Source organism: Vulpes vulpes, chromosome 12 (genome assembly GCF_048418805.1).
Source record: "Vulpes vulpes isolate BD-2025 chromosome 12, VulVul3, whole genome shotgun sequence".
In the NCBI taxonomy this organism is placed as follows: Eukaryota; Metazoa; Chordata; class Mammalia; order Carnivora; family Canidae; genus Vulpes; species Vulpes vulpes.
In genome coordinates, this window is record NC_132791.1 from 142,559,979 (window position 1) to 142,673,181 (window position 113,203).

The 113,203-nt window shown below is 46.8% G+C and overlaps 3 protein-coding genes across 7 annotated transcripts; 2 read left to right on the forward strand and 1 right to left on the reverse strand.

The window, feature by feature from the left end:
* Positions 1–41,557: 41,557 nt before the first annotated feature.
* SHMT1 (serine hydroxymethyltransferase 1) lies at positions 41,558–68,798 on the forward strand. Of its 4 annotated transcripts, none has more exons than XM_026005612.2 (12): positions 41,558–41,869; positions 48,840–48,954; positions 50,952–51,097; positions 55,409–55,524; positions 55,870–56,030; positions 60,252–60,333; positions 61,253–61,465; positions 62,870–62,986; positions 64,330–64,452; positions 66,612–66,728; positions 67,301–67,411; positions 67,756–68,798. In XM_026005612.2, the coding sequence occupies exons 2-12, from the start codon at positions 48,859–48,861 to the stop codon at positions 67,926–67,928; spliced, it is 1,455 nt and encodes a 484-aa protein (XP_025861397.1). In that variant the 5' UTR covers positions 41,558–41,869; positions 48,840–48,858; the 3' UTR covers positions 67,929–68,798. The 4 variants fall into 4 exon arrangements, with proteins under 4 accessions (XP_025861397.1, XP_025861396.1, XP_025861398.1 ...); XM_026005611.2 differs by having other exon boundaries at positions 41,564–41,765; XM_026005613.2 differs by lacking the exon at positions 41,558–41,869 and adding an exon at positions 42,613–42,793.
* SMCR8 (SMCR8-C9orf72 complex subunit) lies at positions 68,614–82,022 on the reverse strand. Its single transcript, XM_026005610.2, has 2 exons — positions 79,022–82,022; positions 68,614–73,757 (listed from the first exon to the last, which is right to left on the reverse strand). The coding sequence occupies exons 1-2, from the start codon at positions 81,373–81,375 to the stop codon at positions 73,304–73,306; spliced, it is 2,808 nt and encodes a 935-aa protein (XP_025861395.1). The 5' UTR covers positions 81,376–82,022; the 3' UTR covers positions 68,614–73,303.
* On the forward strand, positions 81,284–109,295 carry TOP3A (DNA topoisomerase III alpha). 2 transcript variants are annotated; one of them, XM_026005608.2, is made up of 19 exons: positions 81,284–82,512; positions 86,979–87,038; positions 88,352–88,425; positions 89,238–89,313; positions 90,301–90,409; positions 91,577–91,720; positions 91,863–92,033; positions 92,319–92,419; positions 93,371–93,445; positions 94,992–95,074; positions 96,404–96,611; positions 98,303–98,488; positions 98,678–98,807; positions 101,449–101,562; positions 101,670–101,835; positions 103,623–103,766; positions 105,624–105,746; positions 106,626–107,266; positions 108,616–109,295. In XM_026005608.2, exons 1-19 carry the CDS (start codon positions 82,333–82,335, stop codon positions 108,792–108,794), a joined length of 2,964 nt encoding a protein of 987 aa, XP_025861393.1. In that variant the 5' UTR covers positions 81,284–82,332; the 3' UTR covers positions 108,795–109,295. The 2 variants fall into 2 exon arrangements, with proteins under 2 accessions (XP_025861393.1, XP_025861394.1); XM_026005609.2 differs by lacking the exon at positions 86,979–87,038 and having other exon boundaries at positions 81,404–82,512.
* Positions 109,296–113,203: the final 3,908 nt, after the last annotated feature.

Genomic DNA, 113,203 nt, shown 5'->3' on the forward strand with positions numbered 1-113,203 from the left:
TATGGGGCAGGAAATACAGCAGCCAGCTCCATAGAGAACTTGACTTACAGCTTTCCTTTTCCTTAAACTCTGCATATGGGGTATGTTCTAGCTGCAGGAGACTTCAACAAAGGAAGCCACTGGCTCTGGAATCCCCTGCTAGGTGAGTTGTACTGTAAAGGGAAGAGGCTACTTCCCATTCTTCAGCAAAGCCACAGACCATAAATTATAAGTTATACCAGGAATAACCCTAAAAGCCAAGCACAGCAATCGAGGGGGCATTCTTGGGACAATCTAACAGCACAGGGCAGGGTTGCTCAGTGGTTGAGCATCTGCCTTTGGCTCAGGTCATGATCCCTGGTTTCTGGGATCCAGTCCCACATGGAGCTCCCCATGGGGAGCCTGCCTGCTTCTCCCTCTGCCTGTGTCTCTGCCTCTCTCTGTGTGTCTCTCATGAATAAATAAATAAAATCTTAAAAAAAAAAAGTACAGGACAGGTCCTGCAGGAACTCCATCTAAATGTAGACCAAAAATCCATTCTTGAGGGAGTCACAGTTCAGCCCTGAAGGTTTTCCCTCTAGCTGTGATCTCTGCCATTTCTTTTGACTTGCTTTGATTTAAAAGAAACAAAAGAAGTAAATAGGACTAGATGCAAACAACTGTGAAAGTGTTTACCAAACTATATGCTTCTGTGATTGAACATGTTCTTTACAGGAAATCGAAAAAATAAAATCTAAAACGGAGGAGTTTACCCCTTGCTTTTATTTCCTGTGTGGTTTGCGAGTCAATTGTGCTTCTTTAAACCTTCCTGCTCTCATGTCACAGTGCAGAGCTCTATGATTTCACGTGGTCCCCCTGGAGCTCCCGACTACTGATTGTATCATAGTATCCCTCCCTCCCTCCAATGCACGTGCTAAGTCCCTCCAATGCAAGTGCTAATTCTTCTGGAAGCACAAGCCATCAGACTCTTTCTGTTGGCTTCCTTCAATTGCAGGGCACAAAAAAAAAGCACTCACAGGGATTGCCTTAAACAAAAACAACAAAAAAAGGAAGCTTTCCCACATAACCAAATAGTCCTAGATTCCACTTCAGTCAGGTTTTATGCCAGAGGCCAGAGGATGAGGCCAGGCCCCCATTTCTCTCTCTCCATCACTGGCCCTTCATCCTCTCAGTGTTGCTGCCTCTGGTATACAGGTGCTTAGACGGTGGTTTACAGCCTCGGGGAGCTGTCTCCTTCCAGAGGAGCATTCAAGCTAAGGGGGTGGAGTCAGCATCAGCGGAGGGCCCGGGAGGGGCGGGGCCCGGGAGGAGCTAGATTCTGGAAGGTGAGCAGCACCTAACCTACTCTCAGAGTTGAGAGCAGAGAGGGAGGGGACTTGGTTGGTGACCTGGTCCTACCCCAGTTCAGAGGACATTTGGAGCTCAGTTGGTTCTCAGTGCTTTTTCAGCCTATAGGTCCCCACAGTGACTCTTTTGCACACTCTGAGGTCTTGGCTGGTTGGGGGGCTTTTTTCTTCTCCCGGAAGCGTTAATTAACCTGCTTTCCTCTCGCGCAGCACGTGGGGTGTAGTAGTTCACAAAGTGACCACGAGATGGAGATGGAGAGGCGAGAAACCAGGCTCCAGTCTCTGGGTTTTGTTTGTTTACTTTTTAGTGAGCTATGCTATAAATACAGAAAAGTGCGCCTTAAGGGCTCGGTTCAATGAATTCTCACAAACTGAACGAACCTGTGTGACCAGCATTCATTCATCTCCAGAGACCGAATATGATCAACACCTCAGGAGGCCCTCTCGTGCCCTCTTCCACTCACCCTCCCCTCCCCCTGCCAATATTACCCCTACCCTGACTCACAGAACCCTAGATTTACCAGTCTTTCTTGTTTTGTCATGTGCTCCTTGGGGTCTGGCTTTTTCACTCAATACTCAGTCGTGAGCTTTATCCATACTGTCCTGTGTAGCTGCTTTTTTAAAATTAAGTAAACATCAACCCCAAGATGGGGCTCGAAGTCACAACCCCAAGATCAAAAGTCACATGTGCCACTGACTGAGTCAGTCAGATGTCCCTGTAGTTGTATTTTCGAATGAACACAGTTTATTATGATTCTATGTTCCATTCTATTGTGCATGGGCATTTGGATGATTTCCGGTTCCAGGCCATTATGAATAGTGCTTTTATGAGTCTCACTTATCTTTTGGTGGAGATTATATATATTTTTGTTGTGTGTTTGCCTACCAATGAGACTGTTGGGCCATAGGTTATATATATTTGTTTGGCATTAGCAGCTCCTGCTTCCAACGCAGTTGAGCTGAGTTATACCACCAGTGGTGGTGCAACCAGGTTCCAATCTCACTGGGTGTTTTCTGTCTTTTCCATTTTAGCCATTCACATAGATTAGGCTTCTTTTTTTAAGTTTTTATTTATTTATTTATTTATTTTTTAAAGTTTATTTATTTATTTTAGTAATCTTGACACCAAATGTGGAGCTTGAACTCATAACTTCAAGATCAAGAGTCACATGCTTCTGAGACTGAGCCAGCCAGGGGTCTAGAGGCTTTTTTTTTTTTTTTTTTTTTTTTTTAATGATAGTCACAGAGAGAGACAGAGGCAGAGACACAGGCAGAGGGAGAAGCAGGCTCCATGCACCGGGAGCCTGATGTGGGATTCGATCCCAGGTCTCCAGGATCGTGCCCTGGGCCAAAGGCAGGCGCCAAACCACTGTGCCACCCAGGGATCCCCCCCTTTTTTTTAACAGCTTTATTAGATATAGTTTACATACTGTAAAATTCACCTGTTTTTATGTGTCCAATTCAATGATTTTTGGTAAATTTATGGAGTTGTGCAACCACCAACCATGAACCAATTGTAGAAAATTTCCATCACTCTAGAAAGATTTTTCATGCCCATTTTAGCTTCAGTTTTAACCCTCATTGTTTTCAGCACCTTTAGGCACTTCCTTGGTGCCTGGCCCCGTGCTAAGCAATTTCAGTGATTTAAAAAATCAGTAAGGGGTGCCTGGGTGGCTCAATGGTTTACCGCTGCCTTCAGCTCAGGGCCTGATCCTAGAAACCCAGGATAGAGTCCCACATCAGACTCCCTGCATGGAGCCTGCTTATCCCTCTGCCTGTGTCTCTGCCTCTCTCTCTCTCTCTCTCTCACTGTATCTCTCATGAATAAATAAATAAAATCTTTTTAAAAAATCAGTAAGGGGCACCTGAGTGGCTCAGTCAGTTGGGCATCTGACTCTTGGTTTTGGCTCAGGTTATGATCTCTAGGGTGGTGAGATCAAGCTCCCTTTTGGGATCTGAACTCAGCATGGAATCTGCTTCAGATTCTCTCCCTCTCCCTCCTGCTCTCTCTCTCTCTCTCTCTCTCTCTATCTATCTATCTCTATCTCAGGGAAATAAAATCTTTTTTTAAAAAATCAGTAAAACCTGGTCCTTGCAGAGGCACTTGGTTGGCTCAGCAGTTGAGCATCTGCCTTCAGCTCAGGTCGTGATGCAGGGTCTTGGGATCAAGTCCCGCATCGGACTCCCCACAGGGAACCTGCTTCACCCTCTGCCTGTGTCTCTGCCTCTCTCTCTGTGTGTCTCTCATGAATAAATAAGTAAAATCTTAAAAAAAAAAAAAAAAAAAAGACCTGGTCCTTGCAGCCTAGAGACAGACATGTAATCCAATTGCTATGATTCAGGAGAGGCACATAGCAGCATGGCATCTGTGGTGACCCAGAAAGGGTTGAGGGTTTTGGAAGCTTTAATGGCATGTGGGGGGAATCACAGGGAAGGAGAATCAACTTTGGCCACCACCTGGAGAAAAATGTCCCTCCAAAGAAGAGCCCAGCTTTTAGGGCCTTGCTTGGAGAACTTTCCCAACCAGGGGCTTGATTAGGGAGTCTGTGTCCTTTATGTCCAGAACTTCCTGGACTCTAGTACAAGGTTGCCTCCCCCACTGGACAAGAGTTCTTAGCCGACTTTTTCACGTGTCTCCAAGGCTGATACAGTATCTAGCACATAGTAGGTGCTTACATTAGCTTTGTGGACTGCCATAACAAAACACCACAAACCGGAGGGCCGAAAACAACAGAAATTTATTCTTCCACAGTTCTGGGGCTCAAAGTCAGAAGTCAGTGTGTAAGCAGGTCCTTCTCCCTATGAAGGATCCCTCATAGGATCCTTCTTTGCCTCCTCTGGCCTCTGGTTATCGCTGGCAATCCATCATGATCCTTGGCTTATATATACCATACTCCTCCAATTTCTGCCTGTCCTCACAGGGTACATTCATGTTTGTGTCTTTGCGTCACTTCTCTTCTTTTAAGGACACCAATCATGATGAATTTAGGGCTTACACTAATCCAGTATGACTTTATCTCAACTAAGAATACCTGTAAAGATACATCGTTTCCTTTTTTTTTTTTTTTTAATGATTTTATATATTTATTCATGAGAGACAGAGAGGCAGTGGTACAGGCAGAGGGAGAAGCAGGCTCCCCACAAAGAAGCCCTATATGGGACTCGATTCCATGACTCCAGGATCACGCCCTGAGCCGAAGGCAGACACTCAACCGCTGAGCTGCCCAGCCATCCCGATACACCATTTCCAAATAGAGTCATATTCTGAGCTTCTCGGTGGACTTGAATTTGAATTTTGCGTGCACACCTGTGTGTGTGTGTGTGTGTGTGTGTGTGTGTAAGAGGAAACACTACTCAACCCAATACAGCATTCAATAGGAGTTTGCTGGAAAATGACTGCCATTCTGCATGCTCTGAGCTGGTGCTCACCCTGGACCCTGCTGCTGGCACTCGTGTGACAACCACTTTAATGGGGTTGGGAGGGGGCTGTTCCAGGACATATGCTGGACCATATCTCCTACTTACAATGGTTTCCTGGGTGGTGGGTCTGTCTTCTTCTAGAACCAGCCCCCATGGATGCTTCCAGACCAGCTGCCCACCAAGGGGGCCAGGCCCTGGACGCAGTAAGTTACTACATCCCAATTCCCTCTCTTTTTTATTTCATACACTTAAAAAATATACAAATAATGCATGGTGATTTTTATACACTAAAAATTTTTTTTTGTTATTTTCTTTATATATTTTAAGATTTTTAAATGTATTCATTTGAGAAAGAGAGAGCAATCAAGAGCATGGGCAGGGGGAAGGGTCGGAAGGAGAGGGTCAAGAGGGAGAAGGAGAAGCAGGCTCCTTGCTGAGCAGGAAGCCCAATGGATGCAGGTCTAGTCCAGGACCCCGGGCCAGGATCATGACCTGAGCCAAAGGCAGCTGCTTAACCGACTGAGCCACCCAGGCGCCCCTGCTGTTTTCCTTTTAATTTAAATGTTTCATTGTGTATTAACAAATAATGCATGATGATATTTTTTTTTTTTTTTAAGATTTATTTATTCATTCATTCAGAGAGAGAGAGACAGGCAGAGAGAGAAGCGGGCTCCATGCAGGGATCCCGACGTGGGACTCGATCCCCGGTCTCCAGGATCGCGCCCTGGGCTGCAGACAGCGCTAAACTGCTGCACCACCGGGGCTGCCCGCAAGATTATATATATATATATATATATTTTTTTTTTTTATGATAGTCATCAGAGAGAGAGAGGCAGAGACACAGGCAGAGGGAAAAGCAGGCTCCATGCACCAGGAGCCCGACGTGGGACTCGATCCCAGGTCTCCAGGATCGCGCCCTGGGCCAAAGGCAGGCGCTAAACCGCTGCGCCACCCGGGGATCCCTCATGATGATATTTTTAAACCGGTAAAACTTTTTCCTTTTCCCTTTTCATTTCAAATATTTTTAAAAATACACAAATTAGGCATGGTGATTTCTAAATTTTTTTTTAATTTATAAAATGAAGACAAGAGCAAGGAAGTAACACAAAGAGTTAGCTAGTTGCTCACCCCGGTATCTGTTCTTTCCTTCTTAAATCTAATTTTCAGCCTGTCAATGCGTCATCCGAAAGACACACTGTATTTCTCACCGTCCTGCTTCCCTGTGGTGAGTGTGGCCACGTGACTACATTCTGGCCAATGGGATGAAACCTCAGTGTTCTGACAGTTCCTGGGAGGTTTTCTCTAAAGACAGCTCAAGAGCATCCATCGTCCCTTTACTTAAAAATGGGCTGGTGTGCTGGAGTGCCTTCTTGGAGCATGAGAATAGGGACACACTCTTGCGATGGGAAGGCAGAAAACTAAATCAGCCTGAATTATCAATGTGGAGACACTATAGCAGTCCTGGACTGTCCATACTCAGATTTTTATGTGTAAGAGATCTTTCTTTCTTTCTTTCTCTCTCTCTCTCTCTCTCTCTCTCTCTCTCTCTCTCTCTCTCTCTCACTTTCCTTCTTTCTTTCTAGATTTTATTTCTAAGTAATCTCTCCACCCAACGTGGGGCTTGAACTCATAACCCCAAGATCAAGAGTCACATGTTCTACTGACTGAGCCAGCAGGGACCCCGGAATTGTCAACTTCTGTTGTGTTCAAGCCATTTGCATTTGTTTCCTGTGGCTGCTGCAACAAATTCACACACAGTGAGTGCTTAAAGCAAGGTATATTTATCATCTTGCAGGTCTGGAGGCTGGAAGTTTGAGATCAGTATGATTAGGCCAGAATCAAGGAGTCACCAGGACTTCAGTCCTTCCAGAAGCTTTTTTTTTTTTTTTTTTTTAAGATTTATTTATTGATTGATTTTAGAGAGAGTGAGCATAAGTGGCAGGGGCAGAGAGAGAAGAAGAGAGAATCTCAAGCAGATTCCGAGCTCAGTCCAGACCCCTACCTGGGCCTTGATCTCAAAACCCTGAGATCATGACCTGAGCAGAAGCTGAGAGTCAGAGGCTTAAGTAACTGAGCCACCCAATCATCCCCACCTCCAGAAGCTTTAGAGGAGAATCTGCTCCTCACCTCTTCCAGCCTCTGGTGGCTGCCAGTGTTCCTCAGATTGCAGCTTGATCACTCCAATCTCTGCTTCCACCTACACACTACCTTCTCTGAGTGTGCATCAACTCTCCCTCTGCCTCCTCCTTCAAGGATACATATAACTGCATTTAGGGTCCACCCAGGTAATCCAGAAAAATCTCATTTCAAGATCCTTACCTTCAGGGGCTCCTGGGTGGCTCAGTTGGTTAAGTGTCTGCCTTTGGCTTAGGTCTTGATCTCAGGGTCTGGGGATCAAACCCCACGTTGGGCTCCATATTCAGTGGGGAGTCTGCTTCTCCCTCTGCTCCTCCCCATCCCACTCATGCCTCTTGGTCTTTCTCTCAAATAAATAAATAAAATCTGAAAAAAAAAAAAAAGAAGATCCTTAGCTTCATCACATCTATGAGGACATTTTTTCCAAATAAGGTAATATTTATAGGTTCCAGGGATTAAGACTTGGTATTTCGGGGGCCACTGTCCAGCCTATTATGCCACTGTTATTCACATCTCTGTCACTCAGCAATGAAGCAAAGTCCTAGTAAAAAGATAAGTAGGCACATAAAGGAATGTTCTGGGCACCATTATTTATTATAGCAAAAAAGATGGAAATGACCTCAATGATCAATTGATAGAGGAGAATGGACAAAGAAACTATGGCATGATATCATGGGATCTTACACAGTAATGAAGATGAATGAGCTCCTGCTACATTTATCAACATGGATAAATCAATGGCAAGAGTAGGTACTGAGCTCTAGTGTAGTTGCTTGGGGTTGAAGGTCAAGAGAAAAATTGGACCCAGACCTTTGCCCTAAGAGTCATCAGTCCAGTGATAGACACAGATCAAGAATTAATCATGACAGTGAAGTGTATGCGCGATAGCAGCATGCCCTGGGAACTTGGGTTGTGCTAGAGATGAGTCAACCCCACCTGGGAGCTCAAGAAAAGATTCACGGAGAAGGATATTGAATGATAACTAGGTTTGCACCAGGTGGGCATGAGGGAAGGGTGTTCAAAGTGGAGAGAGGCCAAATTCAAAGGCTCAGAGGTATGAGAAGAGTTAAGGGGAAAGAGAAAGCTGCGGTCAGGGTACTGTCAGGCTCAGGCAACAGAAATCCTAACAAGAGAGGGAACTTACAGACTCCAGCAAAATGAGTTTCAGGAGTGGTTTGATCAAGCTCTGCTTTTCTCTCAACTCAGCCCTTCTCCATATGTCAGGTTCTTCCCTGGAAGGACTTCTTTCCTGACTGCCAGCAGTCACCAGGGCAACCACTTTCCCTATTCAGTCCAGGGTGGGAGGGTGTTTCTGCAACCATTCTGAGCTTAGCATCAAGTGGACTACCTCTGTTTGCCTCTCTCCCTGCCCCTGTCATTCCCCATCCTTCTCTCTGCATTGTTCTGAGTCCTGGTAAATACAGAAGCCAGAGTGATCAGTTTTGGTTTTGTAACTCTTCTTCTTTTCATATCTGATTTAAAAGACAACCACACTGGGCTCAGCCAGAAGAGCGTGCGACTCTTGATCTCAGGGTCATGAGTTTGAGCCCCACGCTGGGCCTAGAATAAGTAAAAAATAAATATATACACCTTAAAAAAAGACAACTACATACAGCAATACTTATAAATCTATGTGGATGAGCACACAATGTGTATTTACTTTGGGATGATCACAGGGTAAAGGAGGGGAAGACAGGAGCCATACAGCAGCGAAGGTATGGTGAGCTATGTATTGAAATGAACATTAACCTTGAAAATATTACGTTAGGTGAAAGAAAGCAGATACAAAGGGCAACATAATCCAGGATTTTGTTTATGTGACACAGCCAGAATAGGCGAATCCCTAGAGATAGCAAGTAGATCAGTGGTTGCCAGAGGCAGGGGGTGGGGAGAACAAGTGAGAGAGGTGTGGGATGTGACTACTGACTCCTTTTGGGAGTGAAGAAAATATTCTGAAATTGGATGGTGGTGAGGGTGCCAGAACCTTGCAAATATACAAAAAACCACTGAAGTGTACACATCAAAGTACTGCATTTTATGATATGTGAGGTATATCTCAATTTTTTTAAGGTTTTATCTATTCAGTCATGAGAGACACAGAGAGAGAGGCAGAGACACAGGCAGAGGGATTAGCAGGTGCCCTGCAGGGAGCCTGATGCAAAACTCAATCCCAGGACTCCGGGGTCACGGGATCACGCCCCGAGCCAAAGACAGACGCTCAACCAATGAGCTACCCACCCCCCCCCCCCAGGTATATCTCAATTAAAATAAACAAACCCACCCTCCTGTGTGTTGCAGTAGGAATGTATTCAGGGCAAGTAACAGAAACAACAAACATCCAGAATGGCTTCACACAGGTGTTCACTCTGAGTGGCTGGAAGCATAAACAGTGGCTGGAGGGGTCGAGCTGCAGCCAGGGTTTAGCCCAAAAAATCTGAATTTCTAAAGATCAACCAGATGCTCCTACTGCTGCTGGTGGTCCTGCTTCCTGTAGCCAGGTCATCTGTGCTTATGTAACAATCCTTCACAAAGAATAGAGGCATAAAACAACTTTTTTTTTTTTAATATGTCATGGTTCTGTGAGTTGATGGGGCTGAGCTGGATGGTTTTCCCATAGGATCTCTCACAGAGTTGCAGTCAGATGGTGGCTGGGCCTGGGATTCTCCAGAGGCTATTTACCCTGGCTCACCTGTGTGGTATCTGGAAAAGGCTGGCTATAAACCACCAGGGGCTGGCCAGGCTTCGACCTCTCTCCATGTAGCCTTTCCATGTGGCTAGCATGGGCTTCCTTGGAGTAGTCTGACTTCTACACTGGCAACTAGCTCTCCCCAGAATGGGTTGTTAGGAAGTGAAAGCTGCAAGGTTCTTAAGGCCTGAGCCCTGAAATTGGCACATTATCATTTCCTGGTATTTTAGTAATCAAAGCAGCCATAGACCCCATGCCCTGTGGAAGGGAAGATAATGAGAGGGATTTTTCAAAGATTTGGGGCTATTTTTAATCCTCCAAGAAGATTCTGACAGATTCCCCAGGAAGGGCTCATAAGCACACTGCACTTCATGATAGTTTGAGTCCTTGTCTGCTGGTTTTGTTGTGGATCTAGTCAGTGAGATTTTGATGTGCTATCCTGGTTCAGCAGTTTTTATGTAGGAATTTGGGGATTTTGAAATACTATACCACCATCACCTCCACCATCATCCAAGTCTCTTCCCTCTAGGTTTTAATTTGGATCTGCGTATTTTCTTCATTCCTGAGGTGATACAGGTCATGACCCAACATGGGACCTGCAGGACTCCTAGAAACTGTACGAATGTTCTGACCAGTCAGCCCTCATCTGTATAACCTCAAGTAACTTGAACTTTCCAAGTTTCTTTATTAGTAAATAAAACACTCACTTTGAAAATATGCACTAAATGGGGCGCCTGGGTGGCTTAGTCAGATAAGTGTCTGATTCCCGGTTTCAGCTCAAGTCATGATCTCAGGGTCGTGTGATAGAGCCCTGAGTCAGGCTCCATGCTTGGTGCTGAGTCGGCTTCACATTCGCTCTCCCTCTCCCTCTGCCCCAGCCCCTGATCACACTCTCTTTCTCTCTCTCTCTCTCTTTTTAAGATTTTATTGATTTAATTAAAATTTTAAAAAATATTTTATTTATTTACTTATGAGAGACACACACACACACAGAGAGGCAGAGACACAGGCAGAGGGAGAAGCAGGCTCCCTGTAGGGAGCCCCAGGAGGGTTTCCTTCCTGGATCTCCAGGATCACACCCTGGGCCAAAGGCGGCGCTAAACTGCTGGGCCACCGGGCTGCCCTCTTTCTCTCTCTCAATAAACAAACAAATAAATGAAATCTCTTAAAAAAACAGCTCATATCTTAAAAAAAAAAAAGATGCATTAAGAAATAGACAAAGCATTTGGCACATATTAGATACTCAGTAAAAGATAAAAATAACACAGTTGCTGACAGATTGAAGAGTAAAACAAAGATTGGAGGAGTGTGTGTGTCTTGTGTGTGTGTGTGTGTGCGTGTGACGGTGAATTAAGCCAATCGTTCTAGAGTGATTGGTAATATTTAACCAGAGCTGTACCACTGTTATTTTCTTTGGCCCAGAATTTCCTCATCTGGGAATAAATTCCAAGGAAATCCATTCACAAAAGGAAAACAGGTCATTTCTCTGCAGATGTGTTTAATAGCACCATCCATGGTAAGAAGTAACTGGAAACAAAACAACTGACTAATAAGAAAGAAAAGCTTGAGGGGTGCCTGGGTTAATCTGTTAAGCACGTGACTTTTGATTTTGGCTCAGATGATGATCTCAGGGTCATGAGGTTGAGCCCCATATTGGGTTCTGTGCTGGGCATGGAGGCTGCTTAAGATTCTCTCTTATCTTCTCTCTCTACTCCTCCCTCCAGCTCACACACTCTCTCTCTGAAAAAAAAAGAAAAGAAAAGAAAAAAAGAGAGAGAGAAAGAAAAAAAGAAAGAAGGAAAATTTTGAAAAAAGCGGAGGAAGAGAGCAAAATAGCAACAGAAAATAGAAGTATAGGAAGTCAAAGGGTCAGTCCCTCCACTGAAGCAACCATTAAGCAAAAACTGACAGATTCAACTTTTTCTGGAACTCTGGAATCTAATCAAGAGCTTACAGCAACCAGGGGCGCCTGGGTGGCTCAGTCAGTTAAGCATCTACCTTCTGTTTAGGTCATGATCTCAAGGTCCTGGGATCAACCCTGCACAGAGCTCTCTACTTAGCAGGGAGTCTGCTTCTCCCTCTCCTTCTGGCCCTCCTTCCTGCTCTCTTTTAAACAAACAAACTAAATAAATAAATAATTCTTTTTTTTTTTTTTAATTTATTTATGATAGTCACAGAGAGAAAGAGAGGCAGCGACACAGGCAGAGGGAGAAGCAGGCTCCATGCACCGGGAGCCCGATGTGGGATTCGATCCCGGGTCTCCAGGATCGCGCCCTGGGCCAAAGGCAGGCGCCAAACCGCTGCGCCACCCAGGGATCCCAAATAAATAATTCTTATGAAATAATTTTATTTATTTTTAAAAAAAATTTTTTTTAATTCTTATTTACTTATGATAGTCACAGAGAGAGAGAGAGAGGCAGAGACACAGGCAGAGGGAGAAGCAGGCTCCATGCACCGGGAGCCTGATGTGGGATTCGATCCCGGGTCTCCAGGATCGCGCCCTGGGCCAAAGGCAAGCGCCAAACCGCTGCGCCACCCAGAGATCCCCTTATGAAATAATTTAAAAAAAAAAAAAAGAGTTTACAGCAACCAGAAAGTGCTTAATGAAGGAAAAAAGTATTAAGTTTTAGTAAGAAAGGGTTGTGTCCATCAATAGATGAATGGATAAAGAAGACGTGGTATATATATACACAATAGAATATTATTCAGCCAAAAAAGAATGAAATATTGCCATTTGCAACAACATGGATGAACTAGACAAAATTATTCTAAGTGAAATAGGTCAATCAGAGACAGAGAAATACCATACCATCTCACTCATAGGCAGAATTTAAGAAACAAAACAAATGAGCAAAAGAAAAAAGCAGAGACAAACCAAGAAACAGATTCTTAGCTATAAAGAACAAACTGATGGTTACCAGAAGTCATGTGAGTAGGGGGATGGGTAAAATAAGAAAAGAAAAAGCAAAAAAAGATTGGATTTTTTCCTTCCTACCTACCATCACTCGTTTCTCTGGCTGTGGGGATGGCAGCCCATATTCTTGGTGTAACTTGCTAGACCAGGGACTTTGTTCTAAATACTGTGCTTGTATGTTTTGTCCAATTTGGCAGTTACTTAAGTAATGGTGCAAGGGTTTGCCTTGATCTTGCTCCCTCAGGCTGAATCAACTTTCCAGGTAGTGATTTTTCAAAACCATTAAAGGCATTGAATACCCATAGTCATCTGAGCCAGGGATAGTGGACAAGTACAGCAGCAGGTGGACTCAAAGGCCTGGGAAGTAAGGGAGATACTGGGAGGAATAAGAGCTTTGAGGGACTGTAGCATATACCAGGCTATTTGACTACAAAAGGAATGCCCAGGGCCAGATGCATACATAGAAAAGATCTGAGAGGATTCTAGGCTTGCATGTTTAGCTGATCCTTGGGCTCTGCACAAGAAGGAGATGAAGGCTAAGGCAGAGTTCTAGGTGGCCTGGTTAAGTATTGTAGGAGCACCCTAAGTCAGATCCAATTTGCTAAGACTAGGAAAAAGGTTTTGGGTTTTTTCTTTTTCCTTCTTCCTCCTCTTTTTGGCTCCAGGCAGTTATGGAAATCTTTGTCTCCTGAGATAACAGAACATGATGTTCAGTGATGATACATGATCAGGAATACAGTTTTGGCAAAATATTTTGGAAAAAATCTCTTTCCCCCTCTCTCTCTTCCATACACACACACACACACACACACACGCACACACACACACATAGAGAAAGAGAGAGAGAATATCAGCCCCCAACAATCAAAAACAACAGACCCTGGAGAAAGGGGAAAATCTGATTTTCAGAGTTACCATATTATAATATTCAAAATATTCAGTTTTCAACAAAAACAAACAAACAAACAAAAAGCAATGTAAAGAAACAAAAATAAGTGTCCCATTCACAGGGAAAAAATTAAGAGAAACTATCTTGAAAGAACACAGGTATTAAACTTAATAGAGAAATACTTTAAACCAATTGTCGTAAATATGCTCAAAAAGCTAATGAAATAGAGAACAATGTTTGAACAAATAGATATTTATAAAAATATAGAAATTATAAAAAGGAACCAAATCAAATACTGGAGCTGGAGAGTACAATAGCTGAAAGAAAATATTGACTAGGGGGGTTGAGAAACAGATTTGAGCAGGCCAAAGAAAGAATCCACACACAAAGAAAGAAAGAATGAATCCACAAACTTAAATATAGAACAACTGAAATTATCCAGTCTGAGGAGCATAGAGAAAAAATGATGAAAAATAGAGCTTAAGGGATATATGGAACATCATCAAATGTACCAATATATGCATAATGAGAATCACAAAAGAGAGAAAAAAAGAGGCACAATAATATCTGAAAAAAAGTGAAGGCAAAACACTTCCAAAATTTTATGAAATCATGAGTCTACATATCCAAGAACTCAAAGAACTACAAGTATTAAAAAATCCAGAAAGATCCATGAAAAGACATTACAATGAAATTTTCAAAAGTCAAATACAAAGGAGAGGATTTTGGAAAGATAGTGGAGTGGTAAGCATGAAACTCTGTCTCCCCACCTACACAAGAATTGTACCAGCAGAATCTGTCTTGTGTTACTATTTGGGAACTCTGGTGTCTATTAAAGGCTTGTAACTTCTAAGGAAAGCCTTAGACAGAAAAGAGTGATTAATCTCCGTCAATTTTAGGTTTTAGCAGAGCAGTAGTACCCAACCCCTCCCCCTCAGCACCATGCCAGGCAACTGTGCACATTTTCCAGAAGCAGCTTTTACACAGCTGGCAGGGGCTAGGGTGGGCAAAAAGGACCACGTCCTTCAAATGTTGGAGATAGTGCTCTAATCACTGATTGCTGCTTCTGATCACAGAAGTTCAGACAAAAAGACAATGGCTATTGTTGCTGCTCCTCCCCCTCTGGCTGAAATGACTTCCAGGAAATTTAAAGGATTGGGATTTTTTTTTTTTTCATCCTTTCTTCTCTCTCTCTTTTTAAAAAGATATTATTTATTTATTTATTCATGACACACACACACACACACACACAGACAGACACAGGCAGAGAGAGAAGCAATCTCCATGAAGGGAGCCCAGTGTGGGACTCAATCCCAGGACTCCAGGATCACTCCCTGGGCCAAAGGCAGGCAGGTGCTCAACCACTGAGCCACCCAGGCATCCCTAATCTTCTCTTTTCCCCATTTTTAGAGCCAGACATCGAAGAATAATACGTTCAGAAGCAAGCGCAATGCAAAGGAAATTAGAAAGTCATTGTGAATGTGAAGGATAGATGCAGACTCAAAAAACACCAGAAAAGGCTGTAAATATACACCTTAGGTAGATCCTCAGCAAAGAGATACCAACAACATTAAAAAATCAAAAATCAACGTCAAAAATCAAAACCAAATCCAGGAAGCTCTGGGAAAGGGAGAGAACCAGATTTCCAGAATTATTACAATATTAGATTCAAATGTCCAGTAGTGTTCAGAAAAAAAAATCCACAAGGCATAAAATCTTCTTTGTTGTTGTTATTTAAACTTTATTTCTTTATTCATGGGGGACACAGAGAAAGGCAGAGACACAGGCAAAAGGAGAAGCAGGCTCCCTGCAGGGAGCCCGATGAGGAACTGGATCCCAGAATCCTGGGACCTTGATCCCAGAATCCTGGGACCATGACATGAGCTGAAGGCAGACTCCCAACCACTGAGTCCCCCATGAGCTCCCTCACAAGGCATTAAAAAAAAAAGGGTATGAAAAAAAAAAAAAAGGAGAGGATGGTTCATCTAGAGAAAGACTATAAGCAAGGTAAAAAATTGCTGAAAAAGATTTGATGGCATATTTATGAGACAAAGACTTCAAAACTATCTTAACAATGCTCAAAAAGCAAAAGGAAGATGTGGACAAAGTCAAGAAAACAATGTATGAACAAAATGGAAATATCGATAAAGATGCAGGAAACCTAAAAAGAAAGGAAAAAATATTTTGATGTTGGAAAGTGTAATAACTAAAATGAAAAATTCAACAGAGTGGGGATCCCTGGGTGGCGCAGCGGTTTCGCGCCTGCCTTTGGCCCAGGGCGCAATCCTGGAGACCCGGGATCAAATCCCACGTTGGGCTCCCGGTGCATGGAGCCTGCTTATCCCTCTGCCTGTGTCTCTGCCTCTCTCTCTGTATGTGTGACTATCATAAATAAATAAAAAATTTAAAAAAATTCAACAGAGTGATTCAAAGGCAGATTTAAGCAAGCAGAAGAAAGAATCAGCAAATCTGAAGATAAGAAAAAGAAAAAGTATCATGTTTGAGCAACAGAAAGAAAAAAGATTGAAAGAAAGGGAATACAGCCTAAGAGACCAGTGGGACATCATTAAATGGACCATCATGCATATTGTGGGAGTCCAAGAGAAGAAGAGATAGATAAAGGGGTAGAGAGCATACTTAAGTAAATAATGGTAGGGGGAAAAAATACCAATTTGATGAGAAACATCATTACAAACATCCAAGAATCTCAAAGAACTCCAACCTAGATAAACTCAAAGAGACCTATTACTGAGACAAATTAAAGTCAAGTTGTTGAGGGACATCTGGGTGGCTGGTTGAGAGTCTTCCTTTGGCTCAGGGCATGATCCCAGAGTCCTGGGATCGAGTGCCACATCGGGGTCCAAACCTGCTTCTCCCTCTGCCTATGTCTCTGCCTCTATCTATGTGTCTCTCATGAATAAATAAAATCTTTAAAAGAAAATAAAAATATAAAGTCAAGTTGTTGAAAGCCAAAGCCAAAGAAGGAATTTTGAAAAAAGGCAAGAGAGAAACAAATTATCATCCACAAAAAAATATTCCATAAGATTATTATGTCATAATATGTATATATTTATGTATAATTATAATATTGCATTATATTCTTTTTTTAAAAAGAAGGAACTCTTCCCAACTCATTTTTTAAAAAGATTTATATATTTATTTATTAATGAGAGGCACAGAGAGAGAGAGAGAGCGCGGCACAGACACAGGCAGAGGGAGAAGCAGGCCCCATGCAAAGAGCCCAAGGTTGGACTCCATCCTGGGTCCAGGATCATGCCCTGGGGCCAAAGGCGGCGCTAACCCCCCCCCCCCACTCGGGCTGCCCAAGACTGCATTATATTCAATCAGAAGTTTTGCAGGCCAGAGGCAATGGAATGATGTATTTCAAATATTCAGAGCTAAAAGAAAAAAATCTGTCTTACTCTCGTATCCAGCAAAAATGTCCTTCAATAGTGAAGGAGAAATTGAGACATTCTCAGATACATACAGTACTCAGGAGTTACTTACCACTAGACCTGCCCTGCAACAAATGCTAAAGGATATCCTTGAGTTTAAAATGAAAGGCTACTAGACAACTCAAAGTATATGAAGAAGTAGAGATTTCAGTAAGTCTAAATATGTAGGCAATTGTAAAAGCTAGTATTGTTGTAACAATAGTGTGTAAGTCCACTTTTTGTTTTCTACATGATTTAAGAGACTAATACTTTTTAAAAAACACTTATTGGGACACCTGGTTGGCTCAGTGGTTGAGTGTCTGCCTTTGGCTCAGGGCATGATCCTGGAGTCCCCCACAGGGCTTCCTGCATGGAACCTGCTTCTCCCTCTGCCTATGTCTTTGCCTTTCTCTCTCTGCGTCTCTCGTGAATAAATAAATAAAATCTATAAAAACCCCACAAAACACTTATTACTCTAGAAGCTAGTATGGTTGTAATTTGGGTTTGTAATGTCACATTTTGTTTTCTACATGATTTAAGAGGCAAATGCATTTCAAAATTATTAGTTTATGTTTTGGACACACAATATATAAGGATGTAATTTAGTGATATCAACAACTGAAAGGGGTGAAGACAGTTGTTAAAGGTGTAGTTTTGTATGTTATTGAAATTAAGCTGGTAAAAATTCAAAGTAGAGTTTATTTCTTTAGGAATTTAAATGTATTTTTATGATAGCTAAAAAAGGAAATAGCTAAAGAATATACAATAAGAAAATGAGAAAAATTTAAATATTTAACCAAAGACAAAAGAAAAAAGTCATGTAGGAAATGAACAATAAAAGCTACAGGGTATGTAGAAAAAAATAGCAGAATGGCAGCAGTGAGTCCCCTTTTATCAGTAATTATTTTCAATGTAAATGGATTGAACTATTCAATCAAAAAACAGAGTTTGGTAGAGTGAATTTTTTTTTTAATTATTTATTTATGATAGTCAGAGAGAGAGAGAGAGAGGCAGAGACACAGGCAGAGGGAGAAGCAGGCTTCATGCACCGGGAGCCCGACGTGGGACTCGATCCTGGGTCTCCAGGATCGCGCCCTGGGCCAAAGGCAGGCGCCAAACCACTGCGCCACCCAGGGATCCCCAGTAGAGTGAATTTTTAAAATGATATAGCTATATGCTATCTTCAAGAGACTCACATTAGATCCAAAGACAAGTTAAAAATAAAAAGATGGAAAAGAGTATCCCATGAAAATAGTGACCACAAAAGAGCAGGGTTGACTATACCAATATCAGACAAAATAGACTTTAGATTTCAAAGTTGACAAGACAAAAGGCAGAACATTGTATATTTATAAAATGTTCAATACAGCAGGAAGATAAAATAATTATAAACAATTATGCACCTAATAACAGACTATAAAAATATAGAAAGAGGGATCCCTGGGTGGTGCAGCGGTTTGGCGCCTGCCTTTGGCCCAGGGCGCGATCCTGGAGACCCGGGATCGAATCCCACGTCGGGCTCCCGGTGCATGGAGCCTGCTTATCCCTCTGCCTGTGTCTCTGCCTCTCTCTCTCTCTCTCTCTCTCTCTCTTTCTCTCTGTGATCTGTGACTATCATAAAATTAAAAAAAAAACAACAACAAAAATATAGAAAGAAAAATTGAAACAATTGAAGGGAGAAAATAGACAATTCTACAAATATAGCTGGGGATTTCCATATCCAACTCTCAATAATGAATGAATGAACCAGAGAGAAGCTAAGCAAGGAATTAGAGAACTAGAAAAAAACACTTTGGCTCAGGTCATGGTCCCAGGATCCTGGGGTCGAGTTCTGCATCAGGCTCCCTGTGAGGAGCCTGCTTCTCCTTCTGCCTGTGTCTCTGTGTCTCTGCCCCTCTCTGTGTCTCTCATGAATAAATAAATAAAATCTTTTAAGAAAAAGAAAAGAGGGTAGCCCGGGTGGCTCAGAGGTTTGGCACCACCTTCAGGCCGGGATGTGATCCTGGAGACTTGATCGTGTCCCACGTCCGGCTCCCTGCAAGGAAGCCTGCTTCTTCTGTCTGTGTCTCTGCCTTTCTCTGTGTGTCTCTCATGAATAAATAAATAAAATCTTAAAAAAAAGAAAAGATGCTCAACATCACTAATCATTAAGGACTTGCAAGTCAAAACTACAATGAGATACTGCTTCACATTCATTAGGATGGCTACTATTAAAAAAAAGAAAAACCTCAAAAATAAAAAAAATAATATTGGTGAGAATGTGGGTGTGCACTGTTGGTGGGAATATAAAATGGTACAGCTGCTGTGGAAAACAGTATACTTCCATAAATAAAAACGTTTCCCCTAAGATCAGGAACAAGGCAAAGATGTCCACTTTCACCACTACTATTCAACCTCATACTGGATGTAAGTTCTAGCCAGAGTATTTAGGTAGAAAAAGAAACAAAGGTCATCTAAATTGTAAAAGAAGTAAACCTCTTTCAATTCACAGATACTATACATTGAACATCCTCCAAAGAACCCATTAAAAAATATTGTAGCTAATTTAGGGATCCCTGGGTGGCGCAGCGGTTTGGCGCCTGCCTTTGGCCCAGGGCCCGATCCTGGAGACCTGGGATCGAATCCCACGTCAGGCTCCCAGTACATGGAGCCTGCTTCTCCCTCTGCCTGTGTCTCTGCCTCTCTCTCTCTCTCTCTCTCTGTGACTATCATAAATAAATAAAAATTAAAAAAATAAAATAAAATAAAAAATAAAAAATATTGTAGCTAATTTAAAAATTCAGTTAAGGTAATGTCCACAATAGCTAAGTTATGGAATGAAGCCAGATGTCCATTTATAGATGAATGAATAAGGAAGATGTGATGTATATACACAGTGGAATATTATTCAACCATCATAAAAAAAGAAACCTTGCCATTTACAATGATGTGGATGGAACTAGAGGGCATTATGCTAACTGAAATAAGTCAATCAGAGAAAGAATTATTATATGATTTTACTCATATGTAGAATTTAAGAAACAAAACAGAGGAGCACAGGGGAAGGGAGGAAAAAATAAAACAAGATGAAATCAGAGAGGGAGATAAGCCATAAGAGACTCTTTTTTTTTTTTAATTTTTATTTATGATAGGCACACAGTGAGAGAGAGAGAGGCAGAGACACAGGCAGAGGGAGAAGCAGGCTCCATGCACCGGGAGCCTGACGTGGGATTCGATCCCAGATCTCCAGGATCGGGCCCTGGGCCAAAGGCAGGCGCCAAACCACTGCACAACCCAGGGATCCCGCCATAAGAGACTCTTAACCATAGGATACAAACTGAGGGTTGCTGGAGGGGAAGGGAGTTGAGGGAATGGGGTAACTGGGTGATGGGCATGAAAGAGGGCACGTGAATAATGAGCATTCAGTGTTATATGACTGATAAATCACTGAACTCTACCTCTGGACCTAATAATATACTACATGTTAATTGAATTTAAATAAAATAAAATAACATTTTAAAAAATATTTTTTTTTTTTATTCATGAGAGACACACAGAGAGAGGCAGAGACACAGGCAGAGGGAGAAGCAGGCTCCCAGGGAGCCAGATGCAGGACTCGGTCCCAGGACGCAGGGATCACGACCCAAGCCAAAGGCAAACGCTCAAACCATTGAGCCACCGAGGGGTCCCTAAAATAACATATAAATAAATAAGAATTCAGCAAAGTTACAAGACCAGCTCACAAAAATCAGTGTCCATATACCAGCAACAAACAATTCAAAGATAAAATTAAGTGGGTGCCTGGGAGGCTCAGTCGATTAAATGTATGTCTTTGGCTCAGGACATGATTCCAGGGTCCTAGGATAGAGCCCTGCATTGGGCTCCCTACCCAATGGGGTGTGTGCTTCTTTCTCTGCCTCTGCCCCTGCTCTTGCTCTCTCCTTCCCTTCCTCTCTCTGTCTCTCTTACAACTAAAAAAAAAATCTTGGGATCCCTGGGTGGCGCAGCGGTTTGGCGCCTGACTTTGGCCCAGGGCATGATCCTGGAGACCCGGAATCGAGTCCCGCGTCGGGCTCCCGGTGCATGGAGCCTGCTTCTCCCTCTGCCTGTGTCTCTGCCTCTCTCTCTTCTCTCTGTGTGACTATCATTAAAAAAAAAAAAAATTAAATTAAAAAAAAAATCTTTTGGGCAGCCCCGGTGGCTCAGCGGTTTTAGCGCCGCCTTCGGCCGGGGCCTGATCCTGGAGACTCGGGATTGAGTCCCGTGTTGGACTCCCTACATGGAGCCTGCTTCTCCCTCTGTCTCTCATGAATGAATAAATAAAATCTTAAAAAAATAAAAAATAAAAGAATCTTTTTTTAAAAAAAGAATTCCATTTACCACCATTACCTCCATCCAAAAGAATAAAATACATAGGAGTAAATTTACACAAAAAGGTGCAACTTGTATAGTGAAAACTCTAAAACATTATTGAAAAAAATTTAAAGAAGACCTAAATAAATGGAAAGATATATCATGCTTATTGATTGGAAGACTTAGTATTGTTAAAATGGAATGATACAGAAGGCAATCTACAGATTTAACACAATTCCTTCAAAACCCAAAGGCTTTTCTTGCAAAAACAGAAAACCCAAATTCATATGGAATATGAAAGGGGACTCAAATAGTCAAAACAACCTTGAAAAAGAGGGACAAGCTGTAGGAATCACACTTCCAGCTTAGTACAAGGCTGTAGTAATCCGAACAATGTGGTACTGGCATAAGAATAGACATTTAGACCAATTTATAAAATTGAGTGTCCAGAAATAAACCCAAACATCATTGATGAATTGATTCTGATGAGTGTCAAGACCATGCAGTAGGGAAACATAACCTTGTTTCAACAAAAATTGCTGAAACATCTAGATATCCACATGGAAAACAATAAAATTCTGTATATCCACACACTATATGAAAAAAAAAAAACCCTCAAAATTGATCAATGATTTAAGAAGAAAACATAGATGGGATCCCTGGGTGGCGCAGCGGTTTGGCGCCTGCCTTTGGCCCAGGGCGTGATCCTGGAGTCCCGGGTCGAGTCCCGGGTCGAGTCCCACGTCAGGCTCCCAGCATGGAGCCTGCTTCTCCCTCCTCCTGTGTCTCTGCCCCTCTCTCTCTCTCTCTCTATGTCTATCATAAATAAACAAATCTTTAAAAATAAATAAATAATTAATTAATTTAAAAAAGATTAAAGAAAAAAAAAGAAAACATAGAAGTAGATCTTTATGACCTTGGATCAATGATTGCCAATGACCAGTTGATTTGTAGATATGACATCAAAAACACAAGCACCAAAACCGAAGTTAACTAAAAGGGACTGTGGCAAGATTAAAAATTTAGTCCATAACAAAGGACAGCATCAAGAAAGTGAAAAAGACAGTTCAGAGAATGGGAGAGCATATTCATGAACCATCTATCTGTAAAGACCTAGTATCCAGAATATTTAAAGTACTCTTACAACTCCACAACAAAAAGACAAAAAACCCAATTAAAATATAAGCCAAGGGCTTGGACTGTAATTTCTCCAAAGAACGTACACGAATTGCCAAAGTGCACATGAAAAGATATTTGACATCATTAGTCATTAGGGAAATGCAAATCAAAACCACAGTGAGATACCACTTCACAGACCAGGATGGTGATGAAAAAAAGAAAAAGAAAAAATATCAAGTGTCAGGAAAGAGGTAGAGAAATTGCAACCCTTGTACTTTCTGGTGGGGATATAAACATGGTGCAACCACTGTGGAAAACAGATTGGCTGTTCCTTCAAAAGTTAATCATACAGTTAGCATCTGACCAGCAATTTCCCTTTTAGGCATGTATCCAAAAGAAGTAATTCCATTTTCAGTTATATATCCAAAAGAATTTAAAGCAGGGACTTGAATAGATATTTGTACATCAATATTCTTAGTATTAGGGCAGCCCCGGTGGCTCAGCGGTTTGCCATTGCCTTCAGCCTGGGGCGTGATCCTGGAGACCTGGGATTGAGTCCCGCGTTGGGCTCCCTCCATGGAGCCTACTTCTCTCTCTGCCTGTGTCTCTGCCTCTCTCTCTCTCTGTGTCCCTCATGAATGAATAAATAAATCATCTTTAAAAAATATATTCTTAGTATTATTCACAATAGCCGAAAGGTGAATATAACAAAAGTGTCAATGAATGAATAAAAAAAGAAGATATGGTATATACAAATAATGGAATGTTATTTGGCCAAAAAGACTGAGGGGTGCCTGGCTGGCTCAGTTGGTGGAGCATGTGACTCTTGATCCCAAGGTCATAAGTTTAAGCCCCACTTTAGGCATGAAACCTATTGGAGCCTACAACATGGATGAACCTTGAAAACATTACGATAAGTGAAATAAGCCAGACACAAAAGAACAAATATACCTTGAATCTACATATACAAAGTACCTGGAATAGTCAAATTCATAGACATAGATACACAGAAAGTAGAATGAGAATGGTTGTTACCAGAGCGTGGGCAGACATTCTACAGAATGTAAAGTGTATTTTATAATAAAAAATAAATTTTTGCACTTTGTCTTCAGTTTCTGACACAAAGTTCCTAAATCCCTTGGAATTTCCAGGTGATAGGAGCATCTTTTGTCCTAATGGAGCCACACTTAGTGGGCCCCTAGATAGCATCAGAGTGGGAGCCCGTTCCTTGAAAAACCAGGGCACTATTAAAGGGCTGGAGCTTTCAACCTTAACCCCCAATCTCCATGTAGGTGAGGAGGGCTAGAAACTGGGTTAATCACCAAGGCCAGTGATTTAATCAGCTATGCCTATGTAATGAAACCTCCAGAAAAAACCATAAACAATCTATACTGGAGAGTTTCTGAGTTGGTGCTGGAAGGGTGACATACCCAGATTGGGCAGGGGAAAGTCCATGAAACCTCCCACCCTCTTGCCATGCACCTCTTCTATTCGGCTGCTCCTGAGTTACATCCTTTATCACAAACTAGTGATAGTAGGTAAAGAGCCTTCCTAAGTTCTGTGAATCATTCTATCAAATCATTGAACCCGAGGCAAGGGTGGTGGGAACTCCTGGTTTAAAGCCAGTTGGTCAGAAGTATGTGTGACAAGCTTGATGTCACTAAACATACAGTTAAAAATGGTGGAAATGGGGTGGGGCACCTGGGTGGCTCAGTTGGTTCAGCGTCTGGCTTCAGCTCAGGTCATGATCCTCGGATCCTGGGATCGAGCCCTGCATAAGGCTCCCTGCTCGGCAAGGAGAGTCTGCTTCTCCCTCTGCCCCTCCCTCGCTTGGTGCTCCCTTTCCCTCTCTCTCAAATAAATAAATAAAATCTTTTTAAAAATGGTCAAAATGGCAAATTTTGTGTTCTGCATATTTTACCACAAGAAAAAAAGCGTTTAGAAAATCTGGGTATGATTGCTTATGAATAGAAAGAAAGAAGAGTAGCCCTGCAGTGGGGCAATCAGACAGCATATGTACTGAAGTCGTCAACATCAATGTCACTGACGAGCGACAGACAGGCATCCTGCATCTTCTAATGCGATGCCCCAGGAAGCACTCAGGATCACTCATGCAGGCATTCTGGCAGAGAAAGCCTAACCAGAATTTAGTAATGAAGAAGCAGACAAACACAAAAACACAAATCAAGGAACCTTCTATTTAAAAAAAGAAGCAAGGTCACACAAGTGAGGAAGTTGGGAAGGAGAGTGACTTCACAGTGGAGAAACCTCCCTCAACCAAGCCATCAAGGTCAATATCAACTGTAATAAGTCATCCCGAGGTCACAGACACTTTGTATGATGTGATGAGAATGGTCTCACTTGGTCTCACCATGAGAAGATCATCAGGCAAACCCAAGTTGAGGGAGTTTCTACAAAATAGCTGACCAGTATTCCTCAAAACTGTGAAGTCACTGATAGGTTGGTTGCCTGGGTGTCTCCGTGGGTTAAGTGGCTGACTCTTGGTTTTGGCTCAGGTCATGATCTCAAGGTCATGAGATCGAGCCCCAACACAGGAGCTTAACCAACTGAGCCACTCAGGTGCCCCATAAGAGAATTTCTTTTTTTTTAATTTTTATTTTATTTATTTATGATAGGCACACAGTGAGAGAGAGAGAGAGGCAGAGACATAGGCAGAGGGAGAAGCAGGCTCCATGCACCAGGAGCCTGACGTGGGATTCGATCCCGGGTCTCCAGGATCGCACCCTGGGCCTAAGGCAGGCACTAAACCGCTGCGCCACCCAGGGATCCCCCCCATAAGAGAATTTCTTAAGGAAATATACTAAATACTTAGGGATACAAGTCTTGATACATGGTGACCTTACACTCCAGTGATTCAGTAAAAATGTACAGTTGACCCTTGCACAACACAGGGGTTAAGGGTACCAACCTCCTGTGCAGTTGAAAAAATATGTGTCACTTTCAATTCCTCCCAAATTTAACCACTAATAGCCGACCATTGACAGGAAGCCTTACTGATAACATAAACAGTCGATTAACACATATTTTGTATATAGTATGTATTGTATTCTTATAATAAGGTAAGCTAGAGAAAAGGGAATGTTATTAAGAAAATCATAAGGGAGATAAAATACATTTATAGTACTGTACTGCATTTATTTAAATATTTTCTCCTTAAATAATTAATTTATTTATTTGACAGAGAGAGAGAGAGAGAGAGAGAGAGTGCACAAGCAGGTAGAACAGTAGGCAGAGGGAGAGGGAGAAGCAGACTCCCACTGAGCAGGGAGTCTGACTTGGGGTTCCCTCCCAGGACCCAGAGATCATGACCTGAGCCAAAGGCAGACACTTAACTGACTGAGCCACCCAGGTGCCCCTAAAAATTTTTTAGAACTATGTAAGTGGACCCATGCTGTTCAAAGTCATATTGTTGGGCAGCCTGGGTGGCTCAGCGGTTTAGCGCCGCCTTCAGCCCAGGGCCTGATCCTGGAGTCCCAGGATCGAGTCCCACGTTGGGCTCCCTGGATAGAGCCTGCTTCTCCCTCTGCCTCTGTCTCTGCCTCTCTGTGTCTCTCATGAATAAATAAATAAAATTTAAAAAAAACCAAAGTCATATTGTCAAGGTTTAACTATATATATAATTATCATATATTATAGCCATAAATTATACTATTAGAAGTAATATATTACATGTAATTACATATGTTTAGATTATAAAACTATATATAATTATAATACATGACATGATCATATATAATATGTGACTACATATAAGAATATATTATTATATTCATACATATACCTATATATTAAAGCTACAATATATACTAATATATAGTAGCTATATTATATACTAAAGCTATAATATATAATTATATATAACATATCCTATTATATATTATAAGATATAATATAGTGTAATAATGATTATTATATGTCTTTCTGTTAACATATATACTACTATTTATTATAGCTATATTATTATTTATTAAGCTAATGGGGCAAAATATTAGCAATATGAGACCTATGGGTAAAGGAAAGGGCACACAAATATTCTATCATTCTGATTCTCAGAAATTTTCTGTAAATTTCAAATTATTTTTTTTTAATTAATTTTTATTGGTGTTCAATTTACCAACATACAGAAAAACACCCAGTGCTCATCCCGTCAAGTGTCCACCTCAGTGCCCGTCACCCATTCCCCTCCAACACCCGCCCTCCTCCCCCCTTCCACCACCCCTAGTTCGTTTCCCCGAGTTAGGAGTCTTTATGTTCTGTCTCCCTTCCTGATATTTCCCAACATTTCTTCTCCCTTCCTTTATATTCCCTTTCACTATTATTTATATTCCCCAAATGAATGAGAACATACACTGCTTGTCCTTCTCCGATTGACTTATTTCACTCAGCATAATACCCTCCAGTTCCATCCACGTTGAAGCAAATGGTGGGTATTTGTCGTTTCTAATCGCTGAGTAATATTCCAGTGTATACATAAACCACATCTTCTTTATCCATTCATCTTTCGATGGACACCGAGGCTCCTTCCACAGTTTGGCTATTGTGGCCATTGCTGCTAGAAACATCAGGGTGCAGGTGTCCCGACGTTTCATTGCATCTGAATCTTTGGGGTAAATCCCCAACAGTGCAATTGCTGGGTCGTAGGGAATTTCAAATTATTTACAAACAAAATATTTTTATTATTTATTTGTTTTTGAGTAAACTCTACCCTCATCTTGGGGCTCAAACTCACTATCCTGGGATCAAGAGTTGCACACTATGCCACCTGAGCCAGCCAGGTGCCCCACAAATAAAATAGTTCTAAATTATCTGTGTACACGGATATAGTTGCAGGTGTTTGTCCATCCTCACTCATACAGTATGCGCTGAGTATGCCAGCCCCTGTGTCAGGTGCTAAGGATTCCACTGAACGGTCCCAGTTCCTGCCTTGGAGGACCATCACACCTCAGCAGATGTTAACACCACATGACATACCTAAGTGTCTTGGTGGCATTATGGTACATATGTGGCTGTTAGCTTGATTTTCTTCCTGCTACATTTCTCCCACCCCAGCCTTCCAAAGCAAGAAGTAGTCTTTATCTTCTGTGGCTCGTGGTTAGGGGCTGCTGAACTGAAAGGGCTTGAAAATAACATCTTTCAGCATCTATACAAATTCTAATATAAGCCATATGAGGCGGTGTCAGTGTCAAGGTGAGTATAGAGAGGAGGAGCCAAAGTCTGCCCTAGACAGATGGAGTCCACTACCTATAAGAGAAAAACGTACCATAGGAGAGTTTCTCTCTCACATTGGGGTAGCCACTCCAGGACAGGTTCTGGCTTTTGACCCTCCTCCTATCAAAAGGTAAAATCTGATTCCACAGCGTCTGAGTCTGGATTGGCCTAAGTGACACACTTCTAATGAACAGAAAGCAACAGAAGTGATGTTGTGTGAATTTCGAGGTAAGGTTGTAAAAGGTAGCTGGCCCTCTCCATGGGACACTCGCTGTTAGAACCCTGCCACCATGCTGTGAGGGAGGCCAGGCCACACACAGAGGCCACATGCTTATGTTCTGGCTGAAAGCCCACACTGAGGCCATGGCTCAGCCAGCATCGAGCATCAGACAGGTGAGTGAAGAAGCCTGCAGCCCCAGCAAGAAACCTGCTAACTGAGCCCAGTCAACCACCAGAACTGAGAGATATAATACAAAATCAGTTATAGCTGTTGCTTTGTGGCATTAAGTTTGGAGTGATTTTTTCTTCAGCAACAGGTGATCAGAACACACGTGTCTGCTAGAGTTCTTTGAAAGGATTAAGACCCAATTACCCACAGCAGTAATTTACTTGATCCATACTCTTTGTTGGCTATATTCTCTGCCCTACTGGTTACTGATGTTTCTCTCTCTCACTCTTTTTTTTTTAAATGCTTTTTTTTTTTTTTTTTTTTTTGAGTGAGAGACAGCTCAGTCAACCAGGAGGAGCAGAGGGGGAGGGAGAGAGAATCTCAGATTCCACATGCCCCCTTACTGATGTTCCTTAACATCATCTCCCAAATAAACTACTGTATCAAATCCCTAACTTGGGGTCGGCCTCTAGAGACCAGGGTATTACAGAGCAAGAACTCCATGACCACACGGACCAGGTTCAGGGTATGGCTGTAACATTTACCAGCTCTTGACCTTGGCTAAGTTACTATGACCTTCCTTTCTTTAAAATTTGTATTTTTGTATATTTTTTTATTGGAGGTCAATTTGCCAACATATAGTATAACATCCAGTGCTCATCCTGTCAAGTGCCCCCCTCGGTGCCTGTCACCCAGTCACCCCCCCGACCACCTCCCCTTCCACTACCCCTTGTACATTTCCTAGAGTTAGGAATCTCTCATGTTCTGACTATAACCTTTCTATTTCAGTTTCCTCATCTGTAAACAGTGAATAAAAAAAGGCTTACCTCCTAAGGTTGTTAAAAGTTTAAATGATTTAATATAGTACAGTGCTTAAAACAGTTTCAGACACAAAATCAGCAGTATAAGTATGTTCTTTAAAAAACAAAGGAGGGATGCCTGGGTGGCTCAGTGGTTGAGCGTCTGCCTTTGGCTCAGGTCATGATCCCAGGGTCCTAGGATTGAATCCTGTATCGGGTTCCCCACAGGGAGCCTGCTTCTCCCTCTGGCTGTGTCTCTGCCTCTCTCTGTGTCTCATGAATAAATAAATAAAATCTTTTTAAAAAGGCAAACTGTTTTAAATAATGAAGAAAGAGCTGCCTGAGTGGCTCAGTTGGTTAGGGGTATGACTCTTGGTCAAGATCTCAGAGTCATGTGATCCAGCCCCATGTTGGGCTTCACACTCAGTGTTGGGTCTGCTTGAGATTTTGTCTCTCCCTCTCTCTCCTCCTCCCCACTCTTGCACTCTCTCTCTAAAATAAATACAAAAAAATAAAATAAAATAAGTACAAGAATCTTTAATAATAATAATAATAATAAAGAAAATGTATTGGCTCAGGTAACTGGACAATTCCAGTGATCAAGAATGGACTGGTCAAGGCTTCCATTCTTTTGACATCATTCTTTCAACTCTATCCCCTCCATGGTTGGCTTCATCCTCAGACTGGGTTCTTTCCTGGTAAGAAAAAGGAGAAGCAGAAGTTCCAGAACTTACATCTACCTAGAGGTAATGAAAAGAGAGAGAGAGAGAGAATTTCTGGTACCCCAACAATCTCTCAAAACTCTTTGGTTTATTCTGATTGAATCAATTTATCTCACGTGCTGTCCATAAATGGACCACTTGGAGCCCATCCCACAAGCTGGGGGCAGGGTCAGTCTCCAAACAACTTCCTGCCTCACAGTGTGGGCCGGAAGGCAATGACCTCTGTGTCAGAACTAGGGGTCCACAGAGCTTTAAGCTTTAAGAGGTGAAACTCTGCTGCCTGGCATTTTGAAAACAAATCATTCTGCCACAGAGAACAGATGAGACAAGGACCAGAGTGACCAGGAAGGGCGCTTAGGAAATTGTTGTTATTAAGAGAAATTATCCACAACTTGGAGAATGACTCTGTGAACTTTCTGTGTTTTGCAGAGGTTTGTCTAACCAGCCTGGCTGAGGACAGAAGATTTTCTAGGGGAAAGGAAACTTGACTTGCCAAAGGATAGGAGCCAATGGATTTTGCAATCCTGTAAAACTAAGATGAGGTGCTTTTATTTTCTGTCCAGTGTAGAAGATGGCCCCGAGTGTTAGAGGATTGTTTCTCATTTTCGTCTTTTTTTAAAATTTTAATTTATTTATTGGACAGGGAGAGAGAGAGCACAAGTAGGCAGAGCAGCAGGCAGAGGGAGAGGGAGAAGCAGGCTCCCCACTGAGCAGGGAGCCCAATATGGGACTTGATTCCAGGACTCAGAGATCATGACCTGAGCTGAAGGCAGATGCCTAACTGACTGAGCCACCCAGGCGCCCCTTGTTTTTGTTTTTTGGTGGGTAAAACATTAACAAATTTTGTACTGAACACAGCACTCTCATCTTGCCCTTCCTTTTCTTCCCCCACTGATTATATGTTCCAGAGCACGAAGAATATAGTGTCCCCAAACTGAGAAGGCCCTTGGAGACTGAAAAAACAAAGCACCCAACTCCGTCTGGAATATGCAGTTTTATTTTGGAGTAACTCACTGACAGGGAGGATCTGGGGGATAAATATCCAAACAGCTGTGCAGCCAGTCTCAGCAAAAGTCCAGTTTTTAACTTACTGGTTTTACAGGAGAGGAGGATGTATAGGGGAGTGTTCTCATATACATGATTGACAACTAATGTTCAACAGATCTGTTGCCTCTGGAGGAGAGGCATGTTTGCCTCTGGAGGAGAAAACTGGATTGTGAGCCAACCGAAATCCAGAACAGACTCCCTAAACATTCTGGTCTTGGAATGTAAGCATGGAGTTTATACTAGGAGGCCTGTAACACGGAGGCCAAAGGGGTTATTAAGCAAACAACAATGAGATGGTAGGTCAAACGTGGAGTCAGTATAGCCAGCATTCCTACATTAGAAAAATCCTGGGTTTTCTTTTTTTTTCTTTAAGATTTTATTTACTTATTCATGAAAGACACAGAGAGAGAGAGGCAGAGACACAGGCAGAGGGAGAAGCAGGATCCCTGCGGGGAGCCTGATGCGGACCCAATCCTAGGATCTCAGAATCATGACCTGAGCTGAAGGTAGATGCTCAACCGCCAAGCCACCCAGGCATCCCAAAATCCCAGTTTTTCTTATGTTCCCTGTAACCATACCAAGTGTTGGTGATGATGTGGAGCAATTAGAACTTTCATAAATTTGTAGGGGAATTTGAAATGGTACAAAAACACTCAAAACCAGTGTTTGAAATCAGTTTGTCAATTTCTTATCCCTTTGTGGTTTGAATTTGCATTTCTCAAATGACGAATGGTGTTGAGCATTTTCTTATGTGTTTATTGGCCGTTGATATATCTTCTTTGGAGAAATGTCTATTCAGATCTTTTGGCCATTCTCTAATTGGGTTGTTTTTTGTTGTTGATTTGTGAAAGACTTTTATGTCTTCCAGGTACAAGTCTTTGGCAAATATAGGTATTGTAAATATTTTCTCACATTCTCCCATTTATCGTTTAATTTTCTCAAATGGATCTTTCAAAAAGTAGATATTTTAAATTTTGGTAAAGTCTAAGTTACACTTTTTTCTTTTGTAGTTCACACTGCTTGTGTACTAAGAAATCTTTGCCATTCCAGACTGAAAGTCTTCTTCTACGCATTTTTCCTAGGTACTGTTACAGTTTTAGCCTTTATGTCTAGGTCTCTTATCTATTTAAAGCAAATGTTTTTATATGGTGTGAGATAAAGGTCAAGGTTTATTTTTGCCCATGAGTATATTCAGCACCATTTCTTGAAAAGAATATCCTTTCCCCATTGGATTACACTGACCCTTATGTTGAAAATTAATTGATCATATCTGTGTGATTCTGTTTCTGGACTTCCTTCCTACTTATACATCTATTCTAATCAAAATACCACACTGACTTGGTTTCTTTACCTCCATTCTAGGTCTGGGCCCCTGGGTAGCACAGTTGGTTGTATGTCAGGCTCTTGGTTTCAGCTGAGGTTGTGATCTCAGGGTCATGAGACTGAGCCCTGTGTCAGGCTCTGTGCTCAGTGCAGAGTCTGCTTAAGGCTCTCTCTCCCTCTCATTCTGCCCCTTTACACTCTCTCAAGTAAACAAATAAATCTTTTTAAAAATTACAGAATTCTTTTAGGTTGATGAATATGAATATGTTCTGAAACTCTAGTTAGTGATGACTTTATAACAGTAAATGTACTAAATGCCATTGAATTTTACGTTTAAAAATGGTTAAAATGGTTGATGTGTTATGTTCTGTGTATTTCACTACAATAAAAAAATTAGTACAGTGTTTTTCTATACTATTCTCCCAGCTTCCATGGTGATAACAAGTTGCAGTTCCCACAGTGCAATGATTAAAACTAGGAAATTAATATTGGTACATTACTATTAATTAAACTGCATGCTTTATTTGGACTTCACAAGTGTTTGCTCTAAGATTTATTTTTGTCTGTTTCAGTTTCCAATCCAGGATCTTGTGTTCCATTTAGATGTCATACCTCCCTTGTCTACTCCAGTCTATGACAGTTCCTCATTTCTTTCCTTGTCTTTCACAATCTTGACAATTTAAAGGAGTTCTAGCTTGATATTTTGTAGAATGCTCCTTAGTTTGTATTTATCTAGTGTTTTCTCCTGATACAATCAAGGCTATACATTTCAAGGAAGAAAAGCTGAGAGGTAATATGCCTTTCACAGTGTCTGATATGAAATCAACATATATTATTATTGGTGATAGTAACCTTGATCACATCGTTAACGTCATGTCTGCCAAGTGTCTCCACTGGAAAGGTATTGTTTTTCCCAGATAACTAATAAATTACATAGTCTGAGACTGCAAATACCCTGTTTCTCTTTAAAGTGCCAACCTTTTGTGTTAGCATTCACTGGTGGATCTGACCTGAAGCAAAATTTTCTAGTGATGATTTTCTATTTCCTTTATTCCTCCTAAATGTATTCATTGGAATTCTTCTGAAAGGAAAAGTCTCTTCTTCATTTATGATCTATTGAATTATTTAGTTACATCAGATGGACTCACACTTGTATTTGTTTTATTCTTTAGGTTATAATCTAATACTATTCTAATATATTTTGTTCCTCAAATTGTTCCAATTTTGGTAATTGGAAACTATTTCAGTATGCCTCCTGTTCTTTTGACTGCCCCCCTCCATCATTTTGTAAGAAAAAAAAAAACTTTTTTTTTTTTTTTAGCACTTCCTTCCTTTTGGCACCACGATACTCCAAGAGCCTTCTGTATTTTGCTTGTCTCAGCTCTGGAACCAACCACTTCTCCAAGATCCAAGAATCTAAGATCAGCACACTATATGTGCTCACTGCTACTGCTTCTCCATAGAAGGAGCTAAGAAATATATCTAGGTATACTACTCTCTGTGTATACATGTATTTATTTATTTATTTATTTATTTATTTATTTATTTATTTATTTCTATGTGCATTTATTTCTTGAGCACCATAGGGTTCATTCTAACTTTCTCCCCTTTGCCTTGTTATAATTTCTCCTCCTCTCCAACAGTAAGGAATCTGGCTCTCACTACCTACAATAAGTTTTTTCCACCCTAGAGTACATATAATGCAGTTTCAGAAGTGCTGACCCATAACCCTGCCAGAAACAAATTTATCCTTAGAGTTTAATATTTGTCTGTAGTTCTTTTTGCCTTTAACTTGACAGTATCAAAATATTGTTTCCACATTTACTGAGGTCAGCTCCTTTTTTGCCCATTCCCTTCAGTGTGGGTATATAATTCGTTTGTGACAGTTGCATTTGTCTATCACAGTCCCCAATCAGCTGGCACTTAGTGCAGCTAAATCTCTGGAAGTGGTCACGGAAAGAGATAAAGAGAGCTCTTCCAAAACCAGTGTCCTCCCAAGGTGCCTCCCTTCCGTAGGAGCAACATCAGGGACTTCACATTGGAGGTGGGAGGGCACTGAATATAGACTTCATTAATCCTGCAAGTCACTAAAATAATTAAACAAGCAAGCAAATGACAACAGGCCCAGGAAAAGGGTGGTAGGGCCATAACTCAGGGTTGTTACAATATATTTTGTAAAATTTCCCATTTCCAGGATGCCTGGGTGGCTCAGCGGTTAAAGCGTCTGCCTTTGGTTCAGGATGTGATCCTGGGGTCCTGGGATCGAGTCCCACATTGGGCTCCCGGCATGGAGCCTACTTGTCCCTCTGCCTGTGTCTCTGACTCTCTCTCTCTCTCTCTCTCTGTGTCTCTCATGAATAAATAAATAAAATCTTGTTTAAAAAATAAAATAAAATTTCCCATTTCCAACAAAAAATTATAAGACAGGTAAAAAACAAAACAAAACAAAACAGAAAACAACAACCAAAAAACAAACCCCAACAGGGATGCCTGGGTGGCTCAGTGGTTGAGCATCTGTCTTTGGCTTAGGTCATGATCCCAGGGTCCTGGGATGGAGACCTGCATCAGACTCCCTGCATGGAGCCTGCTCTCCTTCTGCCTGTCTCTGCCTCTCTTTCTGTGTGTGTATCTCATGAATAAATAAATAAAATACTTAACCCCCCCCCCGCAAAAAAAAAAAAAAAAAAAAAAAAAAAACAGGAAAGAATAACCTGAACACAACAATTTCTGTTGCTTAAAAAAATAAGGCAACAGAAAATGACTCAGAGGGACTAAATGTTAAACTTTTAAAAATTTCAAAGTAGGTGTTACAAATATGATCAAAGAACTAAAGAAAGTCATAATTAAAGAAGCAAATGAAGGTGTGATGGCACTGTCACACCAAATAAATATTGTTTATAAAAAGATGGAAATTATTAAAAAAGACCCAAATGGAGGTTCTGGACTTGAAAAGTACAATAACTGAGATGAAAAATTCACTATTGATTCTCAACAGTAGATAGAAATGGCAGAAGGAAAAATAAGTGAACTTGAAGATAGATTGATAGAGATTATGCAATCCAAAGAATGGGAAGAAGAAGGAAAATGAATAATAGAGTCTCAGAGAAATTTGCAATACTATTAAATGCACCAACATATGTATAATGGAAGTACAAGAAGGAAAGGAGAGAGAGAAGGAAAAAATGTAAAAAAAATAACGACTGAAACAAGTGTATGCCAATAAATTGGATAACTAGATAAAATGGACAAATACCTAGAAACACAAACTACTGAAACTGATGGAAGAAAAAAAAATAGAGGATCCAAATAAACCAATAATAAGTAAGAGATTGAATTTTGTCATCAAAATTTCACCCACAAAGAAAAACCTAGGCCCAATGGCTTTACTGGGGAATTCGGCCAAATACTTAAAGAAGAATGAATAATTTCTCATAAACTTTTCCCAAAAATAGATGAGGAAGGAACCTTTCCAGCCCATTCTGTGAGCACACACATGCTCTCTCTCTCTCTCTCAAAAAAAAAAAAAAAAAAAAAATCCAAAACACTGACAAAACCAAATCCAGTAGATCCCTCCTCATCCACCATTTTGCTTTCCATGGTTTCAGTTACCCAGGATCAACTGAGGTCCAGAAGCAGATGATTCTCCTTCTTATGCATCCTATCCTTCTTCTGATGTATAGTAGCCCTGACACTACATCACAATGCCTGTGTCATCCACCTCACTTCATCTCATCACACAGATGTGTTATCATCTCACATTGTCACAGGAAGAAGAGTGAATACAATGAGACATTTTGAGAGAGAGACTACTTTCACATTCACATAATTTTTATTACCATCCATTATTATAATTGTTCTACTTTATTATTAGTTGTTGTGGTTAATCTCTTACTGTGCCTGGTTTATAAATTAAACTTTATCATAGGTATATATGTTTAGGAAAAAATATAGTATATTTAGGGTTTGTACTATCCATGGTGAAGGCATCCACTGGGTCTTGGAACATATTCCATGGAGAGAAGGAGGAGACTACCGTATGGATGAGAATGCGATACAACTATAACTCTCATACCTTATTTATGAGAGTGCAAATTTATATAACTACTTTGGAAACAGTGTTGGCAGTTAACTATAAAGTTACGCTTGCCATAGTAGCCATCCATCCATCCTAGATATTTACATAAGTGAAATGAAAAACTATGGCTACACAACAACCTGCACATGGATGTTTATAACAGCTTTACTCATAATAGTAAAGTACTTGGTACTACATCTGAGCAAATGCTATTTCTGCATTTATTGTGATGATCATATTTTTTCACCTTTATTCTATTAAATATGTGAATTGCATTGATTGATATTCAAAGTTGAAATAAACTTTGCATCTCTGGGATAAACTCCCTTGATCAAATATATGATCATGTTTATTTTTTTCTGGATTTGGTTTGTTATTATTTTATTAAGGACTTTCATATCTCTGTTCATAAGGGATATTGGTCTGTAGTTTTCTTCTAATGATTTTTGTCTAGTTTTTGTAATAGTGATGCTGGGCTAATGAAATGTGTTGGAAGGTGTTTACTACTCTATTTTTCTGAAAGATTTTGTGTAGAATTGGCATTATTTCTTTCTTAAATATTTGATAGGTAAGAAAACTATATGGTTGTGGGAACCTTTTAAAAATATTAATTCAAGTTCTTTACTTGATATAAGATTATTTATAATTTCCTCCTAAGTGAGTTTTGGTAGTGTGTCTTTGTGGAAATTTGTCTATTCATTTAATGCTTTTACTCTTTCAGTGGTTTTATGGTATGTAGTTATGTCTACTTTTTCCATCCTAATATTAATAACTTATGTCTTCTCTTATCCTCTTGATTATTCTAGCTACAGTCTTATCAATTTTGTTGATCTTATTTGTTTATTAATTTGGGGGAGATAGAGGGAGGGTAGGGGCAGAGGGAGAAGCAGACTCCCCACTAAGCAGGGAGCCTGATGCAGAGCTTGATCCCAGGACCCTGGGATCACAACCCAAGCCGAAGGCAGCCACTCAGCTGCCCCTGATTTTTTAGATTTTTAAAAAATTTATTTATGTGAGACACAAAGAGAGAGAGGCAGAGACACAGGCAGAGGGAAAAGTAGGCTCCATGCAGGGAGCCTGACGTGGGACTCGATCCCAGGTCTCCAGGATCACAGCCTGGGCCCAAGGCTGCAGTAAACCACCGAGCCACCCGGGCTGCCCTGCCCCTAATTTTTAAAGAGATTTATTCATTTATTTGAAAGAGAAAGGGAAAGGCAGAGGAAGAGAAAGAGAATCCTGAGGCAGACTCCCCACCTAGCACAGAGCCTGATGTGGGGCTTGATCAAATGACCCTGACATCATGACCTGAGCCAAAATTAAGAGTGGGATGCTCAACAACTGAGCCACCCAGGTGCCACAATTTTGTTGATTTTTCTAAAGCTTTTGATTTCACTGATTTCCCTTCTCACTATATTCATATATATATCTGTAAATGGTTTAGCATGATTACAAAAGCTGTTTTGATGTTCTTATGTGCATGTTTCAACACCTCTATCATTTCTGTATCTGTTTCTATTCATTGATGTTTTCTCCTAGTTATGGGTCACATTTTTCTGCTTCTTGGCATGTCTACCAACTTTTGATTGGGTACAGGTCACTGTGGATGTTATTTGTTGAGTAACTAGACTTTGTTGTCTTTTTTAAAGGTGCTGGACTTCATTCTGGATGACAGTTAAATTACCTGTGGATATTTTTGATCTCTAAGACTTTTCCTAAAATGTCTTTTTATTTCAAAATAATTGTAATTCACAGGAAATTTCAAAGATAGTATAAAGAGGGCCTATGTACTTTTCACTCAGTTTCTTACATGGCCACACCTTCCATAACTGTGGTACAATATAAAAATCAGGAAATTTACATTGATAAAATATGTGTGTATAGTTCAATACCGTGTATAGATTTATGTAATTACCATCACAATCAAAACAATATGAAACTTTCCCACGAAGCTCTCTCTCATATTACCCCTTTCTAGTTCATGCCCCAATCCTACCCTGTCAATGAGCAATTTGTTCTCCATCTCTATAATTATGTCATTTCAAGAATGTCATATAGCTTACTTTTTTTTTTTTAAGACAGAGAGTGAGAGACAGCACAAGCAGCAGGTAACGGACAGAGGGAGAGGAAGAGAGAATCTCAAGTAGTCTCCAAACCCAGCATGGAGCTCGAAATGGGGTTCCATCTCATGACCCTGAGCCCAGGACCTGAGTTGAAATCAAGAGTCCAATGATTAATCAATTGAGCCACCCAGGAGCCCCAAGAATGTCATACAAATGGAATCATACAGTATATACCCTTTGAGAGTGCCTTTTTTCATGCAGCATGATGCCCTTGAGATCCATCCAAATCGTTATGTGTATCAACAACTCAGTACTCTTTATTGCTGGCTGGTATTCCATGGTATAGATGTTTGTTTAACCATTTAAGCAAACCATAACCATATTTTTATTTAAAATTTTAAATTTTAAAATATTGGTGACAGGGGCACCTGAGCCTCTGCCTTTGGCTCAGGTCGTGATCCTAAGGTCCTGGAATTGAATCCCACATCGGGTTCCCCACAGGGAGCCTGCTTCTCCTTCTGCCTTTATCTCTGCCTCTCTTTGTGTCTTTTAAATAAAATCTTAAAAAAAAATTTGGTGACAGTACAGATTTTTTCTTACAAGTCTACCATTTAATCCCTCAGGATTAAAAAGAAGACAAGTATTAGGATTCTAAAGAATTACACAACAAAGGAATGTCAAGGGAAAGGCACAATTGCCCTGGGGGCGGGCACATTAGCTATTCCAGCTGAACACCTAGCTTCAAAACAAAATGAATTTTAATTTTTTCTAAGTGAAATAATGTACAATCTCTATCTTCCTCTGAATTTATAACTTTCAAACACATAGCTTCATCTTAAACTTGGTTAAAAAAAAACTTTTAATAGGATAATGGCCTGCCTCAGTACGTAGTGTGTACCCTACCGGAAATTTTTACAATAATTATAACACAGGAATAATCCTATATTTTTAAAGATTTTATTTATTTATTCATGAGAGACACAGAAGTGGGGGGGGGGGCAGAGACATAGACAGAGGGAGAAGCAGGCTCCATGCAAGGAGCCTGATGTGGGACTCGATCCTGGATCCCAGGGTCACACCCTGAATCAAAGGCAGCTGCTCAACCACGGAGCCACCCAGGTGACCCAGGAATAATACTATTAACAACAAAGTCCTCAATTTAGAATCTGGAACATCAGTCCTGTGAATCTCTCTCAAGATCTCCATCTCTTCTTTGCTCTTTTGTATTCTCTTTCTGGCAGTGAATTAGTACTTTGAGCCCAAAGTATTTTCATTACAGTAGATTACATGTTGTTTAGTGTTCAGAGTTTTTTTGTTTTTTTAAAGATTTTATGTATTTATTCATGAGAAACACAGAGAGAGAGAGAGAGAGACAGACAGACAGACAGACAGAGACAGAGAGAGAGAGAGAGAGAGAGAGAGAGAGAGGCAGAGACACGGGCAGAGGTAGAAGCAGGCTCCATGCAGGGCCTGATGTGGGACTGGATCCTGGGACTCCAGGATCATGCCCCAGGCCAAAGGCAGGCGCTAAACCGCCGAGCAACCCAGGGATCCCAGTTTTTTTGTTTTTTTAAGTAGGTTCCATGCTCAGCATGGAGCTCAACTCGGGACTTAATATCACCACCCATGAGATGATGACCTGAGGCGAAACCAAGAGTCAGACACGCAACCGACTGAGCCACCCAGGCACCCCTCTTCTTTTTACCTTCTTGATCATCTCCTTCTTCTTTAAAATCAGGGGCTGATAGGACCCCTGTGTTAGCTGAAATGTTCCCTTTTGACTCAACTTTTGTGTTTCCCTTTTGTTTGTCTGGCTCTTCTCTTGGTTATCTCCTTCCTTCTGACCCCCTTCATCTTTTTAAAGAGCTGCTTTTTAGGTTATCATATCACTCTCTGAAGGACAAGGCTGTTTTACCATTTTGGATCTGCCTCTTGGTTTTAGAATCTTGACTTCTGTGAACAGAGAATGGAAAAATAAAAAGCTCACGTAACAGTTGGTTTAACCATTCACCTAATGAAGGACATTTGAGTTGCTTCCAGTTTGAGGGTATTGCAAATAAATATGCTCTGAATGCTCATGTGGACTAAAATTTTCATTTCTCTGGGTAAATGCCTGGGAGTATGATTGCTAGGTAATATGGAAAGTGTATGTTTAGTTTGTTAAGACACTGACAAACTGGGCAGCCTGAGTGGCTCAGCAGTTTACTGCCCCCTTCAGCCTAGGGTGTGATCCTGGGGATCCCGGATCGAGTCCCACGTCAAGTTCCCTGCATGGAGCCTGCTTCTCCCTCTGCCTGTGTTTCTGCCTCTCTCTGTGTGTCTCTCTCATGAATAAATAAATAAAATCTTAAAAAAAAAAAAAAAAGACACTGACAAACTGTTTTCTAGAGTGGTTGTACCATTTTACATCTCTACCAGTGATATATGGGGGATCCAGTTTCTTAGCTTCTCCAGAATTTGTCATTAGCACTATTTTTAATTTTTAGCCATTCTGATTGCTATGGAATGAATTGTGTCATCCCCCTCATTCTTATGTTGGAGGCCAACCCCCTCAATTTGACTGTATTTGGAGATAGGGTCTTTAGGAGGTAATTAAGGTTAAGTGAAGGCACAAAGGTGGGGACTTGATCTGGTAGGATTAGTGTCCCTATAAGAAGAGACACCAGAGATCTTGCTATCTCTCCCCTTGTGCACACACACACCAAGGAAAGGCCATGTGAGTGCATAGTGAGAGGCACCCATATAGAAGCCAGAGTGAGAGGCATCCATATAGAAGCCAGGAAGAGAGCCCTCACCAGAAACCAAATTTGCTGGATGGACGCTTGCAGAGTAGGGAGAGAGATGTAGCTGAACTCTGAATATAGGAAGGGCGATTGGGAATCTACAGCCAAGGAGCCAGGGTCAGTGGGTGGAAAATTAGTAAGAGCAAACACCAGGAGTAAGGGGATTCTGGCTAAACTGACCAGGCCAGGGGGATCTGACATCACCAAGGATGGTGGAGGACAAGGAATCCAATCAGATATGGGGGATTTGAAGGGGGATGTGTGTGTGTGTTCTGGTTAAAATGACTTAGCTGAATTCTTCCTAAAATTGGGCAAGCGTGAGTAGAGTTTGGTCCCTGAGAGAATCTTTGTCAGCTCTTTTTGTACACTGGGCAGACCCCCGGTTTTTAGGATTCTTAGCAAAGGCTAATATATGTTGAGTCCTTATAACATGTCAGTCAGACGTGATGTGAAGTGTCTCAGATATGTCTATTAGTCCTCCGGAGAGTCCTGTCAGGCAGATAAAAGTATCCCCAATTCAAAGTTGAGAAATATGAAACTCATATAGATAGGCCTCTACACAGTAATAGTGTCCGAATTCGAACCCAGGTTTATCCTATGATCATGTGCTAAACTGTAAAAAGGACAATGCAAATGTCAAATATAAGCAACAAGATTCACCCCTAATTCCAAACGCGCTGGGACAGGCCCTCTGCGGACACCCCGTAACCCCCGCCCCTAGCCCGCGGGCGCCGCAGCGAAGGTCTAGCTCCGCAGCTGCACTGTGCAGCCTTACCCCGCGCCGCGCAGGGAGGGGGCAGCTCCGCCCACCGCTCCGCTGCAGCCAATAGCGTCCGCGCTTCGGGGGGCGGGGCGCCCTCTGATTGGGTATCTCCGGGGGCGGGGCCCGGCTGCCCGCAGAGGGCACGGAGTGGAGCGCAAGAGCCGCTGCGCGCCAAGCTCTGGGTTCCCGACTCGCGCGGCAGGTGTCACGTGGCGGGCACAGGGCCGGACGCGGGTCGGCGGGTCTCGGACTCTGCTCGCGGCGGCAGCAGCGTGGTCGGCGGGTCTCGGGGTCGCTGGGCTGTGCGGGACCCTGTGCCGGTAGGTGGGCTGCTTCGGGTGCCAGGACCTCGGTGCTCTCGGGGCGCTTTGTGGTGTGCGCCTGGCAGCCGCGCTTCCCCCGCGGCTCTGAGAGGCCGGAAAAGGTGAGCGGAGGGAGGGCGGCGAGCCCGGATGCTCCGGCTTGGTCACGGGCCGGCCGGTGCGCAAGGGGATGAGGGTGGTCTTTGACTCAGACGCGAAGGCTGATTGCTGCTGGTAAGGTAGCTCTCCACTGAGCGCTTGTTTCGTAGAGCTTTTTTTTTTTTTTTTTTTTTTTTTTAAGATTTTATTGATTTATTCACGAGAGACACAGATCGAGAGCCAGAGAAAGAAGCAGGCCCCCTGCAAAGAGCTCGATGCGGGACTCGATCCTGTGACTCCAGGAGGATTCTGTGACTCCAGAAGGCAGAGCCACCCAGGCGTCCCTTGTAGAGCATTTTAAATTTAAGTACACCCCTTCACCCGAGAATCCCCTGAGCAAAGCTACAGGCGGAGCGCTGTCGCGTAGCCGATTTTACAGATGGGGAAGGTGAGGCTCGGAGAGAAGAGCCGACTTGGGCGCGACCCTGCAGATGGCAAAATGGCAGAGCCCGGAATCAAACGGAAGCTCCCCAAGCCTGCACTGTCAACCACTGCTTACAGGGTCGCGCTACTTTTGGAGTGTGAACAGAGCCCTGCGGGGGCGGAGCTGCGCCTGTTGTCTGCAGTCTGTCCTCTGTCGCCGCCCCCCCCCCCCCCCCCCGCCCTCCCGCCCTCCGCCCTCACTGTGCTGGGAGACAAACATTGCACTGTAGGGTTCTTGGCTCTACGCCCTGGCCTTCGAGGTCCTAGAAGTTAAGTGACCCTTGATCAGCTGGGGCCAGCACCAACATGTGTCTTTAATCAGGCAGTTGCTGGACTGGAAACACCAGTTCAGGTTCTTATGGAATCATTTTTTGAATTTCTTACCTGAGGGAACATGCACTGGAGGTGGGCAACCTGTGCTTTTATTTAGTGCAGTGTCGTGAGGATGTGGTTTGGAACTAAAGGTAAACTGGACTTCAGATTCTGACTCTTTGTTGTGGGACCTTAGATCACTTAGCTCCGTGAGCCTCGGGTTCCTCCTCTGTAAGCTAGATAATGAAAAATCTGTGTATGGGACAGACAGATGACATTCAATAGGGTGGTTCCCTCCGGAGACTTCTGGCTGGTTACGCTTGTGTGACAAAGTCCTGGGGAAGATTGGGGCCATGGGGAGGTTGATGACCTTGGCAAGTAAATTCAGGTCTGTTTCCCTGGGGGGTTGAGGTGAGGATCATGCCACACGTGAGTGACATGCCCCCCCCCCCACAGAAATATCCAGCATTAGAGGCACCTGGGTGGCTCAGTGGTTGAACTTCTTGTCTTTGGCTCAGGTCATTCCGGGGTCCTGGGATCGAGTCCTACATCAGGCTCCCCACAGGGAGCCTGCTTCTCCTGCCTATGTCTCTGCCTCTCTGTCTCTTATGAATAAATAAATACATTTTAAAAGAATATCCAGCATTATAATGATAATAATAGCTGCAGTGAACTGTATGCTCCCCCCGGGGTGCTCAGCCCAGGTTACTGAGTGGTAACAAAGATGGCCCAAAGGTCCCTCCATTTCTTTAATAACGGTACTAGATGATAGCTTTTGAGTACTTCCTCTGTGCCTGGCACTGTTCCAAGCACTCTGTGTATGTCCGGTAGCTCATTTGGCTCTCCCTGCCAGATCAGAACAGTCTTCGCTCCTGGGTTTTATATGAGGGGACTGAGAAACAGAGGTGTCAGTAGCTGAGCTGCACATTAGGAAGTAGAGAGGCTGGCTTTAGCACAGTTTCCTTGGGTGTGCTCTTCACTTTTGGGACATGAGAGAGTTGGAGGGGTCCAGCTTGGGAGATGTTCACCATCTGCTCTTTTACATACGGGACCCTGGTCTTCCCCTGTTGGGTTTCTCTAGTTGTTAGTTTCAGATTTCACAGGCAGACTGAGAGGTGACTCAAGACCAAGGTTTCTAGAACATAGTTTGAAACTTTGTAAAATACATCCTGTCAAGGTGAAGAATCTGTTCTCCATCCCTGCTCTCACCCTTGGTCCTTCAGTGTCATTTCTTGTGCCTCTGCTTTGTTCTCCAAGCTTCAGGCATGAAGCCTGATTTCTGACTCTTGACAAGTCAAATTTCTTCCTATTTTAGGGTCTTTGCACTAAGGGCAATAAGGTGAGGAGCACCTTAGGAGGATAAGGTTTCAGCCCAGGTACTTTCGATTGCCTGGTCTAAAGAAGCCCTCTACCCGTTTATTGTCCTCATAGCAATCACCACCACCTGACATTACCTTCTGGATTTCTTATTTACTTGTTTGCTCCTCGTAAAAGCAAGGCCTCTGTCTTTTTTGACGTATATATTCTAGTAAGTTCCTTGCTCAGTGCGTAGGACATAGGAGCTCCTCAATAAATACTTGTTGCAGGAGTGAATGAATTCACTGTAGGCTGATAATAGAAGTAGAGTATAGATCTCCTAAATATCAAAAGCTTGTTTTGAACTAAATGTAGAATTACTATATGATCCTGCAATTCCACTTGGGGTCTTCACCCAGAGGACTGAAAACAAGGTATTTGTTCATCTTTGTGGCAGCATCACTTACAGTAGCCAAAAGGTGGGAGCAACCCACGTGTCGGTAATGGGTGGATGGATAAACAAAATACTGCATGGTGTCTCCATACAGTGGAATACTACCCAGACTTGAAAGGGAGGGAGATTCTGACAAGTCCTGCAATGTGGATGAACTCTGAAAACCTTATAGTACATGAAAGAAGCCAGAAACAATAGGCAAGTGTGTGATTTTTATTTACAGGGGTACCTGAAATAGTCAAATTCATAGAAGGTAGAGTCTAGTTGTTAACTACCAGCCTGCCTGGAAGAAGGGAATGGAGGTGTTTAATGGGTACCCAGAATTGCAGTTTGGGGTGATGAGTAACTTCTGGAGATGGATGGTGGTAATGGTTGCACAATGGTATGTATGTATGTCATGCCCCGAATTGCACCTAAAGATGGTTAAAGTGGCAGAGAATGACAAAGACCATATTGGTTTCACTTATATGTGGAATTTAAGAAACAAATGAACAAGCAAAGAAAAAAAGAAAAAGTCCAGACTCCTAAATACAGAACAAACTGGTGGTTGCTAGAGGGAAGGAAGGGGAGGAATGGGTGAAATAGAAAAAAAAAATTTTTTTTAATAAAGATTATTTTTAATTTAAAAATGATTAAAATGAAAAAAAATGATTAAAATGGTAAATCTTATGTATATTTTATCACAGTTCAAAAAAAAATGAGGACAAAGTTCAAGGCATGTTATTTTTCAGCCAAATTCCAAACCTCAAGAAAAGATGTGAAGTAGGTCTTCCCTAAATATAATATTAGCTAAAAATGATCTTCCCTCTGCATCTTAAAAGGTACACAGTGTCAAGATCTCTTTCTTGTTTTATCAGCTACTTGGTTATCTGTAAATCTGTTCAAGTTGACACATAAATTAGCTGTTTACATTCAAGGTCTTTGTCTTTTTTTTTTTTTTAAGATTTACTTATGAGAGAGAGAGAGAGAGAGAGAGAGAGAGAGAAAGGCAGAGACACAGGAGGAGGGAGAAGCAGGCTAAATGCCGGGAGCCTGACGCGGGACTAGGATCACACCCCCAGGCCAAAGGCAGGCGCTTAAGGGCTGAGCCACCCAGGGATCCCCTGTCTTTGTCTTTCTAAGTGTAATTCAGATTGCCCTGGGATGTGAGAGATCTAATTGACTTAATAGAGACAATAGATCATATCTGTAGTAGGTCTAATTGACTTAATTCAAGCAAGACAAAGAATCTTGAACTCTGTTTAAAGAATTGAAACTTCTTCACAGTTAAAACAAAAAGCTTCATCTGGACTCAAGAAGGCTATGGGTTTGGGATGCCTGGGTGGCTCGTGGTTGAGCGTCTGCCTTCGGCTTAAGGTCATGATCCCGGGGTCCTGGGGTCGAGTCCCACATTGGGCTACCTGAATGGAGCCTGCTTCTCCCTCTGCCTGTGTCTCTGCCTCTCTCTCTGTGTCTCTCATGAATAAATAAATAGAATCTTTAAAAAAAAAAAAAAAAAGAAGGGTATGGGTTTAATAAGGGTGTGTGTGGATTTAGTACTCCATGTGGGGGGAGAAGACTTGACCCTGAGTGGTTATAGGACATAGGGTAGAAAACTCTTCTGCGTGGGTGGGTCGTGAGAGCAGCAGGCCCTAGCAGGGTCTCAGCCACCGTACAGCTCTCCCCTGGGGGGTCAGAGGTAACTGACTCAATTAGCATCTCGGGTAAGGAAAAAATTTGCAGCCAGGGTACAAAGTAGCAGGTGTTTTGCTGAAGGGAAGCCAGTGGGCGCAGAGAAGCAGGTGGGGACTTTGTTCCTTGTCCTGAGCAGGGTGCAACTGGGCACCTTTCCCAGAATGATTGTGGATCTGACCTGCCTTGGAGGAGGAGGGCTTGAAATGGACTGTAATTATGTGGCATTTGAGCACTATCTTCTCGATGTTGCTTGCCACCCTCAAATCCTTTTTGAGTAATCAGTATTTAAAAGAAGCTTTGCTCCTCGAGATTCTAGGACCTGAGCAACCTGTTTCAGCTCTTGTGTTTTTAGGGTTTTGTTTTTTGTTTTTTGTTTCTTTTGGTGGGTTTACCACCTGCCAGGGCATGCGTGTTGGCTGATGCAGAGAGCCTTGGGTTGTAACGGCCATTCTTGAGCACGGGGATCATTAACACAAAGAAGCCATGGGCACAGTGCCCAAACCATTTCCCGCCTCTCTCTCCCCCTGTAATGGCAACATGGTCTGGCCCGTCACCTCCGAGGCTGCCTGCCTGCCCTTGGCAAGGATAGTCCCACTGTTGCTGCAGAAGTCTACATTACACTGAAGTCAAACTGCTTGCAGACGTGGCTTATTACTAATCTTCTAGTGCTTGAGTTAAAATAATGGCTGCTTTGAAAGCCCCAGTTAGGAATTTCCTGGTTAAAGATTACCGACGGTTTCTTGCTAGCTCTACTGGAGGTTAAGGAGAATCACTGTGATATGGGATTACTGGGCTGTTTTACTTAGTGGGTACGTTGGTTTGGCAAACGAGAGTGCGTGTGAGCTTGCATAGGAAAAACGACCCATGTTGCTGTGTGTCCCCTTTCCTCGTATTGCTACCACACTCGTGATGCTTCTGACACCAGATAACGTGGGTTTTCTACATGTCAATTCTGTGACACTGGCTGGGGGTCCTATAGTTCAATTAGATTCTGGTACTACTTGAAGTTAGCGCAGACCCCCCCAGATTAAGGGCTCAGTCCCACAAGACTGCCTCCCATTTCGTACACCAACAGCAAGTAATAGGTCTCCAGGTTACCCACAACTTCTGTATGACTTGGGTGCAAATTGGAGGTTCCCATGACCCATCTCCTTGGACTCAATTGTTTGCTTATGAGCCCATAGAACTCAGAGAAACATTTGCTTATCTTTATCAGTTTGTTATATAGTGAAAGAGACCATAAAGGAAGGATACAGATAAACAGCCATAAAGAGATACTTAGGGTGAGGTGTGGGAGGGTCCTACGTGCAGCAGCTTCTGTCCCCCTAGAGTGGGGGTGCACCACCCTCTGGGTACGTGGATGTATTCACCAACATGGAAGCTCCCCAAGGCCCACTTGATCACTTACACTTGATCAATTATTAATTCGATTTCTAGCACCTCTCCCCTCTCTGGAGAATGGGGAGTCAGATGGAACATTCCAAGCTTCTGATCATGGCTTGGTCTTTGTGGTGACCAGCCAGGAGTCCACCCAGAGTGACCGAAGTAGAACAAAAGGCACTCTTCTCCCCTAGGAAGTCACAAGGGTTTTAGGAGCGGAGACCAATCTATATTTCTTATTATTTCACAGTACTCATTGGGAGATAGGCTCTCTCCTGTTTGGCTCTTTCTCCATCTAGCTGTCCTCTGGATTTATGTCGTCTACTAGGCCCCTGACCCAGCTGTCCACGGTGAGCCCTGACCATGCCAGCATCCCGTTCTTGTCCCACATGCCACTTTCCTCATTTTGTCTAGCTGCATTGAGTGTACCTGTTTGCTCGGGGCTGTGCTTCCCCATGAGGGGAGCCATCTGTGTGCACAGTCCCAGTGCTGTGGCTGCCCCGGGGAAGGCCCTCGATAAATAGCTGGCTAATGAGTGAACTGAAATGAAAGCTTAGTAAGTTAACGGAAAAGTACTAGAAAGCTGCCAACTATTGATTAGAGGTGGCTGGTTCCTGTCAATATTTAAACTTTCACACTATTGGATATGCCGCTGTCCAGACATTCTCGTTCTCTGCGGAAACCTGGGTTAAGAATCTTGCATTTTCCACTCAGCTGTATTTTAACAGGATGCTGTTTTCTGATTAAAAAAAGACAGACGTGCGAATCTGACCTGCAGTTTTTACAGGAGGGTTTCTATTTAAGCAAAAGCGTGTGCCTTAACTCGCAGCCATGAGGAAGTCTGCGGAGGCACTCAGAATGTGTGTTTGAGTTTCTTGAGGGCGGCTTCTGTGGCCAACATGCTGTGCAGCCCTGAGCTGAGATACTTTTTCTTTTCACTTTTGTTACGTGAAAAATGGGAAGAGTGACACGGAAGTTTGTTTGTTCAGCCATTTGGCAAATACGTATGGCTGTGTTGGGGTTCTGTGTGGGATTTGAAAAAAAAAAAAGTAACACTCAGTTCTTGCACTTAGTTTAGGTGGGGGCCTACCTGGAGCCAGGAAAGGTTTAGTTGGGAAGAGGGGTACCTGGCTCTCTCAGGACTGGGCCGCCCTCATGGGGAGGGCAGGTAGTTCTCTGTACTCATGGGATCACAAGCGGATGTCTACAGTTCTGAAAGGAACCAGAAGTTCCTTCCACACGGTGGTTTTACAATAGAAGGCCTTCGTGTTTACCCAGCAGCTCTAAGAAAAAGGCCATAAAACATGTCAGTCCTTCAGCAACCTGAGTGAACCAACAGGTTGCCATGAGCTTTAACTAACTAAATTTAATGCTGGGAGCATTTCCATTTTTAGGTAACTTTGAACTGGTGCAATGATGACTCAAGTCAACAGGACTCACAAGGACACTGACCTGTGGTCCTCGCATGATAAAATGTTGGCGCAGCCCCTGAAAGACAATGACACTGAGGTGAGACGCTGTGGGGAGGGTCTGCTCAGATATTGTAAAGCGGAGACTCTTGTTTAAATTTCCAAGTTTGGGGATGCTTGGGTGGCTCAGCGGTTTGGTGCCTGCCTTCGGCCTGGGGCGTGATCCTGGAGTCCTGGGATCCAGTCTCGCATCAGGCTCCCTGCATGGAGCCTGTTTCTCCCTCTGCCTATCTCTGCTTCTCTCTCTCTCTCTCTGTGTGTCTCTCATGAATAAATAAATAAAATATTTTTAAAAATAAATTAAAAAAGAAATAAATTGCCAGGTCTGGGGCAGCCCGGGTGGCTCAGCAGTTTAGCGCTGCCTTCAGCCCAGGGCCTGATCCTGGAGACCTGGGATCAAGTCCCATGTCAGGCTCCCTGCATAGAGCCTGCTTCTCCCTCTGTCTGTGTCTTTGCCTGTGTCTCTGCCTCTCGTGCCCCCTCCCCCGTGTCTCATGAATAAGTAAATAAAATCTTTTAAAAAATAAAAATAAAAATAAATAAAAATAAATTGCCAGGTCTGGGATGCCTGGGTGGCTCAGCGGTTGAGTGTCTGCCTTCGGCCCAGGGTGTGATCCTGGGGTCCCTGGATCGAGTCCCACGTCGGGCTCCCTGCATGGAGCCTGCTTCTCTCTCTGCCTGTGTCTCTGCCTCTCTCCCTCTCTTGTCTTTCATGAATAAATAAAATCTTTAAAAATAAATAAATAAATAGCCAGGTCTACTCCTAAATAAGTCTTACTCGGGACAGCCTTGTGCTTAGAGTGCCAGATTTAGGGGCGGTGCATGACGAAGAGGCCAAAAGCCCTCTGTGCAGGACGCCTGGGTGGCTCGGTTGGTTGAGTGTCCGACTCTTGGTTTCAGCTCAGGTCATGATCTCAGGGTTGTGAGATCGAGAACCATGTCAGGCTCCACACTGAGCACAAAGCCTGCTTTAGATTCTCTCTCCTTCTGTCCCTCTCCCTGCTTGCTCACACATTCTCTCTCTCTCTCTCTCTCAAATAAATAAAAATTTAAAAATCTTTAAAAGGCCTCTGTGGGAAAATATAGATATTCCTGAGTTTCTACAAGTGCAGAACACTGTCCTGGCTGCTCCAGAGGAAAGGGGTATAGGAGGGTCCACTGAGGTCTGACCCTTTCCTGCCAGTTCAGAGGAGTGTATCTAGATACCAAGAAGCATCTTTTATTTATAAGGTTTTATAATAACTTTATATACAAGAGATCATTCACTTACCATACAAATCACCACTGAAAGTGCGCATGTCGGTGGTTTTTAGCATGTTCACAATCATTTTATTTTTATTTTTTATTTTTTAGAGATTTTATTTATTCATATGAAAGAGAGAAAACATGAGTAGGGGGAGTGGCAGAGGGAAAGGGAGAAGCAGGCTCCTGGCTGAGCACAGAGCCTGATGTGGGACTCGATCCCAGGACCCTGAGATCACACCCTGAGCCAAAGGCAGACACTTCATCAACCGAGCGACCCAGGCACCCCACAATCAATTTTAGAACATTTTTATGCCCCCAAAGGGAAACCTCAAACCCATGAGCAGTCACCTCATGCTACCCCCAAACCTCAGCTGCTACCGGCCTACTTTCTAACTGTGTGGGTTTACCAAAGCAACTTTTATTTTAAGGACGAAGAGCAAGGAATAAAGTTCAGGGAGGGAGAAACTCAAAGAAACAGGGATGAAAATAACAAGGTGGCACAAAATTAAAAATTAGGTGGGATACTTATTTGAAAGGTCATTTTCTCTTTAATTATTTATTTTCCTTAATTCATTGTCTTCTAATTAATTCCTCCCTGAATGCTAAAATCTGAGGAAGATCTCTATTCTCTAAGTGCTACGGGAGTCTTCTCAGTTGGGTTATTTGGGCTATGGTCAGCTCTTACGGGCAAAATATGAATCTATCATAGTGTCTCTTCTCTTAGATAGGTTATGGCTTTGATCAGAGCAAAATGCTAAGCCAGACATTCACCATCCCTTTTCTTCTCATCAGGTTTACAACATCATCAAGAAGGAGAGTAACCGGCAGAGGGTCGGGTTGGAGCTGATCGCGTCAGAGAATTTCACCAGCCGGGCAGTTTTAGAGGCCCTCGGCTCTTGCTTAAATAACAAGTACTCTGAGGGGTACCCAGGCCAGAGGTATGTAAATGCCGTCAAAGGGCTGCTTCTGACATACTGATGGGAGCTACAGAGTCGGTATAGAGTCTATACCATGTGGGGATTTCTATTCTCTTCCCGTCCTGTCATAACTCATTTTCAATTCCCAGCGTGTGGCAGCACTGATGTCCTTGGAGCAGCTTTAGCAGTCCCTTTTGGGGCTTTCTAGAATAACAGGCTAGTCCCTAAGGAGTCTGGAGCTGCTGGGCCATTGTCGAACCTCTAGGAAAAGGTCAGTGCTCTGAATGATGCCATGGAAATTTGTTGCTCAGTGAGTAATCGAATTTGTATCAGTAGTGACCCAGAAGTGACAATTGAATCTGTCGTGGCTGCATTAGAAACATTGGATTTGGTCAGTTCCTTCACCCCGAGAACCACAAGAGGTTCTATTCATTTTTGTTTTTTATAGTCATTATCAAAGATGATGATTATAGAATTTGACATATGGTTTTTGCAGATTTGTATATTTGTGTCAAAAGGACACGGCAAAAAGAAGGGTCACCCTCGAGTAGAACTGCCTGCCATTCTGCACTGAAAAGCCCCTGAAGCTCTCCGGAGAAAGGTCGAGAATCAAGTTGAAGGCATAATCTTTGTCCTGCCTTAAATAACTACCTTCTCTCTGCGCCTTCAAGGCTTCATCTGGTGTTTTCACAACCAGTAGTTCATTTGATCCTCGAGGCCACCCTATGGGGCCAGGGGTGCTATTTCTACCTTTGACAGATGAGGAAGCCAAGACCCACTGAGATTCAGTGACGGCTCAGGTTTGCACACAGGTAGACATTTTCATACTGTGGTCTTGTGAAAAATTAACATCTGGTCTTTCTTGCTGGTTCCTGGCTCTGAGCTTCTAAAGCCTCTGAATTACCCGGTGGTAGCCGTGTCTTTCTTATTCTCAAGTGACCCTTTGTTGACCACACTTGAGTTTACACAAGGTGACTGTGGGTGGGGCCCCTAGATGCAGAAAGACCAGACAGGAGATTAGAGGGTCAGTGTTTTCAGCCCTCTCCCCGAGCCTCCAGGGCACACCAGGGCGCCAGAGGAGGCTAGACGCAGCAGGACTTGTACCAGTTGAGGTGCTGGGAGGGTGGTGTGCCCTCCCATATACCTTGCCGTATGCACCTCTTCCTTTGGCCGTTCTTGAGTTGAATCTTCTCTCACAGACCAGTAATCATACGTAAAGGACTTTCTTGAGTTTTGTGAATTGTTCTGGTGAAATGATGAGCGTGAGAGGAGGTTGTAGGGACCCCCAAATTCGTGGCCAAGCAGGACAGTGGCATGGGTAGCATGGGGGCCCAGGACTTGTGGCTGGTGTGCAAAGTGGGGGCAGCCTTGTGAAACTGAGTCCTTAACCTGTGGCGTCTGTGCTAACTCTGGGTAGTTTGTGTCAGAATCGAATGGAATTGTTGGGACATCCAGTTGGTATCCAAGAATTGGTGGTTGGTATTGGAAAAACTACCCACATACTCCAAATTCCAAGCTGTCTCAGGGGTTCCATCATTTCTAAGTTGATCTTGTAAAAGAAACTTTGATGGGTCCCAGGGTTTCGTCCCCACCCAGTGGACACAGGGACTGCTCTATCTGTAGAGAGGTGAAGCTGGTGGTGATATTTGCCCCTCCATGGTGGTAAGAGTTACACTGTATTTACTACTGTGGTTTGAGGGCATCAGTTAAGCACTGGTAGGCATTTCTCCTCTGAGAGTCTTGTCCTGATACACATGAAGAGGATCCACTTTCTTTTTTTTTTTTTTTTTTTTTTTTTTTTTTTTTTAAATTTTTATTTATTTATGATAGTCACAGAGAGAGAGAGAGAGAGAGGCAGAGACACAGGCGGAGGGAGAAGCAGGCTCCATGCACCGGGAGCCTGATGTGGGATTCGATCCCGGGTCTCCAGGATCACGCCCTGGGCCAAAGGCAGGCGCCAAACCGCTGCGCCACCCAGGGATCCCGAGGATCCACTTTCTTATAGGGGAAGTTCTTTTGAAGAACACGGCCTAGATCCTAGGTCCATATCGGGCTTCCAAATCCCTTGTCCCGAGATGAATCTCTAGTCACTGCTGGGGACAGCAGCAGGGGACCATGCTGAGTCCTCGCTGACTTTCATCAACCCAGAGCACTTACTTTTTGACATTTTAACATCTCTGAAAATGGAATGGATCTCACAGATGCCAAGCCACCATTTCATTGAAAACACTTTTGTCTTTCTTGGAGATCAGTGAGATGACAGTGGCCTTGTCACTGAGGGTAAAACGTAGTGCTGTGTTCTAGGCATCAGGCCGAGTGTGACTACAGTCACCTTCATGTATACTGCAGCCTGACTGCAAAGTCAGAACTCTCACCCCCTTTCCCGATGAGGAGTCAGACTTGAGCAGGTGAAGGAGGCTGCTCCAACTCCCATAGTAAAGAACAGAACCAGGTTTGCATGCTTCAGATCCACATCTGTGTGGCAAATGCTTGGCAGGTGGCTTGGCTCCTCTGTCTGAGGCAAGGCAGATAGGGGCACTGGGGCCCCATCATGACCCTGAATCACTGTCCTGTGTTTACTCCCCTGAAAAATGGCAAAATGGCAAATTGCTACGTCCCCTTGTAGCCCTGATGTTCCTGAAGCTCCATAATTGTTCCCCAGTCAGACTGCTCTCCTTCAAACCTGGGGAGACCACATACTTCTTTGGTGACAAAGCAGAGAATATGATGCTGGAAGGGACCTTCCAGATCACTCAGTGAAGCCCCTTTTGATTTCCAGACTTGTCCATTGCAGCATTATTCACAATAGCCAAGAGGTGAGAGCAACCCAAGCATCAGTGGGTGGATGAATGGATAAGAAGAATGTGCTCTATCCATATAATTGAACATCCTTCAGTCTTAAAAAAGAAAGAATTCCCATCACATGCTACATCGAAGATGAACCATGAGGACATTGTGACACCTGCAATAACCCAGTCTCAAAAATATGGGTGGTGTGTTGTGCTACAGTGAGCTGTCTAGAATTGTCAAGATCTTAGCGAAAAGGAGAATGATGGCTCCTAGCAGCTGTGGGGAGGGAGCGGGGAGCTGCTGCTCATAGGTGTAGAGTTTCAGTTCTGCAGGACAAGAAAGTTCTAGAGGTCTGTTGCACAAAATTGGGAATATACATTGCAGTGTGAAGTACTTAACACCACTAGACTATACTTGAAAAGATTAAGATGTCAATTCTATGTTACTTGGTCTTTACTAGGATGAAGAGTGTGTGTGTGTGTGTGTGTGTGTGTGTGTGTGTGTGTACTTTTTAAAGATTTATTTATTTTAAGAGAGAGAGCAAGTATGTGCACGTACAGGGGCTAGGGGTGGGGAGCAGAGGGAGAGAGAGAAGCAGACTCCCCATTGAGCAGGGAGCCTAATGTGGTGCTGGATCCCAGGACCCTGAGATCATGACCTGAGCCCAAATCAAGAGTCAGACACTTGACTGACTGAGCTACCCGGTGCCCCAAAAAGAATATATATACTTAAAAATTTTAAGATTTTCTCTGACCACAGGCACAGGTGTTAAAAACATCTACTGGGGATCCCTGGGTGGCTCAGTAGTCTGGCCCCTGCCTTCGGCCCAGGGCTTGATCCTGGAGACCCGGGATCAATTCCCACGCCAGGCTCCCTGCATGGAGCCTGCTTCTCCCTCTGCCTGTGTCTCTGCCTCTCTGCCTCTCTCCCTCTCTCTCTCTCTCTCTCTCTGTGTGTGTGTGTGTGTGTCTCTAATGAATAAATAAATAAAATCTTTAAAAAAATCTGAACTGAATTATTATGATTACTAATATACAGATATGACAAATATAAATTTTCACATGTAACTATTAAGTGAGTAAAAAAATTTTTTTAAAGATTTAAAGCCCTGAGCCACCAGGGCTGCCCAAATGAGTAAAATTTTATTAGAACTGTAAAAACAAAACGCAGAAGAACTTTCCACTTCTCCCTTCCCCTAGGAACCCCTTTGCACATTCTGTCTCTGGAACTCTGCCCTTGGAACCTCATATAAGGGAAATCACACAGCTGTAACTGGCTTACTTCGCTCAGCATAATGACTGTGTATCCTCAGAGTTCATGCACGCAGCCCACGTCAGACTTTTCCTTATAGATGAGGAGGTACTTCCTCGGACACACAGCCGACTTGGCACAAATGGAAGACGAGTGGCGTGAGGTTCAGGGTACTGGTTCTCACCGCTTCTCCGCTTTAATTCTTCCACCCCAGCCAGAAGCTTCTTTGGCCTCTGTAGGAAGCACAGAGGTTTGGAGCCAGAGGGGACCTAAGTCGGCTGTCTCCTGCAGGTATTATGGTGGGACCGAGTTCATCGATGAGCTGGAGATCCTTTGTCAGAAGCGAGCGCTGCAGGTCTATGGTCTGGATCCTGAGTGCTGGGGGGTCAACGTACAGCCCTACTCAGGTAGGTAACTGCCACATCCAGCCAGGTCTGGGCAGCCCCCTGCATTCTCTGAGAGGAGTCCCAAGAAGGACTTCCCATAAATGAGAGTGAAAAATAAGCTAAGCCTCTCCTGGGTCTGTGGGTCTCTTTCCATTGACCTTGGCTTGCCCCTGACTCACCCCTCCTTAACTCCTGTCCCTTGGTCTCGGGGTTTGCTGCAGGGGAACCTCCAGGGAAAGGGGCTGCACAGTGGTGCCAGGCTTGTTCTGTCCACTCTTGGTGGATGGCCTGGTGGCCAAGCTCTGGGGTCCTGCTTGGGGCCTCACAGGCAGAAGTCATCATACTTCCTCTGGTCTGGCGTTCCAGGCTCCCCTGCCAACTTTGCAGTGTACACTGCCCTGGTGGAGCCCCACGGGCGCATCATGGGCCTGGACCTGCCCGATGGGGGCCACCTGACACACGGGTTCATGACAGACAAGAAGAAAATCTCTGCTACGTCTATCTTCTTTGAATCTATGCCCTATAAGGTAAGAGTGGGTTTCTGTCCGTGGCTCTGCAGTCCTTTTCCTCAGAAAGTCTCCAGGTCTGCCCTTGTAGGAATAGGTGGTCCTGTTCCTAAGGTGCAAGAGGAAGTGTCCCTACCTTTTGCCATCTGTCACCTCCCTGGCCTGGGGACTCCTCAGGCATTCAGAGCACACCAGGGGCAGCTGAAGCCTAGGGAGACAGGTCAGGGAGGCAGCAGAGGAGGTGGTGGGGGCTGCTCCAGAGCCAAGGGGCAACACCAGCTGGGATGATGACTCTTGGCACCCAGGTCAGCTGCAGCCAGACCCCTGGGGATCAGGGACAGCCATGCTCGGAACTTCTGGGCCACCAGCTGCATCCCTAGCCCTGGCACCAGCAGCCCCACCATCAGCACACAGCCCACCAGGACAGCTGGCCCCTGCACCCCACCGCCCCTCACCGACCTATCAGCTAGCTGCAGCCTATATGAGCTGTGTGCCTGGCGTGGAGCCGGCACGTATTCCTGTGGGGCCCTTGTCATTATAAACAGTTTGGTGGAACAACGCACAGAAGACCCGTGGGCTCCCAGGGGGCATGGTAGCTGATGTGTAAAGGTGCTGCCGGTGCTGGGGACAAAGGCAGTAACCCTCACACTTGGCTATGGGGCAGTCCATGACCCTGGCAACCCTTTCTCACATCCAGAAACCATTTCTTCCTGGTGTTTTATATGCGGTGGGCCGTTCCAGGTTTGTTCACGTGTCCCACCACAAGCAGAGGTCACAGTGCATCATTGTGCTGGGCTGAGTGTCAGCCACGGGATTTTACTCTTTGGAGAAGGCCAAGCCAGTTTTCCCTCCTGGCATTCTGTGGTCTTTGCAGCCTCCCCTTGACTGTTCACCCGTTGTTAGCCTTCGGCTTGGTCCAGTGACCATGTGAGTGCTTCTGTGTGCCAGTTCACTTCTTGTTAGGGAAAGCCCAGGCATTTCTGGCCACTAGTATCTTCGTTGGCCAGTGCTGACCTCGGAGATGGATTTTGAAACGTGATCCTAGCGGGACAATGCTCTGTCTTTGCACATAGAACACAAAACCTGGTTTCTACAGTTTCTTTCACTATGGAAAGAACGGTGGTGGAGAGGAATCACAGACTTGTTTTCTGATCTTAGGTGAGGCCTCGGGCAGCCTTACTCTTTAACGCAATGTCCTCCATTACCCCAGAGTCATTTCTTTTTTTAAATTAATTAACTAATTAATTAAAGTAGGCTCCATGCCCAGCACAGAGCCCAATATGGGGCTTGAACTCAAAACCCTGAGATCAAGACCTGAGCTGAGATCAAGAGTCGGATGCTTAACCAACAGAGATACCCAGCCCCCTGCACCCTACTACAAGAATCTCTTCTGGGTGTTAGCAAGCTTGGGGCCGCATCCCAGTCTCCTTCAGCCGCCCTGCATCTCTGACACATATGCTGTGCAGGCTGCAGCCCCATGGGTGTAGGCTGGAGGCTCAGTGGTGGTAGGCCTGCAGGGATATGGAGTGGTGGGACCCTGGAGCTTGGCCAGCTTGGGCAGCAGGAAGCATAGCTCACCTGCCAGCAGGGTGCCTGTGAGCACCGGGCCTGGTGCAGAGAGGAGGACACAGACCTGACTGGCCTCCAGCAGCAGCTGCCTTGTTCCTCTTCTTTCCCAGCCTGCCTCCCTGCCCGGCCTCTCCCGGCCCCTGCCCTCTCCGTGGGGCTCTCTCACCCTCCAAGCAACTGCAGGCATGCAGAGCCAGGCATTTTATCCTCCTGGGAAACAGCAACTCGAACCTCCATCCCTCCCTCTCTCCCCTGTGTCCAACGAGTCCTCTCTCCAGAGGTCCCAAGTGACAGGGGAGGCCCCATTCCTGCCTCTCTACGCTCCTCTGGCCCCTCTGCGGTTTCTTACAAATACTCATGAATTTTCCCTGGAGCATCAGGCTTACTGTCGAATGTTTAGGTTTTTTTTTTTTAAAGAGAAAAAAACTTAAAAAAAAAAAAATCCTATAAGTTTAAAAGCCAAAATGTAGAAGAGTAGGAGGAGCAACACATTTGGGGGGGTGTATAATGTCTTTAAAAACTTTTTTGGAATTATGGCCATGTTTTTGCTGTGGTCCAGCTGTTGTTTTTTTTTTCTTTTTTTCTTTTTTTTTTTTAAGTTTTATTATTCATGAGAGACAGAGAGAGAGAGAGAGAGAGAGAGAGAGAGAGAGACAGGCAGAGGAAAGAGAAGCAGGCTCCATGCAGGGAGCCCGATGTGGGACTCGATCCTGGGACCCTGGGATCATGCCCTGGGCCAAAGGCTCAACCACTGAGCCACCCAGGTGTCCCTGTTGGTTTTTCTCAAGGTAACAGTTTCCCTGCCAAGTTCAGGTGACTGAGAAAGAACCAGTCCATTCCCTCTGAAACAGAACCACAGGTGGTCCTCTGCCTGCCTTTCCAGATGATGTTGGTTGCACATGAGCTTCTGTGACCATGTGGGATTGGAAGTGCTTCTTTTCATTCTGGAAGGGTAGCCACCACACCTGAGCGTTGCCCCAAGGAGGAAGGGGCTGTAGACCATGAGGCTCCTCCACTACTTCCTCCCCAGAGAGCTTCCATGCCTCACTCCACGAAAATCTTTTGCTTTGATTTTCACTTCCCCTTGGCACAGATGCTTTAACGCAGCTTTAATACGCTGAGTTTGCAAAGACATGCATTGCCCAAGAGGAAAACAAAATTGCTTTATGTTTCCCATGTAGATGGATCCACGGTCTACCTGGAATGATTTCTGTGGGGTGCAGTGGGGTGGGTGTCTATATAACACTGTTTTCCACTTGGACATCCAGCAGACCTGGTGCCACTTACTGGAAGACTATCCTTTCCCTGCAGCATTACCATTTAGCCATTGATCAGATGACCCTCTGTCACAAGGGGTCCTGTTTCTGGGTCTCTTCTGTTCTTTTCCTTCCACAAACATGTGCTGCTTAATCACTGTAACTTTTTGAATTTTTAAATTTCTCTCAGTAATGCTTTGTGTGTGGGCACCTGGGTGGCTCCTTGGTTAACCATCTGACTCTTGATTTCGGCTCAGGTCCTGATCTCAGGGACGTGAGATCGGGCCCCACAAGGGGCCCCACACTCAGCGAAGTTTTCTCTTCTCTTCTCTTCTCTTCTCTTCTCTTCTCTTCTCTTCTCTTCTCTTCTCTTCTCTTCTCTTCTCTTCTTTCTCTTCTCTTCTCTTCTCTTCTCTTCTCTTCTCTTCTCTTCTCTTCTCTTCTCTTCTCTTCTTTCTCTCCCCCCCACCCTACCCATCCCCCTACTTGCACACTGTCTCTAAAATAAGTAAGTCTTTTATTAGATATTTTATGGATTTTGAAACTAATGTAATATTAGTAGTATCGTTAAAATTTCATTTCCCTTGGGATGCCTGGGTGGCTTAGCGGTTGAGCGTCTGCCTTTGGCCCAGGGCGTGATCCTGGAGTCCCAGGATCGAGTCCTACATCGGGCTCCCTGCATGGTGCTTGCTTCTCCCTCTGCCTGTGTCTCTGCCTCTCTCTATCTATCAAGCATAAATAAATAAAATATTTTTTAAAAAATTTCATTTCCCATTTTTTGCTGCTTATATGCATGATGTAACTGGTTTTTGGCTTTTGACCCTGCATCCAGCGATCTTGCTAAACCTAGTTACTAATTCTAATAGTTTGCCCCTAGAGGCTTGTATTTTCCAGGGACACTGTCATAGTGTCTGTAATGTCAGCTTTTTACGTCTTCTGATCTTGTGTCTCTATTTCTTTTTCTTGCCTCTTTGTATTTGGACTAGAAGAGCTGAGGGCAGCATCTTGTCTCATTCCCAAAGGTAACAGCGTCTTAGCACCTGCATTGCAGGGGTGCATGTTTGTTGCTCCCATTTCATTCTGCAGTGGCTCTTGGGTTCCTTGTCCTCTGTGGTAGAGGCCCCAGGACAGGGGCTCACTTTTCCTCTGGGGACCCCTCAGGGCATCCTGCCTCCTTGAGCGATAACTTGGTTGTCCACACCACTTTTGTAGGCCAGATACACGGTACCCCATCTCACCCTCAAGTCGCACCCTTAGGACAGCTTTCCTGTGTTTGTGGTAGAGTGGAGCGAACAAGCTTTGGGCAGGTGGAGGAAGTCATCTTGGCCTTGGTAGCTGGCATGAGTTTGGGTGGGAAGGCAGGCACGGTGTGCTGGAAGATGCAGCCCGAACCTGCTGTCTCTGTGACATTCCACAGGTGAACCCAGAAACTGGCTACATCAACTACGATCAACTGGAGGAAAACGCACGCCTCTTCCACCCGAAGCTGATTATTGCAGGTGACGAGTCAGGGGTAAAGGAACTGTACCTGTCAGCAGCTCCCAGGCCTCTTACAAAATAATGATGTCTGGGGGACGCCTGGGTGGCTCAGCGGTTTGGTGCCTGCCTTTGGCCCAGGACGTGATCCAGGAGACCCGGGATTGAGACCCACATTGGGCTCCCTACGTGGAGCCTGTTTCTCCCTCTGCCTGTGTCTCTGCCTCTCTCTCTCTCTCTCATGCATAAATAAATAAAATCTTAAAAAAAAAAAGGTACCAATTAAAAAAAAAACAAACCCAAAATGATGATGTGGGGATGTTCTCTAGCTCACTGCTAGTCTCTGCCTCAAATAGCTGGGCCTCTTGGGTCTAAGTATATTATTTTCTTTCAGGACAAATATCTGTTTGCCCCCCACTTAGTACAAGGTGGAATAAGATCTGAGGCTGTTCTCAGAGAAGCATCTAGAAATGTTACCACTAACTGATTGATGGAGTTAATAATAGGGGCTGTCCCAACTGCCGTGAAGAGGCACCTGACGTGAAGAGGCAGTCTGAGTGGTTGCCTTTGGCACAAAGATGTTTTCTTTTTTTTTTTTTTTTTAAAGATTTATTTATTTATGATAGACACAGATAGAGGCAGAGTCACAGACAGAGGAAGAAGCAGGCTCCATGCCGGGAGCCCGACGCGGGACTCAATCCCGGGACTCCAGGATTGCGCCCTGGGCCAAAGGCAGGCGCCGAACTGCTGAGCCACCCAGGGATCCCCACAAAGATGTTTTCTAAGGGTCTTTTTCACTTCTGTTCTCAGAGATGCTGAGGGAGAAATTTCCAAGCTTTCAAAGCTGCCTATCCAGAGGCACCTTTGCAGGTTTGCACTTCCGGTGACTCTCAGCTGGCTGTGGGTATCTCTGACTCGACTGTGTCACCTTTGCCATCTCAGGAACAAGCTGCTACTCCCGAAACCTGGACTACGCCCGACTGAGGAAGATCGCGGATGACAACGGGGCATATCTCATGGCCGACATGGCGCACATCAGCGGGCTGGTGGCTGCGGGCGTGGTGCCCTCTCCCTTTGAGCACTGCCACGTGGTGTCCACCACCACCCACAAAACCCTGAGAGGCTGCCGAGCCGGCATAATCTTCTACAGGAGAGGTACACTCTGGGATGTGGGGTACTGGCCAGGTGCTGGCATTGGTCTCCTCTGGGGTTCATGTTCAGTTTGGGAAACTGGGAAAATTCCTTGAAGTGTCCCTGAAAGGGCTACTTAGGAGGGGGCAATGATAAGTCTGCAGAAGAGATCTGGAGGGAAGTCCGGAGCACAGCTCTAGCCTCATTCCTTGGTGTCCAGGTCCTGGGAGAGGAGGAAAGTATGGTGCTGTGGGCCAACCAGTCCTCCCCACAAGACACAGGTGTCAGAGCCAAAGGAAGGTGTGCGTGGCTGGCCAGGGGCCACCAGAGGCCTCACTGTGCAACCTTCCTCTGGTGAACTTACTGTGGTCCAGCATGCCTCTCGCAGAGAGGACGACTCACAGTGATCAAACCACAAGACATTGATGTATAAACCTTAGTTACCACTGTAGTCCTTTTAGTGAGGATTCTCTGTTGAACACCATATCTAAGCACTCCCTTTATTTTGGGATTCCCACACCTGAGGAAGCCAGATTTGTGATCAGATCATCCAGCCCATGGTGAGATTAGATGTCCACACACTTGCAGAGAAACCAGCCCTCGGTGGTGGGGTCTCTCTCCCCTGCAGTCTCCTTGCCTGGCCCCCTGGCCAGGGCTCGACACACCCACATGCCCACTAGCCTCCTCAGTGCACTGCTGTCTCTGAGGGTCTTCTTTAGTTGTATCGACGTTCTGAGACAGGCAGCCATTCCCAACTGCCTGGGAAATGTTGCTTCCCACCGAGTATGGCTAGCCCAGGCAGCTCCTGGTCTGCACTGTGTGATCCTGGGCTACTTGTACAGCCTCTCTGTGCCTCGTTTCCACACCTCCTGAGTGGGGATCGTAATAATAGCACCTGTCCCTTCAGACTAGTGTTGGGAGCAGTAATTAATGTATATAAAGTGCCTAGAGAAGTTCCTGGCTCACAAGAAGCTCTGTAGACACATTAGTAACTACAACTGATTATTAACTTTTTTTTTTTTTTGGAAAGGAATCCTAGTCCCCATTAGAGCCATTATTATATAATTAATATATTTCATTATACAAATGAGTCTTCTCTCCTTCAAAGTAATCATCTTGGAAGACTGCTCTCTTGGACACGTCTTTGAGGAAATACACCCAAGGCATACTCTTTGTTACAGTGTCGGTGGAGGGAAACTTTTATCCTTTGATTTCAACTACAAAAGAGTGGCCTGGCTCTTGCTCTGCCAGCAAGGGGCCCTGTGCTCTGCAGCATTATAGACCAGGTCTTGCCTCCAGGACTAGAGGCCAGGCTTGTGCTCAGCAGCCCATAGCCAGTCTGGATTTGAGTCTGGGTAGGGAGAAGACTGAGGGGACAGCCCATCTGGCCCATCTGCTGTTCCCATTTTATTATTTTCCTTTATCCAGGAGTGCGCAGCGTGGATCCCAAGACCGGCAAAGAGACCCTGTACAACCTGGAGTCGCTTATCAACTCTGCTGTGTTCCCAGGCCTGCAGGGAGGTCCCCACAACCACGCCATTGCTGGTAAAATGTCATCAGAGTCAGGCCAGAGCCCTCGGGTGGCACTTGGGGGTGCACCCTCACCCATGGCAGCCCCTGTGCCAGCTAGTGGTAGAAGTTCCTGCCTTTGCTCATCTGTGGCCCCTAATTCCCACCTCACCTGTCCACCAAATGTGTGCCAGGACTTGCATGTTGGGGAACAGCTAGAGCAAACTCTCTGTCTGGGAAGTGCTAACGAGGAAGAAAAGGGAATCTTGCAACTGCAGCCAGGCAGGAAGGAGGGGGATTGATGACCACTCTGCCCAAATGGCCGCCCCTGGCGCAAAACTGTCAGGCCATCTTCTGTAAAGTAGCTAGGGCCCTCTTTAAGAACCAGCGGGGAAGGAGTTTAACAATCGGAAGACGGCACGGCAAAGGGAGTGAGTGATGAGTGTCCAAGCCCTGCAAGGGCGAGTTGCTTGTGCCAACACCCTGACCCTCACACCGCTGACCGAGCTCACCCAGCAGTCTGTCAGTGGCATTCCTTCTGTATGCAAGTGGCTTGGGAAATCTGTGATCTCGGAGTTGCTCCAATGTCTTCTTTGGAACAAAGCAGTTTGGTAGAGGAGCCCAGGGTGAAGGTATCCAAGCTCCATCTGGAGAAGCACTGTGTTTTTGAGGAGGGAAGGGGGGCAGCAGGGAGTGGGTGAATCTTAGCCCCTGGGGGGAGTCAGGGGCAGGTCTCATTCCACCTTTACACCTCCAAACTCCATGTCTGGCTTCTTCAGCTCTTGGGGTGATGGGATCACCCGCTCTCCAGCCACTCTGGGCCTTTTCCAGTCATTTCCACCAACCCTGACGGGAGGCTTCTGTGCCCACATTTAGGCAGTGCTTATTTTGTCTTCTTCACTTTCTGTGCCCTGTTCAAGCAGCCCTTGGGATTGAACAAGGGGCTGAATGAGTCTAGATGTGCACGTAGAACAGGTCTACACCACTCTCCCGGCCTCAGGTTGGGAAGATGTGGATAATTTGGCACCAAAGCAGAAGCTTTCTATTGGGCAGTCGAGTTCTCATGTTCATATGCTGAGCTTAGAAAGGACGTAAAATCCATCCTGCAGAAGAGCAGCTTCCCTGTGTGATCTTACAGCACAGACTCCCATGCCCGGAGGAGACTACCTTAAAAGGTACCTTAAAAGCAGCTCCTTAAAAAGGAGAGGTCTGAGGTTTAGCCAGGTAATCTTAGGGTTAAAAATATATACCATCTGTGGGGAGGAGTATAATCTACCCGGGGGGGGGGGGGGGGGGGGGGGGACAAAGCAAGGAGCGGAAACCAGGGGCTTGGACTCCTGGTCCCCTCTGCCTTCCTGACCCCATCTCTCTCCCGCCAGGGGTCGCTGTGGCCCTGAAGCAAGCCATGACTCCGGAGTTCAGACTTTACCAGCACCAGGTGGTGGCCAACTGCCGAGTTCTGGCTGAGACCCTGATGGAGCTGGGCTACAAAGTGGTGACAGGTACCAGCAGAAACCCCAGGGAGGTGCCCCTGGCTCCTTGGGGTGGCAATGAAGCCTTGCCCTCGGACGCTGTGGCTACAGTGGCCCTGGGCGCTGTGGCAGCAGCCATGGACAGTTTGTCACTGGCACGGGAGACCAAAGGAGAGCTTTGTGGAAGGCGTACCTGAAGCTCACCTGAGGGAGGGCAGGTACCAGTGCTCACATGGCTCGTGGCCAGCAGAGCCATGATCTGGAATAGAGCAGGACCCCGGCACCTTCTCTACAGCAACGCCTCATGCCATCCCACAGGAGTGTCTCCAGGCACCCCTGAAGGTCAGGGGACAGCAGGCCCTCCCACCAGGAGTTCACAGGGAGTATGTTGTGCCCATGTTTGCTGTCATACAAAAGATAGTGGCGCTGAGTAACCTCCTGTGGGGTGGACTTTGCAGGTGAGGCCACTCAGGGTGCCGTCCACGTGCGTCACTGTAGGTTCACACAGCCAGGATGGCATTCTTTTGGCCGACTTTGTGATCTTGAGGGACAGCTTCGTTCTTCTGCTCCAAGGCTGCTGTGTATGCTGCAAGTAGGGTGGTCTAGGGAGGTGGGTCCTGGCATTCCGCAGACTCGGGTGCCCACGCCCGGCCTGCTGCCCTTCATGGGGATTTCAGGCCCCAGTCTGAGGAGTGGGCTGCCCGCCAAACTGTTGGTGAGCAGCAGAGCTGGGACACACATTGGGTCCTCAGCAGTCCCAGGGGCGCCTGTTCTCTGGTTCACTTCCTTTTTTTCCCTTCTCTCCTTTCTCCTTCATCCTCCGTATCTTTTGGTAAGAAAGGCCTAGAAACCTCGGCATGGACTGCGACCTTCAAGGTCCCTTGGGTCACTCTTTGTCAAACTTGGCGGTGCACAGCAACCCCCCAGGCACCCTGTTAAAATGCAGGTCTTATTTGGCAGGTCTGGCTTGGCATCTGCATTCCATCCAGCTCCCAGGTGATGCCGGGTGTGGGAACCACACTTGGTCTTGGGAAAGGTTAGGCCAGACTCCCTCTGGTTACAGACAGCACATGGCAGCCCCGCAGCCTGGCTCTGAGGCCTCCCATGAGTCTCAGGAGAGAGGTCTCCACCTTCCTGAGCTCCCAGGCCTGCCCGCACCCCTAGTTCACTCTGCTCCGAGGACACACTGCAACTGGCGGAATTAGATACTGGTGACGGAGAGCCAGCATTTGTGATAACCCACTTTGTGCCCAGTGTGGGCAAAATGCCACAGATGGCACCATGTTGAGACATCACGGCAGCCTTGTGAATTATTGCTCTTATTTTATAAATGGACATCTGGGGTTCCAAGACGTTGAGCTGCCTAAAGCCACAGGAAGTAAGGGGGCACAGCTTCACCTCTAGGCTGTGGGGTCCAGAGCTAGGTGCTGACTGAGTCCAACTGCTGTCTTTGAAGTCACTGCTGTTGGTCAAGTTAATGGCCTGGGATTCATGAGATTTTGAAGCAGAAAGATGCAGGTGCTTGAAAGACCACTGCATGGCCTTGGGCCAGTTGCAGAAACTTTTTGGAGCTTCGATAGGCTCATGTGGACCACTTTGATAACATCTTAACCAGTGTTAACCTGGCAGGATTAGGGTAAGACACATGGCAGACCAGCAAAGCCTGGCACCTACCGTGTGCTCAGTGAATGCTGCAGTCAGCCACCATGACCGTGAATGCAGCCGCTGCCTGCCACTCTGACGCTGCCTTCGAGGGAGCCTTCCAGATGGATCTCGGAGGCACATGGGGGAACTCCCAAGTGATCATTAAGAGCCAACAAGAGCTACCAGGGGCACTGAACAAGCTGTCACTCCCCAGACAAGCTGCCAGGCCCTTTGCCGGCACCTGGTGCCATGTCACCAGTGGGCAGTGTGGGCTGGGAAAGCTCCCCCAGCCTCACGGTCCTCTGCCCATCTCCAGATACCCATTGTAAGCTACTGTCTTTTCTCACAATCCTGTGGCCCTGGGGCATCCTTTGTTTAGCAGAGGATTGAAGTCTTACAGGACCCACGGTAGGGGTGCTCACCTTCTGACCTTGTCTGCCTGAGCCTCCTTCAGCCCTACCCTCACTTCCTAGGGAGGGAGAGATACCTTCACTTGGCACGGAGTCACTTTTCCACATTCCTACATGTCCAACTTGGTTTTCCAGGTGGTTCTGACAACCATTTGATCCTCGTGGATCTCCGCTCCAAAGGCACAGACGGTGGAAGGGCTGAGAAGGTTCTAGAAGCCTGTTCTATTGCCTGTAACAAGAATACCTGTCCAGGTAAGAATCCTTGCTGGTCTCTTCTTCTGTACCTCTCCTGACTTATTGCATTTCTTTTAGCCAAGGTTATAGCTGGTGGTAATTTGGCTCTGGGGACAGACACTACAGGATTTTGGAGGGGTGTGTACACCATTATGCAGCATGGGGCAAAATCATGGCTCTCTCCCATCCTGCTCCTTCCGACACAGCTGTAACTGTGCCAGGGACAGAGAAGGAGGAACTGCGGAGGATTGCTCACAGGTGCCACAGGTGTGTGGATAAGGGAAGTGGGGCCTCTGGAACAGGCCGGGTTTCTCAGGGAGTTATAGGAAGAGTGTGGGTGATGCATCTAACACAGATGGATGCTAGCCTCACTTTGGGGAGCAAGAACCATACCACTGAAAGCAACCTCCTGTTTCAGTACCGTGACCCTAATGTGCTGCTCTCTCCCTTTGGGCATTTAAATCAGCAGCATGCAGCTTCCTAGATACAGCTGACACCCAAAGGCCACTTTTTTGGCCAAGCGTCTTAAATGCACGGTGGTCAGTGGTGAGTTGGGTGTGGCCCAGGGACAAAGCCTGTTTATCTTGAAGGTGACAAAAGTGCACTGCGGCCCAGCGGACTGCGTCTCGGGACTCCAGCGCTGACATCTCGAGGACTTTTGGAGAAAGAGTTCCAGAAAGTAGCCCAGTTTGTTCACAGAGGTAAGGATAAAGGTTTGGAAGTCAGACATCCCGAACTGTGTATGGATTTCTGATTGCGACTGAGCAGTTGACACCCAGCCACTGAAGGATGTTCCTGTTCCGGGCTGAGGGCTTAGGGACGACAAGAGATAGCAAAAATCACGTTACCAAACCATCTAGGCTGAGAGGTTTGTAAAGTGGTCGGGCCCAAGGAAGGGGGCACACCAGAATCGTTTCTGAGGTCAGCCTTAACACCTCTGGCTGTCCCGCGCCGGCTGCTGGGAACATACTGGCAGCTGAGCCTCGGGTGTGTCTCAGGTCCACTGAGCCGCAGCACGGACCCATTTTGTCTCTTGCCGGCACAGGGATAGAACTGACTCTGCAGATTCAGAACGACATCGGTGCCAGGGCCACCCTAAAGGAGTTCAGAGAGAAACTGGCAGGGGACGAGAAGCACCAAAGGGCCATCAGGGCTCTCAGGGAGGAAGTGGAGAGCTTCGCCTCTCTCTTCCCTCTGCCTGGCCTGCCTGACTTTTAGAGGAGCCGCACCTGCCCTCAGGCACCTGCCCAGGAACCACCTGCTCAAGGACCCGGTGCCCTTCTGAGAAGAGACAGGAGAGCTGCCCTACACGGGACCGACTGCATCGACTGCTTTGTGCCCCGAGGGGGTTTCTTTCTCCGCTTTCCTCATTCCTTCACAAATCAAAATTTGTTTTTAAGACCCATTGTTAATAATTCTGGGACAAGTTACTAAGGCATTTAAATTTTCCTTTCTCTTAGCTGTATAAAAAGTTCTTCTGGAAAAAATGAAGTACTTAGACTGGATCCAGGGCTGACGGTTAGAAAGACCCCAGGAGGTGTACTTGCGCTTCTCTGAGTTACTGGCTTTTCCCCACACCCTGCAAGAGACAACCTCCCAAGTTCAGAGCTGCCATGAGCTGCCCCTTCACGTCTTGTTAGGTGGAGGATTGCTAAAGGAAGAATGAGGATTGTCATAACTGAGGGAAATTTTGAAGCTTCTGGTGATTTCTATACAGGGTGCTGCCCACTATGGTGGGAGGTTCTCCACAGCAGCTCAGGACATCTTGGAAACGGTCTCTTTCATCCCCCACCCCTGGGGGCTGCCAGGTGTCATCAGGTGTGAGAACCAATGGCGGGGGGGAGGGGGCCTTCCTGCCCTGTGCCAGGTAACCAACCCCCTCCTGTAATCAGGAAACCAAATGTCACCTTCCCAGAGAAACTTTATTTTTCACAAAGCCGAAGTGCAAAACATAGATGACCATTTTTAATAAGCACAATCAAATTTTTAACCACAGAATGTCTACAAGAATTATAGCTTTAAAAAATACAACCAATTTTTATATTTCAAAAATATCTGAACTCAAATAAATTAATTTCTTAAAAAGTACACTTCTCATACTATTTGTTTGGCATTTACTCTGGTTAGACTCTGATGCGGCCACACCCAAGAGCTGCTGTCACGCACGTGTTCGAGGTGTGCGTGCACTGCAATGCCTGCAGCTCCTGGGGTGGTTAGGACTCACATTCACACGCATGGACAGAAGGACATGCAGTAATAAAATAGCTTTCCAAAAATAACAGCTACGAATTCATCACAGACTATGCTTTTCACTGCAGCCTTAAAAGATGGCATGTTTTCAACCCAACCTGTATAGCCAGCCAGCAGTTGGGCAGTCAGTGGGCGAGGCACCCCGTGGTCCTGCCTGGAGGGTGCCCCTGGGGCCTGGGGTCCAGCATGTGATACTGGGGACTCCAGGGGGTGTGGGTGACATACCAGTCCCCAAATCTCTCTGCCTTAATTTTGGGAGCCATGATGTCACCAAGCTAGTCTTCCCTTCAGGGAGCCTGGCTCCTCCAACTGAACACAAAAGGAGAGCCTCAATACCCTTGCTGAACAATTACTCCCAGGAAGCTGGGGCTCCATGCCCCACAGCTGGATTCACTGCAAAGTGCTCGCTCTGCCCCCACCCCACCCCCACCCCGCTTCTTCCTTCCCCTGGCCGTCACCAAACCTTAACAGGTAGGATTAGATTAGGTCAATGCTCACAGCTTTCTCCTCTGAGGGCTCAGGAAAACTTGGTGTGCTCAGACCTTTTCAGCTGAGACTGGTTTTCTTTCCAGCCAGTAGAAATTTGATGCTTTTTCCTTCTTACAGTCTGTTAATACTGTTACCTCTTTTTAAAGATTCCAGTTTTGTCACTTTCTATCACAGTATTGGGGAAAAGCCAGAAAGCTGGCTGGTTGGCTTCAAAGCACAAACCAAGGCACTTTCTTCTGAGCTTTCTAGGGAGATGAGAAATTAAAACTGGACTGCTGGCTTGGGAGACCAGTTCCTCTGAAGGTTGTCCATGCTTCCCCCTGGGCTCCCCAGCAGCTGAGGGTTACCAGCTGTGCAGCAGCATGAGAAGCTGACCTGCTTGGCAACACCAGGTTCAGGGAGGTGGGGGCATGCGTCCAGCACTGCTAGAAGAGTGGGTGGTTGGTGTGCACGCGATCTCTTTAAGCCTCTGGAAACCTGTCACAGAGCTGTAGCAGCCTTGGCACTCAGGGTACCATCTGTTGGTCTTCCTAGGATTTGAACTGGGATGTTATTTGAGGTCGAAACCTACAAACAATACCTTGAATGTAGCAACAAAGAAGTTAAAAGCTTGATGGGAAATGACGAGGAAGCTATGACAATCCATTTCCAAATTCTGGTGCAATTCAGAGAATTTCAGCCATTGCGGTAAATTGTGGACAAGTCACAATTTTTAAACTCCAAGGATCCCACTAAAGGAGCAAGGTCCCCAAGGAAACAGGGAGGCGTGAGGCAACAGCTCAGGCTGGAGCGTCCCGAGGGCCAAGGTGCTACAAAGGCTTTGATTCCTCTCTTATACAGAGCTTCTGGAAAGCACGACTGCAGCACCACTAGCCTCATCAGGCTGCTCTCAATCTGGACCTGCTGAAAGAGGGGTGGTTGGGGATAGGGGAGCGGTACCAGATTGGAAGTAAAGCTGAAATAAACGTTAGACACACTTTTGGTGTCTGGGCCTTCAGAGGGAGTGGGGACTGACAAAGTAGTAAGAGGCACTGATGTCCTCTATTTTCTGCAAAGTGTTTTTTAAATGTTTGATTTGAGACAAACCTCAAAGGAGGCTGAGGCCCCACTGCAAAGAGATCAGCCCCACTGCATAGGACTCCCCACCCTTAAGATTTACAGGTGCGGGATTTCTAGTGGGTTCCAGTTCTCCAAAGTGGAGGGGGTCTGGGAAGGGCATCTCCACTGTCTCAAGTGCCTGCCCAAACTGGCTCAGTCCCAGGGCCACAATGAAATCCCTTTGGAAAGAAACATACTTGGCATCAAGCAATCCTTTGAAACGGCCACAGTGAAAAGTTAGACTTTAACCAAAATGTAAAACTTGGAGTCTACCCACTGGTCTGTGTAGCTAACTTCATTTCATGAATGAACGACTCCAGGGAGACACTCATTTGCTCTGAGGCTGGCCCTGGCACAAGGCACCCCTGTTCTGTTCACACCCGACTGGTCCCTTGCCTCTGAATCCTGGGCCCTCCAGAACCATCCCTGAGACAGAGCTTCCACACCAACCCCCTCCAGAGTGACTACTTTAGACCACAGCAGCCAATGGCTTTAGCTTCTGGAAGGCCAAGTATGACTGATCTCCTGCCTCGGTCAGTTTCCCAGGTGATGGCACTGTTAACTGCAGAGTCCATGATGGTGTGAAACGAGAAGGGAAGCCATGGTGGTGCCAAGGATCGCCTTCTCTGTCTTGTCCTCTGGACCCCAGAGGCCTTCCTGTGCCTTGGAGATAAAGCATCATAAGGTCATGTCCCTGGAGGCCTAAGCAGACAGCAGTAAGCCTCCCAGGTAGAAAACACAGCAGCGTCTTGAACTCGAGACACCGAGGCAGCAACGGAGGGGGAAGCCCATGAAGTGCAACAGGCTTCCTGTGCAGCCTTCCCCACATGCAAACACACGTCACGTTTCCAAGCTGCCAAGACGTTCCTGGCAACTCTTCTGTGTGTGAACATATGCAATGGGCACAGATACAAAGAAAACCCATGAGATGTAGACATACCATCTGCCACAGAAGGTTCTTTCTCAGGCATAGCCTCAGAAGTGAACTCACACACCTGCCAGGACAGTGGGCTCTGACCAGGAGCCCATGGGCTGTACCCTCCTGCACAGGACCCAGGCCAGGAGGGGACCATAGGAGTGATGTGACACAAATCCTTCTTGGGCTCCCCTATGTGGCCTCAGTGCTGTGCCACAAAAGCGGACAGGTAGACAGGTCTCAACAGCAAGACCCCAAACTATGCAGTACACGGTGCCAGGAGATGCGTACACACATGCTCAGGAGCAACCGCTTTGTCGCTGCTTCGGGTCTGTTTTATCACAAATGTCTTAGAACAAATTAAAAAGCAGTAATGCTAAGAGTTCTCCCTACCTGGAGAAAAAAAAGCCGTAAAAAAAAAGTATAAAAAATTCAAGGTTGCAAGAAACCCTCCATTTACAAACCAACAGCAACTGTGTAAGGAGTGTCAGGGAGGTCAAGGTGGGTGACCCGGGGATCTTCTTCCCTGAAGGGAGGACTCACATGGGGCTGGGAGCGAGCTGTGGTGAGGTGAGCATACCTGGGGGACCTGCACGGGGCAGGAGTGAACAGTGGTGAGGTGCATGTGTTTGAGGGGATGGCATGGGGGGCGAGAGTGAGCAGTGATGAGTGTGTATCCCAGGCCCATGTGGGGCAGATCCATGAAGACAGCCACACAAGGTGGCATTCCTCATTCCTGAAGGAGACCCTGGCCGTAGGTTCTCACCAGACAAGCTGCCTCCCCAGACGGACCAGCTGAGCAAAACCCCGCTGTCACTGTGCCCACGAGACCCTGTGAGAGGTAGTGAAGTGGTTGCAAAGATTTGCGGTGGGTGGAGGACTGGGGTGACCTCGGCCAAGTCCCAGCATGTCTGCAGACCTTCCCCAGGAGGACAGTTGGACTCAATACTGCCAGAAAGGCTGGTGGGCTGAGCCCCAGAGGCCTGCTGGTTCTTCATCACTTACACAGTGCTGATGACCTCGTGGCACCATGGCCCTGCCTGTCTCCTGGGCTCTCCAGCTGTGAGAGTGGTTCTCACGAACAAGGACTAGTGACTAACTCTAGCCACTCCTGCTGACCCAGGGGAACCAGCTGCAAAGCCCGCCACAGGCACTCTGTGCCTAGTGAGGACTCAAGGACCAGACAGGGTGCTCCTCGCTTCCCCTGCTGCCTGAGGGCCCAGAAAGTTCTGTGTTTGCCACCACCCAATGAGGCAGAGCTGCCTCCCCTCCATCTCACTCATTCAGGGGCCTCCTCCTGGGATGCTGGGCTGTAGGGTACTGAGTGAAGGACCCCAGCTGGGATCTGAATGAGGCAATGGATGTTCTATTGTCCTGCTTCCCACTAAACCATTCCAGTGAACGGGGTGCTTCACCCCTTGATTTGCTGCCCAAGTGTTTGGGAGCTAAACGTGCCGGCATATTCCTCCTGACTGGGCTTAACCTTTCTGCCCCTCATCCCACCACATCGAGAGAATGCTGACTCTCTCCTGGCCTGGTTACCAGTTCCCAGGAAGCCAAGTGGCTCCCTCCCAACCCCAGGGGCCACACCTCGCCAGGCCCAGCGACCTGTTACCATCCTTTCCAATGCCTTCAGAGAGCCAGGTGCTCGCCTCTGCCCAAGTCCAACTCCCAAACTGCCTGAAGCCACCCAGGAACCAGGGCTGCCATCTTGGTTTCCCTCCTACAGATGACAACGGAAGTCTAAACAGCTCAGAGGCCTGCTTGCTCATGCCCACCCCTCCCCTCCCCTCCCCATACCCTGAGTCCCAGGTCTCGGTCACAGTGGCTGGGGCTGACCTCAGATCTTGTACAAAAAGCTGGGGACGTAGTCGAACCTGAGTGTGGGGTGGCTGGTTCCAGGAGCCTCCTGTGTGTAGTGTAGCTTCAGCAGCTCAGCCAGGTACTGGACCACCTTAGCATCTTCGTTCACCAGGCCCAGGTTCAGCTTCAGGAAGCTCGCCTGGCGGCTGGCAACCAGTTCCTCTGTCTCCTTGTCATGGGCAGGCAGGTGCAGGTGGTGGCAAAAGGTATAGAGGAAGGCCTTGGAGCAGAGCTGGGTGAGCATGCTCTGGACGTGCAGGTAGTAGGTGCTGCCCCGCTTGATCTGAGTGCGGTGGTCTGCCAGCCGGGGCACAAGGGTACCTCTGTAGAGGGGGCAGCGCAGGGCCCTGTTGTCCAGGTCCAGGACGCTTGTGTAGCGGCTGTAGCGGCTCAGGGCATGGAGGGTGCCGGCACTGGCAGGGGATGCCACTCTGAAACACATAGGCCAACGTCAGGAGGAAAGGCTGGGGGCGGGGCTTCCTGTCTCCGGGTAGCTCCAGCACACTCACTGGGCTCTTTCTGGAAGGCAAATTTGATCATGATGCTCTTCAAAGGGCGCCTCGCCACCCTCATGACCAAGTTCAAGTGCCTTGGCATGTCCCACAGGCCCTGTGTGACCTGCTTCCTGCTGGCCTCTGAGGCCCCATGTTACCCCCATAATGACTTCCTTGCAGACATGCCAAGCTTTCAGTAGGGCCTCAAAATCACGGGCCTCTACACTCTGCCCAGAATACGCTTCCCTTCCATTTGGACTTGTTTCTATGCCAACTCAAACCTGACCTGGCTGTCCCCGATCCCCTCCCTCTGCTTCTCTGCTTTCTTGCTTGGTGACCTCAGCCAAGTTCCTTAATCCCTCTGAGCCCCAACTGTAAAACAGATACCAGGTCCTGCCTCATGTGGCTACTGCAGAGACAAAATTGGTCCTGTTTAGGACAGCATCTGGCCCTCACTATCATCAGCCTGGCACCAGTCAGTGTGCTGTCTCTGGTCTCCCGTCTCTCCCACAGTACAGAGCTTCTGCAGACTGGGGACTAGCAGATTTGGCCGCCTGACCCACCGCCCACTACCGTGCCCGTACAGCCAGGGCTGTACAGAGGCAGACAGGGCTTGCTCAATGAGGGAAGGGGTCAGGGTGATCAGCCCTAGAAAGCAACTCTTTAAAACCCTCTGGATCAGTTTTCCCAGAGCAGCCAGTCACCTTGCAGTCTGGCAAAGGTCTGGGCGACCAGAGATTTCACAGATGGACACACATCCGGAATTTAGGGCTTGTGTTAGGCCTAACGTATTGTGTACAGAGGATTGACAGGCACTTGGGACCACGATAATCTCATTATATTTTTTCCTTCCGGGCTGCTGTTATCTTCTCATACAGTTACCAGCATCTACTATATACCAGGCAGTGACCGGGGCGTGGAACAGGCAGTGAAGAACGAGCCTGGTGGGGCTGGGAAGAAAAGACATGCACACAGTACACCAAGAGAAGGGAGGCCCGGGGCCACAAAAGTCCTGCAGGAATGGCCTCAAAGCTGGGCCTTACAGCAAAGGTGGGCTGAGAACCTCGGACAGCATCCAGACCACACGAGAGCAGGGTCACAGAGACAAGAAAACAGAGAGCTACAACAGGCCAGGTGTCCTTAAAACCATGAAGAGAGCAGAGGGCCGTGGACCCCATCACATGGGCAATGAGGAGGCAGGGCTGGCAGGTGGCTCACTGGCTTCTTGGGGACACAGGCCTCCTCAGTCAGCTCCCGAGACACCCCTGCCTTCCCCAATCCCAATGCTGGGGTAAGCCTCTGGACAGGTGCCAATGCTGAGGCCCAAAGAGGGGCTGTGCCTCATCTAAGGTCCCCCAGCTAGAAAGTGGCCGACCAGGGACACACCCAGGGCCTCTGACCCCCCACTAGCACTTTCTCCCATCAGACAGTTCTGTCCAGGGCTTATTCCTGCAATGTGGTAAACAAATACAATTATCCTTCATTTTGATTGAAAATAATGGGAAACCAACATGAATATCTGCCCATCTCATACCCACAAGTGATGAATCCGACTCTTGAGCACCTCCAGGCAACAGAGGTTGCCTACCTTAGTGGAAAAAAAAATCAAGAGCCAATGAAAGTGGCAGTTGGAGGGGGGTGAGAGTCTTTAAATTAAAAACAGTTCATTGTCTGAGCTGGTTTTAGCCTGAGTCAAAGGACCTGAGACGGGACAGACCCTCCTGGGTCACAGTTCTGGGACTCCAGATTCACCCAGCACACGGCATCAACCCCCTCTAGAGCTGAGCTCCCCCAGGGGCAGGAAGTTCACGGCCACACAGAGGCCTTTCTCCTCCTCCTCCTACTCCTTATCCTCAGATGGGCCTCGGTTGCCTCCCAGTTGCAACACTGGTTCTGCCTGCTGGGGTGTCTCATCACCTATATCCACAGCTCTGAGCACTTCAAAGGGCAAGCATGGCGCGGGGATGTGACCCTTTCCTGCAGTGCCACACGGTGAGCATCCTAAGCCCTGCTCACAGGCGTGTTCAACAAGCTTTGTTGAATGAATGAGAGGAGAGGAGAGAACTGGTCCAAATCCACACGACAGATAGTGGGAACATCTGGACCAGAGCTTGCAGCACCCACTGTGCGCCTCCCCGACCGCCCCGGGGCCATGACTCCACAGCTTTTCATCTCAGGATACGTTCATGTCGTATTTGCTGCTTAGGTCCCAGGAATTCTTTGGGAGAGCTGTGGCAGATCCAGTCCCCACTCTGGGAGTGACACGCTCCCTTGGGAACAAGGCCTCCAACCTCTGCCCACGGTATTTCGCACCAGAACAGGACCCTTTGGAGGCAGACCTTGCCAGTAGCCAACATCTGTGCCCACCCAGGTTTGAGAAGGACAGCAATGAAAGACACTTCCCCAATCAGGGCCATCTGCAAAGCTCTCATCTGCCACTTTTTTTTTTTTAATTTTTTTTTAATTTTTATTTATTTATGATAGTCACAGAGAGATAGAGAGAGAGGCAGAGACACAGGCAGAGGGAGAAGCAGGCTCCATGCACTGGGAGCCCGACGTGGGATTCGATCCCGGGTCTCCAGGATCGCGCCCTGGGCCAAAGGCAGGCGCCAAACCGCTGCGCCACCCAGGGATCCCTCATCTGCCACTTCTGATGGGTCTCTCACCTTCACAGAGGACTCTTATAGGGTCTAAGGCCCCACTGAGCGCCTGCTGCCTCAGCCTGCCTCCCTTGAGTCTGTGTGCATCCCTGTTAGGTTATCAGAGACGCACTCACACTGATCAGACCCAACCCAAATGCAATGGGCCTTTCCCCATCCACTCTCACGGGGCAGGTCTTAGCAGCTGCACCTGCAGATAGAAACAGCCTTGGAATCAAGCTGGCGCGGGGCCCCTAGGTGGCTCCATCAGTTAAGTGTCTGCTTTCGTCTCAGGTCATGATCCCGGGATCCTGGGATTGAGCCCCATGTCAAGCTCCCTGCCCAGCAGGAAGTCTGCTTCTCCCCCTGTCCTGCTCCCCGTGCTCCTCTCCCTCCCTCCGTCTCTCCTCAAATAAATAAATAAGTTGTCTTAATAAAAAATGAAATGTAGTTTTAAAAAAAAGGAATCAAGCTGGCAGAGCTGGAACTGGCATCAAGGACCCCCATGAAGACCATTCTTGCCTGTCACGGGGATGAACACTGGTAGGGCTGGCCCCAGATTCAGACCACCTCCCACCTCCTCTTCTGCCTCAGGGACGCCAGCTACCCACTTTTGCAGCCCCACACTTCATGAGCTGATCACAGCAGGCTTCCCAAGGCAGCCCAGCCTGGGCCTCGGAATCCTCCACACAGCACTCCAGCCAGGTACCCCACGGAGTCGAGCTGGCCTGAGAGATGACCACCTTCTGCCATCCCGGCACATTCTAAGGAGGGAATTTCAGGGAAAGCTTCTGGAAAGGGCTATGCCGTCCTGAGTCTAGCCCTGGATAAGCCAGCTGACAACAGACAGATGTGCAATTTAGATTCTCCCTCTCTGGAGGAGAAAAAGGGAAAGGTCAAGGATTGGGGTGAGGGAGTTACCTGGAGGAGAGCTATGTGTGTGCCAGGGACACCGACCCCTTATTCCACCAACATCAGCACCAAAAGCTATCCCTGAAAAGCCCTTGCCTTCCTGGAACAGATGCGTTAAACCCAAGCAAAGAGCCGGCATCAGCAGAGGCTTGGGACCCTGGGAGGAAGGCCAAAGTCTGCAAGGACACCAGATGCTGTCTGTCACTTCCAAGCCTGCGTCTGCACCCAGAAGCAAGGACTCCACACGGTGGTTTCCTGTGTGGCCTGAGGAAGGGGCTTGTCTGGGTGACTTGGCCATGTCACACCAAATCCCCATGTCATCACTCTTCCCCTGGCAAGCTCACCCTCCTGGTGACTCAAGCCAAACACCCCAAGCCTTCCCCAGGCGCCCCACTCCCTCACTTCCCACACATCACTCAACCGCCCCCTTTGTTTTCTCAGCATGCACAATGCACCTGCTGTTGGAACCCTCCTACAGCAAGGCTCTGGTCCCCCATTTCCCCTCCTGAACTGTGGATTCTTCCAGGGTGGTGGGTTTGCTCATGTACCCCCAGATGGTACCCCAGCACCTGCCAACACCGCCAGTAAGCCAAGGCCTGATGTGGAAGTGACGCTTGCTTATGTGCCACCACCACGACCCTGAAGAAAGCCTAAGGCAGCAAGACTTAGAGCGGGAGCCCTGGGACAGACTCTGCAAAGGTGCAGACACAAGGTGACTTGGGACATGGGGACCTCACTATAGCAGATGCAAAAGGAAAGTCGGAAAATGGAAACAGTTGCTGATGGCAATGGGACAGAAATCCTTTTTCTCTCCCCCTGTAGCCCGGGAAGCTGTGTCAGCAAGTGCAAAGCGGGGTGCAGAGAAGGGGATGGGGAAACTGAACAGGGCTGTACCCTGAGGGAAAGAGGCCCTTGGGCTAGACCACCGGTCAAGCTGTATCTGAAAAAACAAAATGAGTCTCCGAAAACACAAGTAACACAAATGGGAAGATAAAGTAGAAAGCGTTCAAAGAGAGAAAGAATTGGCTCTTGCACTTCCTTATTAAAACAGACTTCTGGGGGGCGCGGGGGAAAGACAGCCTTCTAAAGAAAATAGGACAGTGGAGTAAAAGCCACGGGAGCCCTCAGATGTTCCCATCACCAAAGACAGCTGCCACCTTCTAGGACTACCAATAGTCCTTTCTCAGAAGCAGATCTCTCCTCGGTCATTTACACCATAGTATAAATTTGAGAATCAGAGAGAACCTGAGATCTAGAAGTTCCCCAAACTTTCCTGTATGCCAAACAGACTCCAGGTCTTACCCCAGACCAATTGAACCAGAATCTCTGGGGGATGGAACCCGGAAATCCATGATCTAAAAAATTCTCCTGAATAATTCTGACAGGGCAGATCACAGACCAGGGTTGGCAACCACTCTGGATAGGAACTGCAATCCTTCACTAGCAGGATGAGGAAACAGGCGGCCAGAGAAAGGAAATGATCTGCAAAAAGTTACAGAGTGGGCTGGTGTTGGGGGTCCTGTCTGGAAGCCAGGTCGCCCAATTCTGAGCCCACCACACAAACCTGGTTCACCACCCCCAGAGGAATTTACACATGAAGCCTCATCTCTAACTGGACAGGGCCCTTCCCCACCATAGGTGACCAGTTACCTCTGCAGGCCGATAAGCTTCCACTTCTGAAAATCTGTAATATGCAAAGGAGAGGAGATCCAGTGCTTCACAGGTTTGGCATGATGGCTGTGGTTAGGGACGAAGATTGACAGTGCCGTCACCAGCTTCCTCACTATGGCCTCGTCCTCTCCCAGGACCACAAGTGTCCTCCCACTGAGGAGAGAGTAGATGGCCGGGTGGGCAAAGGGGTATTGACGGATGAATTTTAAGGCGTTCTGGCCAGCCCTCTTTTTATGCCTCTCAGAAGAGGGGCCAGGGGGATAAGCAGAGGAGGGAGTCCTGTCTGAGCTGGTGGAGGCTATACTGCTCAGATTGCTGGTAGTGTCAGAGTTGTCCAGGCTGCTCTTGCTGACATCCCGGCTAGCCAGCAGGCGTTCTGGATCCAGCTCATAAGCAGGAAAGCCCTCAGAACTGTTGTCTTGGGAAGGGTTGGCATTTTCCACCGCAAAGTCTACGTGGAATCCCTGATCCTTCTGCCTGTAGCGCTGTGGGGGGATGCTCACAACTCCATCCTGATCCGAGGGGGTGTGCGCTGGGGTGGAAAGGGGCACCCGCAGACTCTCACTCTCCTTCCCAATGCAGCAGGACGAGTCTGCTTGTGACGAGGTGTTTTCTAAGCTGCCCTCCTCTGCCTCACCCAGCTCTGGTGGGCTGACACTTGCCTGGAAGTGGATGGCTCCCTCACTATCATCTGCATACGATTCTTCTTCGTTAATGGCACTTGGGTAGCTGGCCTTAAAATCGTCAGGGATGAGGGCTTCAGAGGGGCAAGTGCTGAGGACCTCAATACTGTCCTCGCTGATGGTCCTGTGGCTGACCACCTTGCTCCGGACCACCTGGGGGCTCAATGGCACGGTGAGGCTGGCCTGGCTGTCAGATTTAGCTAGCACAGAGGTGGACTTCTCCGTGCCCAGAACCTCGATGCTTTCGCCACTGCTGATGCTCCCTTTCATGTCCATATCTAGATAGTCCAAGCTTTCCTGGGGATCAAAACTGCTCATTTCTGTCACCTCCGCTTCCCTGTACTCATCTCCAAGTTCCTGCTCCATCTTTATCGGCACAGACTCCACACTGGACTTGTAAGAACCAACGCTAATTAACACTTGAGGGATCGGACATTCTTCCAGAGACCTGGAAGGCGGCCTGCCTGGACTGGGTTTAGGGGGTGTGCTCTCTTGTTTCTCTACCACCCTGTCGTCAACCTCCACAAAATCTTCGAAGAGGAAGTTGGTTATGTGCTGTTGTTTTAGAAGTGCTCTGTCAATCTGGCTGGTCAGGAGGTAGCACAGGTCTCCTCTGAACATGTGCTCTATGTGGCTGAGCTGGGCCAGGGTCTGGGTAAAATATTCAGTGTCACAGAGCTCTTCCAAGGTCTTCAACTTTTTGTCAAAACACTTGGTGGACTTTGCTTTGATGAGTTTAGGGGTATAAGCAGGTCTGCAGGTGTAAAGGTCTGTGGCAGCAGACTCATCAGTGTTAGAGGTAGTGGCTGGCTGGCTGGCCTGATCCTGGGTGTGCTCCATCTCCCCAGAACACAGAGCAGACCCCTTCAACTTCCGATGAGGGTACGAGCGGATCTGCTTCAGCAGGTCCTGATGTTCAATGATGGACTTCTCTACACTAGCCAGTTCGTTGGCTTTCTCAATTGCCTGAGATGAGTAAAAGCCTTTGTCGTTGGCCTTCTTCTGGATCTCCGTTTCTGTGTGCAGCACTGTCCTGGTGTAATCCAAGTCTTTCAGTTTTTTCTCAAGTTCTCCAGCAAATGCCTTCCTGTTGCCTGTCTTCAAGCACTCAGAAGCTTTGGAAAATTCAGCTGAGAGCTCCTGAAACTGCTGCATGATCTTGTGTTGGTCTGCTGAGATATAAGCCATGCAAAAGGGCCTCACAAAGCCCCGGGCCTCCAGATCATACAGGGTAAGGTGGTGCACATATGCAAATGCTCCCTCCTTGGAATCTCCCAGCACCACCTTGGAGTCCTCCACAAAGTTCAGCTTGGGATAGGCAGAACCAGGGGGGTGGCCCACAAAGGAGGCCTGGTAATCCACAGACATGATCCGCAGGGAGAAGTAATTGAGATCAAAAGTACCAAAAACTTTGGTGTCATTGGGGATGGTCAGCAAGGGCTGGGGTCCCACCTGCTCAGAGAACTCGGAAATAAGGATGAAGTCCCTAGAGAACTTGGCCCCGGACAGTTTGGACCACGGGTTGGCTCCCTGGCTGGCGAAAGGGAAGAGCGGCACCGAGTACTCCTCGGGCAAGGCGGGCTCATTGTAAGGCTCCTCCTCGTACTCCTCCTCTTTGGTGAAGGCCACCACGTCAGGGGCGCTGATCATATTTCCAGATATACGGAGACAACATTGAGAGGAAGTGAGAAAGAAGGCGGGGGTAATCAACGCAGGGAAGCCAAGCCTCTGGAAGAGGAAGCAAAGTCCCTGCCGTCTTCTTGGCGCCCCGGGGGGTACTAGGCTGCCTCTCACACACTGGTAGACTCGAACTCCCACAGTCCCCTCAGAGGCCCGTGGACTCCGCAGGTCCAGAAGACCGGATAGGCCGGCTGTCCTCCTCTTCCTCCTCCTCCTCCTCCGGCGAGAGCGTCCGGCGCAGGACACCTGCAGCGAGATCGCCGGCACTCCCCCTAACCCACCGCGACAGCAACAGCCCGGCCCGGGACCGGTGTCTGACGCGGGGCTACGGGCCGCCGCAGGGCCCAGTCAAGCGTTGCCGGCCCGAGGGCAGAAACCGTCGCGGCTCCTCGGACGCCACAACCCAGAACCAGCTAACGCGGCGCCGCCATCTTGGTATCACATGACTCGCGGTGTCAGCGTCGCTTGACCCGGAAGCGTCCGCGTAGACTTCTGAGCGGGACAGCTGGAGTGAGCGAGCGACAAGTGTGGGCAGAACCCTCCAGCGGCCTCTCCCAAGGACCAACCGACTTACCAACCCCTGTGTGGAAAGAAAGGAAGTGGGGCGGAGGAGCGGAAACGTGCGAGGGGGCCAGGGCCGCGGGGCCGTCTGGGAGTTGTAGTTCGCGGTCCTGTGGGGCTCGCGCCCGGCGGATGTAGCCCGAGAAGGCGGGCGGAAGCGTGACCGCGCCTTAGGCGCGGGATTCTCGGGGCGGCCGCGGGTCCGAAGCTCGGCGGGCTCATGGGAGGTGACCCGGCCGCGGAGGGTGGCGCTGGCGGCTCCGGAAGACCCCAGTTCCCTTAGGGCGAGCGCCGGCTGGACCTCCCCTCTGGCTTCTCCAGCATGCGTGGGCACCCGAGGGGCGGCTGCGGGCGCGGGGCCTAGGGATGATCTTCCCGGTCGCCCGCCGCGCGCTCCGCTGGCTGCCACGGCCGGGAGCCCGGACCTTGTCCCGTGCTGCCATGGAGGTGGCCTTCCGAGGTGTGCGCAAAATTCTCTGTGTGGCCGAGAAAAACGACGCGGCCAAGGGGATCGCCGACCTGCTGTCCAACGGCCGCATGAGGCGGGTAAGGAGGCGTATTTCCGATCAGCTGTGCGGTGAGGGAGCTGCGCCGATCACCCGGCGGGACTGGGGGACGGGCGCTGGGAACAGAGACGGAGGCCACTTCTCTCGCTTCTGGGTCCTCGCAGTGGCTTCCTGTCTTCTTTTCCGAGTGGTAGGCATGTAAAGACGTGGTTCGGACGCTTCACCCGTGTGCTCGAACACCTTGGCTCCTCTTTGTCCACGGCAGCGGTTCCCAGATTTGTCTGAGAATGGGGCGCCGAGTAACCCATATTTAACGCATATTTAAGTTTAACATTATTCCGTGTGATTCGAAAGCTAAGTTGTTTAAGGAAGCACTGACCAAAGTCCTTGGGCTTGGCGGTCAGGCCCTGAACGAGCACCCTCGGGTAACTAGCTGCCCTCATCTCTGCGCACCCCCTGCCTTATGCAGCCCCACTGATTTCCCAGTCTGTAAAGGCGTGTCGACAGGGCAGTACCGCCTGGGGTTTGCGATTAGAAGGAACATCAGCCAGTTACTTCTTCCTAGTACCAGCTCATTTCAAAGAATAGGCAAGTAAGAGATGAGAATGTGTCCTAGACACACTGGAGGTGCAAAGGAAGGGGAAGGTTGTGTAAAAGAGGTGGCAGAGAGGCAACAAGAACTGTTCAGGAAAATCTGTCATTAAAGCGGAATGTTTTCAGGAGGCCATTTGTAAGAGTAGGGGGCAGAAGTTCTCCTTTCAAGATCCCAAGGTCCCTAGGCCTCCGTTTCTAGCTCGTGGATAATGGGAGCAAGAGCAGAGGTTGTGTCTGTAGAGTTCAGGCCTTTGACCTCTCACAGAACTCCAGTAGCTTTCCCCCTGGCCTTTTCACTCTTCAAACTCTCCACTACCAAAGTGGCTTTATAAAATACCCATATGACCCCAGTAATCTCCCACTTAAAACCTACATTGCTGGGATCCCTGGGTGGCGCAGCGGTTTAGCGCCTGCCTTTGGCCCAGGGCGCGATCCTGGAGACCTGGGATTGAATCCCACGTCGGGCTCCTGGTGCATGGAGCCTGCTTCTCCCTCTGCCTGTGTCTCTGCCTCTCTCTCTCTCTCTCTCTCTCTATCATAAATAAATTAAAAAAACAAAAACCTACATTGCTTACCTCGATGCAGAAAACACATGTGATAAAAATTAAATCTCTTAATGATAAAAGGCATTTATGAAAATCCCATCACTAACGCTACACCGAGGGTAAAAGACTGAAAGCTTTTTCTCTAAGGTCAGGAACAAGACAAGATTGCCTGCTTTCGCCATTGCTATCCAAGATTACTAGAAGTTCTAGCTAAAGCAATTAGGGAAGAAAAAGAAATCTAAATTGGAAAGGAAGGATTTAAAGTATGTCTAGTTGTTTGGGATGCCTGGGGTGGCTCAGCAGTTGAGCGTCTGCCTTTGGCTCAGGGCATGATCCCAGGGTCAGTCCCATATCGGGCTCCCCCTGGGGAGCCTGCTTCTCCCTCTGCCTATGTCTCTGCCTCTGTCTTGTGTCTCTCATGAATAAATAAATAAATAAAATCTTTTAAAAAAATAAAATATGTCTATTTGTGGACAACATGGCTTTGTAGAATAGAAATCTTGAAGCCACAAAAAAGACGTTAGTGCTAATAAATTCAACAAAGTTGTAAGATACAAGATCAGTGCACACGAATGAGTAGCAATGAACAATCTGAAAAGAATATTAAGAAAACAATATCAGGGGCACCTGGGTGGCTCAGTTAAGTGTCCACCTTGGACTCAGGTCATGATCTCAGGGTCCTAGGATGGAGCCCCGTGCATGGGGCTCCCTGCTCAACAGGGAGTCTGCTTCCCTCTTTCCCTCTCCCCGTTGGTGCTTTCTCTTTCTCTCAAATAAATAAAATATTTTAAAACAATTGCATTTACAATAGCATTCAAAAACATGCTGAAAACTACAAGCTTCTACGTGTGTACAACTTTTTCATGGTTTTATTTATATATTCAGGGAGATAAATCTTTATTTTTTAAAAGACTTTATTTGAGAGAGAACACACTGCACGCAAGAGGGAGAGGGGCAGAGGGAGAAGCAGACTTCTTTTTTTTTTTTTAAGATTTTTATTTATTTATTCATGAGAGACACAGAGAGAGAGAGAGAGAGGCAGAGACACAGGCAGAGGGAGAAGCAGGCTCCATGCTGGGAGCTCTATGTGGGACTCAGTCCTGGGTCTCCAGGATCACGCCCTGGGCTGAAAGCGGCGCTAAACTGCTGAGCCACCTGGGCTGCCCTCCTGCTGAGCAGGGAGCCTGACTCAGGGCCTGATGCCAGGACCCTGAGACCACAACCCAAGCCAAAGGCAGGCCCCAGCTGAGCCACCCAGGTGCCCTTTAGAAAGATAAATCTTAATGAATCCTGCTGTACATTTAGTGGCAACAATGTGACAGTTCCTACAGAGTGCTTAGAGAAGGGACTTGTATAATTTTTTTTTTTAATAGAGTGGAGAACACTGCAAAAGAGATTACAAAAGCTACATTCTTGTTCAATCTGCCAGGTTTTTTTCTTTCTCTAGGCTCCAAAACTACTCTAATTTGGGAGCGTCCACTTTCCCTGAGCACCTCATCTGAATGTGGAATCACACATAATTGTGTGCCATCCTCAAATGGGAATTATAGGGGGACAAGTTTGAAATGTCAGGAAAAACATTTCACATTCTCAAGACTATCTCTGGGAGAGGACACTGCCTGCAAGAGCCCTGGTTGTGGGGTCATATACGTTACCAGACAAGTCATTTACTTGGAGAGGATTAGAACAGTGATTTTCAGACTGTGTTCCCAAGAGACCTGAGGGATGATGAGTATGCACCTCAGGAGTCACTTGGGACTGGGCTGGGGAGAGGGTGAGTAAACAGACTTCACCCCTGTTGTATATCAGGGTACATTTAAGTGGGAAGGCTTCAGAGCTTTTTTTTTTAAGATTTTATTTATTGGGCAGCCCGAGTGGCCCAGCACCGCCTTTGGCCCAGGGCGTGATCCTGGAGACCCGGGATGGAGTCCCACGTCAGGCTCCCTGCTTCTCCCTCTGCCTGTGTCTCTGCCTCTCTCTCTCTCTTTCTGTTTCTCATGAATGAATAAATAAAAAATAATCTTTAAAAATAAATAAAAGGGCTTAACTATCAATTGGCGTTTGTAAAGGGGAGTTTCTTGGCGATATTGGCTACCAGTGAATTCTTAAGTATGAGATACTAAAATAAATTCCTTCTTAAAATTTGTCACTATGCCTCAAAGAGAACCTCGTATCCCACTCAGAAAAGTTGTCTGTGAGACTGAGGAAGAATCTTCTGAACACTGAACACTGACCTTTCTTGGCCCTTGAACACATCTCCACTTACCAGCTGGCCATTTTCTTTTTCTTCTTTTTTTTTTTTTTTTTTTAAGATTTTATTTATTCATGAGAGAGACAGAGAGAGGCAGAGACATAGACAGAGGGAGAAGCAGGCTCCCCGGGGGGAGCCCGATATGGGACTGACCCTGGGATCATGCCCTGAGCCAAAGGCAGACGCTCAACCGCTCAGCCACCCAGGCATCCCCCCCAGCTGGCCATTTTCTTGTCTTCTGTGTAATGTTGGTGCAGAACTCACATGCAACTGCATTTAATGCCCCTGTAGAGGACGGTGGAATCTACTCAGAGAAGGTCTTATTCATCCATGATAGCAAGCTGAAGAATTGCTTTATAGACTGGATTCTAGTTCTGACTGGGGCTCATAGTGTTACTGAGTTTTAGAGCCAGAGGAGAACTTGGAGGTAACTTCATTCAAAAATAGATATTCACGGGATCCCTGGGTGGCTCAGCGGTTTAGCGCCTGCCTTAGGCTCAGGGCGTGATCCTGGCTGGGGTCCCGGGATCGAGTCCCACATCAGGCTCCCTGCATGGAGCCTGCTTCTCCCTCTGCCTGTGTCTCTGCCTCTCTCTCTGGGTCTCTCATGAATAAATAAATAAAATCTTAAAAAAAAAAAATTCCAGCCTCTGTACATCTCCTTCAAGGAACATCCAGATGAATAGTCAACTTTAAAAAAAAAAAATAGATGTTCGAAAAGTGAATGACTTGCCTGTGCCATTGACAGGTGCAATTGTACAGTCAGAAAGTAGTAGAAGTATAGGGCGAAGGAAGAAAATTATGTTGTAATCCTTTTTGTGCCTTTAATTTGTGATGTGACCTTGGACACATCACATCTCATCTATGGGAGTTTATTAATATTAGCTGACCTTGAGGTTACCTTCCAGCATAAAAACTCCGTGGACTCTACCAATCACGTGCTTATAAGTGTTTTGAGGAGCCACTCAGTAAATGGCCTCAGTAATGTAGCCTAGTTTTTGTCTTTAGAAAACACTATTACTTTTCAGTATTATCACTTACCACTGTTCTGTTTCATATTTAGACTGAGGAATTATTTGTTTTCAATGTAATTGATCTATTTTTGTTTTGTTATAGAGGGAAGGATTTTCAAAATTCAACAAGATCTATGAATTTGATTATCATCTATATGGCCAGGTAGGTGCTATAATATTTCTGTCATACAGCTGAAGTGTGCTTTTAGATCTGTGTGCCATTTTGGGGTATACTCCAGGAGTTTTTCGTTATGGCTGTGAAAAGAACAGCTGTTTACTACTACAGGTCATCCCTAAACTGCTTGTATCTTAAGAGGTATTTGATCAAGTGGAGTGAGCCTGGCCACTGTAGAATAAGTTACAATATTTTAAGAGTAACGATTGTTAAGACGTAAAGATCCTTGATTACAGGTGACTTTTTTATAATTTGTAAGGAGATCACTTTTTCTTTCTAAGATTTTATTTATGAGAGAGAGAGAGAACACAAGCAGGGAGAAGGGCAGAGGGAGAATCAGACTCTCCGTTGAGCAGGGAGCCTGATGTGGGGCTCGATCCCAGGACTCCAGGATCATGACCTGAGCCAAAGGCTCAACCAACTGAGCCACCCAGGCGCCCTAAAGTGGTCACTTTATTTTTAAGATTTTGTTTATTCATAAATGACACAGAGAGGGGGGCAGAGACATAGGCAGAGGAAAAAGCAGGCTCTTTTCGGTGAGCCTGATGCAGGACTCCATCTCAGGACCCCAGGATCACAACTTGAGCCAAAGGCAGACACTCAACCTCTGAGCCATCAGGTGCCCACGTGGTCACTTTTTAATTAAATGTGGTCCCATCTCTTTATAGCAAGAAAGACACTAATACCCAATAGTTTGAGAGAACTTTAAATCACATCACAGGCATCATGGTGCTAGAATTAGAACGGTGATTATATTACTTTCGCATTTGGCTTCAAAAAGATGTATTTATGTTCATTTCTTCCTAATTAACTAGGTTTTGTTTTGTTTTTTATAGACTTTATTTCTTTAGAGCCATTTTAGGTTTTTAGAGCCAAGTAAGATGGCGATAGAGAGATGCCCTGTAGAACCCCTGGCCCTCCCCCCACCACCATATCCTACAGATACCACCCCGCCCCATGATCAGCATCATTCACCAGAGTGATACATGTGTTATAGTCAAACCTAAACTGGCACATCATAAGCAATCAAAGTCCATAGTTTGCATTATGGTTTTCTCTTGGAGTTGTACATCTATGGATTTAGACAAAAAAAAAACATATATCCATCATTATAATACCATACAGAATATTTCCACTGTCCCTGAAGCCCTTTGTGTTCTATCTATTCATTCTTCTCCACCTCCCTCCAAACCCTTGACAACCTCCTTTTTTTTTCTTTAATAGACGTTCCTACCTTTTATTTGGATGATCTGACAAAATGTAATTGCTAAAAGACTAACTCGAATTTTGTTATCATTCAGAATGTTACCATGGTAATGACTTCAGTTTCTGGACATTTGCTGGCTCACGATTTCCAGATGCAGTTTCGCAAATGGTCAGTACAATTCCTAGGGGATATTACAGTAAGTTGTGAAATGCTAGAGGAATTTTGAGGCCTGTTGATCTTACCGTAGAGCTTACAATACTGTCTTAGTCCATTCGGGCTGCTCTAATAAAATGTCATCAAGTTGAGGGACTTATAAACAACAGAAATTTATTTTTCCCAGTTCTGGATGCTAAAAGTAGGAGAGCAGGGTGCCAGCACAGTCAAGTCAGGGGCCCTCTTCCCCATTGCACCCTGCTGACCTTTCACCACGTCCTCACCTGGTAGAAGGAGCTAGGGAGCTCTGTGGGGCTTCTTTAATAAGAGCTCAAATCCCATTCATGAGGTACCACTACCTTTATGACATAATCACCTCTGAGAGTCCCCACCTTCCAACAGCATCACATTGGTGTTAGAATCTCAACCTATGTGTTTTGAGGGAACAAAAACCATGGAACCCACAGCAGTGACCTAAGATCAACTGAACCATTGTGAATTTTTGCCATACATTTAGAATAAACCACCTTGAAGTATATTTCCCTTAAAATAGCCAGACCTATTTTACGTAGTCACTGGATTAACTGATCCTATTGCAGACATTAATGAAAGAGTTCCAGAATTACTTCTTAGCTCCTCCTGTTGTCATAGAAAGCACTTAGTACAGAGGATCATAGCCTTGCTTTTAATCCTCTGGCTTTTTAATGTGGGACCTTTTCTGTTTGGGTTCTATCCGTGAGCACACTGGAGCAATTTTTTCTCATTAAAATAGAGGACTTGTCATCTCTGCTGAGGTTGGATGTGTTGTGTTTTCATTTCTTTTCTAGGCAGAGCTGCAATCCCCTTGTCCTCTTTGAAGCAGAAATTGAAAAGTACTGCCCAGAGAATTTTGTAGACATCAAGGTAGGGTGTTTTGGAAGACGTGTGGCACTGGAGTTGAACAGTTCCTAAGTACAAAATAATTGAACTGTGATTTCTGCATTCTGAATGCATTAGAATTTAGAGATCCAGTTTCCCACCAAATTTAGTACCATGATTTTATTTTTTAACATACTTTTTAAAGATTTTATTTATTTGAGAGAGAGAGAGAAAGAGAATGTGAGTGGGGAAGGGGCAGAGGGACAGAGAGAATCCCTAGCAGACTCCCTGCTGAGTGTGGAGCCTGGCTTGGGCTCGATCCCACAACCCTGAGATCACAACCTGAGCTGAAACCAGGAGTCAGACACTTAACCGACTGAGTCACCCAGACACCCCAGTAACATTTTAAAAATTACTCCCACTCATATAAATGAGGCCACTTAAACTAAGTAGCCAAGGAACTAAAGTAAGCCTTTTTATATATACTACTTGTTTAAATCCTAGGAATAGTATTGTTAAATTATTAATTCTAGGCTCCAGCCCTAATTAGCACAGAGAGATGACAAAGTGTAAAAGGTCATTTGACAGCAAGTTATGAGTTCTCAAGCAGTCAGGGCACATATAATTAGTTCACTGCTAATTGGGAAACCTTCTTGGGGGTAAAACTCAATTTAGGGATTTCTTTTTCTTTCTTTCTTTCTTTTTTTTTTTTTTTTTTTTTTTTTTTGACCAGGATACTATCAGAGCCATGAGAGTTACGAGTATATGTTAGAACTGAATTTTAGGTTTTGTCACACTAGGGTAGTTGTATTAAAGCCTCAATCTAGAAGCTCATTTATGGGTCTTTGATTCTAAGTCGAAGGATTATACTAGTGGCCTTGGCATCCTTAGAGGCTTCCCCAGATCTCTCCCTTCTCTCCAATTTGCCATATTCCAAGAACGTCACTAAGGTTCAGTCAGATCTCTTTAGCGTAGAAGTGTCAAGTGATAGTGATTGTGTTCTCACTGCCCTTTCCCCACTGGGAATTTCAGAAAACTCTGCAGCGAGAGACTCAGCAATGCCAGGCCCTGGTGATCTGGACGGACTGTGATAGAGAAGGTGAAAATATCGGGTTTGAAATTATCCACGTATGCAGGGCTGGTAAGTGCTGTGACTTTTGAGTTTCTCCACTTTGGGACCACAGAAGTAGATGATTCCCCTGAGAGAGTGGGCTGTGGCTTAGTTTTTCCCTGGAGAGTCTCCCCTCTGGATCCATTTGTTCTTACCAGCTCTGTGTCTTTGGGAGCCCCAACTTTCAGGAAAGTCAGGCCAATCTGACAGTTGTTAGGGCTGCATCAGGACTAAATGAGTTAACCAGTGGCTCAGACCCTGTAGCCCATGGCTTGTTACATATTAGGTCCAAGTACATGGCCAGCTCCTTGAGAGCAAAGACTTTATGTATTATATTCCTTTATTTATTTATTTTTTAAAAGATTTTATTTATTTATTCATAGGGATGCAGAGAGAGAGAGAAAGTCAGAGACACAGGCAGAGGGAGAAGCAGGCTCCATGCAGGGAGCCTGACGTGGGACTTGATCCAGGGTCTCCAGGATCACGCCCTGGGCTGCAGGCGGCACTAAACCGCTGTGCCACCGGGGCTGCCCCTATTTAATTCCTTTAAAGTTGCATTTTGAACACGTGCAAGAGAACATATATGCTGAATATACAGAACAAAGAATCATTCTGGAATGAGGTATTAATTTGCTGTATTCTTTGTACAAAGCCTGTTATTGAAACCAATTTAAATGCCTCGAACAAGGCTAATGATTTCAGGTAACTTTAAGGAAGTGATGCACAGTCCATTCTCAGGCTTCAGAGAGTGGATGGTTTCTATTTTCCCTAAATGTGTTTGTGCTGAAACTGTAATGACTCCTGGGAATTTAAGTACGTTAACTTTCAAGAAAGCGTAGGTGTCCCATGTTATTTCCATGTCAGGACGTGAAATTCCTCCTTTGGACCTTTTCATTGACAATGTTTTAATTTTTTCTAAAAGTCTGGGAGAGCAAGTGAGATATTAGGATCTTTTTTTTTTTTTTCTTTTTCTTTTTTTGAGATATTAGGATCTTGAGAGGCTCACCAAGAGAATAGCTGAAATTCACTTGAATTACTATTACTAAAACTCACACTGCTGTTATTTCTGACAATACTAAGTTTAGCGGTAATAATGACGTTTTCCTGTTAGGTGGTTACCATGCTGTCAGTTTAACCTAATCAGAAAATTGGGTGCAGCAATGTGGTTTGACTTTAACCTTGGTGACTGTTCCACAGTGAAGCCAAACCTGCAGGTGCTGAGAGCCCGTTTCTCTGAGATCACCCCCCGAGCTGTCCGAGTGGCCTGTGAAAACCTGACTGAGCCTGATCAGAGAGTGAGCGATGCCGTGGACGTGAGGCAGGAGTTGGACCTGAGGATTGGTGAGCAGCTGGCCAACTCCTTGTGGGGGTCCACATAGCAGAGTGGATGTTGGGCTGTGGCACCAAGATTTTTGTGTAAGTATGTGCAGGTAACTTTGATCTTACGATCCACCATTTTCTCCTTTCCTTCCTCACATTCTAGGAGCTGCCTTCACTAGGTTCCAAACCCTGAGGCTTCAGAAGATTTTTCCTGAGGTGTTAGCAGAACAGCTGATCAGTTATGGCAGCTGCCAGTTCCCAACCCTGGGGTTCGTGGTGGAGAGGTTCAAAGCCATTCAGGCTTTTGTGCCAGAAATCTTCCACAAAATTAAAGGTAAAGCTGGGGGAATTGTTTATGGCATGGAGCCTAAGGGCAGGGGAAGAACCAGGAGCATAAATGGCACTAATTAAATGTGTGAGGTTTTTTTTATCCTTGCTGTCCTTCATCCCAGCCTATTATGATGTTCGGAACCCACTTACTTTCCTTGGTGACCCAAAGTATTCCCAAAGTAATGTTTCATGTGCTTTTGGACTTTCACTGCAATGTACTTTCTTCTCTCTGTCCTATCACATGGCTTCTGTGAGTCATGGCCTTCCTGTTTGTCTGTCCCCAATATAGTAACTCATGACCACAAAGATGGCATCGTAGAATTCAACTGGAAAAGGCATCGTCTCTTTAACCACACAGCTTGTCTTGTCCTCTATCAGCTGTGCATGGAGGTAGGAAAGATTTCAATTTTAATGAACTAGGAAAACTGTTCTGCAAGTTGCCAAGCCACTCCTTTTAGCAGAGGTGATCCTGTTCCATTTTCCTGCTGAACAGTAACTTTCAGCTTGCAAGTCAGGATATCACTGGTCCACCCTTTGACCCTGGAGGTCACGCAACCACTTGGCAGGTCTGTGACACTGCACATTTATTGGTTCCATAAGAGAGAGCTGTGCTTTTTCTACTTTACCAGGATGTGGTGCAGGAAAACCTAGCAAGTTAGATACACTGAGCTCCTTGTAAAGAGCACCTGGAGTCCACTCTATTTGCAGAGAGAAATTTGGATTTTGAAATACAAATTTCCTCATTAACAAATCCATTAGGCTGAGTTCTTTGTTTATATAGTCTCTTAAGTGTGAAGTTCGGCAGAGTGCCTAGGTGGCTCAGTCAGTTAAGCATCTGACTCTTGCTTTCGGCTCAGGTCATAATCTCAGGGTGGTGAGAGTGAGTCCTGCATCAAGGTCCACACTGAGTATGGAATATGCTTAAGATTCTTGCCCTCTGCCCACTCCATTCTCTCTCCAAAAAAAAAAAAAAAAGTGTGTGAAGTCGATCTTAAGATTGAGTTCTCTAGCTTATAGTAATTTTTCCTATTTCTAACTTGGCATTACCCAGAATTTTTAAAAAAGTAAAACTGTGCATGTGTAGATAGGAAACAGTTCTTAGGAGCTGCATAGGCTGTTGTTAGGGTTTATGAAGTCACCCCTCAAAGCCTTGGTTTGAGTGGGGAGGTGGTGATGTCTCCACTACACTGTGGGCGCTACGAGCTGACTTTACTTGAGGTCATGTCATGGTTGGAGCAGGGGCATTTGCTGCTCCAGAATGGTGAGCAGAAGCTGCCACAGGAAAGATGGAGAAGATGCACCAACAGATTAATATGGCCTCTGCTTTTTCTGGCTTCCTAGGATCCCACGGCAACTGTGGTGGAGGTCAGGTCTAAGTCAAAGAGCAAATGGAGGCCTCAAGCGTTGGACACTGTGGTATGTTCCAGATGAGTGCGCCAGCTCTGACTTCCTGCCTTTAGGACCATACTTCTGCGGCAGACGGTGGCCCAGTGGCAGGAAGCATCACCTTTCATGGGGCCATGCAGGAAAGTGCTTGGAAAGAAGAGAAACCCCAAAACAGGGTGGAGGGTGGACCTGCTTAGCCTGCTTAGTCTTCTAATGCTTTTTTTTTTTTTTTCTTTTTTTCTTTTTTAAAGTTAATAAATGCAATAGAGCTGCTTTGTGTGGGATTTGGGAAAAGAGGAATCACCCCTCACCTTGCTATCCTTACGTAATCTCTGATATAATCGGAGTGTCTTCCTTTTTTTTTTAATATTATTTATTTATTAGAGTTAGAGAGAGAGAAGCAGGCTCCATGCTGGGAGCCTGACGTGGGACTCGATCCCGGGTCTCCAGGATCACACCCTGTGCTGAAGGCGGTGCTAAACCGCTAAGCCACCGGGGCTGCCCTCCTATTTTTTAATATGTGTGTGTTTTATATTATCGTTGGAATAGCTTTTTTCCACCCAAGCTTTTTTTTAATTTTCTAATGTTTCTGTATCATCTATATAAACATCATTTTTAAAAATCTGCATTAAGAGCCTATTTTAAAGGGAATAGGACTTCTCAAATGTTTAGACCCAGGAAGAGCCACCCCCATTGGACACAGCTGGGAGTTAACTGCCTTAGAGGTGCCCCTTTCTAATCACCACTTTGCAGGAAAATTCAGGATGTAGTTACTGTCAGGATTCAGTCTGGAGATTGAACATAGAGAATGAACAAGCAGGCTAAGAAACATGCAGGGACTGGTGGGTGACGTGTATATATATATGTGTGTATGTGTGTGTGTATATATTTTTAAGATTGTATTTATTAGAGACACGGGGGGAGAGAGAGAGAGAGGCAGAGATACAGGCAGAGGGAGAGGCATTGGGGCTGCCCATATATTTTTTATCTTGAGAGTGGCTTGGTCTGTTTGGTGTGTGTGGTAGCAATGACAAGGGGAGAGTTATTGATTTCCTGTAAAAGGCTTAACAGTGGTTGAATATGGCTTTGACGTATAGCCAGCAGTGCCAATGGAATGTGACCAAGGGGAAAGACAGCCAATTATCTCCCAGGAGTTCTTGAATACTGGTGTTCATCATCCAGGAGAAGTTACTAGGGACTCAGTGGTGTTCCCACAGTGTGGTTTCCAGACTGCCTGTATTAGAATCTGTGTATTAACTTGCTTGTTACAAAATGCAGATTTCTGGCTTCTCTCCCAGCCCTCCTCTGTCAGAATCTGCAGTGCTCAGGGGAATCTTTTGGCTTCCCTGGTGATTCTTGGTTTGGACATCAGTGTCTGAGAAGCACCAGGTTGGGATCTGGCCCTGCTCCTGCCCCTGCCTGGCAGGCCCAGAAAGCTCTCCTCAGCACAGTCTTTTTCCCTGTGTGATAGTAGTTGGAGTGACCGGCCCCATGTTTGTGAAGATGAGTTGTGTGGCTGTGTTGTGCCGTCTGACTCCTGCACTGCACCCTAACTTGCCTATGACACATTTAACAGGAGCTTGAGAAGCTGGCTTCTCGAAAGTTGAGAATAAATGCTAAAGAAACCATGAGGATTGCCGAAAAGCTCTACACTCAAGGGTAAATATTCCACATTTGGGAATGGAATTCAGTACATCTTTATAAGGGTGAAATATTTTATTTCATTTTATTTATTTGTTTTTAGAGAGGGGGACAGAGGGAGAGAGAAAATCTTAATTAGACTCCATGCCCACGATGGAGCCCAACACAGGTCTCCATCTTACCACCCTGCAACTATGATTTTTGCCAAAATCAAGAGTCGGACACTTAACCGACCAAGAGTCGGACCACTTAACCCAGGTGCCCCATTTGATTTTTTTTTTTTAATTTTTATTTATTTATGATAGAGAGAGAGAGAGAGAGGCAGAGACACAGGCAGAGGGAGCCCGACGTGGAATTTGATCCCGGGTCTCCAGGATCAGGCCCTGGGCCAAAGGCAGGCGCTAAACCGCTGAACCACCCAGGGATCCCCCCATTTGATTTTCTTAAAGGATTTTATTTTTAAGGAATTTCTGCACCCAACATGGGACTTGAACTCACAACCCTGAGGTCAAGAGTCTCATTTTCTACCCACTGAGCCAGCCGGGCACCCCAGGGTAAACCATCTTAGAGCTTATGGGATAATCCAAACTGTCTAGATATCACCTGAGCTCTGAAGTAGAGGAATTTTAACATTGGCTTTTCTGATATGGAAAAGACATTTCAAAATCATTTCCTAAAATAAGAGCCAGTAGAATGAAAACACGTGCAACTGTTGACCTCTCAGCAGCTGCCTCCATGGCCCTGGCAGGGGACATGCAACGACCTTTGGTAGTCGTTTGCCGGCATAAATCATCCCACCTCCGGGATTGTGAACACCCCAGGGCCATCCAGTGACAGTGTGGTCCACGCTAACCTTGTGGCAGCCACGTGCTACAGGTGACCATTGAGCACTTAAAATTTGGGTCATCCTAATAAAAAATGTTAAATTACTTGTAGGATCCACATTTTGGTTTATTAGGCAGCATGATTCTTCCTGTGCTGGAAGCAAATTCAGAAGCCTGCTCTGTTGCAGCTCTCAGGGCCACAGGGGTCCCTGGCAGACCGACTGTGTTCTGGGCCACACAGCTGCTGGCAGGCTGAGCAGTAGTGAGTCCCACCCTGTCAGTCCCTTTCACTTATCCTCTGGCTTCTTGGAGTGTTTCATCCAGCCAGCCTGCTGTTTCTCACCCTGTTGGGGGGGTCCCACATGAGAATTCTTCTCAGCAGAGGGAAGCTAGGGTGCTTCAGTTGAGCCAGCCAAGGCAGATGGGGCATGGCAATTGTCTCTGGGTATTTCTAGTCTAACTCAGTTGTTTCTAGTGCCATTATCACAATTTTCTTTTCCTGTGTATTTGCCTTTGCTTTCAGGTACATCAGCTATCCTCGAACTGAAACAAACATTTTCCCCAAAGACTTAGACCTAACAGTGCTGGTGGAGCAGCAGACCCCGGATCCACGCTGGGGGGCCTTTGCCCAGAGCATTCTAGAGCGGGGTGGCCCCACTCCACGCAATGGGAACAAGTCTGACCAGGCTCACCCTCCCATCCACCCCACCAAATACACCAGCAGCTTGCAGGTAGGTTTCCCTGCCTCCTGGAACCCGAGAGGAAGTGAGAGATCAGTTAGCACTTGAATTTACTCTGCGGGCTCTTGCTTTAGGAACTAAGTGATTTCGAAAGAGCTATTCCATTTTAGCAAAGAGATGTCAGTGTCAAAATTCTCCTGCTTTGTGGTTTTGCTTGGCCTCTGTGAGCTGCCACCCTGCAGGGCAGGCTCTACTTTGTCCAGCTCCCCTTCCCCACTCTGTCAGACCCTCGGCATGCAGGCTAGGCCATTCCCCTTCCCCATGCCCTTGCACAGCTCATATGTTGCCCCTAAAGAACCACTTGGTTTCCTCAGCCCCTCCTTAACTGGAGAAATCCCCCCCTGCCCCTCCTCCCCTGGACTGGACCAGTTTCCATTCCTGTCCTGATGCTGTGACACTCAGACGCTGGCCTCCTGTTGAGGTCCAGTGGTGGCAGGGCTTTGAGGCAGCCCTGAAAACTCAGGTGTTTCACCTGTGCTTGGTAATGCTGGGCTACTTGGGCTTGTTTGACAAATGCAGGCTTATGGCAAAGCTAAGTCCCATTTGGTCTTTGTTTTCTTTTTTTATTAATACATACTGTTCTTCTCTGACTTTATTTATTTACTTCTTTCTTTCTTTCTTTCTTTCTATCTATCTATCTATCTATCTATCTATCTATCTATCTATTTATCTATCTATCTATCTCATGAGAGACACAGAGAGAGAGGCAGAGACACAGGCAGAGGGAGAAGCAGGCTGCTGTTTTATCCTAATAAAAAATGTTAAATTACTTGTAGGATCCACATTTTGGTTTATTAGGCAGCATGATTCTTCCTGTGCTGGAAGCAAATTCAGAAGCTTGTTTCTATCTACGCAGGGAGCCTGACGTGGGACTTGATCCCAATCCCGGGTCTCCAGGATCACACCCTGGGCTGAAGGCGGCGCTAAACTGCTGAGCCACCCAGGCTGCCCTGTTCTTCTCTGACTTTAAATGTATTCATTTTAGACAATTTAGAAAATTCAAAAGATTAGAAGGAAGAAACATGTGTCAGCTCCCTATATGCTAAAATATTTTCAAGTACAACACTTAAGGATTATATAGATGAACCATAATTGTATTTTGTCATATCTGTTTTTTAAGATTTAAGTTGCTTCCAACTTTTTGACACACAATAACAGTTAACATTTGTGTCAATATTTGTGTGGGCCTCTCCTTAGTTTTGAATACGTTCAGGAGGAGAATTACTGGCTATGAGTGTGAGTGTCTTAGGGGCTTCTGACAGAGCCTCACGAGGTCCTTGATTACTTCACTGGTAGAAAATCACCACAAACCCCATGAGCCTGGGCTGCTGGCTACAACCTTACTGCGTCTATATACAAGGGGTCTCTTGTTAGCTTGTTATGCTTTTGTCTCACCTTTTCCCTCGGTTGGGTCTGTGGCATAAGAATTGCTTCTCGGTCTGGAGGGCAAGATGCCTGCCTTGCTTCTCTTTGCCTGAATAAGGTAATACCTAAACCCACAGTGCATGGCAGGTTGGCGCAGCGCTCCATGCTGGTGCAGGGGCTACAGGAGCCATGTGTCCTCTTCTGCGCAGAATCTGAGACTAGAAGGTGGCCCAAAGCAGCCACACAACCAGTGAGTGTGTGGGCCTTGGACAGTAATATTCTGGAGGGAGTTGCATACTCTTCTCTCGTCTTCCTAGGGAGATGAGCAGCGGCTGTATGAGTTCATCGTGCGGCATTTCCTGGCTTGCTGCTCCCAGGATGCCCAGGGGCAGGAGACCACCGTGGAGATTGACATCGCTCAGGAACGCTTCGTGGCCCACGGCCTCATGATTTTGGCCCGAAACTATCTGGATGTGTACCCATACGACCGCTGGAGTGACAAGGTAATAAAGTGTAGGCCTGGTCAGAGGTCATGTCTCACCCCATGGGCCTCAGGGAGAGGGGAAGACAGTCGTGTTCCTCACCCTCAGTGCGGTCTGATGGATCAGGGCGATGGTTTTTGAAATGGCAGTTGTCTTTTGCCTCATTGCCTCGCCGAGTGATCGGATTGATGCTTCTACTGCTCCCTGTAGACCCTCCCTGTCTATGAGAGAGGCTCCCACTTTCAGCCCAGCACTGTGGAGATGGTGGACGGAGAGACCAGCCCACCCCAGCTGCTCACCGAAGCCGACCTCATTGCCCTCATGGAGAAGCACGGCATTGGTCAGTAGCTTGTGGTCACGGTAACCAGCATTTCTTGCGTACTCCCTGTGTGTTAGGCACCATATCTCTTCTGGTCTTCACAACCGCTCTCCCATGAGTGTCCTATTCTTGACTTCTTTATAGCTAAAGTGAGGCTTAGAGAAGTTTAGAACTTGCCTAAGGCCGTGATGTGTGCAAGTTTTTGCTTTTTTTTTTAAAGATTCATTTTATTTATTTTAGAGCAAACATGGTGGGGGACAGGAGCCAGAGAGAGAGAATCCCAAGCAGACTCCATTCAGTGCAGAGCCAGATGCAGGGTTCTGTCTCAGGGCCCTGAAATCCTGACCCAAGCCAAAATCAAGAGTCTGGACACTCAACCCCACTGAGCCACCCAAGTGCCCCAATGTGCGAGTTATTAAAACCTCGGTCTGAATAAAGTCCACACTTAGGCTCTTAACCTCTGCTCTCCACCAGCCGAATCAGGACATCAATGTGTCCCAGAACTCGAGGGTCTAGACTGGGAGCACCCTGGCCAGGTCCTGTCCGTGGACTCAGGATTTGAGGCCTACACAGGGGTTTGTTTTTATTTTGAATACGGTATCCACATTTAAAACTTGAGAGATTCCACATAAACATCTGTGTGTTCATCCTGCAAAGTGCCAGGAGATCTGGCAGGCCAAGCCTTTGCTTCCCAGTGGGAACAGTTGGTTGAATTGGGGTGGCAGCTGTCTCTTCTCCATTGTTCACACTTGGCTTTGCTCTGTGTTCGCTCCCTGGTAGGCCCCTGTGGAGTCTGCATTTGCCACCCTGCCCTTAGCCACAGGTGGCTGTGCTCTGAGTGTTTGTTAAAGCATTTCCCGTAATCATTTAGGAACCAAGCTGAGGTTGGAAAAAAACTGGGCCAGACTGTTTTTCCCAGTAGGTCCCATGGCCCCAGGTTTGCAAGCAGGACCTCTGTGTCTGATCTGCCACCCCCTTGTCCGTGTTTATCACAGTTCTGAGGATGTTCTCTGGCAAATCCAGCTCAGAAGGGCAGTGGCCTGATGGAGAAGGAAGTGGCGCTCTGGAAGCCAGCTGTTCCCCTGGGCCACAGCTGCCTTACTACCAGAGGCTTTTGTAGTTCTGTGACTTGGAAAGAAGTGTCCCTCCTGGAGTCCACTGGCTGTCGTTGTGCTATCCAGAAAGCCTGTAGGTTTAGGTAGAATTAAAGTTTACCCATCAGGATTTACTCATTAAAAATGTGAGGCTCACAAGAGTTAGACCTTGGTCTAGGTCCTGGGGACACAGGAATAAGGCCTAGGCATTCTGTTTCTTCAGAATGTCACCAGCTTTACTGAGACATGATTCACATAGCTTATAATTCACTGACTGAACATGTACAATTCAGTGTTCAGTATATTCACAAAATTGTGCAACAATCACCTTAATTTTAGAACATTTTCATCATCTCAGAAAGAAACTCCATACCCCTTTGCCTTCCATCCCTTCAGCCCTGGGCAACCATTAATCTTTCTGGCTCGGCAGATTTGTCTGTTTCACACCTTTTGTACCTATAGAATGATGAAGCACATGACCTCTTGTAACTGACTTCTTTCACTTCACGTGCTCCCAAGGCTCATCCATGTTGTAGCACGAGTCAGTTCTTCCTGCCTTTCCATGCCTTCTGTTGTGTGCAGAGACCACATTTTGTTTATCCATTCACCACTTGATGGACTTTTGGGTCGTTTCCGTTTTGGGGTGACTATGAATAGTGTTGCAGCGCAGAATTTGGATGCAGGTTTGTGTGTGGATGGGTTTGCGATTCTCTTGGGGAGATAACCAGGAATAGAATTGCTGGGTCCAGTGGTACTGTCTGTTGACCTTTTGAGGAACTTCTGGACCGATTTCCATGGCTGCTACACCATTTTTATGCCCCTCCAGCAACGTGCGAAAGTTGAGGTTTCTCCACATTCTCACCAGCATTTGTTCTCTATGCTTTTTGGTTATGCTTCCTACCGAGTGGGTGTGAAGTGGTAATTCTTTGCAGTTTCGATTTGCATCTCCTTGATGGCAGAGCTCCATTTTCAAAGATCCCTTTGGCCACAGCAGAAGAAATGGGTTGGGTGGAGGAAGCTAACAGAGGAGGGGAGACTGAGCGTGTTGTACTGATGCAGATGACTTGATATGGGCTCCAGCCGTGGCTCTGTCACGTGGAACAGAGAAGGACTTAGAGGAGTTTCAAAGCCGGCATTGACAGCTTTGGGGAGTAAGTGGATGTGAGGGAGAGGTACTATTTCTGTGTGGGCCCAATGCAAATGAAGATTATTAGAGAATTAGAAGTCCAGGCAGTTCTCCCTGCTTGTGTGCGCTCACTTGCTCTCTCTCTCTCTCTCATAAAATCTTTTTTTATATATATTTTATTTATTTATTCATGAGAGACATACAGAGAGAGGCAGAGACACAGGCAGAGGGAGAAGCAGGCTCCATGCAGGGAGCCTGACGTGGGACTCGATCCCAGATCTCCTGGATCAGGCCCTGGGCTGAAGGCAGCGCTAAACCACTATGCCACCCGGGCTGCCCCAAATAAAATCTTTTAAAAAAAAAAGTCCAGGCAGAGGAAGGTGCCTGTGGAATATAGTGGGGAATGTCTACATTTCCCTGAGTAACTGGAAGTGGCTTTCAGGTACTGACGCCACTCATGCGGAGCACATCGAGACAATCAAAGCCCGGATGTATGTCGGGCTCACCGCAGACAAGCGGTTTCTCCCTGGACATCTGGGCATGGGGCTTGTGGAAGGTAAGCAGGGGGAGCTTGCAGGGGGTGGTTGCAGAGCTGTGCAGCTAAAGCCCCTCTTCCAGGGGTGCTGCCTGGGGCCATGCAGAACGCTGCTCTCTTATCCACAGGCTATGACTCCATGGGCTATGAGATGTCCAAGCCTGACCTCCGGGCCGAGCTAGAAGCTGATCTGAAGCTGATCTGTGAAGGCAAGAAGGACAAGTCAGTGGTTCTAAGGCAGCAAGTCCAGAAATACAAGCAGGTTTTCATTGAAGCTGTGGCCAAAGCAAAGAAGTAAGTCCAGACCCTTCTTGCCTGCACATGAGGTCATTTGACTCTGCCTTCTGGGCTGTAACCTTTCCCTGATCTATGGGAGGGGATGGGGGTGATTTAACAGAACCATTGCTCCTCGCAATGTGTGCCCTGCAGATGGTTAAATGTCCCCCAGGCTGCTGCTTCACCAATGGTGTTGTGCCTGACGGGGCAGTCCACCTGCAGCTCCTCCCCCTTCGGGTCTTCCTCCTGAGTTCTGTTCCTTCCTGTAGAGCTTCCTCAGCATAGAAATAGTAACTAGGGCAACCTGAGTGGCTCACCGGTTTAGTGCCACCTTCAGCCCAGGGTGTAATCCTGGAGACCTGGGATCAAGTCCCATGTCAGGCTCCCTGCTGCTTCTCCCTCTGCCTGTGTCTCTGCCTTTTTCTCTCTGTGTCTCTCATGAATAAATAAATAAAAATCTTTAAAAAAAGAAAAGAAACAGTAACTAGAAAAATTTGCTTTAGTTATTCTAGGCTTTAGAGATGTCATTTGTCATTCTCTGGAGTTTAATTCTGTCTTGAGTTAATAGCAACATGATCTCGTGTCCATAAACTCAGTGCTGCGGTGTGACACGTTTGTTCTGTATTTGGAGGTGACCATGTAGCAAGCAGTATGTGTGCATGTTGCTAGGAAAATAGGCATTTTCTACCCTGTACCAACTTGGAAGAGAAATGAATGAACTGGGGTGCCTGGCTGGCTTAGTCGGTAGAGAGCACAACTCTAGATCTCAGGGTTGAGTTCAAGGCCCATGTTGGGTGTAGAGCTTACTTAAAATCTTTTAAGGTTTTATTTACTTTTAGACAGCAAGAGTGCGTGTGACCACACACACAAGTTGGGGGAGGGATGGGGGAAAGGGGGAGAGAAAGAGAATCTCGAGCAGACTCCACACTGAGTGCAGAGACTGACCAGAGGCTCAGTCTTACAACCCTAGATCATGACCTGAGCTGAAATCAAGAGTGGGACACTCAACCAGCTGAGCCACCCAGGCACCCCAAAAATAAAATATTTAAAAAGAGGGAAATGATTGAACTAATTTTTTTTCTTAAGGTTTTATTTATTCACGAGAGACAGAGAGAGAGAGAGAGAGAGAGAGAGAGAGGCAGAGACATAGGCAGAAGGAGAAGCAGGCTCCATGCAGAAAGCCTGATGTGGGACTCAATCCCAGGAGTCCAGGATCACGCCCTGGGCTGAAGGCAGGCACTCAATCGCTAAGCCACCCAGGCATCCCGCAGTTGAGCTAGTTTAAATGTAAACCCAGACAAGCAGACACTTCTGGAATGCTTACAGGCCCTGTGCAGTTGTTTATTTGGTTGGTTGGTTGATTGGTTGGTTGGTTGGTTGGTTGGTTGGGTTTTTTTAATGTGAGGCCAGTAATATGTGGAAGTACCTACCTGTAGCTGGATCTGTCCTGGGAGCACCAGGAGCCAGACACAGCTCTGTCTGCCTCTGTTCTCTGCATCAAGCCTGTACTGAGCAGCCAGCTGGTGTCCCTGATTACACTCATATTGTGCGCACATGAGAATATCATGGGGCGCCATGGGTGGTTCAAATAAACATCTGCCTTTGGCTCAGCTCATGATCTCAGGTCCTGGGATCAAGCCCTGTGTCTGGTTCCCTTCTCGGTGGGGACTCAGCTTCTCCCTCTTCTCATGCTTGTGTGCACACGTGTTCTCGTTCTCTCTCTCAAATAAAATCTTTTTTTTTTTTTTTTAATAAAATCTTTAAAAAAAAAAAATACTATTGTGATTGTTTTGCTCTTCCTTCAGATTGGACGAGGCCTTATCCCAGTACTTTGGGGAAGGGACAGAGGTGGCCCAGCAAGAAGCCATCTACCCGAGCATGCCAGAGCCCATCAAGAAGTGTCCGCAATGCAACAAGGATATGGTCCTCAAGACAAAGAAGAATGGCGGGTCAGTGCCCAACTCATGGCATACATCTGCTTACCCAGCACTTGCTGGGTTGGCTGGACACTCTTTGCAAGGCCCCATCATTGCATTTTTGTGTCGTTATGTAAAGGTAGGCCTGCCGTTGGCCTGCCCCTGGACTAGGTATTGAAGGGTAGCTGACAGGGATCTGTCCTTGGAGGTGTGAAGTGCTCTGGGATTCAGAGGAAATGTGGGATAATGGCTCCACCACGTACCTTGTGCATAGGATATTGCCTACCCACTGTGTGGACAATGGTGGGAAAGCTTGAGCTGAGGATCCAGTTGGGTCTGAGTTCAAATCCCACCTCTGCCACATAACACACCCAAGTTTTGTGCCCCAAAGCAGGTTACTTAGCTGCTGAGCTCCAGTTTTCTTTTCCGTAAGCCTCGGGCCATGGTATCTACTGTGGGAAGGGTGAGGATTTGGTGAAATGGGCCTGAAGTCCAGTGTAGAGCCTGATGTGTCAGAGATACTCACCGACACTGCTTTGCTGCTTCTGATTTTGGCTCTGGACTGGACCTGAGCATGCCAAGTCCCTCTTCCTCCTCAGCACCTCAGTGCAGGGTGGGCTGTGTATCCCAACACTACCTGGGCTAGCCCCTGGCCTCTGGGGAGGGTCCATGGCAGCAGTGGGGAACAGAGGTGACAGCTGTCATTTATCACATGCCATCCCTGTGCCTGGCTTGACGCATAGTTCTCCACAGATATTCTCGATTCCATAACCATGCTGCAGAGCAGCATTTTCACCCTGGTTTTCTCCGGAGGGAAGGCTGAGACAGCTTGTCCCCAGCAGGCAGCTGGGAGTAGGGGGTGGAGGGCAGACAAGAAAGGCAGAATATGATCCCAGGTCCTCCTGGTCCATTATTTTTTCAACTCCCCTCGGGGTGCATCTGTATCACTACTGTGCTGCTACATGAGCAGGTGGTTTCCCCAACTACTGATCTGTCACTGGCCCAGGCCGAGAGAAGGCCAGCCTGGCTCTCAGAAACCCGAGGTTACCCTGGGCCTGAGCTGGGAGCAAGGCTTGGGTTGCCTAGAAACACAGAAGCCAGCGCCAGGGTGGGCTGAGTGCGGTGCGGGATGGCCGCATGTAAGTGCCAGGCAGTGCCGTGCTGTTAACTCAGGCTCTCCAAGCACTTGGGTTTTCCGGGAGGGCCTAGCGAGTGTCCTATGGAATTCACCACTCCAGGGCTCATTTGACAGTTTACATTTCTCATTTCGTGGATTTGCCATTTGAATAAGTGGGGTTTTGGGTTTGGTTGGTAGGTTTTTCCCCTGGCCTAGTCCTACCCAGGCACACTCAAAGGACGCATCGTATTCACATTGGCTACTCCAGCCCTAGAGTTTCGTGAACTGGAAGCATAAGGATGTGTTGGCCGAGAACGGTGTGGTGCAGGTGTCAGGAGTAAAGACGCTTTCATCATCAAACAGATCGGGTTCCATTTGCAGCTCCCCAGCTCACCACACGTGCATCCTTGGGCGGGTTTCCTGGCTGCACCCCCCACCCGTTTGTCCCACTGTGAACTGAGGGTGCTGCTGATCCCCATCAGACTTGTCATGTGGGGAAGTCAGGCAGCGTCGGCCTGGAGCCTGAGCAGAGCCCTTGGGACTGGGCCTTCCATGGCCCAGGTGATGGTCAGTGGGCTGTTTGTTTCCAAGTAGGAAGCAGAGTCAGCAATAGCAGTTTTTTTTTGTTTAGGGAGATGGGGAATAAAAGCAGGCCAGTTTCTCTGTCATGAATCAGCCAGAGTAGTGTCCTTGCCAGACAGGCAGCTGCCCAGGAATGTATGTTCCCTGCAGTCCGGTGGCCCCTGCCCAACCCTGCTGCCTGTGCTCCCCAGGTTTTACCTCAGCTGCACCGGCTTCCCGGAATGTCGCTCAGCCGTGTGGTTCCCTGACTCTGTGCTGGAGGCCAGCAGGGATGACAGTGTGTGTCCGGTTTGTCAGCCTCACCCCGTTTACAGGTGAGCGGGGCCCCGCAAGGCTCAGGGGCCTTCCCTGCGCTGGGCAGCAGCTGGGTCTGCAGTCCTAAGTTGGTTTGTGGCCTGTTCCTGCCTTTGTGGTGTGGAAGCCTGCCCTAGGGCAGGGTCCTGGGCTCTTGGGAGGAGCCCTCTGTGCATCTGAAGAGCCAGGAGGCACCCTTTCCCTGCCCTTTCCAGCTAGATTGCTGCCCAGTAGAGTATGAGGAAGTGAATCTGCACGGGTGTGTCAGGTATCATTTCCAAGCTCCTGCCAAAAGCTCAGAGCCCTTGTGTAGAACTGGTCATAGGCCCCCTTACACTCTTAAAAATCATCGAGGAAGGAACCCGGAGAGCTCTCATTGTGGGTTAAATTTGTCAATACTTATACCACATTCTAAAATAAAGTGAAGGCATTCAAAAAACTTCTTTGTTAAAAAAAAAAAAAAAAAAAAAAACTTCTTTGTTAATTTTACAGTAGATAACGCTGCATGGTAACATAATAGCATATTTTTATCTATATCCAAAGCAAAAAATAATAATAAGAAAGCACATATTTGTAAAGCAGAAAACAAAAGAAATGCATTGTTTTCCATTTCTGTAGGTGTAATGTCTGACTCAGTAAGAGACTTGGACTTTTGTGTCTGCTCCCAGTCAGTCCGGGGCTCATTGCGTGAGCTGCAGCCTCAGGCAAACTCCTGCTACAACATGAGCAGGATCTGTGTAACTTCTCAACCATGTTACAAAATAGTTCTCACCTCATCTTGAAAGGGCCCAAGAGCCTCCAGAGTCCCAAGAACTGCTGATTACAGGAAGTGAACCTTTCCGAAGTCTCTGTTTGGGTGATTAATCTGGGTGCTTTCTCTCATCTTCTGGTCTCGCTAGGTTGAAGTTAAAGTTTAAACGCGGCAGCCTCCCCCCGACCATGCCCCTAGAGTTTGTTGGCTGCATCGGCGGATGTGACGAGACACTGCGGGAAATCTTGGACCTGAGGTTCTCACAGGGCCCCCCCAGAGCTTCCCAGCCAGCCAGCCAGCCCTCTAACTACCTGCAAGCTAGCCAGTCCCAGAACAGAATGGACAGTGCCCCCCGGATGCTGCCCCCGCCTGCCGATGGGGAAAGTAATTCTGTGACCTGCAACTGTGGCCAGGAGGCCGTGCTGCTCACTGTGCGGAAGGAGGGTCCCAACCAGGGCCGGCAGTTCTATAAGTGTGGTGGCGGTGGCTGTGACTTCTTCCTGTGGGCTGATAGCAGCGCCCCAGAACCCAGGGGGCCTCCTGCCTCTGCACTGAGGCCTGCGGGCGGCTCGCTGGGCCACCCACCTGCCATGGGGGACCGCCGGGGTGGGTTTGGCAGACCCGGAGATGATGGTGGCAGGGGCATGGCCTGCCTGTGTAGCCAGCCCGTCGTCACCCGGACTGTGCAGAAGGATGGGCCCAACAAGGGCCGCCAGTTCCACACGTGTGCCAAGCCAAGAGAGCAACAGTGCGGCTTCTTTCAGTGGGTGGACGAGAATGTGGCCCCAGGTGAGGCGGGGTGCACTGCGGGGCGGCTGCTCCTGAGCTGGGTGTGGTGCCGAGGGCCTATAGAGCCCCAGCCCAGGTCTGCATGGTGTTGTCTACCTTGGGGACAGAGGGAGGGAAGGAGGGCAGCAGTGGAGCTGGAGGTGCGCAGCCCTGTGCCAGGTACACTGTCTTCGCCTTCATCAGCTGGGCACTGTGCTCACAACTGCACCGGTAGACAGCTGAGGCCCAGGTAAACGGCCTGCCCTTGCTTGGGGTCACACAGCCAGCCGGCCTGAGGTCTGCCTGGCCCTGCAGCCCCGGGCTCCCCTAGCTTCCGTATGCTCACGAGGTCCTTGTCAGCAGCTGCATATCCTGAGATGCTGAGCCTGGGGATGTCTGGGAATCTGCTGGGGTTACTCGGCTTGGGCCTGGTGTCCTGAAACCGGGGATAGTGAGAATTGCCACCCAGATATCAGAACAAGGGAGACAGTGCACCCAGAGGCACTTGGAAACGGTCCACACACACAGCAGAAGCTGCGTTCATGTAGGAGAATGGCCAGGAGGCCTGGTGGGAGCTCTGGTTGGGCAGAGCCGGGTCCCAAGCCTGGCTGGAACCAAAGGGCTCAGCCTCACAGTTTTCTCAATGAGATGGGCACTCTCCTGCCTTTCCTAGGGTTGCTGTCTTATAAAAGTTAGGTAGTCTCCAACTGATTCGGGCATACGTGTTGACAGCTCTGCATGGACACGACGAACTCAGAAGGCTCGGTAAGGCGTAGGGCTGGCTACCGGTGCCAGAGGGGGCCATGACAGGCTCACGTTCGAAGTGTGTGAGAGGTGGTCCGGCCTTGCACACGCTCCAGACGTGCACGGGCCCCTTGTCCTCCTATTGGAAGGAAGCAGTGTGACCTCCTGGCCAGCTGATCAGTTGTCCTGGCTGACAGGGCAGCCAGAACTAAGGCCTAATTGAGGCCTAGAAGGATCCAGAGCTCAGTTAACTTGCATGGAAAATGGGGAGCAGGCTGTTGGTCCTGGGCCTATGGGGTTTCGCTGCTTCTCCATGCAGCCCCAGGCCAGTTGGCTGAATCTCTGCTTCTGGAAAGAGGACATGCATAACGTGACAACAGTGCCCTTATCAGGATAGTGATTGTGGGTTGAGGTCTTTAAGGGCTTGGGGTTCTCAGGGAATGGCGTCAGGGCCACGGAAGGTGGGGACTCACCACGTTTTGACAGGAAGGAAGGGAGCCCGACCTGTGGGTGGATGTGACTGTGCAAAGCCTAGGGGTACACCCTCCACCAAACACTTGGTCCTGGACTTCCTGCCTCTTCATGTGTCTGTTCTGAACTCAGCCTTCCCCTGATTCTTCCCGCAGGGACTTTCAGAACCCCAACCTGGCCAAGAGGCAGAGGAAGAACTCAGGGGCCAGAGGCCAGAAGCAAAAGAGCCCGGGCCAGTTCCGCAGACATGGGGTCCACTCCCAAGAAACCCCGGAAATGCAGCCTTTGCCACCAGCCTGGACATACCCGTCCCTTCTGTCCTCAGAACAGCTGAGAGGCGGGGGTTGGGAGAGAAGGCTGCTTCCTCAGACCTACCCTTCTCATCTCATGAATAAGCTGTTTTCACTAGGAGCAGGGGGTCCTTCCCTGACCTGGAGGCCTTGAGGAAAGTGGTGGCTTTTGGAGTCTGACCCACTTGTGCTCTGGGGTCAGGATCCAGACCATCTCTGGTAGACAGTGAGCCTCGGCCTGGGGCATCTCACTCCTGGTGCTGTGGGGCATTTAGTGGCAGGGTCGATGCATCCCACGCTGTGGTGTCCAGGGCTTTCTTCCCTTCTGGAAAGGCCCCTTGAGGAACCAGCACTCTCGGCACAGGCTCCAGGCAGCCTGGAGGGGGCTTTGCGCATGGACATTCTGAGAAAGGAGGGTGTAATGTAAGAATGTGGCTCTTGTTCTAAAATTGTGTCGAAGAAGCTTTATTTTTTTTTTGTCTAGATGCCACTGTGGCCAAGACACCCCACAGTTCATGTGCCTTAATAAAGATTTCTGTCCCTCAGCTCTGGTGGGTGTGGTGCAGTGTCTGGTAGACAGTGGTGGAAGCAGCGAACAGACATCACCCAGTGCTCAAGGGACCTCTCGCCAACCTCTGGCCCTCTTGGCCTCTCCTCTCAGCCCCAGCCCTTCCTCCCTGTCCACACAGTAGGCACGGCAAGCCCAGCCATGCCCAGCCCCATGAACAGCTTGCCCCGAAGAACAGAGTAGAGAGACCATACGAGATTCAGAATATTTCCACAGAGGTGGCCACATCCCCACCTCTCTTTACAAAAACCCATGAATGATACATCAGCGTATGGCTTTATTCTGCTCGTTAGGAGATAAGCAGAAATGGGTATGAGTTGCCCAGAGTCGCATTGCTGGTGGGTGAAGAAGTGAACTGTCCTCAGGTCTTGGACTCCTGGCCCTGTACCCTCACTTGGAACAATTGCTCTTAGAGCATCTGAACAGTGGGGTGGGTCATGACCCTGCCTTTTAGTCCCTTCCCCCAACCCTCGGCAACCACCAGTCTACTTTCTGTTTGGTGGCTTTACCGCTTCGGGACACTTGCTCCATATAAATGGAATCACAAGAGCATGTGATCTTCTGTTTGGCTTCTTTGACTTTGGTATTGTCTGTAAAGTACATCCACGAGCATGTGTCCATATGTGATTCCTGTTTACGACTGAGTGATACTCCATGTGGATGAACCACATGATGTCCATCCGGTCAGAAGTTGATGGGCATTTGAGTTGTTCCCACATCTTGGCTATTGGGAGTGGTGTCACCAGAAACTCATGTACAAGATTTGAACACCCAAAAATTTTCGCTTTTTTGGGGTACGTACCTGGGACATAGCTGGCTCACGCGGTAATTGTGTGTGATCAGTTTTTCCCAGCAGCTGCCCGGTTTTATGATCCACCACCCCACCCCACCCCACCCCACCCCCACTCCGGCCAACAAAGCACAAGGGTTCTCCACTTCATCGCCAATGCATATTTTCCTTAACTTTTGTTCTGGCCGTCCTGATGGGTGTGAAGTGTTACCTCATTGTGGTTTTGATTTGCATTTTCCTAATGACCATGGATGGACACCAAGCATCTTTTCACATGGTTATAGGCCACTTGTGTATCTTTGGAGAAATGCCTGTTCAAGGCTTTTGCCCAATTTTCATTTGGGTTTTGTTATTGAGTTATAGGAGTTATTAATAGATTCTGAATTTCAGGCAGATTTGTGTATTTTAATCTTTCCACAAGTAACTCCTACATGTGCAAGAACCGCTGGGGTGGACTACCAAGGTCTGACCTGGCCCAGGTCCTGACTCACCCCGCCTGCAGTGCCTCCCTGGGCTCGCACCTTAGCCCTGAGCCTGAGCGGCCCCGTTTGTAACCTGGTGGTGTTCCTCACCTGGAGGCTCTCTGGTGGAAGGTTACAGAAGGCTTGACTGCAGTGGGAACCTATCAGGTTTTTCCAGGTCTCTTGATGGCCTCAGCCTAGCAGCGTTCAGGCGACGAGAAGTTGAGCTTTCCCCACCTGTGACTAGAAAGGTGTGAACCCCAGTACTGGACCCCCATCTGCAGCTTGTGCCATCCAGGACCCAAGTGAGAAAAACCCCAGCTTACTGAGTGTGGGGCCAAGCGGGTCACACACCACATTTCTCATCTGCCTCCCTGCCTCCTCCGTCTGTGGGTGGAGCCCAGGCCTCACGGAGAAGCGCTTTGCCCCATAAACAGCCAAGCAGGGATTGGTCTGCCACCGTGCCTACACCTTGAAGCTCTGAGAGCATCCACATCTTTCTCCACGCTGAGGTGAGAGCCCACAGGCAGGGACGGAGCCACCTGCCATCCCTCCAAGAAGATGGGAGGGATGCCCCGCACCCCTGCCTGCCCCAGTCTGAAAGACTACAAGAGGGGGGCTGCCCCACACAGCGTTGGAGAGAAGCTGTCCCTGATGCATACTGCACCTGGAGCAGCTGGAAACTACAAATAAGCCCCATTCCCAGCCCCCCACCCTCACCACTCCACGAGGGCCAGGCCCTGTGTGCGTGCCAGCACGGCACCACATCGGGCACTGGCTCTTGGGCCAATGGGAGGAGAACCCTGCTGCCCTTTGTGATAAACTCACAGCCATCCTTCCTTCCATGGCCTGCCGCAACCCAAAACGTCAGCTGTTCAGACTCCAGGATCATAGTGTCCGAGTTCCCTGGACTAGAACACAAGGGTGGCACAGGTGCACCTAGCGCGCCAGGTGGTACCACCCTTCACCCTTGGCTGTTCCTCCAAGGGACCAAGGCCTGCGCCCCATCCCTGCCTGAGACTGCCTGACTTGCTCGGAAGTGGTGCTCCAGGCTGAGAGGTCACAGTCCAACAAGCCTGAGAGTCTGGCCTTCCCACCAGCCTGAAGGCCCGGCCAAATGAACTATTGTCTCAGGAAATCGGTAGCCGTGCGGAAAGGACCCAAAACAGCATCCCCGGAGCCATTCCCGTTGGTGTTTGGAATACACTCTGGGCTTTGTCCACTACAGCCTTAGCTTCAGTGAATTGAACACAACCAAATTGTAATGTTGCTGGGGTTTCTTTTTTAATATCTTTATTTTTCTAATTACACAAGTGTCCTTTTGCAAAGGCCCTCATTCTAGGGGGAACAGGACAGAGGTGGAGCAGAGGCCTGGGACTACAGGCTGCCGGGGGGACCCGTTGCAACCCCCGCCCCTGCCCCAGGCCCAGCGCCTTCTGGGCCCTGCCACCCACATGAACGGCAGGCTAAATCGCCATCTGAAGGGGGAGGGCCTTTGTTCCCAACACCCAGGAAGTGCTTGCTTTCCTTGCACACCTCAGACACCAGAGCCACTTTGTTTTTTTTTTTGTTTGTTTGTTTTTAGCCACTTGCTTTTGAAGGCAGATTCTGGCCCCTGAAGTAACCAGGTGGCTCAGCTGACACCAAAGTGAGTTTTCCCACATTGCACTCCAGGTATGTGTGGTGAGCCACAGACGGCAGGCACAGCTCGGAGTGGGCAATTTCCATCATCCACCCCCAGCCATAAAGTCTGCGGAGGAGGTCAGGAGTCTGCAGGCCTGGGGCAGTGGGGCTGGGGTGGATGTGGATGTGCTCCCCAGGCTCCCGCCTCCCAGAGGCACCTGCTCACCCCTTCCTGCCTGCCTGCCAGGCTCAGCCTAGGGCTCTGGGCTGGTGACCAAAGTCCTTCCAGAATGCAGTTTGGCAGGATCATTCCGGGTCTGAATACTGAATGGTTCCCACTCCCAGGAATGTCCTATGCCATGGCCTGTGTGCACAGAGACTTTCTTCAGGGCCTGTCAGTTTAAATACAGTTGTCCCCCTGGTTATCTTTGGGGGGATATGTCCCAAGACCCCCAGTGGATGCCAAAAACGACAGATAGTACCAAACACTATATACACTGTTTTACTATGGCTTTTGCTGTACCTACATACATAGGAGAAAGTTTAGAAATTAGGTACAGTAAGAAATTCACAATACATAATAATAGAATTATAACAATATATTGTAATAAAACTAACGTGAATGTGGTCTCTTCCTCTCACACCACCGTATTGTCCTGTACCCTGCCTTCTTGTGGGGCTGTGAGGCGGTACAATGGCTGCGGGATGAGGTCAGGTGAATGACGTGGGCGTTGTGACCCAGCATGAGGCTGCTGTGGACATGATACATTGGGAGGATCACGTGCTTCTGGTCTACAGTGACCACGCAGAACCGAAACCACAGATCAGGGAGGATTGCTGTAATAGCAAAGATTGGAAGAACTGGACAGGCCAACCCTAGGGAATGAGCAGTACCCCCACTTGGGACTATGCCACAGCTAAGTGCAGAGACGGGCCAGCGAGTGGGTTTATAGAAAGGAAACATTTTCTATATGATAAGATTTATTCTACAGTTAGTGTAGAAGAGAGAGC

Coding starts and splice junctions, on each gene's coding strand:
- SMCR8 (XM_026005610.2), bottom strand. CDS start 81,375: ATGATCAGCGCCCCTGACGTGGTGGCCTTCACCAAAGAGGAGGAGTAC. Junction 73,758..79,021: donor AAGCTTATCGGCCTGCAGAG/GTAACTGGTCAC, acceptor TATGTGTTTCAG/AGTGGCATCCCCTGCCAGTG.
- SHMT1 (XM_026005612.2), top strand. CDS start 48,859: ATGATGACTCAAGTCAACAGGACTCACAAGGACACTGACCTGTGGTCC. Junction 66,729..67,300: donor TAACAAGAATACCTGTCCAG/GTAAGAATCCTT, acceptor TTTATCTTGAAG/GTGACAAAAGTGCACTGCGG. Junction 67,412..67,755: donor AGCCCAGTTTGTTCACAGAG/GTAAGGATAAAG, acceptor TTGCCGGCACAG/GGATAGAACTGACTCTGCAG.
- TOP3A (XM_026005608.2), top strand. CDS start 82,333: ATGATCTTCCCGGTCGCCCGCCGCGCGCTCCGCTGGCTGCCACGGCCG. Junction 87,039..88,351: donor ATTATCATCTATATGGCCAG/GTAGGTGCTATA, acceptor GTTATCATTCAG/AATGTTACCATGGTAATGAC. Junction 92,420..93,370: donor TCTATCAGCTGTGCATGGAG/GTAGGAAAGATT, acceptor CTGGCTTCCTAG/GATCCCACGGCAACTGTGGT.